Raw genomic sequence first — 144,179 nt, 5'->3', positions numbered from 1 at the left:
TTAGTACATACTACATAAAGATTTCAACAGACTGCACCCACAAAGACACACAAAGTACAGAGTACTGTTTGAGTAGTGGTTTTACCATTAATTTGCATATTACAACACATTAAGGGCAGAGGTCCTACATGGGGACCAGGTGTACAGTGACTCCCATTGTTGATTTAACAATTGACACTCTTATTTATGATGTCAGTAATCACCCGAGGCTCTTGACATGAACTGCCAAGGCTATGGAAGCCTCTTGAGTTCACCAACTCTGATCTTATTTAGACAAGGCCATAGTCAAAGTGGAAGTTCTCTCCTCCATTCAGAGAAAGGTACTGCCTTCTCTGATGGTCCATTCTTTCCGCTGGGATCTCACTCACAGAGATCTTTCATTTAGGTCAATTTTTTGCCACAATGTCTTGGCTTTCCATGCCTGAGAAACACTCATGGGATTTTTAGTCAGATCAGAATGACTTAAGGGCTGATTCCTAGACTAGAGTGATGCTTAGGGTTTTTGCCATTCTATAAGTCTGCTGTGTATCCTGCTTCCCATGTAGGATCATTCTCTCCTTTTTATTCTATCAATTATTTGCACACACTGGTCTAATTTATGTGATCCCTTTGACAATTAATCCTATCTTTTCAATCAATTATGAACTTTAACTGATCACTTTAACAAGTAAGATGGCATTGGTACATGCCACCTTGATTGGATTGAATTGGAATTCCCCTGGCACATTTCTAGCTCTATCATGAGGGATAATTCTAATTGAGCATGTGCCGAACTGTACATGTCCTCCCTCTCTTATTCCCAGTCTTATATTTAACAGGGACCACTTTTCACTTAAATTTAAATGACTAAGAATAATTGTGTGTTAATTAAAGAGTTCAATCAACCGTATTAAGAAGAATAAAAAAACACTAAAAGGAATAAAATAATAAGTTGTTCCACGACAGTCAGGACAAGGGCTGATCAAGTCACTGTTTCTCATAGTGTCCATTTCACTTCAATAGGTTTCCTTTTAGGTGCTCAGTTAGTTGTCACAGATCAGGGAGAACATATGATATTTGTCCCTTTGGGATTGACTTAGTTCACTCAGCTTGTTTTCCAGATTCCTCCATTTTGTTGCAAATGACTGGATTTCATTTTTTTTACTGCTGTATAGTATTCTAGAGTACATATCCCATAATTTCTTTATCCAGTCTTCTGTTGATGGCCATTTTGGTTGATTCCATGTCTGAGCTATTGTGAATTGAGCTGCAATGAACATTGAGGTGCAGACAGCTCTTTTCTATTTGCCAATTTAATTTCCTTTTTGGGTAAATTCCAAGGAGTGAGATGGCTGGGTTGTATGGTAGGCCTATATTCAGGTTTCAAAGGAATCTCCAGACAGACTTCCATAGTGGCTTTACCAGTTTGCATTCCCAGCAACAGTGGGTTAGTGTCCCTTTTTCCACACATCCTCACCAGCATTTGTTGTTAGTTGATTTCTTTATGTAAGCCATTCATTATAATCAAAACAGCATTGTATTGGTGCAGAAACAGATGGATAGACCAATAGAACAGAATAGAAACACCAGAAATCAATCCAAACATCTTCAGCCAACTTATATTTGGCAAGGACCTAAAACCAATTCCTGGAGCAAAGACAGTCTATTCAACAAATGGTGCTGGGAAAACCGGAGCTCCACATGCAGAAGCATGAAGCAAGACCCCTACCTTTCACCTTACACAAAAATTCACTCAACATGGATTAAAGATATAAATCTATGACTCGACTACATCAAATTATCAGAGAACATCAGAGAAACCCTGTAAGATATAGGCACAGGCAAAGACTTTTTGGAAAAGACTCCAAAGGCACAGGCAGTGAAAGCCAAAATTAACATTTGGAGTTAATTGCATCAAATTGAGAAGCTTCTGTACTTCAAAAGAAACAGGAAAGTGAAGAGGCAACCAACAGAATGGGAGAAATATTTGCAAATTATGCAACCAACAAAGGATTAATAACCAGAATCTACAATGAGATTTAGAAACTCCACAATAACAAAACAAACAACCCACTTAAGAGATGGGCCAAGGACCTAAATAGACATTTTTCTTTTTTTAATTAATTTTTTTTTGACAGGCAGAGTGGACAGTGAGAGAGAGAGAGATGGAGAGAAAGGTCTTCCTTTGCCGTTGGTTCACCCTCCAATGGCCACCACGGCCAGCGCACTGTGGCTGGCGCATGGCGCTGATCTGAAGCCAGGAGCCAGGTGCTTTACCTGGTCTCCCATGTGGGTGCAGGGCCCAAGGACTGGGGCCATTCTCCACTGCACTCCCGGGCCATAGCAGAGAGCTGGCCTGGAAGAGGGGCAACTGGGACAGAATCCAGCACCCCAACCGGGACTAGAACCCAGTGTGCTGGCGCTGCAAGGTGGAGGACTAGCCTATTGAGCTGCAGCGCCAGCCAATAGACATTTTTCAAAAGAGGAAATCCAAATGGCCAACAGATGCATGAAAATATGTTCAAGATCACTAGCAATCAGTGAAATGAAAATCAAATTATATTTTTAATAATTAACCTAAGGAAGCATTAAGAGCTAAAAATGCATATGTATAAATGTCTTCATTGTTTTAAAACCTTGAAATATATATTGCTGAATAGTGTGGTATGGACTGGTTAAATATTTTATGATATGTTGCAACATATTAAAATACTGTTCTCAGGGTCAGCCCTGTAGCCTAGCAGTTTAGATGCCTATCTGGGTGCTTGTATCCCATGTCAGTGTGGCTGGCTTTGAGTCTCAGTTCTATTGCCATTTCAGGCTCCCTACTAGTATACATACTTGGAGGTAGCAGATGATAATTCAAGTAGCTGAGTTATTGCCACTCACATGGGAGACATAGGCTGGGCTCATGGCTGTGGTTTTGGTCCCAGGTCAACCCCAGAATTTGCAAGCATTTGGGGAACAAACCAGACAGTGAGAGTTCTGTCTGTCTTTATGTCATCCATCCTACCATCTCTCTGCCTGTTGAATATATAATATGAAATAAAAATACTGCTCTCATCAAATATACACTATATGAATAAACTATATGTAAACAAAAATAAAAATATCAAAAGTCTATTATATATTATATTCACACTGAAATATATATGTGTGTAAAGGCACAAAGGTTTATCTCAAATGATATAGTTTCTTTTTTAATTTTTCTGAACTTTCCAAATTTTTATATTGATAATATTTTACATATATTGGTGTGTACATGCAGTTATATGATTAGATAAACAATTGTCAAAAGTCACCCACAATCACTTTTAACTACATAAGGGCCAGATTTCATACATCAACTACCCTCAATTCCACTCAGCTGTGTGGAATTACTTCCCAACTGAGTCAGAAAAAAAGAGAGAGAGAGCAAGCAAGTGAGAGAACAATCTGGGTGAGTCACCTTTGGCACACCCTTAACCCTGAAGAACCAAACAGAGCTCTCTGGCCACACCCATCACAGCCTCTAAGGATCCATCAAAAGCAGACAGTCCACTTAATCCAGAGTCACAGTATAACTAGAAGAAACCAAAGAATATCTCCAATATGCCAAACAACAAACGCAGAAACTGAGGTAACAAGAACAAGAAAGACACTATGATGTCCCCAAATGAAATAGACACCCCAATTCAAGATTATGAAGATGATGAGATAGAAGAAATGCAAGAAGAGGATCTCAAAACATTGATAAGAACATTAAGAAGTTCTCAAAAACAAATTGTTAAACTACAGAAATCCTTAATGGACAAGATAGCAAATCTCTCTTGCGAAAATGAAATATCAAGGAGGAATCAAAATGAAATGAAACAACTAGTGGAACAAGAAACTGTGATAGTGATGAGAAATCAAAATGAAATGAAGAATTCAATTGATCAAATGACAAACACATTACAGAACCTTCAAAACAGAATGAGTGAAGCAGAAGAGAGAATAAGGACTTGGAAGACAGAGAACAGGAAAGAATACAGTCAAACCAAAGAAAAGAAGAGGAAATTAGAAATCTAAAAAATATTGTCGAAAATCTTCAGGATACTATTAAAAAAAACCAACATTCGGGTTCTAGGAGTTCCTGAAGGCATGGAGAGGGAGAAAGGATTAGAAGGCCTTTTTAGTGAGATACTAGCAGAAAATTTCCCAGGTTTGGAGAAGGACAGAGACATCCTAGTACAGGAAGCTCATAGAACCCCCAATAAACATGACCAAAAGAGATCCTCACCACGACACGTTGTAATTAAACTCACCGCAGTGAAACATAAAGAAAAGATCCTAAAATGTGCAAGAAAGAAACGTCAGATTACTCTCAGAGGATCTCCAATTAGACTCACAGCTGACTTCTCATCAGAAACCCTACAAGCTAGAAGGGAATGGCAAGACATAGCCCAGGTACTAAGAGAGACAAATTGCCAGCCCAGAATATTATACCCTGCAAAGCTCTCATTCGTGAATTAAGGTGAAATAAAGACCTTTCATAGCAAACAGAAATTGAAAGAATTTGTTGCCACTCATCCAGCCCTGCAAAAGATGCTTAAAGATGTGTTACACACAGAAACACAGAAACAGGGTCATCAATATGAAAGAAGGTAAATGAAGGAAACCTCACAGCAAAAGATCACAGGAAGTTCAAAACATATATTAGAACTTATCTTTGACAAAGGGCAGGGCAAGGTTACTACTTATCAATAGTCACATTGAACGTTAATGGCCTGAACTGTCCTGTTAAAAGACACCAATTGGCTGACTGGGTTAAGGAACAAAACCCATCTATTTGCTGCTTACAAGAAACACATCTTTCCAGCAAAGATCCATACAGACTGAAAGTGAAAGGCTGGAAAAAGATATACCATGCCAACAGAAATGGAAAAAGAGTGGGTGTAGCCATCTTAATTTCAGACAACATAAACTTTACCACAAAAACTGTTGGGAGAGACAAAGAGGGGCACCATATAATGATCAAGGGATCAATTCAACAGGAAGATATAACGATTATCAATGTATATACACCTAATTACAGGGCACCGGTTTATTTAAAAGATTTGTTAAGGGACATAAAGGGAGAGTTAGACTCCAATACAATAGTACTGGGGGACTTCAATACTCCACTCTCAGAAATAGACAGATCAACAGGACAGAAGATCAAAAAGGAGACAGTAGATTTAAACGACACTATAGCCCAAATGGATCTAACAGATATCTACAGAACTTTTCATCCTACACAGAAAGCATTTACATTCTTCTCAGCAGTACATGGACCCTTCTCTAGGAATGACCACATACTAGGCCATAAAGCAAGTCTCAGCAAATTCAAAAGAATTAGAATCATACCATGCAGCTTCTCAGACCATAAAGGAATAAAGGTGGAAATTAGCAACTCAGGAATCCCTAGAGCATATGCCAACACATGGAGATTGAACAACATGCTCCTGAATGAACAATGGGTCATAGAAGAAATCAAAAGAGAAATCAAAAACTTTCTGGAAGTAAATGAGGATAACAGCACAACATACCAAAACTTATGGGATGCAGCAAAAGCAGTGTTAAGAGGGAAGTTTATATCAATAGGTGCCTACATCAAGAAATTGGAAAAGCACCAAATATATGAGCTTTCAATGCATCTCAAGGATCTAGAAAACCTGCAGCAAACCAGACTCAAATCTAGTAGGAGAAGAGAAATAATTAAAATCAGAGAAGAAATCAACAGGATTGAATACATTACAAAAAATCAGCCAAATGAGGAGCTGGTTTTTTGAAAAAATAAACAAAATTGACACACCACGGGCCCAACTAACCAAAAAAAAAAGAAGAGAAAAGACCCAAATCAATAAAATCAGAGATGAAAAAGGAAATGTAACAACAGACACCACAGAAATATAAAGAATCATCAGAAATTACTACAAGGACCTGTATGCCAGCAAACAGGGAAACCTATCAGAAACGGATAGATTCCTGGACTCATGCAACCTACCTAAATTGAACCAGGAAGACATCGAAAACCTAAACAGACCCATAACTGAAACAGAAATTGAAACAGTAATAAAAGCCCTCCCAAAAAAGAAAAGCCCAGGACCAGATGGATTCACTGCTGAATTCTACCAGACATTTAAAGAAGAACTAACTCCAAGTCTCTCAGACTATGCAGAACCATCAAAAAAGAGGGAATCCTTCCAAATTTGTTCTATGAAGCCAGCATCACCTTAATCCCTAAGCCAGATAATGATGCAGCACTGAAAGAAAATTACAGACCAATATCTCTGATGAACACTGATGCAAAAATCCTCAATAAAATTCTGGCCAATAGAATGCAACAACACATCAGAAAGATCATCCACCCAGACCAAGTGGGATTTATCCCTGATATGCAGGACGGTTGAATGTGTGCAAAACAATGTGATACACCACATTAACAGACTGCAGAAGAAAAACCATATGATTATCTCAATAGGCGCCGAGAAGGCATTTGATTAAATACAACACCCTTTCATGATGAAAACTCTAAGCAAACTGGGCATGGAAGGAACATTCCTCAATACAATCATAGCAATTTATGAAAAACCCATGGCCAGCATCCTAGTGAATAGGGAAAAGTTGGAAGCATTTCCACTGAGATCTGGCACCAGACAGGGATGCCCACTCTCACCACTGCTATTCAATATAGTTCTGGAAGTTTTAGCCAGAGCTATTAGGCAAGAAAAAGAAATTAAAGGGATACAAATTGAGAAGGAAGAAGTCAAACTATCCCTCTTTGCAGATGATATGATTCTTTATTTAGGGGACCCAAAGAACTCTACTAAGAGACTACTGGAACTCATAGAGGAGTTTGGCAAAGCAGCAGGATATAAAATCCATGCACAAAAATCAACAGTGTTTGCATACACAAGCAATGCCAAGGCTGAGAAAGATTTGCTAAGATCAATCCCATTCACAATAGCTACAAAAACAATCAAATACCTTGGAATAAACTTAACCAAGGATGTTAAAGATCTCTACGATGAAAATCACAAAATCTTCAAGAAAGAAATAGAAGAGGATACCAAAATATGGAAAAATCTTCCATGCTCATGGATTGGAAGAATCAACGTCATCAAAATGTCCATTCTCCCAAAAGCAATTTACAGATTCAATGCAATCCCAATCAAGATACTGAAGACCTTCTCAGATCTAGAAAAAATGATACTGAAATTCATATGGAGACACAAGAGACCTCGAATAGCTAAAGCAATCTTGTAAAACAAAAACAAAGCTGGAGGCATCACAATACCAGATTTCAGGACATACTACAGGGCAGTTGTAATCAAAACAGCATGTTACTGGTACAGAAACAGATGGATAGACCAATGGAACAGAATAGAAATACCAGAAATCAAGCCAAACATCTATAGCCAACTTATATTTGATCAAGGATCCAGAACCAATCCCTGGAGTAAGGAAAGTCTATTCAATAAATGGTGCTGGGAAAATTGGATTTCCACGTGCACAATCATGAAGCAAGACCCTTACCTTGCACCTTACACAAAAATTCACTCAACATGGATTAAAGACTTAAATCTATGACCCAACAACATCAAATTATTACAGAGCATTGGAGAAACCCTGCAAGATATAGGTACTGGCAAAGACTTCTTGGAAAATACCACAGAAGCACAGGCAGTCAAAGCCAAAATCCATTATTGGGATTGCATCAGATTGAGAAGTTTCTGTACTTCAAAAGAAACAGTCAGGAAAGTGAAGAGGCAACTGACAGAATGGGGAAAAAATATCTGCAAACTATGCAACAGATAAAGGGTTGATAACCAGAATCTACAATGAGATCAAGAAACTCCACAACATCAAAATAAACAACCCACTTAGGAGATGGGCCAAGGACCTCAATAGACATTTTTCAAAAGAAGAAATCCAAATGGCCAACAGGCAAATGAAAAAATGTTCAAGATCACTCGCCATCAGGGAAATGCAAATCAAAACCACAACGAGGTTTCACCTCATCCCGGTTAGAATGGCTCACATACAAAAATCTACCAACAACAGATGCTGGCGAGGATGTGGGGACAAAGGGACACTAACCCACTGTTGGTGGGAATGCAAACTGGTCAAGCCACTATGGAAGTCAGTCTGGAGATTCCTCAGAAACCTGAAGATAACCCTACCGTTCGACCCAGCCATCCCACTCCATGGAATTTACCCAAAGGAAATGAAATTGGCAAACAAAAAAGCAGTCTGCACATTAATGTTTATTGCAGCTCAATTCATAATAGATAAGACCTGGAACCAACCTAAATGCCCATCAACAGTAGACTGGATAAAGAAATTTTGGGAGATGTATCTATAGAATACTATACAGCTGTCAAAAACAATGAAACCCAGTCATTTACAACAAGATGGAAGAGTCTGGAACACATCATGCTGAGTGAAATAAGCCAGTCCCAAAGGGAAAAATATCATATGTTCTCCCTGATTGGAGACAACTAACTAAGCACCAAAGGGGAAACCTGTTGAAGTGAAATGGACACTATGAGAAACAGTGACTTGATCAGCCCTTGTCCTGACTGTTGATGTACAATGTAATACTTTATCTATGTTAGTATTTTTTTTGTTATAGTACTATTGGTTGAACTCTGTAATTAACACACAATTATTCTTAGGTGTTTAAAGTTCAACTGAAAAGTGATTCCTGTTAGGAATTTGGAAAACATTATGCTGAGTGAAATAAGCCAATCACAAAGGGACAAATATCATATGTTCTCCCTGATTGGTGACAACTAACCGAGCGCCAAAAAGTAAACCTGTTAAAGTGAAATGAACACTATGAGAAATGGTGACTTGATCATCCCTCACCCTGACTGTTGATGAACAACTTAATACCTTACCCCTCTTAGTATTTTTTTGTTTGTTCTACTTAATACTTTTAGTTGAATACTGTAATCAATACACAGTTATTGTTAAGTGTTGAAACTTAACTGAAAAGTGATTGCTGGTAAATATAAGAGTGGGAATAAGAGAGGGAGGAGATGTACAATTTGGGACATGCTCAAGCTGACTTGCCCCAAATGGTAGAGTTAGAAACATACTAGGGGATTCCAATTCAATCCTATCAAGGTGGCATGTACCAATGCCATCTCACTAGTCCAAGTGATCAATTTCTGTTCACAATTGATCATAATGATATGACTAAGAGCCAAAGGAATCACATAAACAAGACTAGTGTCTGCAAATACTAACTGATAGAAAAAAAAAAAGGGAGCGAACGATCCTACATGGGAAGTGAGATACACAGCAGACTCATAGAATGGCAGATGTCCTAAACAGCACTCTGGCCTCATAATCAGCCCTTAAGGCATTTGGATCTAGCTGAAAAGCCCATGAGAGTATTTCAGGCATGGAAAGCCAAGACACTCTGGTAAAAAAAAATGACCTAAATGAAAGATCTCCGCGTGTGAGATTCCAGCAGAAAGAACAGGTCTTCAAAGAAGGAGGTACCTTTCTCTGAAAGGAGGAGAGAACTTCCATTCTGAGTATGACCTTGCCTAAATATGATCAAAGTCGGTGAACTCAAAAGGCTTCCATAGCCTTGGCAACTCATGACAAAAGGTGAGTACTGATGCCATAAACAAGAGTGTCAATTTGTTAAGTCAACAGCAGGAGTCACTGTGCACTTACTCCTCATGTAGGATCTCTGTCCTTAATGTGCTGTAAAGTGTGATTTAATGCTATAACTAGTACTCAAACAGTATTTTTCACTTTGTGTTTCTATGTGGATGCAAACTGTTGAAATCTTTACTTAATGTATGCTAAACTAATCTTCTGTATATAAAGAGAATTAAAAATGAATCTTGATGCGAATGGAAGGGGAGAGGGAGCGGGAAAGGGGAGGGTTGTCGGTGGGAGGGAAGTTAAAAGGGGAAAGCCATTGTACTCCATATTCTGTACTTTGGAAATTTATATTCATTAAATAAAAGTTAAAAAAAAACTATGAGATAGTGAATGAGGTTGACTACCAAAATACATACATTTTTCACTGATAAAAAGTGCTACAAGATATATTTTTCTACAAACTTCCTAATAATGACAATAGACTTAGGATATTTTTTGCTTTAAACTTTCACATACTTAACTATATAAATTTTCATAATAACTAGAACCAGCATCCTGGTGTAACTGGTAAAGCCACAGCCTGCAATACTGGAATCCCATAAGGCCACCTGTTCAAGTCCCACCTCTTCCACACCCTATCCATCTCCCTATTGGTGGCTCAAGAAAAACAACAGATGAGAAGATGGAGTAGGGGTACAGGCCCCTGCAACCAATGTAGGAGATCCAGATGAAGCCTCTAGCTTCATCCTTGCCAGTCCTGGCCACTGCTGCCATTTGCAAAGTGAATCAGCCAATAGAAGATCTCTCTCTCTCTCTCTTCTCTTTTTCTGTTTCTCCTTCTCTCTCTGTAACTGCCTTTCCAATACATAAGAAAATCTTCAAAAAAATACAGAGTGACTAGATTTTCCTCCTTCAGTGTAATTCTGAAACAAAGTGACTCATAAATTATATTTAAACAAAGAGAAAATATGGCCTTTTTGAACAAGTGGATGTCAAGGCAAATGCTGAGGACAAGAAAACAGCACTGATAGCTATCCACAGCCACCTGTAATAGAGAGACAGGGAGAGAGGGAGAGAAAGGGAGAGAGAGAGAGAGATAGAGGGAGGGAAGAAGGGAGAAAGAGCAAAAGAGAAGGAAGGAGAAGTAGTAGTAGTAGTAGCAGCAGTAGTAGTAGTAGTAGAAGTCGAGGTGGACAAAGAGGAAGAGGAGGAAAAGGAAAAAAATATAGGGAGGGAAGAAGGAAGAAAGGAATGAAGAAAAACAAATAAAACAGTGTAACTCCGGATGAAGCCCAAAGATCCCTAAAAGTGCACCTCCAGGAGAAACAAGTTAGATTGGCATGCCATCAATTCCCCCTGACAGCAGAGCTTCCATGAGGAAGACAGAAGGCCACACACACTTGCATTGCTTGAGGATGTCAAGGCCAGCTATCACCAGATCAGACAAGCTGTGAAGCAACTCCGACTTAGATGTGGCCAAGGTGAACATCCTGATCAGGCTGATGGAGAGAAGAAAGCATTTAATGAAATGGCTCTGGATTATGCTGCTTGGATTTTATAGCAAAATTGGAATCATCTGACCTGGGTCCAGAGGACCAATTCAAAGTACCCAATTTCATCATTAGCATAAAAGCAATAAAAATACAGCAGGAAGTAAGTTTGAGAATGTCTTCCAGATCATGGTAAAGGATTTAAGTTTGTTCTGAAATAATGGCAATCAGAGAATTCTGTAAGTGGAATGACATGCTTTAATTTCATTTGAAAGTAAATTACTCTATTTTCTAAATTAATAATAAAACCAGATAGAGATTATTGAAAAATGGAAAACTATGCAATTGAAGTAAAGACAATAGAGCTGCCTATTTCAATAACCCATAATAAAAATGGTGATTACATGGACCAGAGAGCTAGGAAAGGATAGGGTCAAAAATTGTCATATAAGGGAAATATTTCAAAGACAGTAACAGGGAGGTTTTTATGTATTAATTAGTTTATGTGAAAGGAAAAGAGAGAGAAGATGATTGATGAGTTGATGAGCATCACTATGATTATTTGCAGTTGAACAATTGAAAATTGAAATTCTCAGCTATTGAGATGAATGTCAGATTAGAGAATGTTCTTATTAAACATTTAAATGGGTTATTGTACAGCAGATTAATAGAAGTGAGTAAAAAGAAGAGGTTCAGAATAAATATATAAATTTAGGATTCATTGGTACATAGCTAATTTTTGTTTAACTTTATTAAGTATTTATTTATATATTTATTTATTTGAAAGGCAGAGTGACAGAGAAAGAGACAGAAAATGAGGGAGAGAGAGTGAGGTCTCTTTTTAAAAGATTTATTTATTTGAAAGAGTTACACAGAGAGTAGAAGGAGAGAGAAAAAGAGAGAGAGAGACATAAGTCTTCCATCTGCTGGTTCACTCCCAATGGGCCACAGTGGCCGGAGCAGTGCTCATCTGAAGCCAGGAGCCAGGAGCTTCTTCCAGGTCTCCCAAATGGGTACAGGGATCATCTTATACTGCTTTCCCAGGCCATAGCAGAGAGCTGGATCAGAAGTGGAGCAGCAGGGATTCAAACCGGCGCCCATATGGGATGCCGGCACTGCAGGCGGCAGCTTTACCTGCTACACCACAGCACCCAAACACCCTGAGAAAGGTCTTTAATCTGCTGATTTATTTCCCAAATAGCCACAAGAGTTAGGTTTGGGCTAGGCTGAAGCCAAAAGACAGGAATTGCATCCTGATGTCCCACATGCATAGTGGGGGCCCAAGAATTTGGGCCATTTTCCACTGTCTATCCAGGTGCATTAGCAGGGAGATGTATTTGAACCAGAGCAGCAGGGATTCAAATCAGCACTCTAACATAGGATGATGGTATTACAAACAGCAGCTTACCATATTGTGTCACAACACAACACTGGCCCCTATTTTCATTATTTAAAAAAATTAACTTAAATAAAAATTGTAAGTATCCATCAGATATATTTATTTCAACATACGCATAAATTATTCAATGCCCAATCAGGCTAAATATATCTATCTTTTTAAACATTATCATTTACTTTGATAGAAATGTTTAAAATCATTTCTTATAGTGTTTTTATAGAAAAATGTGCAGTATGGAGTCGGCACTGTGGCACAACTGGTTAATGCCCTCGCCTGAAGTGCCAGCACCCCATATGGGCACTGGTTCTAGTCTGGCTGCTCCTCTTCTGATCCAGCTCTCTGTTTTGGCCTGGGATAGCAGTAGAAGATGGCCCAAGTCCTTGGGCCCCTGCTCCCACATGGGAGACCTGGAAGAAGCTCCTGGCTCCTGGCTGCAGATCGGTGCACCTCCAGCCATCGTGGCCATCTGGGGTGTGAACCATCCAATGGAAGACCTCTCTCTCTCTCTCTCTCTCTCTCTCTCTCTCTCTCTCTCTCTGTCTCTCTCCCTCTCCTATCTATGTAACTCTGACTTTTGAATAAATAATCTAAAAAAATTTAAAAAATTTTAAAAAGTGCAGTAAATAATCATTACCTAGGGTGACCTTGCTGTGCAATAGAATATCAGAACTTTTTAATCCTATCTTTGTCTTTGCATCCATTAAATAACCTTTTCTCATCCATATATATTATTTTTAAAATGCATTTATTTGAAAGGCAATGGCCAAGAAAGACATAAAGAGGGCACATCAGAGAGTGTGTCTACCTCTTGGTTCACTCACAAATGTCCACAATAGCAGTTTTAGGCCAGTAAGAAGTCAGAAGTCAAGAATTCCATCAAGGTTCTCGCATGTGTAGCAGGAACCCAAACACTGTGTTGTCAACTGCAACTTTCCAGGCACAAAACCAGAAGGCTGAGTCAAACGTGTGAAGTAGCCTAATTTCAAACCAGGCACTACAATATCACATGCAGGCATCCCAAGTGATGGCATACCCACTTTACCATAATGTCTACCCTTATAGATGATATATAAAACCATGAGAATTGAAGATATTATCCATGTACTTAATTGAGTACAGAGAGGAAAAAAAAATAAAGGCAGGAGTTTTTTCAAGGGAAACGGATTTTATAGAAGAAGAATAAGCAGAAAATGAGATTGGAGATAGCTAAAGAAAGAGAAAAAATAAGTGAATATGGATATTCCAGATGTTAGGTTCAGAGGATATTTCAGGGAGATATAATTATTAGCTGATTTCACTGTTAGGCTGAAAAAGGAGAGCTGATAATTGCCAATTTGACTCTGCATGGTTAGGTAGATAATTAGTGACCTGGAATAGTACAATTTTGGTAGAATGATGGAGAAGCATATGACTTGAATACTTGCAAAGAAAGTGGGGAATCAAATCCAGCAAGTTAAAACATTTCCAGCTAATCTGTTGTGAAGGAAGTAGAGAAATGAGATTAGTACAAAAAGTGTTAATGGATGTCATGGACAAATTTTTAAAGAGACCCTCATGACACACAGTTCCTGATATTTATACCACTGTATAAACCTCTCCTAACGCTTGTGAATTACTTCAAAGTTATAGTTATGGTGAAAGTGAGGGGTTGTCGCTCACCTTATTACCTCATATTATAAAAGATTCTATTGCTTATAGAGTCTTTCTAAAGTCACCCAAATACCCTAGTGGACTTTTAAATAGACTTATCCTGAGGTGAGCACTTAGATGAGAACCCTGACATGGCCAGCATCTTGATTGCTGCTTTGCAAATGGCCAGCTCCCTCATACCCTGATGTGCTGACACAAAGAATTTATTAAATAAAAAAATTATAAATTTAAGCTTCTAAGTTTGTGCTAATTTGTGTATTTCATAGAAAAAAAGAAAGAGGAAATCCATGGATATAGGGAAAAAGTCAGAACAACTGCAAAAAATCTACTCAGTTAATCTATAGAAATTAGAAAAGGAAATCAGAGTATATATTTTGATATTTGGTTACATGAGACAGGAGTCTGAACTTTTCCTTAATTTTAAATTTTTTGGGGGGTCAGTACCTCCATGAAGTGTCATGTTTTCTCACAGCATCATATAGATACAATAGATGCTTCACCAATTTTGTCCCCATATTTTGCACCTCCAAAACTCACATGGCCCTTTTTTTTATTCCCTTTATATTTTCTATCCCAAGCCAGCCAACTGCCTGGATTCTCCTGCTAAACAGCACTGAAAAACCAATAAAAATGCTCTGAAGTAGCAGACATGATAGAGAATAAAAATTTGAACTTCTTCAAGGAGAACACCATAGGACAGGGAAAGGAGTCTTGGACTTTTCAGGTGTGATGAGATGCTATTAAAGAGTTTTGAATATCAAGATATATTTATTTTAAATCAAATCAGGCTGCCTGCTATTATTGAATAGGATAGATGTGTTGGACAACAATTATATTGCTTATGGTCTTTATGGTCTCTGTGTTTGCTTGGAATAACAGAGAAATTATGCACCTGTAATATAGAAAAGAGTAGAGGATGTCCAAAAGTATAGGAACATGGGAGAATTGAGTGTGTTGAGGACAAATAAACAAAAACCTAAAACTTCAAGGCAAGATAGATAATAAAGAGATCTGGGTTTCCATTTGACTTTATTTCAATTTTTATTTTGAAGGAGTAAAGGGAGGAGAAAGTTATGAAAACTTCTGATATAGCAGTAAAGCATATATTAAGTATGAGTGGTTGTAATTGTTCATAATATAATGAACAAAAATTGATTAATGAAATATGTGCATATTCTAAAGAATAAATTATATAGAATAAAGAACAGCATTGACAAGAACAGATAGAATTGTTGTCAAGGTGGCATGTATTGGCTATTTTTTATCATATTCTATAAGACTAAACGGTGACATTATTGCTGTACATTTCATGACTTTTAAAGACATGAATTACCATTTTGGCTAGTTTTTCATAAGGATATGCACTTTACCAATTAATGTTTTTCAGGAAATATAGTATCTAAAATTCAGGCATTTTAAACGTGACAACATAGGAAAGAAGATAGAATCCTTGTTTTGGCTATGACATGTATGAGCTTAAAAACTGACATTCCTGATTTTCTGAGAAGAGAGATTTGGAATAAATTGAAAACCAACAACTTTTCTGATAACCATCAGAGAACAGAGATCACAGGACATATGTGCTTCTCGAAATCTCAAGAGACAGAGCACTGAGATGTTTATCTGAGGAAAAAGATACTGGAGATTTACACTGATAAGGACACTTTATGACAGTTTTAGTGAATTGATGAAAGCTAAGTGTAGATTGGCTTGAGACTGAAAACTCCTTTGAGCCACAGTCTTGGGGTATTCCACATTTTTGTGAATTTCAGTCCCAGGAACCACATCAATTTCTCACAGTAAAGAGATGAGAAAGGTCTTTATTCAAGCAGCTGGAAGAGGGAAACAACCATTTTGAAATATGCTCCAAAGTTTCTTCATGACAAGCTCCTCCTTCCCAAGAGAATGGCAATGAGACAATTCCAAATCTCTTTAGTCTTACTGTGTCACCCAGAAAGATAAGCAAAAGAATCTAAGAACTACAAAGATCAAATCCCCAGAATTCAGTAACATCATGGAATACTTTGCTCAGCCATATTTTATGTCACATCAACAGGACTCCTCCAGTAGAGCACTAATGAGTAAAAATGGAAAGAGCTATAAAACAGATACTGTATTTAAGAAAAATTATTGGGAAGAAAAAAAAAGGATTAATCAGGAAAAATGGGAAACAAAACCAATGAATAATGTAAAGTAAGAAAAAAATTTACACATTAGTTCCACATATTAACAAAAACTGTAGGTCATATTAGAAGCCAAGAGAAATCTTAGTTTGAAAAGATCAAGTAAGAAAAAGGATCAGATCTAGACAGGATGTGTTTTTGGAAATTAGTAGATAAGAAATATGTAATAAATACAACTACATGGTAAGGACTGAAATGAAAACATGTTTACAAATGCAAATATAGTGGGTAACATAAGCAGAGATATGATAATGTTAACAAAGAATCAGCAGAAAATACTGAACATCTAAATAACTGTATGAAAAAACAATGCCTTTTTTAGGCTTATCAGTAGACTGCACTCAGTCAAGTGGTGAAAAATATCAGTGAGTTTGAGACATGCCAACAGAAGCATCCCAAAAACTGAAAATGGATGAAGTTTTCCCAAATTAAAGATAGATTCTGAACTATGGATCCCGGAAGCTTACAGAACAGCAATCAGGATAAAAGGTCTGCAAATTAACACAAGGTCAAATCATATTAAACTGGAAAAAACCCTAAAGTGAAAATTTTGAAATGAAATAAACTGGAAGAAAATGATTACATTAACCTTAAAGGAGAGGGAGGGGGAGGAATGTATTGGATTTCTCTTCAGAAGCCATGTAAGCAAGGAGTGAAATATTTAATCTATTGAAAGAAAAACAGACTTAGAAATTTATGGATAATGAAATTATTCTTCAGGAAGTAGAAAAAAGACATATGACAAGAAAGTAGAGAGGTTTATCATAAAATAAGTTATTCATAGAAAAGAAAAATAGTATAGTTCATAAAGCAAAGATTTACATAATGAACAGTGTCAAGGAGGAAATAAATGAGATTAAAAATAAATTTTTATCTCCCCTATCCTTAATTGACCTAAATGACAACTCTCAAGTTATAATAGAAGAAACATTAGGTGATTTTAATATATACATAAATTAAATGAGTGACATTAATATTATCATAGATATCAGAGAAGATAATATTGATAATATCTTGATACGTGTCATTTAGACTACCCAGGATATAGCATAGTGTTATTTGAAAGTGCACTTAGACTAGCTGTAAATGCATATCAAAAATTCTAGCACAATCCCTAAAAATAATTTTTAAAGAAGTATATTTGTTAAAATAGAATAAAGAAATGTACTTACATGCCTGAAATACTCTCATGGGCTTTTCAGCCAGATCTGAATGCCTTTAGGGCTGATTCTGAGGCCAGAGTGCTATTTAGGGCATCTGCCATTCTATGAGTCTGCTGAGTATCTCACTTCCCATGTTGGATCACTCTCCCCTTTATTTATTCTATCGGTTAGTGTTAGCAGGTACTAGACTTGCTTATGTGCTCCCTTTGACTCTTAGTCCTTTCATTATGATCAATTGCGAACTGAAATTGATCACTTGGACTAGTGAGATGGCATTGGTACATGCCACCTTGATGGGATTAAATTGGAGTCCCCTGGTATGTTTCTAACTCTACCATTTGGGGCAAGTCAGCTTGAGCATGTCCCAAATTATATATCTCTTCCCTCTCTTATTCCTACTCTTATGTTTAACAGGGATCACATTTCAGTTAAATTTCAACACATAAGAATAACTGTGTATTAATTACAGAATTAAATCAGTCATATTAAGTAGAACAGACAAAAAAACTACTAAGAGGGATAATGTATTAAGTTGTATTTCAGGCATGGAAAGCCAAGACACTCTGGCAAAAGATCTCTGTGAGTGAGATCTCAGTGGAAAGAACAGGTCTTCAAAGAAGGAGGTACCTTTCTCTGAAGGGAGGAGAGAACCTCCACTTTGACTATGACCTTGTCTAAACAAGATAAGAGTCGGAGAACTCAAGGGGCTTCCATAGCCTTGGAAACTCATGACTGGAGCATAGGGAGATTACTGATGCCATAGACAGGAGTGTCAATTGGTAAAGTCAACAACAGGAGTCACTGTGCACTTACTCCTCATGTAGGATCTCTGTCCTTAATGTGCTGTGCATTGAGATTTAATGCTATAACGAGTACTCAAATAATATATTTCACTTTGTGTTTCTATGGGGGTGCAAACTGTTGAAATCTTTACTTAATGCATACTAAACTGATTCTCTGTAAAAAAAAAAAAAAAGAAAAAAAAAGAAAAGAAAAGAAAAGAAACTATCAACTCCCAACTTGACTCTCACTGGGATTAAACATGACAATAGGTCTGATCTGATTTCATCATCATTAAAAAAATCATCTATTATTTTTCACTTTATGTTTCTGTGTGGGAGCAAACTGTTGAAATCCTTACTTAATGTATACTAAGCTGATCTTCTGTATATTAAGATAATCGAAAATGAATCTTGATGTGAATGGAAGGGGAGAGGGAGTGGGAAAGGGGAGGGTTGTGGGTGGGAGGGACGGTATGGGGGGGAAGCCATAGTAATCCATTATTCGTACTTTGGAAACGTATATTCATTTAATAAAAGTTAAAAAAAAAAAAGAAATGTACTTACAAAGTGAACAATTAAAATCTGAGAAAGCAGAAATAAGATAAAGATAGAAAAGGGAAACAAAGAACAGTAATAATGAATAGAAAAGAATCACAAACAGACAGGGATTAAATGATGCCAATAATCACTATAAATGTGACTATTCTATCAGCTTAAAGACATGGATAACCACAGGTTAGGGAGACATAAAAACAAGATCCTTCTACATGTTGTCTCTAAGAAACCCCCTTTAAATATGAGGGCACAGACATGAAAAGAGAAAGAGCACAATAACGCTAATCTAAAAAAAACCCACAAAACTGGAATATCTATGCTAATTTCAAAGGATATTTCAAGGCCAGGTAAGTTATCTGACATATCAAATAATGATCTCCTATAAGACAAAAGTCTCTTTAATATGTTAGTAGCTTATATCAGAGCATCAAAATACATGAGGCCAAAACTGAGAGAACTCTAAGGAAGAACAGACATCATATTATATTTGGAGATTTCCAAACCTGTATTTTAGTAATTTATAGATTCCGCAAGTTCAAACTCAGAAAACATATTTGAAATGAACAAGATCATTAATCAAAAAGATTGAATTAACATTCATATAATATTTCAGCCACCAACAGCAGAACATTCACTCTTCTCAACTTCGCATAGATAATGAAAAAAGATAAACCACATTTTGGTGAATAAAATATACCTTAATAAATTAGTGAAATAAAAAATTATTCAGTCTATCAGTTGATGATGATTTAAACTTGAAATCAGCATTTGAAATATAGTCAGAAAAATCTCAGCATATGTGGAGATTAATGACACATTTTAAAATAACACTTCTAAATTTGTTAAAATGTATTAAGGGACAGGCCAGCACTGTGGCATAATGGGTAAAAGCCACTGCCTGCAACACTGGCATCCCATGTGGGTGACAGTTTAACTCCCAGCTGCTCCACTTCCAATCCAGATCCCTGCTAATGTGCCACAGAAAAGAGCAAAAAATAGCTCAGTCCTTGGGCCCCTGTAACCACATGGTCCCAGATGAAGCCCACAGCTCCTGGTTTGGACCTGGCCCAGTTCTGGCCATTGCAGCCATTTGGGGATTGAACCAGAGGATGGATAATCTCTCTCTCTCTCAATCTCTCTCTCTCTCCCTCTCCCTCTCTATAATTCTTTCAAATAAAAATTAAAAAGAAAAAAGAATTAAGGATAAAAAAGCAAACTCAGGCACAATAGCAACAAAAATAATAAAATACTCAGTAATACTATTAACCAAAGAGGTGAAACACTTCCATACTGACAATTTCAAAATATCAATGATAAAATTAGATGCACAAATAGGAGATCATCCTCTGATCATGATTTGGAAGAATTATTATTATTAAAAGGAAAATGCCATATAAACTGATCTATGCAATCCCTACAAGAAGATCAATATCCTTTATATAAATACAGGAAACAATTCTAAAGTTTAATTGTAACCACAATATAATATAATAAGCACACAAACTTGAGCAAAGAAAACACTGGAGGAAAATGAATTACAAGGGTGGGCACTGTGACGTAGTGTGGTAAGCCTTCACCTGTGGTGCTAACATCCCGTCTCATCCCTGCTGATCCTCTTCAGATCCAGCTCTCTGCTATTGCCTCAGAAAGCAGTGGAAGATGGCCCAAGTGATTGGGCCCCTGCACCCTCATGGGAGACCCAAAGGGAGGTAATGTCTCCTGGCTGTGGATCAACACAACTCTGGCCATTATGCCCATTTGGGGAGTGAACCAAAGGATGGAAGACCTTTCTCTCTTGTCCCGTCCCGCGGGACAGCAACTGGGGCCGAGCACCTAGAAGGAGAAATGAAAGGGACAGGAGACACAAAGATGGCAGCAAGACAGGTGCCGATCAAGCTGCGACTTTATTTTTCAACCACGCACTTATATATCATCGAGGCAGGGTATCGGGAGGGGGACAGAGGGGGGGCTTATCTTGTAGCTGCAATGCTAGTGCAAGTAGGGGAAAGGTTACAAGGCCTTAAGGCACAAGGTCACACAAGGTTGCGTTATCAGTACTATCAGGTCTGGCCTGTCTAGCCCTGTCTCTCCACTAAGAGGTCACATGCTGCGTGGTCCCCGACACTCTCTGTCTCTCCTCTCTGTCTATAACTCTAACTTTCAAATAAAGAAATAAAAAAAATTTAAAAATGATTATAATGCTACAGTAATAAAACAACATACTACTGGCCTAAACAGACTATGGAACAGAATAGAGATCCCAAAAATAAATCCATGCACATACAGTGAATTGGTCTTCAAAAAGAAGCTACTGCCATCCACATGAAAGACCTGGATGAAGTCCCTGATTCCTGGCTCTTGCACTCTCTCTCTCCTTCCCTTTCTCTCCCTGTCTCTGTCATTCTGCCTTTCCTGCAAATAAAACAAATCTTAAGAAAATGATTCTATAAAGGTATGCAGGGGGAAAGCTTAACATTAACATGGCAAAGATTTTTTGGATATGACTGCAAAAGTATTGGAATAAAAGCAAATATAGACAAGTGGGGTTACATCAAACTAAAAAGCTTCTTCACAATAGGCAGCAATCAACAGATTGAAAAGACACTCTGCAGACTGAGCAAAAATATTTCCAAATGCTACATATAATAAAATGTTAAAATCCAAAATATATGAGATATTAAAATTCAAAAGTTAAGCAACCTAATGGCAAATGGATAAATACCCAAATAAAAATGGTCTTGCAGGGAGACAAAAATAGTCTGAAAAGTCCTGTAAAACTAGAGGAGAAATTGAAGAAATAGTTGTTAATATCATCCCAAATCACAAAGTAACAGATCCAAATGGTTTTACTAGTGAATTATATCAAATGCTAAAATGAAGAAATATACTATTTCTCTGAAATCTCTTCCAAAACAAAGAAGCAGAGGGACACCTCCTAATTCATTTTATGCAGTCAGTGTTACAGTAAAACCAAACCACATAAATTCATAATATGAAAGAAAACTCAGCCTTAACTCTTATGAAAATAGGTCTAAAATCCTCAACTAACTATTAGCAAATTAAATACAATAATACATAAACACAACATGCGCTGGAGAAATGTTATCAAAATTGAGTTATATGAGGCCAATTCAAGATTCAAAAGTCAAAAATTGTAACCAAACTATTCACCAATAAAAGAAGAAAAGCTATACATTATAAATTGTTGAAGCATTCAACAAAATCTAATACACATTTATTGCAATAACTCTCAGTAAATTAGGAATAAGGAGCATTTCTACAACTTTATAAATAGTATCTACAAAACAACCCTATAGTTGACATCATACATAAAGGTAAGAAACTGTAGCTTTCTCCACCATCAAGAACAAAGTATGGATGCTACTTCGGAACTTTTCTATGCAACATCATAATGTTAAACCTAGCTAGTGCAGTAAGAACTAAAAAGGATACCAAAGAGATAGAGTTTTAGGGAAGCAACTAAATGTTTTCACTGATTATTGTACCATCTATCCCCAAAATTCCTAGGTACCGAGAAAAAAATTCTGAACTAACATACACTTATAGCCAAATTTCAGGCTAAAATGCTAACATACAAACATCAATTGTTTATATTTATACTTAGAATGTATGATTAATGATACAATATCATTTAATTATCATAAAATGAAATATTTGGATACAAAATATATAGAAGACGTACAAGTGAAATATCAGAAAACTCTCAAAAATAATAAACTATATAATAAATTCAGGAGCCAGCACTGTGGCGCAGCAGGTAAAGCCACCACCTGCAGTGCCAGCATCCCATTTGGGCATTGGTTCCTGTCTGGTGGCTCCACTTCCAGTCCAGCTTTCTGCTGTAGTCTGGGAAAGCAGTAAAAGATGGTGCAAGTCCCTGGGCCCCTGCATCCACATTGGACACCCAGAAGACGCTTCTGGCTCCTGGCTTAAATTGGCCCAGCTCCAGCCGTTGCAGCCATCTGGGGAGTGATTCAGTGGATGGAAGACTTACTCTCTCACTTTCTCTCTCTCTCTTCCTCTCTCTCTCTCTCTCTCTTCCCTCTCTGCCTCTCTGTAACTCTGCCTTTCAAATAAATAAATAAATCTTTAAAAAGATAAATTCAGAGATATTTCTACCTGAAGTGTGGGAAGATTCATTCATTCTTCCCAACCTGATCTCTAAAGCCAACAAAATCTGTATTATCCCAAGCAAACTATTTTACTATTTAGTCAATATCAACAAAATAATTCTATAAATTATTTGGAAATAAAGACAGAATAGTCAACAAAATACATAAAATGAAGAAGAAATTTGGAAGACTAATGATACAGGAATTCAAGATTACTGTGAAGTTAGTGCAATCAAGACAGCATGGTATTAGTGAAAAAACAGCCACAGAGATCAATAAGCTGGAAAAATATTGCATAATTAGAACTTCAAAAATATACTCAACACAATTTTGACAAAGGAGCAAAGGCAATTCAATAGAGAAAGAACAGATTTTTCACCAAATGGGTTCTAGCAAAAATAGATGTACCTATTGAAAAAATTACTCTAGATGTTGACCTCACACCTCTCATAAGAATTAACTCAAAATGGATAGTACACTTAAGTGTGAGGAAAATATAAAATTCCTAGAAGACAATGTTGGAGAAAATCTAACCAATGGTGGTTTTAATGGTAAATTTTTATTCAGTTGTTTATCATTTTATTTATTTATGTGAGAGGCAGAGATACAGAAAAAAGTAAAAAGACAGATAGACAGAAACAAATAGCTCCTATCCACTGGTTCATGTCTTGGATGCCCATAACAGTCAGTCAGAATTCAAATTGGGTCTCCAATGTGTGGAAGGAACCCCATTGGTTGATCCATCACTATACCTGCAGGTGTCTGTATTGACAATAAGATGAATCAGAAGCAGCTAGGTCTGAAACTCAGACACTCCACTACGAGACAAAGGCATCTTAACTGCTAGGCCAAAACCCCTGTCATTGGTAAAAATTTTTGAAATCAACATAAAAAGCATAATCCATCAAAATGTTATAATTTACTAAATAAAATACTTGCAGTTTGCAAAAGATCTGATAAACAAAATGAAGAATACAGTGACCAAATGGAGATTTATTTGCGAAACAGACTATCAGATTTAAAAATTTATATCAGAAAACCTCTTAAAACTTGAGAATAAGGCAAAAGCTCCCCTAAAATGACCAAAGAATCTGGATAAAGACTTTAACAAGGGAGAATTGCAGAATATGCAAATGAAAATATGCTCAATACCATCTCTCATTAGAGTATCACATATTAAAATACAAATGATGTATCAGTAACATTAGAATGTTAAAAATAACAAAAAAAAAGACTTCATAAAATGCTGTATACAGAGTAACTATAGCTTTCCTTTAGTACTTTATTGGAAAATTCCATGTATTTTTAACATGGTCTAACAACCACACACCTAAGTATTTAACTAACTGAATTTAAAATTTATGTCCACATAGAACCTACACATGCATTCTAAACAGTTTTAATCATATTCCCCCAAAATTAAGGAAGCAGCAGAGGATGGCTATAGTGTTTGAGTCCCTGTCATGCACATGGGAGACATAGATGAAGCTCCTGACTCTGGCCTGGTTCAGTCCCTACTGTTACAGTCATTTTGGGAGACAACCCAAAGTTGGAAGATGAATCAATCAATTTCTTTCTCTCTTTCTTGCTCTCACTCCCCCCCAACCCCCTTCTCTCTATAATCCTGCCTTCTGAATAAGATAAATCATTTAAAAATGAAAAGAAAACACTACACAAATTCTGGTAGACAGACATCCTTCAGTGTATCTTATAAATCCTTAAAATTATCAGAATCATTTAAAAAAAAGAAAATTCTGCTACATTTCATAAAACAGAGGGAGTTAAGAAGATATGACAACAAATGTGACATGGTAACCTTGATTTTACCCTGGGTATTAGGAATAAACTAAATTATAAATAAATCTGTACCAAGTATAGATATTAGTTAACACTATACAATACTATTCTACATTGTTAATAACTGAGGACATTGTTGCACAAAGCATGGGATCTTTCTGGACAATATTCTCAACTTTTATGAAAAAATGTGAAACTTTTCTAAAAATAATATCAGTATCCCTGGGTTTGAATACCTCTGCTTCAAATTCCAGCTTTCTGCAGATGTGCACCTTTGGCAGTAACTATGTGATGTTTCAAGTTGTTGGGTTCCTGCCACTCATGTGGAAAACCCAAAATCAGAGCCTCACTGTCACAGAAATCTGATGAATGAACCAGTGAATGGGAGATCTGTTTCTCTGTCTCTCTCTGTGTGTCTCTGTCCTTTGTTATTCAAATAAAACAAATAATATTTTCTTTAAAAAAAAAGAAAAGATATTTTTCAGAAGAAGAATCTTCAAATTCTTTAAATTTTGAGGGGCTGGCAATGTGGCATAGTGGGTAAAGCCATCGCCCGCAGTGCCAGCATCCCACATGGACAACAGTTTGAGTTCTGGATGCTCCACTTCTAATCCAGCTCTCTGCTGTGGCCTATGAAAGCAGTAGAAGATGGCCCAAGTGCTAGGGCCCCTGCACCCATGTGGGAGACCTGGAAGAAGCTCCTGGCTCCTGGCTTCAGGTTGGTGCAGCTCCAGCTATTGCAGCCAATTGGGGAGTGAACCAGAGGATGGAAGACCTCTCTCTCTGTGCCTCTTTCTCTTTGTGTAACTCTGCCTTTCAAATAAATAAATAAATCTTTCAAAAAATTCTCTAAATTTTGAATTTAATAGAGTAGTAATATTTATTTTAGCTAACAAGATGCTGATTTTGATGCATTTCCTAACTTGACTATTTAGTTGCTTTGTAATTATGAAAATGAGTCACATTATTGATAACAAATAAATAACTAAGTAATCATTTCTCTTTCTTACATGAAAATAACAAAATGTCATTTCTCATGCCTGTAAATCAGAGGATGAAGGATATGGAAGAACATTAAAATAATAAAAATGAGGTAGTTTCCCAGTTTTAGATAGCATGTTAACTAATTAAACATGTTGACACAAAATTAACTGAAACTCCCTGGGATTTACCATATTTAGCCTAGGAAATCTGTATTTGCAATGACTAAGCAAAGTCTAGCAAAAACAGTGCTAAACGTAATATAGTGTAACATGAATAATTTATAGTTATTTGTGTTGGTCCTATAATGTACTTTAAAATTTTATATTGAAATATGATCATTTCATTATGTTCACTGTGAAATACATGTAAATATATAACTGTCACCCTAGGCATGTTCCTCATTGCAGTTATTCCTGTAAGTTAATTGTTCCCATTTCACAAATAATCTGCTTTTTTTTTATTCTTTTTTTTGACAGGAAGAGTTAGACAGTGAGAGAGAGACAGAGAGAAAGGTCTTCCTTCCATTGGTTCACCCCTCAAATGGCTGCTACAGCCAGCACACTGTGCTGGTCTGAAGCTAGGAGCCAGGTACTTCCTCCTGGTCTTCCATGTGGGTACAGGACCCAAGCACTTGGGCCACCCTCCACTGCCTTCCCAGGCCACAGCAGGGAGCTAGACTGGAAGAGGAGCAATGAGAACAGAACCAGCACCTCAACTGGGACTAGAACCTGGGGTGCCGGTGCCACAGGCAGAGGATTAGCCTAGTGAGCCATGGCACCAGTCTATAATCTGCTTTTTGACATTCATCTGCTACAAGCATCATTTTCAATATTAAGCAAAGGAAGGATTTGATGCAATATACATATTTATTATCCATTTTATGTACACATTTATAAATTTATATGAATGTATACATTTTAGGTGCTTCAAAACCAATGCCATTGTTGTCTGAATGAGTAACCTGGAACAAGAGTACTGCAAAAAATTATTGAGAAATGAAAAAATACTTGTCTGGGCACTGGAAATATAATACAGCAAAGAAAACATATCCAGCTAACACCTAAGTAACTCATTCTTCAAAAATAACAATAACAGTGGAATTAAGTAAAAATTTTATAATAAATGTAATCAAAATGTTAGAAAACAAAACTTGGAAATGTTTATATGAGTGTTGACACAATATTACCTAAAATGCCTATATGACCAAAAGACCACAACAGAAAATTAATGATTAAAAATCTAACTTGGGGCCAGTGCCTTGGCTCACTAGGTTAATCCTCTGCCTGTGGCACTGGCATCCCATATGGGCACCGGTTCTAGTCCCGATTGCACCTCTTGCAGTCCAGCTCTCTGCTGTGGCCTGGGAAAGCATTGGAGGATGGCCCAAGTGCTTGGGCCCCTGCACCCACATGGGAGACCAGGAAGAAGAACCTGGCTCCTGGCTTTGGATCAGTGCAGCTCTGTCACAGCCATTTGGGGAGTGAACCAACAGAAGGTAGACCTTTCTCTCTGTCTCTCTCTCTCTCACTGTCTGTAATTCTATCTGTCAAATAAATAAAAAAAAAAAAAACTAACCCAAGAAGTTGTATAAAGGGGCTGGCATTGTGGTGAGGATAGCTAAACTGCCTCCTCCAATGCCTACATCCCATTTGGAGTACTGGTTCAAGTCCCAGCTGCTTAGCTTCTGATCTCTGCTTATGTGCTTTAGAAAGCAGTGGAAGATGATCTAAGTTCTTGGACTCTTGCAGCCAATGTGGGAGGCTGAAATGAACTTATGGGCTCCTGGCTTCAGCCTGGCCAGTGCCAGCTGTTGCAAATAGCAGATGTGATGTGAACCAGTGCAGAGAACTCTCTCTCTTTCCCTTTAAGATAACTAAATAAATCTTTTTTAAAAAAATTTAAAAAAAGAACTTGTGTAAATAAAAAATAAGCTAACAGAAGACAAGAATAATAAATATCATAAGGATAACCATGGGAAATAACTGAATAGAAAATGTATAACACATAAGGCAACAAAGGCAGGTGTTGATTCCTTTGATAATCCAACCAACTAGCTGACAAAACTAAAAAGAATAAAGGAAAGAAATGCAGATATTCAACAACAATGATCAAAAAGTGTCATGACTACAAACCTGAAAATCTAATATAATATTGAAATGCAAAGAGGGAATTACAAGAAAATTTACATCAATAAGTTTGAAAAGCTAGACCAAAGAGATAAATCGCTAAGAAAATAGCACTTTCAAAAATGAACAGATAAAATATACGGCATAAATATTCCCACAACTATGAAACAATCTTACAAAGAAAAATCCCACAATAGATTACTATATCTGAACTATATATTAAACACTGAAATGAGAGATAATATCAATTTTTACTTTTGTTCATAAGTTGTAAAACAATTATACTTCTATTTATCAGCAAAACAACTCAAAAAAAAGTAACTCAGATATAATATACCACAGCATATATGTGTGTATAAAGCATAAAGTAGATGATAGATGGTAGGTAGATAGATGTTAGATATATACAGAGACAGATACATGCCACAGAACATGAAATTCCATAAAACATTAGCAACATTACAGGAAGTAATACAGAGATGTCAATTTTTCTCCAGGATTACCCATCTACCTATCTAGTATAAACTTTGTAAAAGTTTAGTGAGTTGTTTTATGTATGGGATGAATTAACAATTTAAAAAAGTATATAGGAAAGTGGCAGAGTGGCCAAAACACACTTGAATGAGTATAATTTGGTATTGCCCTATTGTATCATTTTTGTAAGTTGATCATAATTCAAATATCAATGTATTGGAGGTAGAATATGAAATCCATTTATATTTTTTGTAATATCTATTTTCAACCTATTTTTAAAAATGTTCTCAGTAATATAATCTCATACATTTAATTCTGTTTTCCAATTGCTTTCTGATGTCCCTTCATATCATGTTAACTTCATGTTTTCATGTATCATTATTTTTCAACTTGAATAGACTGCTTAGTATCAGCAGATATATCTCAACTAATACTCGTATATACATGTAGCTATATGATCACTTTTTTAAAAATATAAATCAAGGTTCCGGTATGTTAAATAATTACTCAAAAGTTTAGTAAGCAAAATTGCAAGAAGTGTGCTATTCCTCCCTTTGCAACTTGTATTTTGTGAGGTGTATTGTGCATATGTCTCTCATGTAACTCTGGGAATCAAAGGAGACTGGTAGTGTTTACATTTATTTTCAAATAATAGAATGAGAATCTCAGTGGATCCTGGTTAAGGAGCTACTATAAACCATAACAAGATATTTAATGTTCTTTTGTACTCATTGGCTTTGTAATTATACATAGTAACTTTTTTTTAAATGACATGGGTATCACCACAATTTAGTGGTTCTGCAAGTATGCTCATCAGACAAGGAACATAGCCCTACTTGTGAATTTGTTTGAAATATAAATTTTTAAGTCTCTCCTAGTCCTACTAAATAATAAATTTAGACTTGCATGTTGGAATTGGGGAAGATTAAAAAAACTCAGAAAATTTATTCCAATACAAGCTGAATTTTTCTTTTTTTAAAAAAACTATTTTAATTTTTAAGGTAAGCAAATTTCATATATATAGATTTAGGAACATAGTGATACTCCCCACCTTATCCTCTCTCCTGCCCACAGTCCCACTCTTTTTCTTCCTCCCTGTTTTATTCCCTCTCAGTTTTTACAGTGGTCTACTTTTAGTTTACTTCATACCCATAAGAATAACCATACACTAAGTAAAGAGTTCAATAAATAGTAAGAAGAAAAAAACACTGTTCCTCAACAGTATATACTAGGACTGTAAACAATCATCCAATCTCAAAGTGGCAATTTCACTTCTATACATTTTTTTGTACTCTGATACCTTAGATCAGGGAAAAAATGGTACTTGTCTTTTTGGGACCAATGCCATATAAAAGGATACTTTAAGTTCATGAGAAATTGAATTAAATGATAAATTTATTTGGTATAAAAATTGAAATCCATGTTTAGTTATCTCACAAATATATTCTCATGAACTTTCTGAAGTACCCTCAACTCATGAGTTTCTGTAGGAAAAGGACTATTAATGCCAGTTTAAAAAAAAAAAATAATACAGAGTAACAAAGAAAACAACAACAATCCAGTGTCTTAATCTAATCAACAGAGAAGGGAACCTACAACAAACACCACTAATGCAGAGTCATTGAAATTGTTTTCTCTAGGGGTAAACCTAGTCCCTGATGCCTGCACTATCTCTCTTCAACTGCAGAAATAGTCAGTGAAATATTACAGTAAAAAAGGAAATATAAGGTTTAAATGTCAATTTCTGAGCAGTAAAATATGAATATATTGGATGATGTTTATATAATGGCTAATCCATGAAATATAAAAACAAATACAACTTATAAATGAGATTACTGGAAAGATACACAGTCACATACACACACACACATGAGCAGGAAGTGAATAGAAAATTAAGACAATAGGCAAATTAGAAAAAAATTGAAAAGAGAAAGGGAAATGAGTAAATAATGCGATGTCTTTAAATGTTCTTCAAGTCACTATTTGAAAAAAAAAAAAAACACAAATGTCTCTGAAGAACCAAAGTGACTCCATTTTAAAACAATAAAAAAAGCAGCCTCTGTTTCCCATGGCAGACCTGAGTCCTTATAAAAGCAGGCATTCAGGCATTCTGGAGATATCAAAGCTTGCCAGAGACAGCTAGCTCGGTAGACCAAGGACAGCACAGTAGAGATTGCTAAACAAAGTAACTCCCTGCGCCCAAAGCTTCCATGCTGTATGTAACTCTTTGTTCCTGCTGATGTAGCCCTTTTTTCCTTTAAAAACTCTCCCAAAGACCGGGGCCTCACTCCTTCCTCCACTGTGCCAGTTGGTTGGATGGGGTCCCTGTCGCAGCTTGTACTCCTGAATAAACCTTGCTTTTGCAGTTCAGTGTGATTGACTCTCTGGGGGTCTCTGCGGGGATCTAATGATCTGGGCACAACATATTTTTTGGTGCCCAACAGTCTCAACAGAGAAATGTGTCACATGTAAGCTGAAAAGAAAGGTTCAGATGCCAGTAAAAAGCCATTAGATTGTAATTGACCTGAAACAGGTGCTGTGACCTCCAGGTAGGATCCTCTGAGTGACAGGGACCAGAAAGCAGGAGGGAGCCCAGCAGGAGGTAGGACCAGGGGTGAAAAGCCCTCCCACTACAGGCAGGGCAGAGCCATGGAGAATGAAGTTTTGGTACTGAACCCAGGACTCCCCTCTTATTTTTTCCCATCTGGCACGTCAACGCTGTGAGGATGGTGATTGGTTGTATCTTTTGTGATGTTGTACATGCTATCTAAACTGTCCAATCAGTGGCGGTGGAGTAAATATTACATAATCACGTGGGATCTTGACATATTAATCATTGTCCAGTTCTACGGCAGAGAGAGGTCCTAGGAGGGGGTTGTGCTGCTGGGAGATTCTTTCTCCACAGAATTCTGCACCCCTCAGAAGCCATAAGAAGATGAGTGCAGGGCAGGCATGCAGAGATGGGGAAGGTGGTGAGGGCTCTGGAGTCTGTGGTCCCATCTTGCTACTGGCACAGCGCTTCCCTCAGCTCCTCTGTCCATAGTTTCAGGGCTGGGCTGGCACCTGGACTCCACAAGTCTTGACCCTTCCTGGCAGGGACTTTTTGGCCCAGGAGTCCGGGAGTCATCTCTGGGCAGCTGTGTGGTGGCAGCCTCGCATTTTCCCTGATAATGCAGTGGGGACCAGATGATCACTAGAGAGAACCCAGGCTGCGTGATGGGGTTCATGCAGGTGAGGGGCTGTCATTTATGTGGTGCCTGGCTCCTCTTTTCTTCCCAGGGTGACCTGATTCCCCAAGTTTTCAGAAGACATTGGAAGCAAGGTCTCAGTCCCAGACCTTGATCTTTCAGAATAGCTGTGTCTGGGATCTGACCTCATTTTATGTTGCCAACATAAGTTCCATAGACTAGGTAACTACAGTAAATTCTCATCCACCATTAGCTGCAGACAGGCATTAATCTAAACTCTGATCCAGAAATTAGCCATTTTTTGAATATGATAAAATGTGTGGGGTTTTGCTTCTGATTTCTTCTTTTTTAAAAAAATATTTTGACTTTCATTATTTTTGTGGTCTTTCATTTCTTAATTAATTTTTATTGCCAAATAGTATGCCATTATAAAAGATATACTGAACTCTGTTTTTCTTGCACATTAGTATTTGGGTTGCTTTCATGGTTGGCTTTCATGAATATTGCTGCAGTGAGCCATTATGGGCATATAAATTTTGTATCTTTTAATGGCCTACCTGGGAGATAACCTGCTGAGGCCATAAATAGTCCCATGTAGAACATGCTGAAAAACTGTCAAATTATTTTTCATAATGCCTGCACTATTTTATTTAGGTATATGATGGTTTCATGTTCTTAATGTCCCTGTCAACATTTATCTATGACTGAATCAGTCATTTTACTATATATGAATTTATATCTTCCTGAAGATTTGATTGCATTTCAAATGACTACTATTTTTTGCTGTATTAAAATTAAATCTCTTACTGAAATCACTGCTTTGTTTTAAAAATCGCATGTTCTTATATTTTATATTTTTCAAATATGAAATCCAAGTTTTTTAAATTTTTCTTAGTGGTATTTTCAGTTTGATGCTACATTGAATGTTAATGCTAATTGTACTTTCATAATGTTTATTTATGATACACAGAAATATATTTGATACTTATATCTTTATTTTATAATCTGAACATCACTGAGTTTTACTTTGGCATTTTTGTGAATACCTCAGAATGTCTTTTGCTTGCAAGATATGTCTTAGGTGTTACAAATCATGTTTGTCCTCTTGTATGCAATCTGGAATTTTTTCTTTGTGTGTGTGTGTGTGTGTGAGTGTGATTTTCACAAGTTGTATGAAAAAAAAATTTCTCCACAGTCAAGACAAGTGCTATTCAAAGTCATGAAATCTTAAAATGTTAATTCTACTTCTATAGATTACCATTTAGGTGTTCTATTAGTTATCAAATATCAGAGATTTTATTTGTCCTTTTGGGGCTGGCTTATTTCACTAAGTATGATGTTTTCCAATTACATCCATTTTGTTCCAACTGAAAGGATTCCATTTTTTTTTAACTGCTGTGTAGTAAGTGTTCTGTGGTGTACATACCCCATAATTTATTTCATCTTTAGTTGATGGACATTTGAATAGATTGCATATCTTATCTGTTATGAATTGAGCTGCAATAAATATGGGGGTACAGGTACTCTTGCATATGTAAATTTCATTCCCTCTGGATAAAAATCCCAGGAGAGGAATTGCTGAATTATATGGTAGTTCTATATTCATGTTACTGAGGTTTCTTGATACTGTCTTCCAGCGTGGCTATACCAGTTTACAATTCCACGCACAGTGGATTAGAATACCATTTCCTCCACATTCTCACCAGAATTTGTTGTTTGTTGATTTCTGTATAAAAGCCATTCATATGTGGTTGAACTGAAACTTCATTGTGGTTTTGATTGTATTTTCCTGATAGCTAGTGAATGTGACCATTTTTTCATGTGTCTATTGGCCATTTGGATTTCCCATTTTGAAAAATGACTGTTTAACTGGGTTTTGTGTTTTGCTGTTGTGGAGTTTCCTGATCTGTTTGTAGATTCTGGTTATTAATCCTTTATCAATGGCATGGTTTGCAAATAATTTCTTCCATTCTGTTGGTGGCCTATTCACTTTGCTTAGTGTGTTTTTTTTTTCAGTGCAGAAATTACATCTCAAATTGATGTAATCCCATTTGGCAATTTTGGTTTTGATTCGCTGAGCATCTGGGGTCTTTTCCAAGAACTCTTGGTCTATGCCAGTGCCTTGTAGGGTTTCCCAAAGAATTATTTAATAATATGATGATACTGAGTCATAGATTTAGGTCATTAATACATTTTGAGTGGATTTTTTGGTAGAGAGTAGGGTAATATTCTTGTTTCATACTTCTGCATGTGGAATCCCAGATTTCCCAGTACCATTTGTTGAAGAGAATATCCTTGTCCCAGGGATTGATTTTAGCTCCTTTGTCAAAGATAATTTGGTTGTAGATGTGTGGATTGATTTTTGGAGTTTCTATTCTGATTAATTGGCCTGTCCATCCTGCAAATTCTTGGATGTTTTGATTATAAATGTCATGCAGTATATCTTGTGTCATAGAAGGAGTTTAGCAGGATTCCCTCTTTCAATTTTTTTGAATAGGTTTAGAAGAATTGGAGTTTTTTCTTTAAATGTCTGGTAGAATTCAGCAGTAAAGCCATCAGTCCTGTGCTTTTTTTTGTTGGGAGGGTATTTATTACTGATTCAATTTCTATCTTGTTTTTTTGGTCTGTTTAGGTTTTCTGTGTCCTCATGGTTCAGTTTAGGTAAGTTGTATGAGTCCAGAAAATTAACCATTTCTTCTAGGTTTCCTGATTAGTTGGCATACTGTTCTTTGTGGTAATTGCTAATGATTCTTTTTATTTCTATGGTATCCACTGTTACATTTCCTTTCCCAGTTCTACTTTTATTTCTTTGTATTCTTCCTCTTTTTTGGTTAATTAGGCCAGTGTTGTTTCAATTTTGTTTATTTTTTCAAAAAACCTGCTTTTCATTTTGCTGATCTTTTGTATTCTTTTTTTGGGTTTCAGTTTTGTTTATTTTTTTCTCTAGTTTTAAGGGTTTTTTCCTCCTACTAATTTTGGGTTGTTTTATGGTTGTTTTTCTAGGACCTTGAGATGCATTGATAGCTCATTTATTTGGTTCCTTTCCAATATATTTCTTTTTTTAAGATTTATTTATTTATTTGAAAGGCAGGGTTACAGAGAGGCAGAGTCAGAGAGAGAGAGAGGTCTTCCATTTGCTGGTTCACTCCCCAGTTGGCCACAAAGGCTGGAGCTGCTCTGATCCAAAGCCAGGAGCCAAAAGCCAGAAGCTTCCTCCAGGTCTCCTACATGGGTGCAGGAGCCCAAGCACTTGGGCCATCTTCTACTGCTTTCCCAGGTCATAGCAGAGATCTGGATCAGAAGAGGAGCAGCCAGGACTAGAATTGGTGCCCAAATGGGATGCCTATGCTTCAGGCCAGGGCATTAACCCACTGCACCACAGTACTGGCCCCTCCAATTTCTTGAAGTAGTGACCAGTTGCTATAAACTTTCCTCTTAACACTTCTTTTGCTGTATCCCAGAAGTTTTCATATATTGTATTGTCATCTTTATTCATTTCAGAAATTTTTTTCTATTTTTATTCCTTCAGTGACCCACTTTCATTCAGGATCATATTGTCCAGTCTCCATGTGTTTGCATGTGGTCTAGAGATGCTTGAGTGGTTGATTTCCAGCTTCATTCCTTTGTGGTTATAGAAGAAGCATAGTATGATTTCAGTTTTTTTGAATTTGCTGAGACTTGCTTTGTGGCCTAGTATGTGGTCTATCCTAGAGAAAGTTGCATGCACTAGTGAGGAGAATGTATATTCTGCATCTGTAGGATGAAAAATTCTGTTGGAGCTGATGCTGGGGCATAGCAGGTAAAGCTGCCACCTGCAGTGCCAGCATCCCATACGGGCACTGGTTTGAATCTAGGCTGCTCCACTTCTGATCCAGCTCTCTGTTATAACCTGGGAAAGCAGTGAAAATGACCCAAGTCCTTGGGCCCCTGAACCCTCATGGGAGACCCAGAAGAAGCTCCTGGCTTTGGATCGGCACAGCTCAGGGCATTCCAGCCAATTGATGAGTGAACCAGCAGATGGAAGATCTCTCTGTCTCTCTCTCTCTCTCTCTCTCTCTCCCTCCCTCTCCTTTTCTCTGTGTGTAACTCTTTCACATAAGTAAATAAATCTAAAATGAAAAGTTCCGTAGATATCTGTTAGATTCTTTTGTTCTATAGCGTCTATTAGCTCTGTTGTTTCTTGCTGATTTTCAATCTGGTTCATTAGTTCTTTGCTTCAAGTAGAGTATTAAAGACCCCATTACTATTGTATTGGGGTTTATGGCTCCCTTTAAATCCATTAACAGTAGTCACATATTCCTGTTGAATTGACACCTTCTTTGTCTCTCTAAATTTTTTTATGTTAAAGTCTATTTTGTATGATATTAGGATGGCTATACCATCTGTTAACATGGAATAACTTTTTTCATCTGTTTACTTTCAGTCTGCATGTGTTTTTGTTTGGGGGATGTGTTTCTTATATGCAGCAATTAGATGGGTTTTGTTTTTTAATCCATTCAGCCACTCTGTATCTTTTAACCAGAGTGTTGAGGCCATATACATTCAAGGTGAATATTGATAAGTAACAACTTGGCCCTGCCATTTTTCCATAAATATTCATATTGTTTACTTTGGCTTTCCTTTAAACTTTTACTTGGAGATTTTCTGATTTCACCTTTTGTAGCGATGACTATGTTTCTGTGTATAGCATACCCTAAAGCATATTTTTTATGGCTTAGGGGCAGTGACAAACTCTTGATTTCTGATTGTTATGAAAGTTCTTTATTTCACCTTTATTCGTAAGTGAGAGCTTTGCTGAGTATAGTATTCTGGGTTGACAATTTTTTTTGCTTAAGACTTGGAATACATCTTGACATTCTCTCTTAGCCTGTAGGGTTACTGATGAGAAGTCTGATGTGAGTCTAATTGGAGATCTTCTGAAAGTAAATTGGTGTTTCTCTGGTGCACATTTTACAATCTTTTTTTATGTTTTACTGTGAAGAGTTTGACTACAATGTGTCGTGGTGAAGATCTTTTCTGGTCATGTCCATTAGGAGCTCTGTGTGTTTCCTGTACTTGGACATCCCTTCCTTTCTCTAAATTAGGGAAGTTTTCTGTAATTATTTCACTAAATAGGCCTTCTAATCCATTCTCTATTTTTAAACCTTCAGAAATTTGTAAAGCCTGTATATTGGGAGATTTGATAGTATCAAATCTCTGATACTGTTTTTAGCTTTTTAACTTCTTCCTTTTTTTCTTTTTTTCTGACTGTAAATTTTCCAGAGACTTGTCTTCTAATTTGTATATTCTTTCTTCTGCCTCATCAAGTCTATTCCACTGCCTCATTGAGAGGCTTTCCACTGTATTTATTTTTGTCCCTTGAATTCTTCATATCCAATAATTAATTTGATTTCATTTTAAAATCTCAATTTCATGGGGAAACTTTTTTGTCATGTTTGGATATTAGTTCATGAATTTGTTTTTGATTAATTACAGTTCTATGATTAATTTTTTGAATTCCATTTCTGCTATTTCTTCCATCTATTCTTCACATTCTATTATTTAAGAGTTTTGTTCTTTTGAGATCCTCATGTTGTTTTCCATATTCTTGTTTCTTGAATTGTTTCATTTATTATTAGGCATTTGTGGTGATACTTGTTAGTTGTTTTTTTTTTTCCTCTGTGATGTCTTTTATATTTGGACTCTGCTTCTTTGGCTTAGAAGAGTGTTCTTTCAGTGAATACCTAGAGTTGAATGCTGGGTGTGGTCAGGGAGTTCTGCACAGTGTTTCAAGTGAAGGGAGTGTCCAGGGTGACACCCAAGTTAAGTGTGGTAAATCTCTTTTTTTTATAAGAAGGAAGATTTGTCCTGCTCTGTTGCCATATTCTTATGCTCACCTCCTCTCCTCAAAGGGGACCAATGCCTGTGCATGAGCCCCAGTGGGCTCATCCTTGCTGCCACAAGAACAACACAAAGAATCTAAGCAGTCCTCCCTGTGAACATGTATTCTGCAGCAATGACCCTCACCAGAAAATAAGGTAGCTATGAGCATGTAGAGCCACCCACATTGATGCCCAAAGTCTCAGTCACAGCCTGCAGCCTCCCACACAGCCACAGTGTTTTCACAGGCCTGTCACCCAAGGATCCCACAGTCATGTTCATCCAGCACCCTGTCTGACCTGAAATTGGAATAATAGTTATTAGAGACGCTTAATTATGGGGTGGGCTAAAGAATGGTTAGATAAGGAATATCAAAATATAGAATAAATAAATTTTAATGTTTCACAGCACAGTGGGTGACTAGAGATTATAATGAGGTATTTTGTATTTAGTTTTAAGAAAAAAGATATATTAATATGACAAAATGGATTCATGGCAATGATTATAGCATGGGGAAAGTGGTATATGATAATGTGCATGATAAAATCATAAATCAGTATTTATAACTATACACAAATAATATGTCCATGCAATTTTTATACTGTTTCTATATTACCTTCTGTTGTCAGGGACATCAAACAAAGTCCACTATAATCAATGAAATCAAATTGAGGAGTCTTTAGTAGCCAGCTGGTGGCTGTCCCGCTCACAGAACAAGTCCAGAGAAGATAGCCCTGAGTTGCATTTTTGGGGGAATTATTTTTTGACAGGCAGAGTTAGACAGTGAGAGAGAGACAGAGAGAAAGGTTTTCTTTTTCCATTGGTTCACCCCCCAAATGGCCACTATGACTGGCACACTGTGCCAATCTGAAGCCAGGAACCAGGTGCTTCCTTCTAGTCTCCCATGTGGGTGCAGGACCGAAGGACTTGGCCATCTTCCACTGCCTTCCTGGGCCACAGCAGAGAGTTGGACTGGAAGAGGAGCAACCAGGACAGAATCCAGCACCCCAACTGGGACTAGAACCAGGGTGCTGGCGCCGCAGGTGGAGGATTAGCCTTGTGAGCCATGGCGCCAGTGGGGGAATTTTCAAAGGCAAAAACTACTGTCTGGCAAGCAAGCAAGCAGTTGTACAGAAGCCAAAAACATGCTGGTTACAGGCATATAAACAAACCACACTCAGGTATTATATCCTATGGAAAAATTTTCTTAAGTCATTCTGTCCCAAATTTCCTAAGTTTCCAATTTTTTAAGTCACCCTGTAACATTCCCCACTGGTTTTATTTGGGAGTCAAGTCATCAATTCTTGGTTTAGGAACTACATTGTGTTCTAAGTATCATAAACTTAACTGCTTTTAGGTGGCTAAAACATATTGGGCCCAGCAATTCATAACACAAGGGCCTATTAGTAACCTGTGTATTATTAGAATCAGTGGACACGCCAGTTCTGATTGGAGAAATGTTAACTAGGGTGTACAAGAGAGTAAACTTCTTTTTTGACAGGCAGAGTTAGTGAGAGAGAGAGACAGAGAGAAAGGTCTTCCTTTTCTGTTGGTTCACCCCCCAAAAATGGCCACTCCTGCTGGTGTGCTGTGCTGATCTGAAGCCAGGAGCCAGGTGCTTCCTCCTGGTCTCCCATGTGGGTACAGGGCCCATGCACTTGGGCCATCCTCCACTGCCTTCCCGGGCCACAGCAGAGAGCTGGACTGGAAGAGGAGCAACCGGGACAGAATCTGGTGTCCCAACGAGGACTAGAACCTGGGGTGCCAGTGCTACAGATGGAGGATTAGCCTAGTGAGCTGTGGCAGTTTTGGCTCACCTCTCTCTCTATATATATCTTTATTATGCTAATATAAGTTAATCCTAGCAGTATGAATTTATGGCTATCTGGATTGTCTTTATCATTGTAAAATAATTAAATCCCTTGAAATTTTTAATTATTTCCCTGGGATTATTCATGAACACAGTTTTCCAGAACCATCTTAGAAAAGACTGAGCATTAACCATTTTCTGGTAAGATAATTTTTCCCTGAGGCCAGCACTGTGGCGTATTTGGTAAAGCTGTCATCAGCAGTGCCAAAATCCCATATGGGTGGCAGTTTGAGAACCTGGCTGCTCTACTTCTGATCCAGCTCTCTGCTATGGCCTGGGAAAGCAGTGGAAGTTGGCCCAAGTCCTTGGGCCCCTGCACCCACGTGGGAAACCCAAAGGAAGCTCCTGACTCCTGACTTCAGACCGGCGCAGCTCTGACTGTTTTGACCAATTGTGGAGTGAACCAGTGGATGAAAGACCTCTCTCTCTCTGCCTCTCTTTCTCTCTGTGTGTAACTCTTTCAAATAAATAAATAAATAAATCTGGATTTTTATAGGGCCATTAATTTACTGTTGATATTTGGAAGTTTCAATAGAGTACTTCTATATTTTGACATCTTTCCATCATGGTAATTTAGAAAGTAGCAAGATATCTGTTTCATTTACATTTTGCAATTTCTTATCTTATTTTCATTTGTAATATATTTGCAGAAGACTATTTTGTGGTAAATTTCCTTATATGTGCTTGTTATTCTATTATTGCTCCTAAAAATTACTAATTTCTCAAATAATCAATGTTTTAATTCATTACATATGCACCCATTCTTTTTGTTTGTTCTTTGAATATTTAAATGTAACCTATGCATATATAAATATAGTATAAGGCAACTCTAGCCCTAGGGTAACTGTAGTCATTTTGGTTGTTTTTTGTGAAGTAATCAATACCCTGAAAAATCTGTATTCATCCTGGAAATGTTGTGTATACAGTTTTGCAAGTGCCACACTAGGCCAGTCTGATAATTCACCATTTTAAAGAAACAGGATTTTTTTTTTTTTAGTTTTTCTGGATGTTTATTTACAATGAAGTTTTTTTTTTTTTTTTGCTTAATATCAGATATTTATTCCTTAGCTTCCTACTATTACTAAAATCTACTCTATAAGTGGCTCCTCATAAAGTTTCCATTTCATAGAAATTCTGTCCTGTAATAGTTCACTTTGAAATGTCCAGTGCTGGGGATGAGAATGCTTCAAGCATAGCTTGGGATCATGAGATCCCAGGGGCCACCATTTTAAGGTTGTTCTCCCCACCCCCAGCTGCCACACAAACAGCTGCAAGTAACACAGGAAGCATTTCTGCAAGGCCATCCAGGTTGGACAGAGAGCACCACACTTGATTCAAATTACACGTTCAGTACTATACCGTACACATCCCGCATTACACATGCTTAAAATAATGTAAGTATGCATAGTGACATAATGAGTCTCACTTTGAAAGTAAATTATTAGCAGGCAAATACATATTTAAAACTCCTAAATAACACCATTTTTTTCTGAAGTTAACAGTGTTGCACATGGACTGCTGCAGAAGTCCTGGGCATGCAGAAAGAGGCGGAGAGAATAATCATGTGTTAACATGGATGTAGGAAGTGTTCCAGCCAAATCTTATTCTAAAGATGTCTCTGCAAAACCAGAGCCAGTTTCCAGGCTGAATGGGGTTCTAAGGGATGGAACTGTGCTTTCACATAGGCAGGTGTATGCACTCTAATTCCCAGGGTAACTTCAGCCTCTGGGGGCAGAGAAGCTGGCAACCCTTTGCTCAAATGTGTCTGTCAACCCTTGGAATTCCACCCAGGTCTGCAGGGCTGTGCTGGGCTGATGGAAATCCTTTTGACCTGGTAGACCCAGAGGCACCACAGCTATAGTTTGGCAGTAACCTCCAGCTGTTGCAGCTTTCAGACTAAATGTATAATTCAGACTTCCCCCAGGAGAATGCTTACCAATTAAATACGTTTGTATTTGTTTGTGATTTTAAAATTATATACAAAATAGCAAAGTTTGTAACTAATAGCACCATAAAAACATGCATGATGATAGAAAATAAAATAATAAAGTGAATTCTTTTTGAATCAGAGCAATGTTTCCTGCCACTAATGTCAACAAAGTAATCATTTTAACTGAATTTGGGGGAAATTAGATAACTTTCTGGAGCAAAAATATTCTTGTAGGGAAAATATAACCAAATTGGATGATGTATGAATACATGTATACATATGCAAGGGCAATTTTAAAAGGTGGTGGCAAATGGAAGTAAAAGCTGTGTTTATTTTGATTGAAATCCAAATTGAAAACCAAATGTTAAAACTCATGCAAATAAGTTGCTCTTCAAAAAGTTCATGAAAAATGCAATCAAGAAAAATACCATTCATGGGTTCAACAATATTTTAACAAAATAAACTTCTCTTTTGTTTTCCATAAACTTTTTGATGTATCCTCATATAAATATAATTATATAATTATATATTTATATATACACTTTTATTACACATCAGAGTGAAAAAGTGTAGGTATTCATACAGCTCCCTCTTCAGAATAGTTGCAGGCTTTCAAGTAATGTAAAACTATTTACAGACAGAAAATGAGGGGCAAAAGAAGGCATCTAACTCTTATTGATGGGTCAACTGGGTTTCAAAAATCAGAGGACAGTACTGTGTATGTATTAGGACAGTAGAGCATACATGAACACCTGAGAAATAAGATAGCTACAGTTTTGAAGCATCTCTTCCTGTTATCTGATTTTAAAAGGAATGCCCATCCCCCTGGAAAGAAGAGGGTCAGTTAGTGAAATGCAAACAGATGTTGCCCTTGGCTGTCCATTTGCTTGGCATATTAAGTTAATTTTTGACATCCTTTTTTACAGATTTATTTATTTATCTGAAAGTCAGAGTTACACAGAGAAAGGAGAGGCAGAAAGAGAGTATTCCATCTGCTGGTTCACTTCCCAGGTGTACGCAATAGCCAGAGTATGCTGATCTGAAGCCAGGAGCCAGGAAATTCTTCTGGGTCTCCCACATGGGTGCAGGGGCCCAAGGACTTGGGCCATCTTCACAACCACTATACCCTGGACATGACCTCTAAGCTTGGGCTCAAAACGTATCCACCACTTATCCAGGGGAAACCCTCCAAGACCAGCAAAAAAAAAGCTACCATCAAAGTAAGAACTACTAAAACCAACTGAAACTGTTGAGACTGAATATCTAAATAGTGGAAATGCAAATGAGGCTGCCAATGGTGCAAAAGAAATGAGAGCTCCTAAACACTTTAATTCTAAGATGTTAAGCAAAGCAATCATCCCATCACTAGACAGAAGTAAGGAAGGTAAGGAAAAAGCAAGTTCTTGGACCAGTTTACACAAAAGGCCCTCTGCCATTATTGATTCTAAACTTGCTTCGGGGAAGGGTGGTAGACAGGAAATGGGGCATGTTTAAGCCCAGAACACATTGTCTATTTTTTAATTATTATTTGATAGATAAAGAGAGACAGAAATATCTTCCTTCCATTGGTTCACTCCCCCAAATGGCCGCCATGGCCAGAGCTACACTGATCTGAAGCCAGGATCCAGGTGTCTCCTCCTGGTCTCCTATGCAGGTGCAGGGACCCAAGCACTGGGCCATCCTCCACTGCCCTCCTGAGCCACAACAGGGAGCTGGACTGGAAAAGGAGCAACTGGGACTAGATCCCAGTGCCCATATGGGATGCTGGCACTGCAGGTGGAGGATTAATCAAGTGAGCCATGGTGCCAGCCCCACATTGTCTACTATTAAGGTATATTTATTGTAACATTTTTATTTATTGGAAAGGCTGAGTGACAGAGACAAAGAGAACTTGCATACACTTGATCACTTTCCCAGATGCCTAAAACAACCAGGCTTGAGTCAGTCCAAATCCTGAGGCATAGAACCCTATCTGATCTTCCCACTTGGGTGTCAGGGATCCAAATGTTGATCCATCACTTTCTGTCTCCAGGGTGTACATTTTCAGGGAGCTGGATCAGAAACACAGGTGGGACTTCACCCCAGGCACTCCAATATAGTATGCAGGTATTCCTATTGGTGGTTTAATCTGCTATACCACAACACCTGCCCCCAGGACACATTATATTTGAGTGAGATTTTTAATCAAACATCAAAATGAGAATATTAATAAATTAAGATTTTAAAATGTTAAGGCCAGAGCTGTGGTACAGCAAGTTAAGCCACTGTCTGCAGCACCAGGATCCCTAAATGGCACTGGTTTCAGTCCCAGCTGCTCCATTTCTGTTCCAACTCCCTGCTAATGTGCCTGGGAAAGCAACAGAGGATGGTCCAAGTGCTTGGGCCCCTGACCCCATGTGGGAGACCTGGAAGAATCTCCTGGCTCCTGGTTTCAGCCTGGCCCATCCCTGGCTATTATGGCCATTTGGGGAGTGATCAGTGTATGGAAGATCTCTCTGTCTCTGTCTTCCCTCTGTCTGTATCTTTCCCTTTCAAATAAACTAAATAAATCTTTAAGAAAAGTACATGGTGAAAGGAATTAAAAGACAAGGTTATTTTTAAAAAGTAAAGAAAGAAATCTTTTTTAAAAAGGCAAATTTTGTCCATTAAAACAAAACAGCAGATAAGTTCAAATAATACATCATATACAGGAGATAACATTTAAGATTCAAAGATGCAAAATGATCAGAAATTAAAGAAAAAAACAATTGCCAACATGTAAGAGTGATGGTTATACTAGCAAACAATGCTCAGATTAAACTTTTCATCTTTTTGTTTTAAAGATTTATTCATTTATTTGGAAGTAAGAGTTATAGAGAGAAAGAGGGAGAGACAAACACAGATGTTCCATCTGCTGGTTAACCCCCTAAATGGCCACAACAGCCAGATTTTAGCCAGTCTGAAGCCAGAATGCAGGAGCTTCTTCAGGGTCTCCTTCATAAATAAATGGGCTCAAGGACATGGACCATCTTCTACTGGTGCCCATATAGGATGCTGGCACTGCTGGCAGTGGCTTTACCCAGTATGTCACATCACCCCCAGAATAGATTTTTTTTAAGATTTATTTATTTGAAAGGTAGAGTTACAGAGAGGCAGAGGGAGAGAGAGAGAGAGAGAGAGAGAGAGAGAGAGAAAGAAATCTTCCATCCACTGGTTCACTCCCCAGATGGCCACAAGGTTTAGAGCTGCACCAATCCAAAGCCAGGAGCCTCTTCCAGGTCTGCCATGTGCATGCAGGGGCCCAAGAACTTGGGCCATTTTTTACTGCTTTCCCAGGCCATAACAGAGAGATGGATTGGAATTGTAGCAGCTGGGGCTTCAATTGGAGCCCATATGGGATCCTGGCTGTGTAGGCGGCACCTTCAACTACTATACCCCATATTAGACTTTAAGGCAAAAGATGCCACTAAAAATAAACAGGAAATATGAAGTAGCAAAATGATCATCCAATATGTATTAAATATGTAGTTATATATGTATATATATTTAACAAAGCTTTTTAAAATTAAATAAAATGGACAAAAATATATGGACAAATAAACCATAAAACAACAGTGCTCCAAGATGCCAATATCCATCTTTCAATAATGGAAGTACTACTACCAAAAAAGCCTGAAAAGGATATAGAAAATTTACACTCTATAACAATAAAGTGTTTATCTTATACCATTCAATAATGCATTCCATTTGAGTATGTATGCAACATTTGCCAGAGAAGACTGTTTACTAGATCATGTAATAGCCTAAATAAATTTGAAAGGATTTAAACCATAAAATATTTCCTCTGGCCATGAGGGATTTCAATTGAAAAATTAGGGATGAGTTGCCTGGTAGTTAAGATATCATTTGGTATGCCCATTGTATATTATATTACCTAGGTTCAAGTCTTGGCTCTGTTTCCCTTTCCAGTTCCCACCAATGTGAATGCTGAGAAAAAGCAGTTAGTAGCTCAAGCACTTTGGTCCTTGCCAGTTATGTGAGGAACCTGGATTGAGTTCAGTATGGCTTGAAAAGGCTCAGCTGTTACAGGCAATTGAAGAGCAAACCAGCAGATGGATAACACTACCCATGTTTCTGGCTCCCAAAGAAAACAACTTTTGAAAGCCTGAAAATCAAAAACAAAAGGACATTTGAGAGGTCAGAAAATACATGAAAAATCAGTAGCATATCCCTCAGTATCTAGTGGGTCACAGAAGAAATCACAATGGAATTAAGAATTTGCAGCCATTTGGGGAGTGAATCAGCAGATGGAAGTACAAACACTCCTTTTTTTCCCTCTCTCCCTCTTGCTCTCACTCTCACTCTAATTATGACTTATAAATAAATAAATAAATAAATAAATAAAATATTTTAAAGGCACAATGAGGGGCCGGCACTGTGGCATAGTGGGTAAAGCCACTGCCTGCCATGCCAGCATAGCCTTTATGGATGCTAATTCAAGTCCAGGCTGTCTACTTCTGATCCAGCTCTATGCTATGGCCTGGGAAAGTAGTAGAAGATGGCCCAAGTCCTTGGGCCCCTGAACCCATGTGGAAGACCTGGAAGAAGTTCCTGGCTCCTGGCTTTGGATCAGTGCAGCTCCAACCATTGCAGCAGTCATTGAGGGAGTGAATCAATGGATGGAAGACACCCCCCGCCCGTGTAACTCAAATATATAAATAAATCTTTTTTTAAAAAAGGCCATGTTGAACAGAAGACATCCTAGGAAAAAAATTTTTTCCTAAGGATCAGGATCAAAATGAACATACAAGCTGGTTATCAACACCATCACAACATGCAATGTCTGTTGCCACTTCAATGCCACCTTCACTTGTGGTCACTACCAAGGGTTTGAACACACTGTGACTCCCTAGACAGCACCTACTATGTCCAAGCTGCCTGACAAAGTACTTAGTGATGCTACAGAGGAGGAAAAATTATTCAGAGAAATCTGTGTATTCTAAACAGTAAGAAAAATCAAACTATGCTAGAACCATGATATTCCAATATCTGGTATCCCCTATGGATTCAAATTTTGTGTTTGAGACAAGCCATAAATTATGGAAAATTCTAACACAATAATAGTGGGAAACCTAGTACTATTGCTGGATTTACATATATCAGTTTTTAAGGTTTTTATTTATTTATTTATTTGAAAGGCAGAGTAAAGGTTAATGAAGATCTTCCTTCCACTGGTACACTCCCCAGATTGCTGCAACAGCCATGGCCAGGCCAGACTGAAGCCAGAAGCCCAGAGCTCCCTCCAGGTCTCTGACATGGGTACAGGGGCCCAAGTATTTGGACCATCTTATGCTGCTTTTCCCAAGCCATTATATATTTTTCTAAGAAAATTTCATATATTTTCTTTGCTTTTGAGGACAGCTTCTGGAGTGATTGAATTTCTTTGAAGTCTTCACAAGCCAGCAAGAAGTCTGTTTTCTTCTCAAAATTGGGGTTTTTAAAGATTTATTTAAAAGGCCCAATGAGAGAGAGAGAGAGAGAGAGAGAGAGAGACTCCCCAAATGACCACACCAGCCAGGGATGAGACAGTCTGAAACAACAGTCACGAGCTTTCTCTGGGTCTCCCACATGGATGCAGGGGCACAAGTACTTAGCAAATCCTCCACTGCTTTATAACTGGCACCCATATTGGGTGCTGGCATCACAGGCAGAGGCTTAACCCACTATACTATAATGCCAGCCTAAAGAAAGCTGTAAAGTTTTCCAAGGAAATGAGTTTAAATCTTTTCTTGACTAATCGAATTGCCTAGAACCTCTAGTGCAATATTGCATAGAAGTGGTAATAGGAAACATCCCTACTTTGTTCTAATGAATTACATCCTTATAAATGCATTGAGATGTGTTTGAAATCTAGAATATAGTGTGTATTTTTGGGAAATCAGATGGCATTCAAATTTCTCTTCATCATTTATTTTGTTGAATGATTCTTTTCCTTGCAGTTCTGTTCATGTTTGGCTACATATATTTGGAAGGTTTGTTATTAGTAGCATGAATGCTTAAGAATATTATGATCTCATAATTAACTGCCCCCTTTATAACTGACAAATACACTCAGCATTAATCATATCCTTTCTTTTGAAACTGATGCTGCCCAACACTGATAAGATCTCTTCTGACTAGTGTTAGCAGATGGTCCTTTACTTTTAACACATAAATGTTTAATACATACTCATTCTGAGTACACACATTTGTGTCTTGTTTTATGTTCATTCTGCTGAGCTGTAAATTTAGGGGTGTTTTCAAAACATTTACACTTAATCATATTATTTATATGTTTGGATTTAAGTCTTAATATTTCATTACTTTTGTTGTATTTTATCATAAACTACTTTTGGTACACTTCTTGTTTTTTGTTGATATTTGTGGGTGCTTGGAATAGCTCCTTTTTGTTATTCTGGTGGGTGATTTATACTTATGGAACATGCGCTAATGTTTATCTTATCATAATCTACCTTCAAATGATTTCATAACATTCACAATCTGATTTTTGAGTTTAGTACAGGGAAGGAACATATATGATGAATCTGAAGCACCAAACTCATTTAAAATGTGGCTCTGTTATTCTTGGTCAAATGTATCCAAGCAGAAAATTATTTTATTGTAGCTTTAAATTGAGCAAACACACATATACATATGCACCATACATTCAAAATGCAAATACACAATTAGCAAACCCCAATCCATTTATCAAAGTGCATCAGTGTAAGAGCTTAAGATTACTGCCATAGAACAGTCCCTTTCTTTAAATTTAACCTAGAGATTTATTTTTTACCAAAATGACACACAGTTTATATCTTTTTTGCAAAATATGCAGGTACCATCAGAAAGCACAATTTAGTTAATAAGTTACACTATCTAGGTAATTGGATAAGAAATGTCTTATTCATCAAATTAAACAGGAATTGGACCTAGTTTGAGTTACCATCTCAAGAGAAATAGAAGAGTTTCAATAAAATTAAATGTATACAATTTTATTTCAAATACATTGTGAGTTATACCTAAATGTGTACACTACAACATAATACATAATTGACAGATACTTGAATACTTTTATATAGGAAAATGTGAATAGATAATAATAATAATCACTAACATTTATTTTATATAAGAAAATGTTTTCAGCATTTTATGTTTCCAGGAAAAAATGAGATTGCTCCTATTATGTTAACTTTAAAGAATATGGAACTGAGGCAAGAAAAGGTAAGTAACTGGTTTGCCCAAGGATATATAATCATGAGGTTGCAAAGCTTCAGACTTGGTGTGATCTGAATGAAAGCTATTTTTTTAATTCAACATTTGGTCTATTTCATATATCCATTAAAAGGATATTTTTAAATATATTTTTATTTTTCCCCCAAAGAAACTTTTTATTTAAGGAACAAAAAAATCATGCATTTTTAAGTAGAACTTTAGAAATACAGTGATTCTTCCCACCACACCCACCCTCTCACCCACTCTCCCACACTTCCTCCTCCTCTGTCTCCCATTCCCAGTCCCATTCCCCACTAAGATCCATTTTTGATTAACTTTATACACAGAAGACCAACTCTATACTAAGTAGAGAGTTCAACAATTTGCATGAAAAAAACAACTGTTCCTCAATGGCTGAGACAATAGCTATTCAAAGTCATTGTATCTTAAAGTTAATTTGATTTTTTTTCCTTTTTAAGAAACTTAACTTTAAAGAAGCACACAAGAATGATATATATTTTGTGAGCACTTTCACATAATAATAATAATACAACTCTTTGGGGACAGAGGTCCTGCATGAGAAGTTAGTGCACAGTGACTCTGATTGTTAATTTAATAATTAACACTCTTATGTATGACATCAATGATCATTCAAGGCTATTTTTTAATTTTTATTGATTTTTTAATGAATAAAAATTTCTTAAGTACAACATTAGGAATAGGAAGCCTTTTGAATCCACCAATGCCACCAGTATTTAGACAAAGCCATAAGCGAAGTGGAAGTTCTCTCCACCTTTCCAGAGAAAAGTACCTCCTTCTTTGATGACCACCTCTTTCCAATGGGGTCTCACCCACTGAGATCCTCTATGTAGGACATTTTTTTGCCACAGTGTCTTGGCTTTCCATGCCTGAAATGCTCTCCTGGCTTTTAAGCCAGACCAGAATGCCTTAAGGGCTGATTCTGAGGTCAGAGTTCTATTTAAAGTGATTGTCATTCTATGAGTCTGGTGTGTGGATTGCTTCTCATGTTGGAGCACTCACTCCTTTTTACTTCTATTCTTACCTGACATTCTATCCTAGCCATAATATCACTTTAACACTTAAGATGGAATTTTAGGGGCTGGCACTCTGGAGCAGCAGGTTAAAGTTCTGTCCTGAAGTGCCAGCATCCCATGTGGGTACCGGTTCCAGTCCTGGCTGCTCATCTTCAGATCCAACTCTCTGCTATGGCCTGGGATAGCAGTAAAAGATGGCCCAAGTCCTTGCACCCCTGTACCTGCACTTCAGATCAGTGTAGCTCTGGCCTTTGTGGCCATCTGGGGAGTGAATCAGGGGATGGAAGACCTTTCTCTCTGTCTCTACCTCTCTCTCTTTGTCTTTCATATAAATAAAATAAATATTTTTTTAAAAAAAGAGGGCATTTTTGCCAGGCATCTCAGGGTATTTGGGGTCCTATGGCAAGATTTTAATTGTACCCTTAGAAGTAAGTTCATAGGAGTATATGCAGAACTACACAGCTTTACAGTTACAACATTCATATACTCCATAATTACAACTTTAAGAACATGAAGATTCTTCCCACCATGCTTGCCCTCCCACTCATACTCACACCCCACTTCCTCATCCCTCTTTTATTCCCACCCTTATTTTTTACTGAGATCTTAATATCAAATAACACTTTCTGAAAAACCTATGAAAACTGCAGATGAACTTTGCTCAAAACCAAATAAAGGGTCTGGCACTGTGGCATAGCAAGTAAAGTTGCTTGCCTCCAGAGCCAGCATCCCATATGGTGTTGGTTCAAGTCCAGCTGCTCCACTTCTGATCCAGCTCTCTGCTATGGCCTGTGAAAGCAGTAGAAGATGGCCCAAGTCCTTGGGATCCTGAACCCCTGAAGGAGACCCAGAAGAAGCTCCTGGCCCCTGGCTTTGGATCACTGCAGCTCCAGCCATTGTGGACACCTGGGGAGTGAATCAGTGGATGAATGACCTCTCTCTCTCTCTGCCTCTGCCTTTCTGTAACTCTGTCTTTCAAATAAAGAAGTAAATCTTAAAAAAAAAAAGAAACAAGTACTCAGAACCAGCATGTGGCATAGTGGGTAAAGCCACAATCTTCAAATTTAGCAAAGATATGCCTTGTTAGATGAGTGTACTTTGTGTAGTTCTTCATGTCAGTGTATACAATTTAGAAATTGATTACAGCAGAAAACACATATGAATGTGTATTTTAGAAAACTTGTCCTTTAGAAAAATTTTAGACCTACAGAGCTAAAGAAAAAAAAGGTACAAATGTGAATTTTTGAATAAAAATATAGCTTTCATGAATGCATGGTGTTATAAACCATACTAATATATCACTGAGAACAAAAAATAAATTGGACTGTCTTATTTTTTTATTTGAAATCTAGGGACAAAACATCCTTTACTTTTCCTGCAGAGGAGGTAAATTGTGTTGTGATATCAAACTCATTCAAAGTTTAGATACCACAGGGGCAAGTTGTTTGCTCTAATGGCAACAAATCTGTTTGATCATTTACTCCATATATTCCACTACCTTTAAATAATAATACATGTAATAGTATATCATGAAGAAAATATATTTATGCCTAAAAATACAAGTTCAACTTTACAAACTGTTAAACAAAACTTAAAATTGTATGTTTTTCATATTCTGACGTAGAACACTATTCTTTCCTTCCCAATAAAAATGTGTTACAGTTTAATGTTTTCAGAAAAATGAAAGTATATAAACTGAAATACATTTTAAGGAGAGAATTCATAATGTTCATTTTGAACCATTTATAATGTTCATTTTGAAACACATTTTTCACTTCTTTGCATTTTAAAATTGCAACATGATCTATATATAAATATTTTCATCTATCCTTACTGGTTATTGCAAATTACCACCTACCAGAATTAATTGCTTCCCAACCACTTACAATTTATTTCTTCACTTCAAATAAAAATAATTGATTATATCTCTTGAGGAAACAAGTAAATAAAATAACTTGGCATCATTTTAAAAAATTACAAAATTAAAGTCCATAAGAACTATAAAACCACAGCAGAAATATTCTATAAACATGTACTCATGCATATTGTTCTTACAATAAATTCATACCCATGTCATATGAGAGGAATTCCTTGCTCAATATCAAAATTTTCACATTCTTCTCATTATTCACTTTAATACAGTGACTGTAGCTGGACCCAAGAAATTCTCTTTTTTATGATTTATTGACTTATTTGAAAGGCAGAGTTACAGAGAGGCAAAGGTGGAAGTGGTGGGAGAGAGGTCTTCTATCTGATGGTACACTCCCCAGGTGGCTGCAATGGTGGGAGATGCACTCATCTGAAGTGAGTAGCCAGGAGCTTCTTCCTGGTCTCCCATGTGGGTGCACGGGCCCAAGGACTTGGGCCATTTTCTACTGCTTTCCCAGGCCATAGCAGATAGTTGGATTGGAAGGGGAGCAGCCAGGTCTCAAACCACCACCCACCCATGTGGGATGCCAGCACTGCAGGCAACAGCTTTACCTGCTGCACCACAATGGTGGCCCCACGCAAGTGATTTTCTACAATAAAAAGAAGAAATTTGGGTATGATCACTTTTCTAGCCTTCTTGTTTTTTGGGAGGCAGAGTGTTTGAATTTAGACTGACAAGGATTCAGCCCACTCCACAAAGAAAAATGCCTAAATATTAGAGCATTGCTCCTGACCCCTCCTCAGTTGTTCCTCTATATGGGATTTCTTAATGTCTTACATGATTGGAGATATGGGAAGGAGTAATTGAGCTACCACACCACATTTTGTTGTACTTAGGATGTTTTTAGGATGCCTACAAATGAACATGAGTTCTTGTCTGCCCTCATTTATACTGTAAATTTAGAACATAATCTGTGCACTGCAAGTGACTAGGTAAGGATGCAAGGTACTGGGGCAACAGAAGGGAGTCTTTTTTGCTAAGCACCAAGACTAATAACTCTGTGGGCTATAAAGCTCACATTTCCTTCCATGTCTAGTTTTGAATCATTCAGAATGCAGAGAAAGTAGGAATGTAAGTTATGAACACTCTTCACTGCCACAAATTTTATGATACTCATGAGTTTATATTCAGGAATGACTTAAAATTTAAACAAAAATACCATAGTAAATTTCGAGGGATTCATCAATATCTACATTTCTAATTAAAGTACACATCTATAATTTTATCTACTTACACATGATTTGACAGAAATTATTTATCTGGGATGGGTATTTAACAATGCCTTTTATAATTTTAATGTTGTATAAAAAATTAATCCTTGAAACCCTTGCGAAGTTGATGATAAAAACATGTTTACCAAAAAATTAAATACCTTGGAAAAATTTAACTAAAGATGTGAAATCAAAAAAAAATTAAAGAAAAAAAAGTATAACCCAAAAAATGGAAAAATCTTCCATGTTTGTGGATTGGAAGAATTAATATCATCAAAATGTTCAAACTAGCCAAAGCAATTTATAGATTCAATGAGATCCCAGTCAACATACAAAGGACATTATTCTTAGATTTGTATAGAAACACTAGAGAACCCAAATAGCTAAAGCAATTTTAAACAACAAAAATAAAGTCAGAGTCATCACAATACTAGATTTCAAGATGTACTACATGGCGGTTATAAACAAAACAGCCTAGAAGTAGCACAAAAATAGACATGTACACCAAAGAAACAAAATATAAACCACAGAAGTTAATCCATGCATCCACAATAAATTAACAAGCTGAAAATCAATCCCTGAAGAAAGGACTGTCTCTTTAACAAATGGTGCTGGAGAATTTGGACTCACAATTGATCAAGGATCTACATCTATGACCTGATATTATCAAATTACTAGAGGAAACCGTTGGGGAAACTCTGCAAGATATTGGCATAGGCAAAGATGTCTTGGAAAAAGACCCCAGAAGCACAGGCAATGAAAGAAGAAAGAGGCAAAAGCAAAGAAGCTTCTGTGTTGCAAAGAAAACACTCAGCAGCAAAGTGAATGTACAGAACGGAAGAATATAGTTGTACTCTATATAATTGATAAAGGGTTAATATCCAATATCTATAAAGACCTGAAGGGACTCAACTACAATAAAACAATGTAGTTAACAAATGTGCTAAGGACATGAACAGAAATTTTTCAAAGGATGCAATATAAATGACTGAGAGACACATGCAAAGATGCTCAGTATCTCTAACCATCAGGGAAATGCAAAGAAAACCACCATGAAGTTTCATTTCATCCCAGTTAGAATGTCTATTATCCAAAAACCAAAAAATGATAAATGCTGGTAAGGACGTGGGGGAAAAAGTTACCCTAATACACTGTTGGGAAGAACGTAAAGTGGTACAACCATTATGGAAGACAGTAAGGATGTTCCTCAGAAATCTGAAAGTACATCTACTACATGAAATCAGATGAAATCAGCCTACAGGAGTTATTTGTACCCCTCACATTTATTGCAGCTCGATTAAAAATAGCTAAGATATGAAATCAAGTCAGATTTCTATTAACTGATAACTGAGTAAAGAAAATGAGTAGCATGGAATACTACCCAGTCATAAAAAAGAATGAAATCCTGTCTTTGCAATGAATGGATGCAACTGGAAAACATGATGCTTATTGAAATAAGCCATTCAAGAAAGACAAATATCATGTTTCCCCTATTATATGCTATTAACATAGGATACAAATGAATGCAATGGACATATGATTTGATTATTGTTTTTTTACCCTTGTATATATTCTAGTGAAGCTGTGGTATTTGTACTTTTTACTTTCTGAATATTATGGTTAGTGCTGCACTACATCTGAGATTATAAGGGAAGTTATGAAATTAAGTTTTTTCAAGTTTATAATTTTGCAAAAATTAAAGAAAGAAAAGAAGGGTGAAGAAGGATTGAAGGAGAGAGAGATAGAGGGAACTACGGTTATCTTCTTAGAATTGTACCTAAGAAATACATGAAATCTGTTCTAAACTTAAACATCTCCAGCCAGCTGATCTTCAAAAAAGTGCTAAGAATATACACTGCAGAAAGGACAGTCTTTTCAATAAATGATGCTTGCAATATTGAATATCCACATGCAGAAGATTTAAACTTGCTCTTATCTCTCCTCGTTTACCAAAAAAATGAACTCAAGGGTGTTCATTTACCCTAATCATTAAGATACTAGTGTCTCATATCAAAGTACCTGAGCTAGATACCAAGTTCTGACTTCTGACTCCAGTTGCCTGCTAATGCAGATGCTGGGAGGGAGTCATGATAACTCAAACTCTGGGTTCCTTCTACCACAAGGGAGAGCTGGATTGAATTCCACACTACTGATTTCTGTTTGGCCCAGTCCTGGCCTTTGTGGGCATATGTGGAGTCAATCAACATGAGAGCGCTCTCTATCTGTCTCTTTCTCTATGTCTCATTGCTCTCAAATAAATACTCTTTAAAATTAATTAAAGATGATTTAAAGACTTAAATGTAAGACCTGACTATTTGGAGAAAATGCTTCAGGACATTTGAATGCACAAGAATTATGGGCATTAGACACCAAAGGGCAGCAAGGAAAAAAAATAGTCAATTGGAAATTTTTCAAGTTAAAAAGCTTCAGCACAGCAAATAAAATAATCAACACAGCAGCCAACCTATGAAATTGGAGAAAATATTTGCAAACTAGACATCTAGTAAGGGATGAATAACCAGAATATATATTTATAAATATGTATATATATATTAAAGAAATTTTAACAATTCAACAAAAAATGAGGAAATTTTAAAACTGGTAATAGAGCTAAATGCTCATTTGTCAAAGAAGACATACAAATGGCCAACAAGTACAGGAAAAAATGCTCAGCATCACTAATCAACAGGGAAACACAAATAAAAACCACAATTAGATACCAAGTTACTTCAGTTAGAATGCCTATTATCAAAAAGACAAAACAGTGACTGGTATTGTCGCACAGCAGGTTAAACCATGTCCTATGACACTGCCATCCCATATGAGCAACAGTTCAAGTCCGTGTTCCATCCAGTTCTCTGCTAATGAGCCTCAGGAAGCATCAGAGGTTGACTCAAGTACTTGGTCCACTGCCACCCTCATGGGAGACCCAGATGAAGTTCCAGGCTTCTGGATTCAGTCTGGCACAGAAACAGCCATTGTGGTCATTTGTGGAGTGAACCAGCAGATGAAAGATTCTGTGTGTCTGTGTGTGTGTATGTGTCTTTATAATTCTTCCTTTCGAATAAACAAATCAATCTTATAAAAAATACATGTTTGAAGCCAGCACCATGGCTCACTAGGCTAATCCTCTGCCTGTGGTGCTGGTACTCTGGGTTCTAGTCCCGGTTGGGGCACCAGTTCTTCCCCGGTTGGTTGCTCCTCTTCCAGGCCAGCTCTCTGCTGTAGCCCGAGAAGAAAGTGGACGATGGCCCAAGTGCTTGGGCCCTACACCTGCATGGGAGACCAGGAGGAAGCACCTGGATAGGCACAGCACACCAGCCATGGTGGCCATTTCGGGTTGAACCAATGGATGGAAGACCTTTCTCTCTGTCTCTCTCTCTCTCTCTCACTAACTCTGCCTGTCAAAAAAAAATACATGCTTGATGGAATTGCATGCAAAATTTAACAAAAACTTGTAAAACTCAGGAACAAGAAAACAAATGCAATTTAAATATTGAAAGTGGGCTGGCACTGTGTTATAGCGGGTAAAGGTGCCACCTGCAGTGCAGGCATCCCATATGGGCTCCAGTTTGAGTCTTGACCATTCCACTTCTGATACAGCTCTCTGCCATGGCCTGGGAAAGCAGTAGAAGATGGCACAAGTGCTTGGACCCCTGCATCCATGTGGGAAACCCGCAAGAAGCTCCTGGCTCCTGGCTTTGGATCAGGACAGCTCTGGCTGTTGCAGCCATCTGGGGAATGAACCAGTGATTGAAAGACACCTCTTCTCTTCTCTTCTCTTCTCTTCTCTTCTCTTCTCTTCTCTTCTCTTCTCTTCTCTTCTCTTCTCTTCTCTTCTCTTCTCTTCTTTCTCTTTCTCTCTCTCTCTCTCTCTCTCTCTCTCTCTGCCTATGCAAGACATGGCCAATTTCAGTTTCATGAAAACTGAGGAACTCAATAGCAAAACCTGCCCAATTCAGTAAGAGGTAGAGCTCGCTTGTGCTTTTCATTCCTTCCCAGCAGATGTCTCCCAGACTAGTTTCCATTACAGAGAAGATTCATTCTTTGCAACATTTTATGTTTTCAAGTGGGAAAGCTGCTTTCATTTTACAACCACAATGCTCTTGGAAGGGCCTGTAATGGGAGGATTGAAGAAATGTTGAGATCCCTTTCAATGCCAGCTCAGTAAAGTAGAATAAACAGGAAATCAGATGTCATTTAAGGAATTTTTTCCCAAATGTACAAGGTTTTATATATATATAATATATTTTATTATATTTATATAATTATATATTATATAATATTCACTATAATATTACATCAATATATTATATAATATTTATTTTATTTTATTATATATATAAAATAAAAGAACAAGCACTTGCCAAAAACAAATACAGTGCCAATCTTTTTTGCAAGTTTAAATATTTCTTTTATAAATAATCTACTTTGAATTAAAAAGTTAACAAACAAGGTGTGAGATCAATCACAGAGATTCCCAGAGAGCTACATTATTAAAATACTCTAGAAATCTCAACCTATTTACTGAAGCTTATTTTTTATTTTTTTTAACTTTTATTTAATGAATATAATTTTCAAAGTACAGCTTATGGATTACAATGGCTTCCCCCTCATAACGTCCCTCCCACCCCCCACTCTCTCTCCCCTTCCATTCACATCAAGATTCATTTTCAATTCTCTTTATATACAGAAGATCAGTTTAGTATATATTAAGTAAAGATTTCAACAGTTTGCACCCACACAGAAACACAAAGTGAAAAATACTGTTTGAGTACTAGTTACAGCATTAAATGACAATGTGCAGCACATTAAGGACAGAGATCCTACATGAGGAGTAAGTGCACAGTGACTCCTATTGTTGACTTAACAAATTGACATTCTTGTTCATGGCCTCAGTAATCACCCTAGGATCTTGTCATGAGTTGCCAAGGCTATGGAAGCTTTTTGAGTTCGCTGACCCTGATCATATTTGGACAAGGTCATAGTCCAAGTGGAAGTTCTCTCCTCCCTTCAGAGAAAGGTACCTCCTTCTTTGATGACCCGTTCTTTCCACTGGGATGTCACTCGCAGAGATCTTTCATTTAGTTTTTTTTTTTTTTCTTTTCCGGAGTGTCTTGGCTTTCCATGCCTGAAATACTCTCATGGGCTTTTCAGCCAGATCCGCATGCCTTAAGGGCTGATATGAGTCTGCTGTGTATCCTGCTTCCCATGTTGGATCGTTCTCTCCCTTTTTTATTCTATCAGTTTGTATTTGCAGACACTAGTCTTGTTTATGTGATGCCTTTGACTCTTAGTCCTATCATTATGATCAATTGTGAACAGAAATTGATCACTTAGTGCCAATCTTAAGTGATTTGGAGTGCTAGTTTGTTGTGTTTCATATCTCAGCATATCAATTATATTCTTTTGTATGCATCAAATATTACATAAGAATGTAAAATGTTTAGTCTTTACAAAAGAGAAGTATATAAGAAATATAAGAAAAGTAAATATTACTAATATGCAGGAGTACATATTTATTATTTGCAAATGGTTCAAAGCTTACAAGGCCCATTATTAATGGGATAACCACACATGTGAATTATGACTTAGCAACATAGAGTGTAAAGGAAGTTACATATTATATTAAAAATGCACATGCAAATGCATACCTGTCTCTCTCAAGTGCTCAGCATACACTGCCTCAGAAGCAGCAGGCATGAAGCTGTAGCAGTTTGAATATACACAGCATACTGAAATCTCTCAAGCATAAAAACTGCACCTAATTTGCCATAATAGTTTCTTTCTTCAAGTATTTGGATCTGAACTCAAGCAAAGAAAATAATGAACACCAATGATTTTCATACTATGAAAATAGAAACAGGTTAATAGTTGAAAAAATCTTGAAAAATATGGAGTTTATGAGAATGAAAAATGCATTTCATAAAAAAGGCCATCGCGGATCTATTTCATTGTGGCTCTATGTTTCTTTTTTTAATTTAAGATCTCTCTCTTTTTCTTCTCCCTCCCTCTTTGTAACTCTACCTTTTTTTTTTTTTTGACAGGCAGAGTGGACAGTGAGAGAGAGAGCCAGAGAGGAAGGTCTTCCTTTGCCCTTGGTTCACCCTCCAATGGCCGCTGCCGGCACGCTGTGGCCGGTGCACCACACTGATCCGAAGGCAAGAGCCAGGTGCTTATCCTGCTGGTCTCCCATGTGGGTTCAGGGCCCAAGCACTTGGGCCATCCTCCACTGCACTCCCAGGCCACAGCAGTGAGCTGGCCTGGAAGAGGGGCAACCGGGACAGAATCCGGTGCCCCAACCGGGACTAGAACCTGGTGTGCTGGTGCCACAAGGTGGAGGATTAGCCTACTGAGCCATGGCACTGGCCCTCTGCCTTTCAATTAAATAAGTAAACCAATCTTTAAAAAAAGATGGACAGATATGGCTGCACATACCCAAAGGAATAGATACACAAAGGGAGAACATTGGATACATGCACTCTCCAAGTGCAGGATTTGACTGGTACTGAACAATCAGTGGTAGGATGACAGCTGTACTGCAGTTATTTTCAGATCAGTGGCAACCCTCATTTCCACAATCCAACTTGCAAAAGTTAGAATTTAGAATTCTCTTTTCCCACTCAAGGATTACCTGAGCCACATGTACTGAAAAGGAACTAAGAGGGAGGATCTTCAAGCACATGTAGTCATCATTCAATTTTAAAGCCAGAGCTTTAAATGCTAAGGTTAGTCTGAATGATATCAGGCCATTTTAGCTTCTTAGGGAACACACACTATATCTTTATTTTTTAAGAAAGCTTTTATTTAAGAAATATAAATTTCATAGATACAACTTTTGGAATATAGCAATTCTTCCCCCCATACCCACCCTCCCAACCCCAGGTCATCCCACCTCCTACTGTTTCTCCCATCCCATTCATCATTAAGATTAACTTTTAATTATCTTTATATAAAGAAGATCAACTCTATACTAAGTAAAGATTTTAACAGTTTGCACCCACACAAACACACAAAGTATAAAGTACTGTTTGAAGACAAGTTTTACCATTAATTCTCATCATACAATTCATTAAGGACAGAGGTTCTACATGTGGAGCAAGTGCACAGTGACTCCTGTTGTTGATTTAACAATAGACACTCCTATTTATGATGTCAGTGATCACCTGAGGCTCTTGTCATGCGCTGCCAAGGCTATGGAAGCATTTTGAGTCCACAAACTCCATCAGTATTTAGACAGGGCCATAAGCAAAGTGGAAGTTCTCTGCCCCTTAAGAGAAAAGTATGTCCTTCTTTGATGGCCCCTTCTTTCTACTGGGATCTCACAGAGATCCTTCATGTAGATCATTTTTTTGCCACAGTGTCTGGGTTTTCCATGCCTGAAATGCTCTCATTGGATTTTCAGCAGCTCTATGTTTTTAAGAATTATAATTCTTGGGGCCGGCACTGTGGCACAGTGGGTTAATGCCCTGGCCTGAAGTGCTGGCATCCCATATGGGTGCTGATTTAGGTCTCAGTTGCTCTACTTCCAATCCAGCTCTATGCTGTGGCCTGGGAAAGCAGCAGAAGATGGGGCAAGTTCTTGGGCCCTTGCACCTGTTGGGAGACCAGAGGAAGCTCCTGGCTCCTGGCTTCAGATTGGCACAGCTCCAGCTGCAGCGGCCATCTGGAGAGTGAACCAGCGGATGGAAGAACCTTTTTCTCTGTTTCTCCTTCTCAGTGTCTGTAACCCTAACTCTCAATTAAATAAAATCTTTAAAAAAGAATTATAATTCTCTATACACCCCTGCAAGTAAAGCCAGAACAAGCCTGTGACAACATCTGAGAACGTTTGTACTATGAGGTTCCTGAGTTAAAGGGATTTAAGTAAATAGGTGTGGTTGGATTCCAATGAATCTTTATTTACAAAAAGAGGTGTATTTGGCCTACAGGAACTACTAATGTGGTGAATCTTCCTTTTTCAGAATATCTTGCATGCATGTCATTACCCACTTTATGGATACCATTGTGTGCCACACCACATTTTTCAAGGGGGTATTCAAATAAAACTTTCAAATCTTTAATTACAAAATAAGGTTTCTTTCTGCTTTTTTCTATCATTTTTAAGTAATTCAAAATTTAAATATGATTAAGAAATTTTATACTTGACTAGGGTAGAACTACCAAGTCTTTAAGCTTTTCAAACATTTTATGGTATCTACAAATCTAAGCAAGATGATAAATAGTATACATAATACATATTTGGGAATTTTGAAGAAGTCATTTTATTCTTTAGCTTTAGATATGCATCATTTAGTACCTTGATCTGCCTTTTACTGCTATATATTCATTTCATAGTTTAAAAGCTTTGAAGTATTGCCAATATAATTTGTAACCATTATTTAAGGATTAGAAAACTCAGATAAAGTAAAATTAGATTGTGTATGATTACATCACTCAGCAATGATGACTGTGAAAGGACTGTCTTTACGCATTGTCTCAAATATCCTTTTCCTTTACTCCTGAACTGATTCCAGTAATTTCCACTCCCCTGACCATTCAAAATTTGTTCTCTCCAGGTTGACAGTTATTTTTATAAAATTAGAGGTCATCGGCCAGTGCCGTGGCTCAATAGGCTAATCCTCCGCCTAGCGGCACCAGCACACCAGGTTCTAGTCCTGGTTGGGGCACCGGATTCTGTCCCGGTTGCCCCCCTTCCAGGCAAGCTCTCTGCTGTGGCCAGGGAGTGCAGTGGAGGATGGCCCAAGTGCTTGGGCCCTGAACCCACATGGGAGACCAGCAGGATAAGCACCTGGCTCTTGCCTTTGGATCAGCATGGTGCGCCGGCCACAGCGAGCCAGCCGCGGCTGCCATTGGAGGGTGAACCAACGGCAAAAGGAAGACCTTTCTCTCTGTCTCTCTCTCTCACTGTCCACTCTGCCTGTCAAAAAATAAATAAATAAAATCAGAGGTCATTTCTTCAATGTTATTTTATATAACCTGCCAGCAGTATTGTTCTCAACATAAAAATCTTCTCCAAAATTGCTTCCTCATTTGTCTTCCAAAATATTTGCATCTAGGGAGTGATTTTAGCTCATTTGTCAAATGTTAGTTGGTTGTCAATGTGTGTGTTCATTTCTGGGGTTTCTAGTCTGTCCCATTTGTTTACATGTCTATTTTTGTTCCAGTACTAAGCTGTTTTGATTACAGCAGACCTCAATTATGTCTTGGAATCTGGTATTCTGATGCCTCCAGCTTCATTTCTGCTTCAGATTGAGTAATTGGGATCTTCTTTCTTTCCATATGAACTTTAAAATCAGTATTTTCTATAATTGTGAAGAATGTCCTTGGTATTTTGATTAGGATTGCTTTGACTCAATCAATTACTTGGGGTAGTATGGACATTTTGATGATATTACTTTTTCCATTCTATGAACATGAGAGATTTTTTTTCCCAGTTTTATGTCCTTTGTTTCTTTAATTAAGGTTTTGTAATTTTCATTGTAGAGATCTTTCACATTCTTGATTAAATTTATCCCAAGGTTTTTTTTTTGTTTGTTTGTTTTTTTTTTTTTTGTTTTTTGCTATTGTGAATGGGCCTAATCTTACAGTTCTTTCTCAGGCAAAGAATTGTTCATGTATAAGAATGACACTGGTTTTTGTGTGTTGATATTATATCCTACAAATTTTCTTAATTCTCTTATGAGTTCTAATAGTCTCTTAGTGAAGTATTTTGGTTCCTGTATATAAAGGATTATATTATCTGCAAACAGGGATAATTGGAATTTCTCCTTTTCAATTTGTATCACTTTAATTTGTTTTTTTGCCTAATGCCTGACTAAAACTTCCAGAAGTATACTGAAAAAGAATAATGAAAATGATCATCTTTGGTTCCAGACTTAATGAAATTCCTCACAGCTTTGCCTCATTCAAAATGATGCTGCCTATGGTTTAGTCATATATTGCTTTGATTTGTCAAGGTATGCTTCTTATATCCTGAATTTTAAAGGTTTTTATCATGAAAGGATGTCATTTTATCAAATGGTTCTCTGCATCTATAGAGAAAATCAAATGGATTTATCCTTCATTTTATTGATTTTAAATAACATTTATTTATTTGCATATGTTGAACTACCCCTGAATCCCTTGAATAAATTCTACTTTGTGTCTTATTGATGTCTTATTGATGATTTTATTGATGTATTTCATACCATTTTGTTGAGGATTTTTGAATCTATGTCCATTACGGATATTGGTGTATAGTTCTTATTTATTGCATCTCTGTGCTTTTGTAATTGAGCTAATTCTTGTCTCAAAGAATAGATTTGGATTGATTTTATCCCTTTTAATTGTTTTGAATAATTTAAGAATGGGGATCAGTTCTTCCTTCAAAGTTTGATAAAATTCAGCTGCTTCTGGGCTGGCACTGGGGCATAGAATGTCAAGCTTCCACCTGCAATTTCTGCATCCCATATGGGTGCTGGTTCAAGCCTCAGCTGCTCCACTTCCAATCCACCTTTGTTCTAATGCACCTTGGGCCCTTCCACCCATGTGAGAGACCCAGAAGGAGTTCTGTGCTCTTGAATTTGACCTGGCTCAGCCCTGACCATTACAGCCATTTGGGGAGAGAAACAGCAGACTGAAAATCACTTTCTCTGTCTCTCTTCCTCTCCCCCATCTCTGTCTTTTAAATAAATAAATAAATAAATAAATATTTTAGAAATTAATTCAGTCTCTTCTATAAATGATGATTGGAAAGTTGGATTTCCACTGCTGTAGTTCAAAATCAAACCTATATCTTACTCCCTATACAAGAATCAACTCACAATGGATCAAGGATCTAAACCTCATATGTGAAACCATCACATTACTGGTGAACAACATAGGGGAAAAGCTATTGGCCTAGGCAATAAATTCTTGAATAAGATAGCAGAAGCACAAGTAATAAAACAAACACCAATAGACTAATGTGATTACATCAATCTAAGAAATTGTTTCATGAACCGGCCGGCACCACGGTTCAATAGGCTAACCCTCCGCCTAGTGGTGTCAGCACACCGGGTTCTATTCCCAGTCAGGGTGCCAGATTCTGTCCTGGTTGCTCCTCTTCCAGGCCAGCTCTCTGCTGTGGCCTGGGAGTGCAGCAGAGGATGGCCCAAGTGCTTGGGTCCTGCACCCCATGGGAGACCAAGATAAGCACCTGGCTCCTGCCTTCAGATCAGCATGGTGCGCCAGCCACAGCGTGCTGGTTGCAGTGGCCATTTGGGGGGTGAACCAACAGAAGGAAGACCTTTCTCTCTGTCTCTCTCATTGTCTATAACTCTCTCTGTGTGTGTCTCTTTCTCTCTCTCACTGTCTACTCTGCCTGGGAAAAAATAAATAAATAAATAAATAAATAAATACATAAATAAATACTTGCACTGTGGAACTCAGCACAGCAACTGCAGAAGCTGCCATTAACTAAAATAGGGAAGACTACCTAAGGGACAGGTATGAGAAAGAATAACATTCATAATATTTTGGACCTGTTGGGATTTAAATACACAATAGATAATCAAAGAGAAGTCTCAAGTAGACAGTGTGATATACCAATCTGAAATTAAGGAGGGGTTCCTGGACTGTAGATACAAATTAGGAAACCATTAGTACCAACAAGGTTATACAAATCATTAGAAAGGATATCAAAGATTGAGCTCTACAGCACTTCTATATTTAAAAAAGAGGAGATGAGAAATAAAAACAGACTATGATGGGTACACTAGAAAAGCAATAGGAAAACTAGGTGAGTGATAGTTTTCATGCTTATTTCAGAATATGTATGGTTGATAATGAGGAGCATTTGCCATTTTTTATTTTGGATGATAGCCACTCTAACTGGGGTGAGGTGACACCACACTGTAATTGTTATTTGCATTTCCCTGATAGCAGTGATCCTGGAATTTTTTCATCTGTCTTTTGCCCCCCCCCCTTTTTAAGGATTTCTTTGTTTATTTCAAAGTCAGAGTTACACAGAGAGACAAGGAGAGGGAGAGAGAGAGAGAGAGAGAGAGAGAGAGAGAGGTCTTCCATCCACTGGTACACTCTCCAAATGGCTGCAATGGCCGGAGCTGAGCCAGTACGGAGGTAGGAGCCAGAAGGTTCTTCTGGGTCTCCCATGTGGGTTCAGGGGCCCAAGGACTTGGGCCATTTCTACTGCTTTCCCAGGCCACAGCAGAGAGCTGGGTCAGAAGTGGAGCAGCCAGGACTTGAACAAACACCCATATGGAATACTGGTACTGCAGGTGGTGGCTTTACCTGCTATGCCACAGTACTGGCCCCATGTTGGCCCTTTTTATTTCATCCTTTGAAAATGCTGTTTATGCCCTTGGCACATTTTTAACTGGATTATTTTGTTGTTGTTGAGTTTCTGCAACTCCTTATACATTCTTGATATTAATCATTTATAGGATGCATTTTTTCAAATATTTTCTCTCATTGTTTTGATTTACCTCTTCACTTTGTTAATTATTTCCTTTTTCATGAAACAATTTCTTTTTTTTTTTTTTGACAGGCAGAGTGGACAGTGAGAGAGAGAGAGACAGAGAGAAAGGTCTTCCTTTGCCATTGGTTCACCCTCCATTAAAATGCGAATATGGTTTACTGCCCTTGTCTATCCTCTTGAAGAACAGTGATTTTCTTACTTGATATCTATTGAATTTTTTACTTAGTGGAATTTTAAAAGTATGTCATTGCAAAAATTAAAAGAAAATTTAAGAAAAGAAGGAAGAGGGAGGATGGGAGCAAGGGCGAGAGATAGGGTTGGTGAGAAGTATTACTATGCTCCTAAATCTGTACATATGAAATACATGGAATTTGTTCACCTTATGTAAATAAAAAATTAAAAAAGAATTCTGTTTAGAACTTCAATTTCTTTATAGTTCATGGTTAGATGTGATTCTTTATTAAATGGCTCAGAAATAGAATTTCTTTCATTTTTTAAATTTGGAAGGCATAGAGACAAAGAGATAGGAATGTAATGAAAGAGCTAAACTCTTCATGTCCACTCCATGAGTGCCAAAACACTTGGGGTTAGGTCAGCAGAAAAGGCATTCAATCAAGGTCTCCTAGGTTGGTAGCAAGAGCAGTTATCTGTCTCCCAGGGTCTGGATTATCAGGAAGCTTGAGTCAGGTTCTAGAGCCAGAAATGAAACCCAGGTACTCTGACATGGGATGCAGGCATCTTAACTGCTAGGTTACATACCTGCTCCACAAATGAAATATTCTAGCACAATTAAACATTGAAATGCTGAACTGAAAGTTGACCTATCATAAATTTATGTGATAATGAACAGAAACACTAAGGACATGCTGAATATAATATAGCCATTTGTTTCCCTCCCTAGGACTCCTGGAAAAGGATGACATGAGGCAGCTGTGGGAATCTCTTCAGTGTAGACACTTGAGAATTAACTTTTTTTTTTTATTGGAAAGACAGTACTGGGTTATGCTGCAAATTTGGGCTTTAGGTTTTGTAATTCACTTTCATGAAATTAATTTTATTTTCCATTTAGAGTTCTGATGGTTTCTTGTAGTAATAATCATTAGTTTTTATGCAGAAGTGTAAGTTTACCTACTTAGAGCTTTGAATGTAGTAAATTATTCAAAGGAAATAGCTGCTGTCGAGAGCAGTGCATTTTTAGTAATAATGTCTATTACTGTATGAGTGTCTCTAGAGTAGTTGCCACAGACTTGGTGTTCTTTTCCTTTTGAGAATTACCCTAACAGTTGCCTTGGAAACCCCAGGAGGCCAATGAAGTGATCCTAACCACCCCCAAACTTAGAGAAAGCAAATGAGGACATTGATTTCATCCTGGAAGGTCTTTACTTGTGGTGAAGAAATGAGCAGAACTCATCCTACACTTTGGTTATTAACATCTGTTTTGTTTAGATAATTCTGATTTCACAAGCTGGGAATTTGTACAACTGTTGTGTGTGCATGTATATTTTGCTGCATCAAAGTAGCTGCTATATGTTATTCAGATTTGATTTTTTTATATTCTTAGTTATACTGTAGGATTTGTGTCTAGTAAAATCTGATTCTTGCGTCACATGCATTTGGGATTGTCTTTTAATAAAGAAATAAGAATTTTAATTACTGTTTTCTGAAGGCCAACTTCATATGTATTTAAATTTCATAGTAGCTCTGCAAAGTCGGTGTTTTATCTCTGCAGATGAGGAGACAGATGCTGAGGAGCAAGATAATTGGCTCAAAGTCTTGTTACAGACTAACATGTTGTAGGACCTGGATTGGAACCAAGACTGGTGAGTTAAGTACATGTTGTCTCTACTACTCAAACCTGAATTACACACTTCTCCATATTTCTTTTTATTGTGCCTTGTCTTCACTCAAGTTTGGCTTACCAGTCTCTCTGGTCCATCCAGTTACAGAAGCTGGGGATGTTGAAGTAGGGCTTGGGGATAGGGTATAGGCTTCAGTGCTGCTGACCAGGGTAGAGGCCAGCCAATGAATGATGATGGCTACAGTTCAGCTAGGGGGGAAGTATGGCATCTGTTTGATGGCTGACATTACCAAGAATGCACCAGACCCCAGACAGATGCTTCATGAGGTGGAGAACATACTTCAAGCATCATGTTGAAAAATGTGTTTCTCTTCTTGTCTCATTGGAGTCAGCCTAACTGGATTCTTTAGCTGTCTTTTCTTCCTGGGGCATCTCAGTTTCTGGGAAGCTTGTTTCTGAATTTTGGAAAGCAAGAACTTTTGGTGTGGACCATCACTCTTTCAGCTAGGGTTGACTTTTGCTGGTTCAGAGCTTGCACTCTTGTCCAAACTCTTTTCTTCCTCAAACTGCCAGCTGCCTCCATGAAAAAAGGAAAAAATAGCAGCACCCTAAGTTCATTTTCTTATTCATTCCATGATGCTATGTTATCTCTTTGTCCTAATGTAGTAAGTAGCTGATCTAATAATCTAACAAATTTTAATTGGCTAACACAAATGTGTTAGAGGAAGACCTGACCTTTTTTTTTTAATAGGGAACTCTATGCTGTCTGTCTTGATCCAACTCCTTGGTGACATTAGCCATGAGAATTTTAATCTACAGGCTCTGGGAAGACACAAAACTCATGAAGTGTGGGATTGCTCTTGTCTTTTTTTTTTTTTTTAGTGCCTGTTTGTTGAAGGACGTAACAGTGACTGTTGAATGACAGAGTGGCTGTTTTTGGAGGTAGAAGCACACAAGTGTCTGAAAAACAGCATCTAAACAGGGGATGAAGTGATTTGCTCTTCACATTAATTGGCAGGTGCATTCTTTTTCAGAGAGTGAAGATGATACAGAATCCAAGTTAGAGAGGGCAGTTTGTAAGGGAGGGAGGTGCGGTCGGGAAAATGAGCTTAGGGTGAAGCCTTTCTAATAGTGTTCTCACAAGCATGCATCCAATAAAAGCAATTTGAAAGATGAAATTTAGCCATTCCTTAGTGTTATATATATGACAGTGTCATGGACCCTGTTATCATAAACGGCTATGATTTTTCAGGGTGCTGTATAATAGTTGTTTATACTCTAGGAAAAATGAGAAGACTTGGTATATGTACTTTAGAAAATAAAATATTGGCAATCTATACAGATTATCATTTTTATTATAAAATTTAAGATTTAAAAGCCATGTTTCTTTCCACTGTGACTATTATGGACATTCATTGGTTGTTCAATAAGTATTTGTTGAACCCAATAATAAACAATTGAACAGATGAGTAAAAGCCTATTGATGAATTTCTTGAGAAAAAATAAATCAAGGATTGGATTAAGATGGAGGAATAGAGGGAGCTTACTGTTGTAGAAGATAGTATGAAAAAAGTGGAGAGAGTACAGTCTCAAGGAAGAGTTAGGGAAAAAATGGCAGAGGAAACTCCACACAAATTAGAGGGACACTATGGACCATGTGCAGGGTGTGGACATGCACAACTCAGAAACCCAACAGCCAAGAACCTCAGCAGCAGCTCAGGAAGTGAGACCAGACTGGAGCAACCCAAGCCACTGGTGATAAAGTTGCAGAAAGATCCTGGTGGGAATCCAGCTAGGAGCCCTAGGTAGGACAGTGTACCTGCCATGTTTCTGTCTCCCTGACCACCCTGAAACTGGCATTCTGTAACAAGCTGATAGAGAGCAGGCAACATTTTGGACATATGTAATAGATGCACCAGTGTCTGCACACCCAGCAAACAGCAGAGCAGAGAAACTTGAATTTGGTGGGGAGAACTGATGGGGGGCTGGGTGCTCATGACTGTGGGAGGCTTGTGTGCTGGGACTGTGAGAACACTGATGCTGTGTGGGAGGGCTCAGGGTGTGGCTGGGACTTTGGGCAGTCACTGTGGGAAGTTGCAGGACTCAGGGCTCGCTGATAACCTGGTGAGGATCACTGCATATCGGTCTCCCACATATGTGCCAGGGGGTCAGAATATGTGTGGAATCCACTGCTGCTTTCCCAGGAAAATTAACATAACTGGTTTGGAAGTGTAGCAGCCAGAATTCAAATCAGCACTCATATAGAATCCCAGTAGTGTAGGAGATGGCTCAACCCATTATTTTTTTTTAACTTTTATTTAATGAATATAAATTTCCAAAGTACAGAATATGGATTACAATGGCTTCTCCCCCATAACGTCCCTCCCACCCACAACCCTCCCCTTTCCTACTCCCTCTCCAATTCCATTCACATGAGGATTCATTTTCGATTCTATTTATATACAGAAGATCAGTTTACCATACATTAAGTAAAGATTTCAACAGTTTGCTCCCACACAGAAACATAAAGTGAAAAATAATAGATGATTTTTTAAATGATGATGAAATCAGATCAGACCTATTGTCATGTTTAATCCCAGTGAGAGTCAAGAAGTTGGGAATTGATAATTTCTTTTTTTTTTTTTTACAGAAGATCAGGTTAGTATACATTAAGTAAAGATTTCAACAGTTTGCACCCCCATAGAAACACAAAGTGAAATATACTGTTTGAGTACTCGTTATAGCATTAAATCTCAATGTACAGCACATTAAGGACAGAGATCCTACATGAGGAGGAAGTGCACAGTGACTCCTGTTGTTGACTTTACAAATTGACACTCCTGTTTATGGCATCAGTAATCTCCCTATGCTCCAGTCATGAGTTTCCAAGGCTATGGAAGCCTTTTGAGTTCTCCGACTCTTATCTTGTTTAGACAAGGTCATAGTCAAAGTGGAGGTTCTCTTCTCCCTTCAGAGAAAGGTACCTCCTTCTTTGATGACCCGTTCTTTCCACTGGGATCTCACTCACACAGATCTTTCATTTAGGGTTTTTTTTTTTTTTTTTTTTTTTTTGCCAGAGTGACTTGGCTTTCCATGCCTGAAATACTCTCATGGGCTTTTCAGCCAGATCCGAATAATGCCTTTAGCGCTGATTCTGAGGCCAGAGTGCTGTTTAGGACATCTGCCATTCTATGAGTCTGCTGAGTATCTTGCTTCCCATGTGGGATCACTCTCCCCTTTATTTGTTCTATCAGTTAGTATTAGCAGGTACTAGACTTGTTTATGTGATTCCTTTGACTCTTAGTCCTTTCATTATGATCAATTGTGAACTGAAATTGATCACTTGGACTAGTGAGATGGTATTGGTACATGACACCTTGATGGGATTGAATTGGAGTCCCCTGGTATGTTTCTAACTCTACCATTTGGGGCAAGTCAGCTTGAGCATGTCCCAAATTGTACATCTCTTCCCTCTCTTATTCCTACTCTTATGTTTAACAGGGATAACATTTCAGTTAAATTTCAACACTGAAGAATAATTGTGTATTAATTACAGAATTAAACCAGTCATATTAAGTAGAACAGACAAAAAAAAAGTACTAAGAGAGATAATGTATTAAGTTGTTCATTAACAGTCAGAGCTATGCTGTACAAACCACCATTTCTCATAGTGTCCATTTCACTTCAGGAGGTTTCCTTTTTGGTGTTCAGTCAGTTGTCACCGATCAGGGAGAACCTATGGTATTTGTCCCTTTGGGACTGGCTTAATTCACTCAGCATGATGTGTTCCAGATTCCTCCATCTTGTTGCAAATGACCAGATTTCATTTTTTCTTACTGCGGTATAGTATTCTAAAGAGTACATATCCCATAATTTCTTTATCCAGTCTACTGTTGATGGGCATTTGGGTTCGTTCCAGGTCTTGGCTATTGTGAATTGTGCTGCAATAAACATTAGGGTACAGACTGCTTTTTTGTTTGCCAGGTTTCTGAGGAATCTCCAGACTGACTTCCATAGTGGCTTGACCAGTTTGCATTCCCACCAACAGTGGGTTAGTGTCCCTTTTTCCCCACACCCTCACCAGCATCTGTTGTTGCTAGATTTCTGTATGTGAGCCATTCTAACCGGGGTGAGGTGAAACCTCATTGTGGTTTTGATTTGCATTTCCCTGATGGCTAGTGATCTTGAACATTTTTTCATGTGCCTGTTGGCCATTTGGATTTCCTCTTTTGAAAAATGTCTATTGAGGTCCTTGGCCCATCTCTTAAGTGGGTTGTTTGTTTTGTTTTAGTGGAGTTTCTTGATCTCAACCCATTATTAAACAACAGCTGCCTCTCCTGTCTTCTGTGGTGAACTATTTCTAACATGCTTACTATTTTAGAATTAAAGGTTGTTTTGTTGGCATCTTATGTATTGCACTATAAAATTTAATTTATCAGGTATATTTTTCCTTTTTCTTTTTTTAAAAAAGATTTATTTATTTACTTGAAAGTAAGAGTTACACAGAGCAAGAAGAAGAGGCAGAGAGAGATAGGTCTTCCAACTGCTAATTCACTCCCCAGTTGGCTGCAATGGGCAGAACTGTGCCTATCCAAAGCCAGGAGCCAAGCATTTCCTCCGGATCTCCCATGATGGTACAGGGGGCCAAGGATTTGGGTCATCTACTACTGTTTTACCAGGCTATAGCAGAGAGCTGAATCAGAAGTTGAGTAACTGGTGCTCAAACTGGTGCATATATGGGATGCTGGTACTCTAGGCAGAAGCTTTACCCACTATGCCAAAGAGCTGGTCTCATAGTATATTTTTCAAGGATTTTTTTGCTTTGACTTTCATTCTTTAAACAGCATTTTGAAAAGAAGTTTTTGGGGCCATGCTATGGCATAGTGGGTAAAGCTGCTTCCTGCAGTGCCAGCATTCCATATGGGTATGAATTTGAGTCCTGGCTGCTCCACTTCTGATCAAGCTCACTGTTATAGCCAGGGAAAGCAGTAGAAGATGGCCCAAGTGCTTGGGTTCCTGCACCCACATGGGAAATCCAGAAGAATCTATTGGCTCCTGACTTCAGATCAGCCCAGCTCTGGTCATGGTGGCCATCTGGGGAGTGAACCAGCAGATGGACGATCTCTCTCTCTCTGCATCTGCCACTCTGTAATTCTGCCTTTCAAATAAATAAATAAGTCTTGAAGAAAAGAAGTTTTAGACTTTGATTAAGTGTAAATTATCCCTCTACTCAATTATAGATTTTAATTTTTTCTTGTATCTAGGAAATCTTTGCATAAATTAAAGTAAAAAAAAAATTTCTTCTATGATTTTTCTTTCTGGAAGTATTGTAGTTTTCAGTACTACCATTAGATCTGTGGCATATTTTGTTTTCAATTTTGTAAATAGAAGCTATTTTATTGGAAATTATTATCTCCTTGTGCTAACACCAAGTGTTGAAAATGCTATACTTTCTCCCCTGCACTGCAATAGTGCCTCTGTAGAAAACCTGTTCACTGTTTGTGTTTGGATCTTCTCTGGAACCTCTTTTGTGTTCCAGTCATCTGGCTTTCTGTATGACAACAGCACACTTTAGATTAGTATAAATTTATAACACTTAAAAATCATCCCTTTGATTTTATTATTTTTCAGAGTTATTTTGGCTCTCCTAGATTCTTTGCATTTTCATATGCACTTATATCAGCTTGTTACTTTAAAAATAACCAGGTTGCTAAATGAAAGATCTCTGTGAGTGAGATGCCAGCAAAAAGAATGGGCCATCAAAGGAGATACCATTCTCTGAAGGGAGGAGAGAACTTCCACTTTGATTATGGCCTTATCTAAATAAGGTTGGAATTTGTGAACTCAAGAGGCTTGCATAGCCTCGACAGCTCGAGATAAGAGCCTTGGGTGATTACTGACATCATAAATAAGACTGTCAATTGTTAAATCAACAATGGGAATCACTGTGCACCTGTTTCCCATGTAGGATCTCTGTCCTCAATGTGTTGTACTATGTGAATTAATGGTAAAACTACTACTCAGGCTGGCACCGTGGCTCACTGGGCTGATCCTCTGCCTGTGGCACCAGCACACTGGGTTCTAGTCCCAGGTGGGGTGCTGGTTCTGTCCCAGTTGCTCATCTTCCAGTCCAGCTCTCTGCTGTGGCCCGGGAAAGCAGTGGAGGATGTCCGGTGCTTGGGCCCTGCACCCGCAAGGGAGACCAGGAGGAAGCACCTGGCTCCTGGCTTTGGATTGGAGCAGTGGGCCAGACATATTGGTCATTTGGGGGGTGAACCAATGGAAGGAAGTCCTTTCTCTCTGTCTCTCTCTCTCTCTCACTAACTCTGCCTCTCCAGAAAAAAAAAATCATGCAGACTTTATCTTTTCTTTTTAAAGATTTTATTTATTTATTTGACAGGTAAAGTTACAGAGGAAAAGAGAGAGAGAAAGATCTTCCATCTGCTGATCACTCCCCAAATGGCCAGAGCTGGGCCAATCCAAAGCCAGGAGCTTCTTCTGGGTCTCCCACATGGGTGCAGGGGCCCAAGGACTTGGGCCATCTTTGACTGCTTTCCCAGGCCAAAGGAGAGAGCTGGATGAGAAGTGCAGCAGCAGGGACTCAAACTGGAGCCCACATGGGATTGTGGCACTGTAGACAAAGGCTTAGGCCACTACACCACAGTGCCAGGTCCCAGACTTTATGTTGAAACTTTCCTCTGACTGAAGTTATCCCATCTCACAGATATTCATCTGCATGTTCAGGCTGTTGAAACAGGATGTGGTATTCAATGCTAATGGCCCACATGATTTGTGAGCTCATTTCCTTTAGCAATAAAATTTTTTGTATGATATGTTATGCCCAGTTCAATTGTCCCCAAAGACCACCAAGGAGCCTATGCTGTTGTAAAACACATGAGAGTTTTATTGCAGGTCTGGGCTTGGGCGATCAACTATCATTGATGCCACGGGTCTGGTTGAAAGCCCCAACTTCAGTTAATGGGGTTTTATAGGGTTTTCAGAGACAATCTATACATTCTAGCACCATTCAGCAAATCATCTCATTCCACGGGAAATTCAAAGAACATCTCTTAAAATTGATTAGTGCATCCAGTGGCAGGAATGGACCTATTAAAGGTGGTGGGTGGCTTTTGGGGTTGATGCCTTTTAAAATGATTGGCTAAAGTATAGGGTCTGAGCCACTAGGGTGTATGTGCCAAACTGCAGGGTCTCAGGATATTATCAATTACCTTAAGTGCCTGAAAAGACACCTGAAACTTTAGGTATCTCCCTGCTATCTGCCGATTGGCTGTTGCTAGGCAGGGTTTATTGCAAGGGGAGTTCATTTATTTATTTTTTTCTTTCATGAGCTTCAGGGTTCTGGGCTTGGTCAGGCCCGAGTTACAAGATGGAGGCCTATTCTAAAAGAGCTGCGCCTTGATCCAGGCTCAGGTATCTCAGAGATACAACACAGTTTACTCATACATTCACCTATTGAAGAATATCCTGTTACAAAATTTAGTTTGATTTTTATATTATTGCTCATGTGGAAATTTGATTTCTTCAATCATTGCAGTTGGATAATGTTTGCATTATGGATTAGTCCAGATGTATTCTTCCTCTTTGTCTTTTGAAAAGTGTGTAGAATTACATTAGTTTTTCCAACTTTTTCTCCAGTTTTATTGACGTCTTCATCCTGTCACAATGAAACTGATTATGAAAACAGGCTGGTGTTCAGACATCAGGACAGACAAGTGCTTTTGGGTGCTTGGCTCAGGGGCAGTGGTGTGGCTTCTTTATGTTGACACTATCCTTGCTGACAGAGGCCATGCCATGCACTGAGCAGTGCTGTGGGCCCTGTTTGGCCATGTCTGAGATTAATTCTAGGCAGCCAAGGGATGAGCCAAGTTTTGCATGGAACTAAGGCCTCACAGCCAGCATGATTCATGTAGTAGCCAGTCCTGAAGTGAGCAATCCTCTGCCTGCAACAGGAAGTCCACCAGAGGCACACTCACTGTCCTCTGTGAGACATGGGGAACTCCTGGCCACACTGCCATGGGTCCTTGCCCCTTGTAGAGACTCCAGCTCCAGGCTCCACCTGTCACTGTGGGACTGTCCTTGTTCTCTGCAGTGATGCTGGCAACCCAGTTTCCTGTAACAGAGAATGGGGAGCCATGCCAGGGTCATGCTGAAATCAAGGTGGTCAAAGTCAGATGGGCCTGTGGGTCCATACAGAAGGTGCTGCAGATCCTCAGGCTAAGTTTTACTGATTTTCAAGTGCAAATGATCTATGGCCTGACCAGAGTCATTCCACTTTGTCCCTGATTGTCCTCTATTTTTTTCTAACCAGTCCCACAACTGCTAGCTACTCAAAACTAATCTTCTGAGAGGTTTTTTGTAAGTTTATTTACATTAAGTACTGGGAAACTTGTTAATATCCCCAAGATAAGCATAATGTTGCTTGCTCTAGCTCCTGTAACAAATGCTTGGCTTTGTAATTAACTTCAACAAGATATGGTTTTGGCCTTTAGAAGCTTAACCTTGAGCTCCTTCAGGGCAGTATGATTTGGAGAGCACACGCCCCTGTGCAGCCACTGGCTTTTAGAAATAAAAGACTCCATAATTAGGCCCTGAGACTTCAGCACTTATTAATATTTCTGAAATTAATAATCTGTGTGGGTTCTTGCCATGAATTCAGAGACAAATTCTGAATACTGGCTCAAATAGACCAGATGATAAGCTGAGTTTTTAAGCTTTTATTCAGTGAGAGAAACACATAGGAGAGTGAGGGCTCTATCTAAAGGAGAAAGGAAAGTCTGGAAATTAAGTAGGGGCCATACCAAGCAGGGAGCAGGCCAAGAGCTGTGGACTTGTCCTGTGAGGCCCACACCATCGGGGAGAGTGAGGCAATGGTGTTCTTCCACAGGAAGCACCAGGGACAGGCTTCAGTGAACATGTCCACCTTTATTAATGACCATGTACACTTTCAAAGGGCAGGCAGAAGGGGCGTAACTAATTCAGGGCAACCCTAACTCTATAGGATAGAACCAACACTGGCACCAATATGCATCTCCAACTAGCTTGAAGGTCTCATAGTTAGGATAACTTTCCAGGTGGGCCTGGACCACCTGCAGCAACAGTTTACCTAATTAGCAGAAGGTGGGGGTGGGAGAAAATGTGCCTGAGGCTCCCACCTCCCACCATCAGTCAGACTAGCCACATGGGCTAGGCAGAAAGTCTCACAGGATCACCCACATCTCCCCCCTTTGTTTTAGGGCAAGTGTGACTCTGCTTAGCGTGGCACAGCAACAAGCCGCAGCCCACAATAAGCTTTAAATTAAATTGAAGAATGCCTAGCATGGGGATTAAGGGCAGGGAGGAAAAGAAGGGCAAAGGGAAAAAGGCCAGGCCCACCATGTTTCAGGCCTTTGTAATTGGCAGGCGGTGCACAGGTATGGGAAAGCAGGTGCATGAGATTACACGGGGGCTGGGGACAGTGTGATGAGGGCGTAGCCTTCCAGTTCTTGTCTGATGATATATGACTGCCTGCACAATCCCCCCTTCAGAGACTCCATTCCCTTAATCCTAGGGATGTTAAAGGGTGTAGAATCATCACATCTTCTATAGCTGCTTCCTGTTTATGAGGGATGTAGTGCAGGCCCTGCCTGTCCTTGGTCTGGAAGTCTCTGCCTATCTCATCTAACAAATTCTCTTTGTGAACTGGAGCAATCTTGGTCACCACCAATGTCTGTGTCCCCTGTATGGTCAGTGACTCCCAGAAGTTGTTGAGTTCTGGAACATATAAGTTTGTTAATTCGTATGAGCAAAACTGGAACATGACCAATTGTAAATGGAGTGCCCCTTTAAGATGAAAAGACCACATCCTACAGACTCCCAGATAGTGGGTGGTGATACATTATAAACCCATTTAGCTTGAGTATAGAGAATTATATTAGAAGAACATATTAGGAGTTTTTTTTTAACTTTTATGTAATTAATATAAATTTCCAAAGTACAGCTTATGGATTACAATGGCTTCCCCACCCATAATGTCCCTCCCACCCGCAACCCTCCCCTTTCCCACCCCCTCTCCCCTTCCATTCACATCAAGATTCATTTTTTATTCTCTTTATATACAGGTCAGTTTAGCATACATTAAGTAAAGATTTCAACAGTTTGCTCCCACACAGAAACATAAAGTGAAAAATACTGTTTGAGTACTAGTTATAGCATTAAATCACAATGTACAGCACACTAAGGACACAGATCCTACATGAGGAGTAAGTGCACAGTGACTCCTGCTGTTGACTTAACAAATTGACACTCTTGTTTTTGGCCTCAGTAATCACCCTAGGCTCTTGTCATGAGCTGCCAAGGCTATGGAAGCCCCCTGAGTTCACCGACTCTGATCATATTTAGACAAGACCATGGTCAAAGTGGAAGTTCTCTCCTCCCTTCAGAGAAAGGTACCTCCTTCTTTGCTGACCCGTTCTTTCCACTGGGATCTCACTCAGGGAGATCTTTCATTTAGGGTTTTTTTTTTTTTCCCAGAGTGTCTTGGCTTTCCATGCCTGAAATACTCTCCTGGGCTTTTCAGCCGGATCCGCATGCCTTAAGGGTTGATTCTGAGGCCAGAGTGCTCTTTAGGACATCTGACATTCTATGGGTCTGCTGTGTATCTCACTTCCCATGTTGGATCATTCTCTCCCTTTTTTATTCTATCAGCTAGTGTTTGGAGACACTATTCTTGTTTATATGATCCCTTTGGTTCTTAGTCCTATCATTATGATCAATTGTGAACAGAAATTGATCACTGGGACTAGTGAGTTGGCATTGGTACATGCCACTTTGATGGGATTGAATTGGAATCCCCTGGTATGTTTCTAACTCTACCATTTGAGGTAAGTCAGCTTGAGCATGTCCCGAATTGCACATCTCTTCCCTCTCTTATTCCCACTCTTATATTTAACAGTGATCACTTTTCAGTTAAGTTTCAGCACTTAAGAAGAATTGTGTATTGATTACAGTATTCAACTAAAAGTATTAAGTAGAACAAACAAGAAAAAATACTAAGAGGGATAACATATTAAGTTGCTCATCAACAGTCAGGGTGAGGGCTGATCAAGTCACCGTTTCTCATAGTGTTCATTTCACTTTAACAGGTTTCCTTTTTGGTGCTCAGTTAGTTGTCACAAATCAGGAAGAACATATGGTGTTTGTCCCTTTGGGATTGCCTTATTTCACTCAGCATAATGTTTTCCAAATTCCTAACAGGGATCACTTTTCAGTTAAAATTTAAACACCTAAGAATAATTGTGTGTTAATCACATTAGGAGTTTTATTGTTAATAACAGAGAGAATCAAAGAGGCAGGTACACCATGCCTGCCTTCAGGAGCACTACTCTTGATGTGAGGAAAGCAAAGGCTTTACTTTTCTTTTTGCTTAAGTTCTCTGGCTTACAGGAATAATCAGGCATGTCTTTTGAGTACACCTGTGAGGACTTGAGAGGTAGACATTTAATCCTCATTTTACTGAGGTAGTCATGTTCAGTAGCACCTGGTAAGGTCCCTTCCATTTAAGCTGTAGCCCATCTGAAGAGGATCTTTCTATGATTGGCTTGTTCAGGGAAAGGTGCTGAAGTTGGTTTGTAGAGGGTCAGCTTTCAGAGACTGGGTCCAGGGTTTGGCATTTCAGGCTGCTATCCACACAGGCTGCAGAGTAATCTCTGGAAAGCACAAGCAAAATGTTTGCCCATCATTATGAGGGGATCAGGCCCCTTCCATTGTTGGGTGGTTTGGTCCCTCCATCAAACCAGAGGCAATTGGGTTGCACCTGTGAAAGGTCTCCAGTGTCTCACTGCTGGTTGCTCTCCAGGGGGTGAGACCTGTAAGAACTTTACGGTGAAAGGAGCAAAGTTAACACACTGATAGTGGGGGTACCGTACTCTCCCCTCTGTTTTTTAATCATAGTCTTAAGGTCCTGCATGGGAAATTAGTGCACAGTGACTCCTATGGTTAATTTCATAATTCACACTCTTGTGTGCTGTCAGTGATCACCCAAGGCTCTTGACATGAGCTGTCTAGGCTGTGGAAGCCTTCTGAATCCACAAACTCCATCAATATTTAGAGAAGGCTGTAAGCAAAGTGACAGTTCTCCCTTTGAAGAGAGTACATCCTTCTTTGATGACCACTTCTTTCCACAGGAGTCTCACCCAGGGAGACTCTTCATGTATGCACACCTTTTTGCACAAGTGTCCTAACTTTCCACACCTGAAATGCTCTTTTGGGCTTTTTAGCCAGACCAGAATGCCTTTAGGGATGACTCTGAGGTCATTGAGCGTTACTAAGAGCAATTGCCATTCTATGAGTCTGCTGTATGGACTGCTTCCCATGTTGAAGCATTTACTCCTCTTTAATTCTATTAATTCTATTGATATGATCACTTTAACAATTAGTGCCTCCTATATGACCAATCTAAAACTTAATGGAATCAAATACAGTCACTTTTAAACTTAATCATATATATATATAAATATGTTAAAACTTAAGATGTCACTTTCACCATCTAGCCCAAGGGGATTTGGGATCCCATGGTGAAGTAAATCCAGCTGCAAAATTATGATTTAAGCTCTCATTTTGGCTATGTTGTTACACAGAATATGTTAGTCACTCCTTTCATAAGATCTAAAAATCAAACTACATCTTGAGGAATCCCTCAGGATAGAGTCAGTATCCCATCTTAAAGAGAATAGAGAAATGTGGGAGCAAGCCAGGCTTGCCAGAATTCCCACTGACAATGTCAAATGGACTCTTAGCAAGTGGTTTTAACCATTAAATAATAGCTTATAAAATATTTACTGTAGGTCCAATGCCTTCTATAGATTTTAAGAATACATGTTTTTAAATATATCTTAAATATCTAACATGATGTGGCTTGTTTAAACAGCAAACAGAAACATAAAACATTTTTTAGTTTCTTTCTATCAACAAATTTAAAACATCTGACAAAGAGATTCAGGTCACATGAATCAAATGCATCTTCAATTAATTTTAACTATTAAATTTATGAGCAATCTTTCCTTTATAAACCAATTAAGACAGAGCTCAAAATAAATTTTCCCATATAGACATACAATATGTACACACACATAACACAACATACAAGGTAGAACAATAAAGAAGTTTTAGTAATAGTTTCCTAAAATCTTTAGCTTTTTTTTATTACCAACCAATTAAAATTACTTTCTGTTCTTGGTCAACTTGATTAACCATACTTTCTTCCAGTTGGAACCTGTAGTGCATTATTCACTTCATCTGTTTACAGAACAATTCAAAACTATTGAATTCAATAGAAGTGGCTGGAAAAAATCCATCAGAACCTATAGGAGGGCAGCTAAACACAGAACCAACAATGTTTTAGTTTAGAGCAGCAAATCTGATATACAAAACTGTGGATGAGAAAAGACTTTAAATAGCTATGTCTAACATGATAAACTCATTAACCAACAAGAGGCATTTGCTTACTTTACACAGTATTTTCAAAAGTACCTGTAGGATTTTACAAAACATTTAATTCTTTTAGGCCTCTGGGCCTTTCTCCTTAAGATAACCATCATGTCTAGTAACACAAGATCATTAGACTTTTTAACTTTCAGACATTTGTATCAGTGGCATTTTATATTATCAAAACTTAAAATTTAGCATGACTTCACATTTTAACAATACCTGTAATATAACCTAAATAGCCTGATTGATTAGCTGGTGTCTCTTCAAGATGAGAGACATATATCCTTCGACATTTCCAGAAACCTAACTGGAAATATCAAAGTCCAAATTATTTGGAACTTTGATTTTTTTAAATGCCTGTAAAAGATGACAAGATGTCTTAAAATATCTGGTTAAAATAAGATCCTTAACATCATGAGAAAGTATAGACCATATTTGATCAACTCATAACTCCTTTAAAACTCAGTTGTTTTAAACAATTAGAACTTAAGAGGCATTAAGAGAACATAATAGATTACTTTAAAATAACACAAAATCTGTCTCTTTGGTTGTTCAAAAGTCAGAAATAAAACCTTAAATTTAAGACCTGGTGCATTGAATCAAATCCCATAATTTGGAACAGTTTTAAGAGTCAGAACTAGGGAAGAAAGAATAGCACCCGCATGGGAGACCAGGAGGAAGCACCTGGCTCCTGGTTTCAGATCAGCGCAGCATGCTGGCTGCAGTGCGCCAGCCATAGTGGCCATTTGGGGGGTGAACCAATGGAAGGAAGACTTTCTCTCTGTCTCTCTCTCTCTCACTGCCTAACTCTGCCTGTCAAAAAAAAAATCAACAAATGACAAAACTGATGAGGATGTGGAAAAAAGTTACCCTGGTCCACTGTTGGTGGGAATGTAAACTGGTACAAGCCACTGTGAAAGACCGTATGGCGATATCTTACAAATCTGATTATAGACCTACCATTTGATCCAGCCATCCCACTCCTTGGAATTTACCCAAACCAAAAGAAATTAGAATATGCAAGAGTTATCTATAACCCCATGTTCATTGCAGCATAATTCACAATAGCTGAGATCTGGGAAGAATCCAGATATCAATCAATTGTTGACTTGATAAGAAAATTATGGTATATACACACTATGGCATACTACTCAGTTATTAAAAAAAAAAGAAAGAAAAAGAAACCCTGTCTTTTGCAATAAGATAGAGGAAACTGGAAACCATTATACTTAGTAAAATAAATGAGTCTGCGAAAGACAGATATCATGTTTTCCCTGATCTGAGGTAGCTAATAGAGTACCTAAAATGTAATGTATTGGAGTTAGATACACATTTTGAGATTTGATGATTGTTTAGAGCCCTTGTCTCTTCCATTGAGGAACAGTGATTTTTTTTTAATTTTTTTTTTTGCTTCATACTATTTGCTGACTTGTTGAACTCTTACTTAGTGTAGGGTTAACTATACAATCATTAAGTAAACTGAAAACAGATTTTGTAAAATTAAGTGGGAATGTGAGAGGGAAGAGGAGAAAGGGTTGGAGTGTGTGTGGGAGGGAGGGTATCGGGGGAAGTGTCACTTACATTCATTAGTCTGTATATATGAAACATATCAAACTTATATTAAATAAAATTTTAAAAGGAAGTAAATATTTAAAATTCAAAAAATTTATACCAATAACAAGGAGAATTTTAAAGGTGTTTATATATAATATATATGTGTGTGTTTAATTTATGACATTATAATATAAATGTACATATATATAATTTGCAATATAAATATATAGAGAGCAACATTTTGAAATTTTTATAATGTATTTATCATCAGAAAAGAATAGCTCAGATTTCTGTAATAATCCAGTTTCTGATCATTACAAGAATGAAGAGTAAGCCACCAAGTTGTAGCTCATAAGCTGTTTCTCTGTGTCTCCAAGTCTACCAACCTCTAAAATTAAATAAACATACATAATTCTGGGATAGAAATCACAATAAGATCCCACTATTTTCCCACGTAATTTTCAGAAAATATGCTAGTATCTAGACACACAGTGGCAAATTTATCTATGTATAAAATATATGTATATTATATATGTTACATATATTCATATATATATATATATATATATTACATTGAGGAGGAAGAATTATTACCCTTGGCTAAAATGGCCCTGAGACACTGTGTACCTGACAGTTTCCAGGGCAACTTACAGAATGTTGGGGGTGATGATGATCTTACAATAAAAGTGAAATCACCATGGCCACAGATTCACAGAGCTAGGATTGGCCTAGAATAAAATATTTGTGCAAAAGAGTGACTCCAGTGAATTTAAAAATTTACTTAAATTTTCATAATTAAAGGTTGATTTCAAGTTCCATGAATGTCTGTAAGGCGAAGAATGAAATCTCCTGCTAATGAGTGATGAAACTGGCCCTAAATTGTTCTCATATACTGTGAAAATAAAATTTGTACATCTTCCAGAATTTGATGGCCTTACAATGTTAAAGTAAATCATGGTAGACTGAAGTTCCCTGCACTAGAATTGGCATAAATTAGGTTACTATTTATTGAGGTGGTAATAATAAATTTGAATCAACATGAAAAATAGAGAAATGTATTCAATATATTGACAGTTGTGTGTACAAATGATAAATTTAGTAGAAGCAGGGATAAGGTTACAAGGAGATGTAACAGATATTAATAAAAATAGCCCTAAATACACATTTAAATACAGAAAATTTGTGCTCTCTTAAATCAAAGAAAGCTTATGCCATTGAATTCAGTAATTTTAAAACCAAGATAAAATTGTCTTGATCCAATGCATGGACATTTGAAAGAGAATGACAATTTTGATTCTCAAAATATAAAGAAGCTATAAAAAAGTGTCCTTGAAAGTGTAAAAGAATGTAATGTTCTAAAATTATTTGATAGGCCATAAAGATGGAGGTTGCTAAGACAATTTGAACATTATTTAGTGCATTCATGATATGAAAATGTAAGTGCCCAAAAGAATCATCATTCCTTGGCAGTGCTAAGATTGCTGTCCATGTGAATATTGACATACTCAGATGAAATTAATAAAATGAAAGACAAAATAAAAAATAGAAACCTGATGCACATGGAAGTTAAAACTTTGCCTTGCCATTAGTAACAATGTGTATTTTAATGTGAGCCATAACTAAAAAATATGTGGATGAATATTTGGTGAAAAAACAGTCCAGAATAAACTGGAAAAATTACAGTATGATACAGACTTGCAGTTTGGAAAATTTCCACAATCAGAAAATAATTTACAGTTCCAGGAGCATCCAGAAACATTAAGAATGTATCCTATGCTGATGACCATGATGGTGCTGGCACTGCAATGTACTCAAATCCTATACACATGACAGTTGCTTGGACAACTTCCAGCATTTAGAGTGAGTTGATGACCACATAATTATAAATCAAACCATGGTACCCATCATTTCCCTGTTAGGAATGTCACAAATTGGGTTATTCATTACACATGCAGGTGATAGTAGTAAATGACAAAATAAATATGCATTCCATGGAAGACATTTAATTTTGATTATATGGTGTATAAATTAGTAATTTGGAAGAAACAGAGTCATAATCATATAGAGATGGGCTAATAATTGGATGGTAGAGTAGGGAGGGAGCTTACTGCTCTAGCCCAGGAGAAGATAGTTTTAAAAAAGTGGAAATAGAGTAGTCTCAGGGAAGAGTTAGGGAAAAAATGACAGAGGAAATTCTACTGACATGAGAGGGACATGGTGGACCCACATGGAGGGCATGGTGCCCATGGCTCATGACTCCAACAGCTGAGAACCTATGCACTCGAACTGGAAAGTGAGGTGAGACAAGACCACAGTAGCCTGAGCCACCAGCAAAAATGTGGCAGGAACCTAGAGGGAATGAGGCTTAAATATCCAAGGGAAAGTGTGCCAGCCAAACTAGAGGAGAGAAAAAAAAGGGACAGTACAGACACGTTTCTCTCTCTCCAATCACCTCAAAAGGCATGCAAGCTGATAGAGCAGGAGCCATTTTGGACATACATAACATCTGTGCCAGCTTGTGTCTACACCAGGCAAGCAGCCAAGTGGAGACTCCTGATGCTGGTAGGGAAAAATAACAGGAAACTAGGAACTTGTGACTGTGTGAAACTTCTGAAGCAGGACTGTGAAAAAATAAAAAACTGAGGGTGTGCGGGAAGATTTGCAGTGTGACTGGGACTTTGAGCACTCTCAGTGGGAGAGGCCACAAGCTTGGGGGTTCCTGGTTACCTGATGAGAGACATTTCTGGAGAATCTGAATTTATACTGAGGACTACACAGATCCTTTGTGTTGTTCTTTGGACAGAGCAGACAAATATTATACCTACTGGGGCTAGTACTCAGGCACTGGTCTCCATTGAGGAGAAGAGCCCAACTGAGCAGAATATACTTCCCTTCTGATTAAAAAAAAAGGAGAAATAAGACTTAACATGCCAAACTTGGGTGTGTCACCTGAGGCACACCCTTAACCCTGGAGACTGAAGAGTTCTCTGGCCACATCCGCTACAAGCCTCCAGAGATTCAGTGAAAGCAGAAAGACCACTTATCTACAGTACAAAAATAAATCCACCACAGTGGAATAAAAAAGAAGAAATATTGCTGGTCTGGACAAGTGGTGGCAAATTCTTTCAATTTCTGTTTGTTATGAAAGGTCTTTATTTCACCTTCATTCACAAATGAGAGCTTTGCAGGGTATAATAATCTGGGATGACAGCTTTATTCTCTTAGGACTTGGGCTAGATTTTGCCATTTTCTCTTAGCCTGCAGGGTTTCTGATGAGAAGTCTGCTGTGAGTCTAATTGGAGATCCTCTGAGAGTAATCTGATGTTTCTCTCTTATGCATTTTAGAATCTTCTCTTTTTGTTTCATTGTGGCAGTTTGATTACAATGTGTCATGGCAAGGTTGTTTTCTGATCATGTCTATTCAAAGTTCTGTGTGCTTCCTGTACTTGGATGTCTCTTTCTTTTTCCAAACCCAGAAAGTTTTCTGCTAGTATTTCACTAAAAATGCCTTCTAATCCTCTCTCTCTCACCATGCCTGCAGGAACTCCTAGAACCAGAATGTTGGTCTTATTTTTTTTTTATAGTATCCTGTAGATTCCCAACAGTCTTTTTTAGATTTCTAATCTCCTGTTCTTGTGTTTGGTTTGACTGTATACTTTCCTGTACTCTGTCTACTAAGTCTGGTATTCTCTCTTCTGCCTCACTGATTCTGTTTTTAAGGCTCTCCACTGCATTTTTTATTTGTTGTATTGAATTCTTCATTTCATTTTGATTTCTTTTTAATATCTCAGTTTCATGTTCTGTTGAATTCTTCATTTCATCTTGATTCCTCCTGATAATTTTTATTTCATGGGAGATATTTTCTTTCATGTCCTTCATGGATTTCAGTAGTTTGTGCATTTGCTTTTGATTACTTCTATGTAACCTTATGACCAAATTTTTGAGTTCTATTTCTTGCATTTCTTCTCTCATCGTCTTCATGACCTAGTATTGGAATGTCATGTTCTTTTGGGAGCATGATGATGTTTTCCTTATTCTTGCTTCTTGGATTCTTGCATTTGGCATTTGTGGAAATACTCGTCTTTTTTTTTTTTTCCTGGCAGTTTTTATCATTGTATTATGACTGTAGATAAATGGACTTTCTGCTTTCACTGAATCTCTAGAGGCTTGTAGTGGGTGTGGCCAGAGAGCTCTGTTCAGTTTTCAAGGGGAAAGGGTATGCCTAAGGTGACACATCCAGGTTTGGCATGGTAAATCTTTTTTTAATCAGAAGGGAGTTATATTCTGTTCAGCTGAGTTCTTCTCTTCAATGGAGACCAGTGCCTGAGTACTAAATCAAGTGGGTATAATATTCACTATGTCCCAAGGACCACATAAGGATCTGTGCTCTCAATGTGGGACCTCTGTCCTTAGTGAGAATTAACAGTAAATCTAGTCTTCAAACACCTGTTTAGCTGGGAGCCTAGGAAAAAGTGCTCAGGCAAGTAATATTGTGAAAAATTAGTTCTAAGTAATATGAAAGATAACCCAGACAAAACAGCAGTCCAGCAAATCATTCAACCTCACTGAAACTACCAGCAGCTACATCATTCATTTTCTATTAAATCTGTTTATAATAAGATTTAATTTGATGAACACTTGCAAGAAGCTGTGGGGACTTAAACAGGGATGAAGAGCTATTTCTTATGGGTAGTAATGGAGTTGAAATGGATTAGTTGCACAGCTATTATCTAGATGGGAAATAAAAGAGCTACTGCAGCTAGATGCATCATAGCATTTGTAGCCCTGTTATCATGGGATAGCCAAGCAACCTAGGAAAAGTGTTCCTCCTGAGGGTATCCTGAGGAACTAACTGAATGTAAATCAGATTTATATTAATCCAGAAAGGACTTTCTAAATTGGAAGGAATAAAAATACACATTTTCAATAAAAATGAGGGCCACCTGCAGGAGCAGGGAATAATGCAACAAAAAAAGGTTGTAAAAAATTATAAGTTAAATTAATACAAAAATGTACTACAGGGGCCAGCACTGTGTCACAGCAGGTTAATGCCCTGACCTGAAATGCTGGCATCCCATATGGGTGCTGGTTCGAGACCCGGCTGCTCCACTTCCAATCTAACTCTCTGCTATGGCCTGAGAAATAGTAGAAGGCCCAAGTGTTTGGGTCCCTGCACCTACATGGGAGATCTGGAGGAAGCTCCTGGTTTTGGATCAGCACAGTTCTGGCCATTGTGGCCAATTGGGGAGTGAACCATTGGATGGAAAATTCTCTCTCTCTGCTTCTGCTCTTTCTGTGTAACTCTGACTTTCAAATAAATCTTTTTTAAAAAAAATACTACATTTATGCTCCTGCTTCTCTATTGCAATGGGTACCACATGGATAGACTTCATTCCATGTTCTTGTCTCAAGGCAATTAGGAATAGAATGAAAAAGAGTAGAAAAGTGGCATCATGAATGAAAAAGGCATTATGCACTCAGTAATACAGGAAAATTCAGATGAGTGTTGCAACTTATAGGGTTTGAGGTTGTCCCTTTAAAGAATGAGAGTAATGTGTGTGGCAACATCTACTTGCATATTCAAATAGACCTTGGGTAGTGGAGTCTAATCCAGATGTGCACACAGATAAGTTGAAATTTCTCATGGGTATACAGGTCACCACACACTCATTCCCTTGTGTTGCACACAACACTTATTATCCAGGGCCAGGGTACACTATTATGGCTGGAACATGTGTCACTTGATATGCCTATGGTCACATCACTGGTTTGCACTACAATAATGAGGGGAAAGAATCCTGGGTGGCCAAAAAAGCAGCTATAAAACAAGTAACTTTGTAATTGATGAAGATGGTATTCCAAATAACTGTTGAAATAACTGTTACTCAACTTTTAAATATTTATTAACAAAATTTACACAAGAGAGCACAGTTCAGTTCATATACTTGATTCCACTCAGAATAATGAGAAACCAAAAGTTCCCGTTGAATAAGAGAAAAATTTCTGAAGAGCAGTTAACCACTCTCTGTCACAATTCATTATGAAAACTGCCCAATACTCACTAAGGTGTGATTCCACCAAAGAATTCTTCCAAACAAATTATACTTCAGGGACTTCTCTCTGTAATCTTGCTATGTTTTGTGGAAGTTTGCCTAATAATAAAGGTATTTCCTATTACAATAAATCATAGGATTTTTTCTTTCTGTGAGTTGTCAGTTAACCATTGACAGGTGACATATGGTACATAACTTTTCTATGCATGTATGTTTTCTCATTTCGGAGTCTTCATGTGAATTGATTAATGGCAGAAAAATTTTTTCACATTCATTAAATTGACATTTTACTGTATGAATTCCCTGTGTTAGTTGATGTTTAATTTCTTTTTTTTTAAGATTTTTATTTATTTGACAGGTACAGCTACAGTGAGAGAGACAGAGATAAAGGTCTTCCTTCTGTTGGTTCACTCCTCAAATGGCCACAGTGGCCAGAGCTGCACTGATCTGAAGCCAGGAGCCAGGTGCTTCTTCCTAGTCTTCCATGTGAGTGCAGAGGCCCAAGCACTTGGGCTGTCTTCTACTGCTTTCCCAGGCCACAGTAGAGAGCTGGATTGAAGAGGGGCAGCTGGGACTAGAACTCGCACCCATATGGGATGCCAGCATAGCAGGTGGAGGATTAACCTATTGCTCCACAGTGCCGGCCTGATGTTTAATTTCTGGCTATGGTTTTTTGAGTTCTATTGCACTTGAAGGGTATCGCCTTTCTTGAGTTGCATATTTATGCAAACCTGAATTCTATGAAAATATACTTCCACATTCATTACACTCCTAAGAAACCACTTGTGTGAATTTTCTGATGTATAATGCCATTTCTGACAAATGGCTTTTTGTCACACTAATAATATTTCTGAACTTCTTCATTTTCTTTAACAATTTGTGTTATTTATTTGAAAGTCAGAGTTAGAGAGAGACAGGGAAGCAGAAAGAGGTCTTCCATCTGCTAGTTCACTCCCCAGATGGATGCAATGGCTGGAGCTGCAGTGATCCAAAGCCAGGAGTCAGGAGCTTCTTCTGGGTCTCCCACGTGGGTGCAGGGCCATCTTCTACTGCTTTCCCAGGCCATAGCAGAGAGCTGGATCAGAAGAGGAGCAACTGGGACTAGAACCAGTGCCCACATGGTATGCCTGCATTTCAGGCCAGGGCTTTAACCTACTGTGCCACAGCGCTGGTCCCAACCTTTCTTCCTTATGGGAGTGCCTATTGTATGGGATGTAATTTCCAGCAAAAGGCTCTGTCACATGGTTATGTTGACTTTGGAAAAAGTCCTTCACATTCATTATATCCTTAAGTTCTCTCCCTTGTTTGATCTACATGTTATGAGGTATTCCTTCTGACAAAAGGCTTTCCCACATTTATTACAAGATTTCCATCATATAATAAATTCTCTGATGTTATATTGTGTAATTTTGGCAGAGTTTTCCAACATTCATTCCATTCATAAGGTTTCTCCCCCATGTGAATTCTGATGTTTTATGAGGTGTTACTTATGGATAAAGGCATTATATCCAAAGTGTTTTCCCCCATATGAATTAGATGATGTGCAATGAGGGCTGAATTATGGGAAAAAGCTTTCCAAGTCATTATGTCCAAAAGGTTTCTCTTTATGTGCATTTTCTGATGCATTCTGAGATGTGACTTATTGCCAAGGGCTTTTCTACAATCATTGCATTCATGAAGTCTCTCCCTGGTGTGAATTCTGTGGTGTAATATGAGCTATGATTTATAACATGATTTATAAAGGCTTTTCCACACTTACTAGATTCATAAGGTTTCTGCCCTGTGTGAACTGTTTTCATATGAGTATAACTTATAGAAAAAGGCTTTTCCACAGTCATTACATTTATGAGGTTTCTCCCCTGTGTGAATTCTCTGGTGCACGATGAGGTGTGACTTTTGTCCAAAGGTTTTCCACAGTCATTACATTTATGAGGTTTCTCCCCTGTGTGAATTCGCTGATGTTTCCTGAGGCCTGACTTGTATCTGAAGGCTTTTCCACAGTCATTACATTTATGAGGTTTCTCCCCTGTGTGCATTCGCTGGTGCACAATGAGGTGTGACTTTTGTCCAAAGGCTTTTCCACAGTCATTACATTTATGAGGTTTCTCCCCTGTGTGAATTTGCTGGTGTATGATGAGGTTTGACTTTTGTCCAAAGGCTTTTCCACAGTCATTACATTTATGAGGTTTCTCCCCTGTGTGAATTCGCTGATGTATGAGGAGGGATGACTTGTGTCCAAAGGCTTTTCCACATTCATTACATTTATGAGGTTTCTCCCCTGTGTGAATTTGCTGGTGTATGATGAGGTCTGGCTTTCGTCCAAAGGCTTTTCCACAGTCATTACATTTATGAGGTTTCTCCCCTGTGTGAATTCGCTGGTGTATTAGGAGGGATGACTTGCGTCCAAAGGCTTTTCCACAGTCATTACATTTATGAGGTTTCTGCCCTGTGTGAATTCGCTGATGTATGAGCAGGGATGACATTTGTCCAAAGGCTTTTCCACAGTCATTACATTTATGAGGTTTCTCCCCTGTGTGAATCTGCTGGTGTCTGATGAGGTCTGAGTTTTGTCCAAAGGCTTTTCCACAGTCATTACATTTATGAGGTTTCTCCCCTGTGTGAATTCGCTGATGTTTCCTGAGGCCTGACTTGTGTCCGAAGGCTTTTCCACAGTCATTACATTTATGAGGTTTCTGCCCTGTGTGAATTCGCTGGTGTATGATGAGGTCTGGCTTTCGTCCAAAGGCTTTTCCACAGTCATTACATTTATGAGGTTTCTCCCCCGTGTGAATTTGCTGATGTATGAGGAGGGCTGACTTTTGTCCGAAGGCTTTTCCACAGTCATTACATTTATGAGGTTTCTCCCCTGTGTGAATTTGCTGGTGTATGATGAGGTCTGGCTTTCGTCCAAAGGCTTTTCCACATTCATTACATTTATGAGGTTTCTCCCCTGTGTGAATTCGCTGGTGTATGAGGAGGGATGACTTGTGTCCAAAGGCTTTTCCACATTCATTACATTTATGAGGTTTCTCCCCTGTGTGAATTCGTTGGTGTATTATGAGGTGTGACTTTTGTCCAAAGGCTTTTCCACAATCATTACATTTATGAGGTTTCTCCCCTGTGTGAATTCGCTGGTGTATGAGGAGGGATGACTTGCGTCCAAAGGCTTTTCCACAGTCATTACATTTATGAGGTTTCTCCCCTGTGTGAATTCGCTGGTGTATGAGGAGGGATGACTTGTGTCCAAAGGCTTTTCCACATTCATTACATTTATGAGGTTTCTCCCCTGTGTGAATTCTCTGGTGTTCTATGAGGTCTGACTTCCACAAAAAGCCTTTTCCACATTGAAGGCATTTATAAAGTTTCTCTCCTGTGTGAATTCGCTGATGGTTTATGAGGTATGACTTCTGTGTAAAGGCTTTTCTACAGTCACTACATTCATGAGGTTTCTCCCCTGTGTGAATTTGCTGATGTTTCCTGAGGAATGAATTTTGTCTAAAGGCCTTTCCACAGTCATTACATTCAGAAGGTGAATTAAAACTGAGTGATTTTCCACAAGGTTTACATGTGTAAACTTTTCCCCTTGTATTTAGTCTCTGGTTTATTGCAAGATGTGACTGGTGAATGACAGGTTCAACATACATAATGTACTTATAAAATTTCTTTCTTGTGTGAGTTTGTTGATGCATATTGAGGCTAGAATTTTCATGGATAGCTTTTTCTATTTGCGTTGCTTTTCCAAAAGTGAGAGTTGACTTATTATGGTTTTCTGCCATATGAACCCTCTCAGATTTACAGAACATCTTTCTTGTGAAGACTTTTGCTTGTCCAGTGGGTCCAAATGGCTGCTTCATGATGTGAATATTGTCAAGCTGGCTAAGAGGCTCACAGAACTGGAGAGATTTTCCAGGTATCTTAGTGTTATCAAATTTCTCTCCAGCCTGTAGTTGATCAGGCCCACTGGGGGGATACACAGTGTGACATTTATTGCATTCCTCAGGCTTCAATCCTGAATAGATTCCCTTTTTAATAATCAGTGTTGGAACATGGCTTGAATTTAAACTAAGTGTTTTTCTTAATTCAATTCTCTTGAGAGCTGATGTCTTGTTATTTTTCATAAAATCCTGATTCAGACTTTTGTCCTGACTTTCCTGGTTGATCCTAATCAGGTCATCCCTTTTCATGACCACTGAAATGAGAAAAAAGCAATCATGTCACTGAATCACATGTAACTGTTTCTCCTGGCATACTCATGTAAAGGGAATGAAGTTACTTGTTATCCAAATGGCATAAGATGTTCACAAAATCAGTATGAGGTACTTATTTGTGACCATTATATGGTTTTTCTCCTTAATACATTAATATACCATGAGGTTTCCCAATGTTCAAACATGATCCTTTTTACTATGAGAATTTGTCAAGGATGGTAGAATGACTTTTGTGCTATGATGTGTGGGATACCTGCATCTCAAAACAGTGTCAGTTTGAGCCCTGGCTACTCTGCTTTCAGTACAGCTCTCTGCCTATGTAAACTGGAAGGAACCAGATAATGGTTCATGTGCCTGGGAACCTGTGAGAAACTAGGGAAGACTAGAGGGATTCTAGAGTTTTGGCTTCAGACTAGTTAGACCTAAGTGTTGCAGGCATCTGGGAAGTGAGCTAATAGAGGACCTCTTTCTCTCTCTCTCTTCTCTCACTATCACTCTGCCTTTCACAAAGATGAAATAACTATAAAATATTTTAAAGAATGGGCAAATATGTAATAAAAACATTCACCCACTACCTAGCAACCATTTTTTTCCCTGTGCTTTTTCTCCAGTTTATTTTTATAAAAATTGTGTGCTTTTTGCTTCTCTGATATCTCAACCATAAACATGAAAAAGTTTTACTGATCATTTACTTGCAGGTGGAGAAGAGTGAAATGTGCCTGTACTTTAAGCAGGACAACATTTAAGGAGTAGGACTTAAATCTATGAGTGTCTCATGCTCAGTCTTCCTAGGTAAACGTCATTTGTGGGATTTTTCAAATGAAAAATGACTTTGTCTCTACTCTATGACAGCTTCCCCAAATTCCTAAGGACACCCAACACCTTCAGCTTCTCAGAAGTACAACAGGTACAGAAAATTCCCAATATACGACTTTAGTTAAACACTCCCAATCAGTTTGAAGAATTTGTTTCTGCAAACCAGGATGTGCTCATCTTCTTTCAAAAGTGGTTTCTAACTCATTCTGAAATCATCAGTGCTGGTTACCTCCTCTAAAGTCTTTCTAGAAACATTCCTGTGTGATAATTTGAATTTCTGGAGGCATTTGATCAGTTGCCTCCTATTTTCACTGAAAGCTTCATTTCCTATGTTTTTCTTATCTTTTTATTTGCATATTTTTCAATGATACTGAAAATAAGAGAGAAATCATACTTCAAACTCCACCCTTCAAGAAATCTGAGCCACTCAACACAACCCCACGAGGCTACTTGACCTTGGGTCTCAAAATCTCATTACTTTCTTGGTGAGTCTAGGATCACTTATTTTCATGTTTTATATAAGTTCATGCTTAGTTTAGGATTTCTTTTTTCAAAGATTTACTTTATTTATTTGAATGCTAGAATTAAAGAGAGAGAGAGAGAAGTCTTTCATCTGCTGGTTCACTCCCCATATGGGAACAACAACCAATGCTGGGCCAAAATGAAGTTAGGAGCCAGGAGTGTCTTGTCTCCCACATGGGTACAGGGGGCCAAGGATTTGGGCCAACCTCTGCACTTTTCTCAGGTGCATTAGCAGAGAGCTGGATTAGAAGAGGACCAGCTGGGACTTGAACTGGCACCAATATGAAATGCTAGTGTTGCAGGCTGGAGCTTTAACACACTGCACCACAGTGTCATTGCTAGCTTCATAATTTCACAGCACAGAGGCTTACTCATGACCATCTTTTATTTATTTTTTTAAGATTTATTTATTTGAAAGTCAGAGTTACAAGAGAGAGGAGAGGCAAAGAGAGTAAGGTCTTCCAACCAATGGTTCACTCCCCAATTGGCCACAATGGCCAGAATTGTGCTGATCTGAAGCCAGGATCCAGGAGCTGCTTCTGGGTCTCCCTCAGGTGCAGGAGCCCAAGGACTTGCACCATCTTCTACTGCTTTCCCAGGCCATAGCCAAGAGCTAGATGAGAAGTGGAGCAACTGGGTCTCAAACTGGTGCCCATATGGGATGCTGGTGCTTCAGGCTAGGGTGTTAATTCACTGTGCCACAGCACCGGCCACATGACCATCTTTTAGCATTTACTTATTTACTTACTTGAGAGTAAGAGAGACAGAATAAAGATAAAGACAGACTGAAACAGAGCTTTGCCAACTATAGGCTCACTCCTCAAATGTTTCCAACAGACTATAATTTTCTTATTTATTTTAGAAGCACAGAGGGAAAAAAAGAAAGAGACTAAGAAAGAGAGAGTTCACATTTATTGATTCAGTCCTGAGCAAGTTCTATGCCTGGACAAAATCATGAGTGGGAACTCAATCTGAGCAATGAGTTAGAAATAAGTTTCCAGGGGCTGGCATTGTGGCATAGCAGGTAAAGCCACCACCTGAGGTGCTGCCATCACTTATGGGCACCAGTTTAAGTCCTAGCTGCAGACTGACCTGAAAGGCTCTGATTCAAGCATTCATCCACGATCCATGGCTCTTCTCCTCGCTCCAACTTGAAGATCAAGTCAGGTTTGGTAATGCAGTGCCCTATTAATGGAAACAAAGTAAGACTTTGTAAACTCACTATCTTGGGTTATTTAAAGGACTACAGCTTGGTTCAGGAGCTATGCAACAAATGTTCCAATTTGAATCTTTTGTTAGATGGTAGATATTCAGATTATTCACAGACTCAAATTCTAATCCTGCCCAATATTAAACATTATAAAGTGTTCCCTTATTTGTCAAATAGCAAGAAAATGTTATCACTGGGCATGTGATGGGTGTCACTCACCCAAGGAGAACAGGCTGCTGTAGGTCTCCAGCATCACATCTCTGTACAGGATTTTCTGAGCATTGTTCATTTTCTGCCATTCCTCCCATGTAAAGTACACAGCCAGGTCTTCAAATGCTGTCATTACCTATAATAATACGCTTCCAGTCAACATGTTAACTCTGTCACAAAATAAACACTGACAGTTGTGTATGGATATGAAGGAAAAAAGGAAGGATATGGTTTCACATTAGACTTTTGAGTGTTTAGAAAGCCACACGGAGCATTCAACAGAGTCAAACCCATGATCTACAGGCTGTGAGAAATGCCCAACCTAGAGGGAAACAGGAGGTTCAAATCACAAATGCCACATCTGTCAAGGGGAATTGCACAGCAGGCTAGAAGAGGGGCAATACTGACTCTTGACTGGGCAATGTTAAGGAGAAGTATGTAGAAGCATTGAGAAAAAAGGCAAGAAACCATCAGTGAAACTATGATGGGAATGAACAGAAAACAATTTCCAGGAAAACACCATGCATATCATTTCCAATATGTCAGAGAAAAAATATATTAAAAGACAGGGCAGACATTTAGCTTAGTGTTGTTTATGATGCCACCTCAGAGTGTCCATGACTTCCAATGCCAGCTGTAGTTTCTAGCTCCCAGATAATGCAAACCTGGGGAAGCAATGGTGATGTCACCAATGAAGGAGGCCTAGATTCCATTCCTCAATCCTGGCTTCAGTCCTGCCCCACCTGTTTGGTATGGTTATCTAGGAAGTGAATTAATGTGTCAAAGCTCTCTATCTCTCAGTCCATCAACTTTTTTCTCTATCAAGCTAATAAATATTTTTAAGAGGGAAAATACAGGTAAGACAAAGAATACAAATTAGCTTTTGCCCTTGTCTATGATTATTCTACTGATAAACAATTGAAATAACATTATACCTAATTAAAGTGAAAGCAATGGAAATACTTGCCCAAAACAAATGATAAACATTTGAAATGACATTATACATAATTAAATGAAAGCAATGGAATTATTTGCCCAAAAAGAGAACCTGGGAATGTCTGCAGTACAATCTGCATTTGTGACTCACTGAGAAAAATGCTTAGAGATTTGTTTCAGAACTTGCAATAGTCACCAGAATTGTGATCCAGCAGGCTAAGCCTCCACCATCAACACTGGCATCCCATGTAAACAGAGGACTTGACTCCTTGCTGCTCCACTTCCAATCTAGTTCCCTGCTAATCTGATTGCAGCCGGGTCTCAAACCAGTGCCTATATGGGAAGTCGATGCTTTAGACCAGGGCATTAACCCACTGAGCCACAGAGCCAACCCCATATTTTCCATTTTAATTAACTAGTATACTGGGACTGGCACTGTGGCTAGCAGGTAAAGCCACTGCCTTCAGTGCTGGCATCCCATATTGGTGCCAGTTCAAGTCCCAGTGGCTTCACTTCCAATCCAGCTCTCTGTTATGGCCTGGGAATTCAGTAGAAGATGACCTAAGTCCTTGGGCCCCTGAACCCATGTGGGAGACCCAGAAGAAGCTCTTCACTTCTAGCTTTGGACCAGTGCAACTCGGGCCATTGTGGCAAACTAGGGAGTGCACCAACAGATGGAAGACTCTCTCTCTCTCTCCCCCTCTGCCTCTCTGTAACTCTTTCAAATAAATAAAAAAAATCTAAAAAAATAAATAAACAAACTAGCATTAAACACCTAAAATGAGTACTGACAAGCTAGGGAATAATTAAAAAAAAAAAAAACACTTACAGGTGATATATTAATTTTCTTTCCTCTTAGAAACATGTGGAGGACCCAGAATCATACCTGGGAGAGAAGGTGAATGGCAGGAGTTCAAAGAAAACTCTAGAGGCCAACGCTGTGGCATAATGGGTAAAGCTGCTGCCTACAGTGCCAGCATTCCATATGGGTTCTGGTTTGAGTACTGCCTCCTCAACATACAATCTAGCTTTCTGCTATGTCCTGAGAAAGCAGTGGAACACGGTCCAAGTCCTTGGGCCACTGCACCTGCATGGGAGACCCAGAAGCTCTTGGGTCTTGGCTTTGGATCGGCTGAGCTCCGGCCTTTGCAGTAATTTGGAGGGTGAGCCAGCAGATAGAAGACTTTCTCTCTCTGCAACTCTTTCAATAAATAAATGAAATCTTAAAAAAAAAAAAAAAAACCTCTGGTTTCCTTCTGCACTGAACAGTGGGGAAAAAAGGGATATAGTAGAATGAATAAAGAATAAATACATTAACCAAGAAAACATCAGCTTCACTGTGGAGGAATAAACCTCTAAAAATAGAAATACATAGGAAAATGCACCCACCTATATTAAGTGGCAGAGATTAAACAGAAGTTATCATTGGTTTAATGAAAGCATTATCTAAAAATTTTGTAAAATGATAATGTAAAAGTAAAAAGAAAAGTTGAGTGTTCAAATGAATAAGGTTATCAGAGATAAACATTATGTTGTTATTAAAGTTTATACTAAAGAAAGTTAACAAATACACATAATGTATATTTAATGCAGTGCACTTTACCAGTAATGATTCCAAGTAGCACCTTTCCCTGTATTCATCCCTTCACAAAACCCTGGATTGGGGGTGGCACTGTGGCCTAGCGGGTAAAACTGCCACCTGCAGACTGGCATCCCATATAGGCACTGGTTTGATTCGCAGCTGCCCCACTTCTGATCCAGCTTTCTGCTATGGCCTGGGAAAGCAGTAGAAGATGGCCCAAGTCCTTGGGCCCCGGTACCCATGTGGAAGACCCAGAAGAAGCTCCTGGATCCTGGCTTTGGATTGGCACAACTCTGGCCATTGCAGCCAACTGGGGAGTGAACCAGCAGATGGAAGAGCACTCTATCTCTCTCTCTGCCTCTCCCTCTCTCTGTGTGTAACTCTTTCAAATAAATAAATAAATCTTTTTGAAAAAGACCATGAATTTCACCATTTCAATTGATTTACCCCATGAGATACCAGTAAATGTGATAGAAATAGACAATTTGTAAAATATTTATTTATATGAAAGAGTTGCACAAAGAGAGAAGGAGAGGCAGAGAAAGAGAGAGAGAGAGAAGGAGGAATAAAGAGAGGTCTTCGAACTGCAGGTTCACTCCCAGATAGCTGCAATGGCTGGAGCTGTGTAGATCCAAAGATATGAACCAGGAGCTTCTTTCAGGTCTCCCACAAGGGAGCAAGGGCCAAAGGACTTGGGCCATCTTCTACTGTTTTTCCAGGCTGTAGCAAAGAGCTGGATCAGAAGTGGAGCAGCTGAGTCATGAACTGACACCCATATGAGATGCTGGCACTGCAGGCGGTGTCTTTACTTCCTATGTCACAGAACCAGCCCCAGAAATAGACAATTTGTAAAGTATTTGCCTTCTCAGATTTTCTTTTTCTGACAGTTATCTTCTGAAAAACCCTGGGGCCTGCCTGTTGAAGAGATAGTATGTAGACTGGCGCCGTGGCTCACTAGGTTAATCCTCCGCCCATGGCACTGGTATTCCAGGTGACAGTCTCAGTTGGGGTGCTGGTTCTGACCCAGTTGTTCCTATTCCAGTCCAGTTCTCGGCTGTGGCCTGGGAAGGCAGTGGAGGATGGCCCAAGTTCTTGGGCCATGCACCCACAAGGGAGACCAGGAGGAAGTGCCTGTCTCCTAGCTTTGGATCAGCACAGCATGCTGGCCATAGCAGCCATTTGGGGGGTGAACCAATGGAAGGAAGGCATTTCTCTCTGTCTCTCTCTCTCTCACTAACTCTGCCTGTCAAAAAAAGAAAAAAGAGATAATATATAGCCAAGATTCACCACAAACCCCAGACACTTAAGTGAAGCCTCAATCAGTTCCCGAAATGGCTAAACTCTCATTTCTGCTCCTGGACTGATCATAGGAACTGCCCAGCTGAGTACAGCCCAAAACACAGAGTCAGAACTGCAAATCAAATGGCTATTTGTTAAGCCATTGTATTTTCTGATTTGTCCTACATCAAATGCTGATATATATCAGTAAGTATGGCAGAAAGTTGAATTACATGCAAACTACAATGCATACAACTTCAAAATTTCATTTGGAAGTTCCCAATGGCCAACAGGCACATGAAAAAATGTTCCAGGTCATTAGCAATCAGGGAAATGCAAATCAAAACCACAATGAGGTTTCACCTCACCCCAGTTAGAATGGCTCACATGCAGAAATCTACCAACAACAGATGCTGGCAAGGATGTGGGGAAAAAGGGACACTAACCCACTGTTGGTAGGAATGCAAACTGGTCAAGCCACTATGGAAGTCAGTCTGGAGATTCCTCAGAAACCTGAAGATAACCCTACCGTTCGACCCAGCCATCCCACTCCTTGGAATTTACCCAAAGGAATTTAAATTGGCAAACAAAAAAGCGGTCTGCACCCTAATGTTTATTGCAGCACAATTCACAATAGCTAAGACCTGGAACCAACCTAAATGCCCATCAACGGTAGACTGGATAAAGAAATTATGGGATATGTACTCTTTAGAATAGTATACCACAGTAAGAAACAACGAAATCCAGTCATTTGCAACAAAATGGAGGAATCTGGAACACATCATGCTGAGTGAAATAAGCCAGTCCCAAAAGGACAAATACCATAGGTTCTCTCTGATCGGTGACAACTGACTGAACACCAAAAAGGAAACCTGTTGAAGTGAAATGGACACTATGAGAAATGGTGACTTGATCAGCATAGCCCTGACTGTTAATGAACAACTTAATACATTATCCCTCTTAGTAGTTTTTTTGTCTGTTCTACTTAATATGACTGGTTTAATTCTGTAATTAATACACAGTTATTCTTAAGTGTTGAAATTTAACTGAAATGTGATCCCTGTTAAACATAAGAGTAGGAATAAGAGAGGGAAGAGATGTACAATTTGGGACATGCTCAAGCTGACTTGCCCCAAATGGTAGAGTTAGAAACATACCAGGGGACTCCAATTCAATCCCATCAAGGTGGCATATACCAATGCCATCTCACTAGTCCAAGTGATCAATTTCAGTTCACAATTGATCATAATGAAAGGACTAAGAGTCAAAGGAATCACATAAACAAGTCTAGTACCTGCTAATACTAACCGATAGAATAAATAAAGGGGAGAGTGATCCAACATGGGAAGTGAGATACACAGCAGACTCATAGAATGGTGGATGTCCTAAACAGCACTCTGGCCTCAGAATCAGCCCTAAAGGCATTCCGATCTGGCTGAAAAGCCCATGAGAGTATTTCAGGCATGGAAAGCCAAGACACCCTGGCAAAAAAAAACAAACAAAACAAACAAACAAAACAAAAAACAAAAAACAAAAAAAACAAAAAACAAACCCTAACTGAAAGATATCTGTGAGTGAGATCCCAGTGGAAAGAACAGGTCGTCAAAGAAGGAGGTACCTTTCTCTGAAGGGAGGAGAGAACCTCCACTTAGACTATGACCTTGTCTAAACAAGATAAGAGTCGGAGAACTCAAGGGGCTTCCATAGCCTTGGAAACTCATGACTGGTGCATAGGGAGATTACTGATGCCATAAACAGGAGTGTCAATTTGTAAAGTCAACAACAGGAGTCACTGTGCATTTACTCCTCATGTAGGATCTCTGTCCTTAATGTGCTGTACATTGAGACTTAATGCTATAACGAGTACTCAAACAGTATATTTCGCTTTGTGTTTCTATGGGGGTGCAAACTGTTGAAATCTTTACTTAATGTATACTAACCTGATCTTCTGTAAAAAAAAAAAAAAAAAAGAAATTATCAATTCCCAACTTCTTGACTCTCACTGGGATTAAACATGACAATAAGTCTGATCTGATTTCATCATCATTTAAAAAATCATCTATTATTTTTCACTTTATGTTTGTGTGGTAGCAAACTGTTGAAACCTTTACTTAATGTATGCTAAACTGATCTTGTGTATATAAAGAGAATTGAAAATGAATCTTGATGTGAATGGAAGGGGAGAGGGAGTGGGAGAGGGGAGGGATGCTGGTGGGAGAGACGATATTGGGGGGAAGCCATTGTAATCCATAAGCCGTACTTTGGAAATTTATATTAATTAAATAAAAGTTAAAAAAAAAAGCTCCTATAAACACAATCTTTGCCTATCAATTAGACCTTGAAAAGCTGCTACTAAAAAAAAAAAAAGAGTCCTGGGATTCATAAAAATAAATTATGTGGAGACCATAAGGTTGTTCTTCACATTTCAGCTTATATATGCTCATTGTGTTCTTTTGGTTTATATTTTAAGAAGGTTATTATATGAAATCTAATTTAATATAATTTTACTATCTCAGAAGGCAGGATAAAGGTTCACAGTAATTTTCTGTAGCTGCATGTATACTGCATATTGTTCAAGAAGAAATTACTGAAAGGGGGAAAATTTTTATGATATGCTTTTTGTTTTTTTTAAAGATGTATTTATTTATGTGAAAGTCAAATTTATTCAGAGAGACAGAGAGATCTTCCATCTGATGGCTCACTCTGCAAATGGCTGCAATGGCCAGAGCTGCACCAACCAAAGCCAGGACCCAGGAGTTTCTTCCAGGTCTCCCACATGGGTGCAGGAACCCAAGGACTTGAGCCATCTTCTACTGCTTTCCCAGGCCATAGCAGAGAGCTGGATCAGAAGTGGAGCAGCTGAGTCTTGAACCTGTGCCAATATGAGATGTGGGCACTTCAGGCCAGGGCATTAACCCACTGTGCCACAGCACTAGCCTCATGATGTGCTTTTTGAAGTCATACACTCCAAACATTGCATTAGTAGCAAAAGGAAGGCATGCTTATGAAAGTTTTCTAAAGCAGTACTATTTGAACTGGTGACAATTTCTGAAATGGATCTGAAAAATAAATGTTTTTTAATTAAGTGTGGCAAGATAGAGAACATTAGGCAGAAGTTAAGGTGCTGGGTATTTACAAATCATGTGACACTACACAAAGCACTTTTCTCCTGAAATACAATTTATTTCATCTTTTTTACAGAGATCCTGGCAAAACTTCCTTGAGCTACCATGAAGGACTATTAGAATACAGGGGGCAAGAGTCCTCCAAGATGGTGGAATAGGGAGGGAGCACACTAATAGTCCAGGAAAAGATAGTTTAATAAAAGTGGAGATACTGTAGTTTCAGGGAAGAGTTAGGGGAAAAAACTGCAGAAGAAACTCTTCCAGAACTAGTGGGACAAGGTGGACCTATGTGGAGGGCATGGGTGCCCATGGCTCAGGACCCCAGCTGCCAAATCTACATGCCAGGGCTGGAAAGGGAGGTGAGGCAAAAACTCAGTAGCCCAAGACACTGGCAGGGAAGTCGCAGGAAGAGCCTAGAGGGAATGAAGCTTGAAGCCCTGTGGGGGAAAGTCCACTAGGCTAACTAAAAGAGAGAAATAAAATAAATAAAATAAAATAAAATAAAATAAAATAAAATAAAATAAAATAAAAGGGACCAGTATGGACATGATTCTCTCTCTCCACTCACCTTACAAAGGTGAGCAAGACAAAGAGCAGGCACCATTTTGGACATATGTAAAACCTGTGCCACGTCAGGGCTGTGCCCACCCTCAGCCAAGCAGAAAAACCTGACTCTGGTGCGAGAAATAAAAGGAGGTTAGGACCTAGTGATGTGTGGGAGCTTATGAACTGTGACTGTGAAAAAAAAAATTGAGGGTGTGTGAGAGAACTCATGGGGTGCCTGAGATGTGAGTACTCTTGGGAGACACCGCAAATTTGCTAACCTTGGCATCCTGGTGGAAGACTGCAGGGGAATCTGAGCTTACACTGAGGACTGCACAGATCCTTTGTGTGGTCCTTGGGACAGAGCAGATGAATATTATACCCACAGGGGCCAGAGCTCAGACACTGACTGCCTTCAATTCCACTCAGCTGTGTCGAATTACTTCCCTTGTTAACAAACAAAAAAAAAAAAGAGAGAGAGAAAGAGAAAAAATTTAATATGTCTAACCTGGGTGTGTCACCCTTAACCCTGAAGAATCAAACAGAGCTCTCTGGCCACACCCATCACAAGCCTCTAAGGATCCATCAAAAGCAGACAGTCCACTAAATCGAGTCATAGTATAATAAGAAAAACCACAACAGCAAAAAAAAAAAAAAAAAAGAAGAAGAAGAAGAAAACCAAAGAATATCTCCATAATGCCAAGCAAGAAATGCAGAAACTGAGGAAACAAGAACAAGGAAGACATTATGATGCCCCCAAGTGAACAAGACACTCCAAGCCAAGATTCTAAAGGTGATGACATAGAAGAAATGCAACATATGGATTTCCAAAAATATATGATAAGAACATGTAGAAGTTCTCAAAAACAAATTCTTGAACTACAGAAATCCTTACTGGACAGGGTAGAAAATCTCTCTCATGAAAATGAAATCTTAAGGAAAAATCAAAATTACATGAAGCAATTAGTAGAACATGAAATTGTCATAGTGAAGAGAAATCAAAATGAAATGAAGAATTCAATAGATCAAATGACAAATGCATTTGAGAGCCTTAAAAACAGAATCAGTGAAGCAGAAGAGAGAATACCAGACTTAGAAGACAGAGCACAGGAAAGCATACAGTGAAACCAAAGAAGAAGAAATTAGAAATCTAAAAAATATTGTTGGGAATCTACAGGATACTATTAAAAAACCCAACATTCGGGTTCTAGGAGTTCCCGAAGGCATGGAGAGAGAGAAAGGCCTTTTTAGTGAGATACTAGCAGAAAACTTCCTGAATTTGGAGAAGGACAGAAACATCCTAATACAGGAAGCCCATAGAACCCCTAGTAAACATGACCATGAGAGTATTTCAGGCATGGAAAGCCAAGATACTCTGGCAAAAGATCTCTGCGAGTGAGATCCCAGTGGAAAGAACAGGTCTTCAAAGAAGGAGGTACCTTTCTCTGAAGGGAGGAGAGAACCTCCACTTAGACTATGACCTTGTCTAAACAAGATAAGAATCGGAGAACTCAGAGGGCTTCCATAGCCTTGGAAACTCATGACTGGTGCATAGGGAGATTACTGATGCCATAAACAGGAGTGTCAATTTGTAAAGCCAACAACAGGAGTCACTGTGCACTTACTCCTCATGTAGGATCTCTGTCCTTAATGTGCTGTACATTGAGACTTAATGCTATAATGAGTACTCAAACAGTATATTTCGCTTTGTGTTTCTATGGGGGTGTAAACTGTTGAAATCTTTACTTAATGCATACTAAACTGATCCTCTGTAAAAAAAAAAAAAAAAAAAAAAGAAAAGAAATTATCAACTCCCAACTTGACTCTCACTGGGATTAAACATGACAATAGGTCTGATCTGATTTCATCATCATTTAAAAAAAAATCATCTATTATTTTTCGCTTTATGTTTCTGTGTGGGAGCAAACTGTTGAAATCCTTACTTAATGTATACTAAGCTGATCTTCTGTATATTAAGATAATTGAAAATGAATCTTGATGTGAATGGAAGGGGAGAGGGAGTGGGAAAGGGGAGGGTAGTGGGTGGAAGGGATGGTATGTGGGGGAAGCCATTGTAATCCATAAATCGTACTTTGGAAATTTATATTCATTAAATAAAAGTTAAAAAAAAGAAAATGAAATCTTAAGGAAAAATCAAAATTACATGAAGCAATTAGTAGAACATGAAATTGTCATAGTGAAGAGAAATCAAAATGAAATGAAGAATTCAATAGATCAAATGACAAATGCATTTGAGAGCCTTAAAAAGAGAGACTACCAAACTTAGAAGACAGAGCACAGGAAAGCATACAGTGAAACCAAAGAAGAAGAAATTAGAAATCTAAAAAATATTGTTGGGAATCTACAGGATACTATTAAAAAACCCAACATTCAGGTTCTAGGAGTTCCTGAAGGCATGGAGAGAGAGAAAGGCCTTTTTAGTGAGATACTAGCAGAAAACTTCCTGAATTTGGAGAAGGACAGAAACATCCTAGTACAGGAAGCTCATAGAATGCCTAATAAACATGACCAAAAGAGATTTTCGACATGACACGTTGTAATCAAACTCACTACAGTGAAACATAAACAAAAGATTCTAAAATGTGCAAGAGAGAAACATCAGATTACTCTCAGAGGATCTCCAATTAGACTCACAGCTGACTTCTCATCAGAAACCCAACATGTTAGGAGGGAATGGTAAGATATAGCCCAGGCACTAAGAGAGAAAAATTGCCAGCCCAGAATATTATATCCTGCTAAGCTCTCATTTGTGAATGAAGGTGAAATAAAGACCTTTCATAGCAAACAGACATTGAAAGAATTTGTCACCACTCGTCCAGCCCTGCAAAAGATACTTAAAGATTTGTTACACAGAGAAACACAGAAACACAGCCATAAATATGAAAAAAGGTAAAGGAAGAAAATCTCCCAGTAAAAGATCACAGGAATTTCAAAACATATATTAGAAATATCTTTGGGAAAATGGCAGGGCAAAGTTACTACTTATCAACAGTCACATTGAATGTTAATGGACTCAAATCTCCAGTTAAAAGACACGGACTGGACGAAAGGATTAAGGAAAAAAACCCATCTATTTCCTGCCTACAAGAAACACATCTTTCCAAGCCAGCCCCATGGCTCACTAGGCTAATCCTCTGCCTTGCGGCACCGGCAAACCAGGTTCTAGTCCCAGTTGGGGTGCCAGATTCTGTCCCGGTTGCCCCTCTTCCAGGCCAGCTCTCTGCTGTGGCCAGGGAGTGCAGTGGAGGATGGCCCAAGTACTTGGGCCCTGCACTCCATGGGAGAACAGGATAAGTACCTGGCTCCTGCCATCAGATCAGCGCGGTGCACCAGCTACGGCGGCCATTGGAGGGTGAACCAACAGCAAAAGGAAGACCTTTCCCTCTGTCTCTCTCTCAGTGTCTACTCTGCCTTTCCAAAAAAAAAAAAAAAAAGAAACACATCTTTCCAACAAAGATGCATACATACTGAAAGTAAAAGCTTGGAAAAATGTATTCCATGCCAACAGAAACCAAAAAAAAAAAAAAAAAAATAGCAGGTGTAGCCATATTAATATCAGACAAAATAAACTTTAACACAAAAACAGTTAAGAGACAAAGAGGGGCACTATATAATGATTAAGGGAACAATTCAACAGGAAGACGTAACTATTATAAATGTATATGCACCTAATTACAGGGCACTGGTTTATTTATTTTTTTTTTAAACTTTTATTTAAAGCATATAATTTTCCAAAGTACGACTTATGGATTACAATGGCTTCCCCCCCATACCGTCCCTCCCACCCACAACCCTCCCCTTTCCCACTCCCTCTCCCCTTCCATTCACATCAAGATTCATTTTCGATTATCTTAATATACAGAAGATCAGCTTAGTATACATTAAGTATGGATTTCAACAGTTTGCTCCCACACAGAAACATAAAGTGAAAAATAATAGATGATTTTTTTAAATGATGATGAAATCAGAGCAGACCTATTGTCATGTTTAATCCCAGTGAGAGTCAAGTTGGGAATTGATAATTTCTTTTTTTTTTTTCCTTTTTTTTTTTTTTTTTTACAGAGGATCAGTTTAGTATGCATTAAGTAAGGATTTCAACAGTTTGCACCCCCATAGAAACACAAAGTGAAATATATTGTTTGAGTACTCGTTATAGCATTAAATCTCAATGTACAGCACATTAAGGATAGAGATCCTACATGAGGAGTAAGTGCACAGTGACTCCTGTTGTTGACTTTACCAATTGACACTCCTGTCTATGGCATCAGTAATCTCCCTATGCTCCAGTCATGAGTTTCCAAGGCTATGGAAGCCCTCTGAGTTCTCCGACTCTTATCTTGTTTAGACAAGGTCATAGTCAAAGTGGAGGTTCTCTCCTCCCTTCAGAGAAAGGTACCTCCTTCTTTGATGACCTGTTCTTTCCACTGGGATCTCACTCGCAGAGATCTTTTGCCAGAGTGTCTTGGCTTTCCATGCCTGAAATACTCTCATGAGCTTTTCAGCCAGCTCCGAATGCCTTTAGGGCTGATTCTGAGGCCAGAGTGCTATTTAGGACATCTGCCATTCTATGAGTCTGCTGAGTATCTCACTTCCCATGTTGGATCACTCTCCCCTTTATTTACTCCATCGGTTAGCGTTAGCAGGTACTAGACTTGTCTATGTGCTCCCTTTGACTCCCAGTCCCTTCACCATGACCAACTGTGAACTGAAACTGATCACCTGGAACAGTGAGATGGCATTGGTACATGCCACCTCGATGGGATTGAATTGGAATCCCCTGGTATGCTTCCAACTCCACCACTTGGGGCAAGTCAGCCTGAGCATGTCCCAAATTATACATCTCTTCCCTCTCCCATTCCCACCACCATGTTCAACAGGGATCACATTTCAGTTAATTTTCAACACTTAAGAATAACTGTGCATCAATTACAGATCTAAACCAGTCATATTAAGTAGAACAGATAAAGAAAACTACCAAGAGGGATAATGTATTAAGTTGTTCATTAACAGTCAGGGCTATGCTGATCAAGCCACCATTTCCCATAGTGTCCACCTCACTCCAACAGGTTTCCCTCTTGGTGTTCAGTCAGTCGTCACCGATCAGGGAGAACATATGGTATTTGTCCCTTTGGGACTGGCTTATTTCACTCAGCATGATGTGTTCCAGATTCCTCCATTTTGTTGCAAATGACTGGATTTCGTTGTTTCTTACTGCGGTATAGTATTCTAAAGAGTACATATCCCATAATTTCTTTATCCAGTCTACTGTTGATGGGCATTTAGGTTGGTTCCAGGTCTTAGCTATTGTGAATTGAGCTGCAATAAACATTAGGGTGCAGACCGCTTTTTTGTTTGCCAATTTAAATTCCTTTGGGTAAATTCCAAGGAGTGGGATGGCTGGGTCGAACGGTAGGGTTATCTTCAGGTTTCTGAGGAATCTCCAGACTGACTTCCATAGTGGCTTGACCAGCTTGCATTCCCACCAACAGTGGGTTAGTGTCCCTTTTTCCCCACATCCTCGCCAGCATCTGTTGTTGGTAGATTTCTGCATGTGAGCCATTCTAACCGGGGTGAGGTGAAACCTCATTGTGGTTTTGATTTGCATGTCCCTGATTGCTAATGACCTTGAACATTTTTTCATGTGCCTGTTGGCCATTTGGATTTCCTCTTTTGAAAAATGTCTATTGAGGTCCTTGGCCCATCTCTTAAGTGGGTTGTTGGTTTTGTTTTTGTGGAGTTTCTTGATCTCTTTGTAGATTCTGGTTATTAACCCTTTATCTGTTGCATAGTTTGCAAATATTTTTTCCCATTCTGTCGGTTGTCTCTTCACTCTCCTGACTGTTTCTTTTGCAGTACAGAAACTTCTCAATTTGATGCAATCCCAATAGTTGATTTTGGCTTTGACTGCCTGTGCCTCCCGGGTCTTTTCCAGAAATTCTTTGCCTGTGCCAATATCTTGAAGGGTTTCTCCAATGTTCTCTAGTAACTTGATGGTGTCAGGTCGTAGATTTAGGTCTTTAATCCATGTTGAGTGGATTTTTGTGTAAGGTGTAAGGTAGGGGTCTTGCTTCATGATTCTGCACGTGGAAATCCAATTTTCCCAGCACCATTTATTGAATAGACTGTCCTTGCTCCAGGAATTAGTTTTAGATCCTTGATCAAATATAAGTTGGCTATAGATGTTTGGGTTGATTTCTGGTGTTTCAATTCTGTTCCATTGGTCTATCCATCTGTTTCTGTACCAGTACCATGCTGTTTTAATTACAACTGCCCTGTAGTATGTCCTGAAATCTGGTATTGTGATGCCTCCGGCTTTGTTTTTGTTGTACAAGATTGCTTTAGCTATTCGAGGTCTCTTGTGCCTCCATATAAATTTCAGCACCATTTTTTCCAGATCTGAGAAGAAGGTCTTCGGTATCTTGATTGGTATTGCATTGAATCTGTAAATTGCTTTTGGGAGAATGGACATTTTGATGATATTGATTCTTCCAATCCATGAGCATGGAAGATTTTTCCATTTCTTGGTATCCTCTTCTATTTCTTTCTTTAAGGTTTTGTAATTTTCATCGTAGAGATCTCTAACGTCTTTGGTTAAGTTTATTCCAAGGTATTTGATTGTTTTTGTAGCTATTGTGAATGGGATTGATCTTAGAAGTTCTTCCTCAGCCATGGCATTGTCTGTGTATACAAAGGCTGTTGATTTTTGTGCATTGATTTTATACCCTGCTACTTTGCCAAACTCTTCTATGAGTTCCAATAGTCTCTTAGTAGAGTTCTTTGGGTCCCCTAAATACAGAATCATGTCATCTGCAAGGGCACTGGTTTATTTAAAAGCTATGTTAAGGGAGTTAAAAGGGAGACATAGACTCCAATATAATAGTATTGGGGGACTTCAATACTCCACTCTCAGAAACAGATCAACCCGACATGTGGGGAGCAACCCGGACTAGACTAAGTTATTGGAATTAAGACTTATTCTATTGGAATTAAGACTTATTCTATGCATCTGCTCTCCCACAATATGGCGCTGAGAAGGGAGAAACAGCTTCTACGCAGCTGCCTCCAGTTCAACTAATAAACTGTAGGACCTGCTCCTGATTGGAGGAGGGCAGCGTACTCAGCGTGTGGGTAGCAGAGTTGGGATTGGTGGAAGGACTATAAAGGAGGAGAGAGACAACATGCACCAGGAACATCTAAGAGGAACATCTACCTGAAGGAACACCTGTGCAGCCCCCGAGAGAGCCGGCCGGCGGTGTGCCGCTCCCCCGCGGAAGTGGGGAAAGTGGCAGGGGGAACCGCCCTTCCACAGAGGTGGAAGGGACGGTAGCCAACCCGCGAAGAACCAGCGGCAAACCCGGGGAGGGCCGAGCAGACGAAAGAACAGCGCAGGGTCCTGTGTCGTTCCTCCACGAAGAGGGGGAGCGACACCGACAGAAGATCAATAAGGAAACAGCAGATTCAATTGACACTACAGCCCAAATGGATCTAACAGATATCTACAGAACTTTCAATCCTACACTTAAAGAATTTAAATTCTTCTCAGCAGTGCATGGAACCTACTCTAGGACTGACCACATACTAGCCCATAAAGCAAGTCTCTGCAAATTTAAAAGAATTAGAATCATACGATGCAGCTTCCCAGACCATAGTGGAATGAAGTTGGAAATTAGCAACTCAGGAATCCCTAGAGCATATGCCAACACATGGAGATTGAACAACATGCTCCTGAATGAACACTGGGTCATAGAAGAAATCAAAAGAGAAATCAAAAACTTTCTGGAAGTAAATGAAGATAACAACAAAACATATCAAACTTATGGGATACAGCAAAAGTAGTGTTAAGAGGAAAGGTTATAGCAATAGGTGCCTACATCAAGAAATTGGAAAAACACCTAATAAATGAGCTTTCAATTCATCTCAAGGATCTAGAAAAACTGCAAAAAACCAGACCCAAATCTAGTAGAAGAGAAATAATTAAAATCAGAGAAGAAATCAACAGGATTGAATCAAAAAAAACTTACAAAAGATCAGCCAAACAAAGAGCTGGTTTTTTTTTTTTTTTGAAAAAAAAAAATAAAATTGACACCCCATTGGCCCAACTAACTAAAAAAAGAAAAGACCAAATCAATAAAATCAGATATGAAAAAGGAAACATAACAACAGATGCCAAAGATATAAAAAGAGTCATCAGAAATTACTACAAGGACTTGTATGCCAGCAAACAGGGAAAACTGTCAGAAATGGATAGATTCCTGGACACAGGCAACCTACCTAAATTGAACCAGAAAGACCTAGAAAATCTAAACAGACCCATAACTGAGATAGAAATAAAGGCCCTCCCAAGAAAGAAAAGCCCAGGACCACATGGATTCGCTGCTGAATTCTACCAGACATTTAAAGAAGAACTAACTCCAATTTTTCTGAAACTATTCAGAACAATCGAAAAAGAGGGAATCCTTCCAAATTCTTTCTATGAAGCCAGCATCACTTTAATTCCTGAGCTGGAAAAAGATGAAGCATTTAAAGAACATTCAGACCAATATCCCTGATGAACATAGATGAAAAAACCTCAATAAAATTCTGCCTAACAGAATGCAATAACACATCAGGAAAATCATCCACCCAGACCAAGTAGGATTTATCCCTGGTATGCAGGGATGGTTCAATGTTCGCAAATCAATCAATGTGATACACCACATTAACAAACTGCAGAAGAAAAACCATATGATTATCTCAATAGATGCCGAGAAAGCATTCAATAAAATACAACACCATTTCATGATGAAAACTCTAAGCAAATTGGGTATAAAAGGAACATTCCTCAATACAATCAAAGCAATTTATGAAAAACCCATGGCCAGCATCCTTTGAATGGGGAAATGTTGGAAGCATTTCCACTGAGATCTGGCACCAGACAGGGATGCCCACTCTCACCACTGCTAGTCAACATAGTTCTGGACGTTTTAGCCAGAGCCATCAGACAAGAAAAAGAAATTAAAGGGATACAAATTGGGAAGGAAGAACTCAAACTATCCCTCTTTGCAGATGATATGATTCTTTATCTAGGGGATCCAAAGAACTCTACTAAGAGACTATTGGAACTCATAGAAGAGTTTGCAAAGTAGCAGGATATAAAATCAATGCACAAAAATCAACAGCCTTTGTATACACAGGCAATGCCATGGCTGAGAAAGAACTGCTAAGATCAATCCCATTCACAACAGCGACAAAAACAATCAAATACCTTGGAATAAACTTAACCAAAGACGTTAGAGATCTCTACGATGAAAATTACAAAATCTTAAAGAAAGAAATAGAAGAGGATACCAAGAAATGGAAAAATCTTCCATGCTCATGGATTGGAAGAATCAATAGCATTGAAATGTCCATTCTCCCAAAAGCAATTTATAGATTCAATGCGATAACAATCAAAATACCAAAGACATTCTTCTCAGATCTGGAAAAAAATGATGCTGAAATTCATATCGAGAAACAGGAGATCTCGAATAGATAAAGCAATTTTGTGCAACAAAACAAAGCCGGAGGCATCACAATACCAGATTTCAGGACATACTACAGGGCAGTTGTAATCAAAACAACATGGTACTGGTACAGAAACAGATGGATAGACCAATGCACCAGAATAGAAACACCAGAAATCCAAACATCTATAGCCAACTTATATTTGATCAAGGATCCAAAATCAATCCCTGGAGTAAGGACAGTCTATTCAATAAATGGTGCTGGGAAAATTGGATTTCCACATGCAGAAGCTTGAAGGAAGGCACCTACTTTACACCTTACACAAAAATCCACTCAACATGGATTAAAGATCTAAATCTATGACCCAACACCAGCAAATTATTAGAGAGCATTGGAGAAACCCTGCAAGACATTGGCACCGGCAAAGACTTCTTGGAAAATACCCCAGAGGCACAGGCAGTCAAAGCCAAAATTAACATTTGGGATTGCATCAAATTGAGAAGTTTCTGTACTGCAAAAGAAACAGTCAGGAAAGTGAAGAGGTGACCAACAGAATGGGAAAAAATATTTGCAAACTATGCTACAGATAAAGGGTTGATAACCAGAATCTACAAAGAGATCAAGAATCTCCAAAACAAAACAAACAACCCACTCAAGAGATGGGCCAAGGACCTCACAGACATTTTTTTCAAAAGAGGAAATCCAAATGGCCAACAGACACATAAAAAATGTTCAGGATCACTAGCCATCAGAGAAATGCAAATCAAAACCATAATGAGGTTTCACCTCACCTTGGTTAGAATGGCTCACATACAGGCCGGCACCGCAGCTCACTAGGCTAATCCTCCGCCTAGCGGCGCTGGCACACCAGGTTCCAGTCCCGGTCGGGGAGCCAGATTCTGTGCGGTTGCCCCTCTTCCAGGCCAGCCCTCTGCTGTGGCCAGGGAGTGCAGTGGAGGATGGCCCAGGTGCTTGGGCCCTGCACCCCATGGGAGACCAGGAAAAGCACCTGGTTCCTAACTCCTGCCATCAGATCAGCGCGGTGTGCCGGCCACAGCGCACTGGCTGCGGCAGCCATTGGAGGGTGAACCAACGGCAAAGGAAGACCTTTCTCTCTGTCTCTCTCTCTCACTGTCCACTCTGCCTGTTAAAAAAAAAAAAAAAGAAACATACTATAAGTAGAGAAATTAAAATGTGGAAAGAATTTTTGGAAATTGTCATTATATATATTTTTTAAATTCTCATAATTAAATTGTGGTTCTAAAACCTCAAATACTTCTACAGATACTTAGAAAAAACCTCCAAGGACTCTCTTTAACTTTAGTGTTTAAAGAAGAAAATAGTAACTTGAATAAATCATTTTTAATCCTTTAAAATGATGCTTGATCTTACCTATTAAAATAATTTGTGGACCATCAATGGATCATATTTTACAGTAAAATAGTAATAATTTGGTGCATTAATATGGCTGGAAAACAGGGTGAATGCCTTGTAAAGTCTTTGTGAATATTTAAAACTGCACTATCTAGAAATTTTTTACCCAAAACATCCTGAATTCATCTATCCATCACATCCAGTTATCTGTATATTTTTAACAAAGCTATATTTTAAAAAACCCGCACTTAATTAGTGGTTTCTGACACAAATTAGGCCAGAGACAAATATTAGGGTGTCACGGAGCTCCTGCTTTTACTCCTCTTCTAGTCTAAATGAGAATTGCCATGAAATAATAGACAAACTCTTGAGGATTTGAGTGATGGTCTCATGGGCCATTGACTGTTGGCCCACAGCTACTGGTCATTTTTTCTATGTATAGTGTATGAATTGTGCCATGCAAATGCCTATATCAGCACTTATCTGGTAATTGCCTTTCAGTGACTTCATTCTGCAAATTGAAGGACCTCAGTCTTGAACTTCAATCTTACATAACTTCACCTCAGACCCAGAATAAAATTATTACTTAGTTCCCAGCATCATACAATGTAAACAGAAGATGAAGTTGTAGGCATCAAACAAGAATAGTATCATGAAATAGTGAATTCCCTTGTCCTTTCTAAAAATTATTGCTCCCCATAGTGGTAGCCACACACTTCTGACAGCAGGAGTTGCTGATTTTAGAATTATGGTTGAAAATTCTGTGGATTTCCTGAGAAGAAAGTGGGAAGGTAGCACACAACACTCAATTGTTGTTGATTGATCTTTTACAATTCATTTTCTCTCACTGATTTTAAATACACCTTTGTTTTTATTTGACAGGTAGAGTTATAGACAGTAAAAGAGAGACAGAAAGGTCTTCCTTGTGCTGGTTCACTCCCCAAATGGCCGCTGTCACCAGCGCTGCATTGCTCCAAAGCCAGGAGCCAGGTGCATCTTCCTGGTCTCTCATGGGGGTACAGGGGCCCACGCACTTGGGCCATCCTCCACTGCCTTGCCTGGCCACAGCACAGAGCTGGACTGGAAGAGGAGTAACCAGGACTAGAACCTGGTGCCCATATGGGACACCAGTGCCACAGGTGGAGGATTAACCAAGTGAGCCATGGCGCCAAACCCTAAATACACCTTCTGACCAGCATTTGTAATTTCAAGCACTTAGAAATAGGAGCTCTAACACTTGATTTTACTGAATCAATAATGAAAAATATAGTCCCTAAGATATAAAGAGAGTGAGGATCACAGACTGAAACTAATTCAGGATCCTACAAGGACTAAATTTGAGGTCAAGCTTGAGCTACTTATCACTAATAGAAGCAACCAGTGTTATCTGATCAAGTTTTACTAGATGGGAATGGTATCCCATATTTGTGCCAGTTTGTGTCCCAGTCTCTCCACTCCTGATCCAGCTCCCTGCTATTGAACCTGGGAAAATAGCAGCAAAAGATGGCACAAGTGTGTGGGCCTCTGCCCACACCACAGTGCCAGCCCTAAGAAGTCTTAAAAACTTAAAGAAAGAAAATGTATAATATATCAATTATAGTTGTATATAGGTATAAATTTCTGAAAAGTACATAATTTCATCCTTTTAGTCATCTAAAACTTATTTGTAAATTATATAATTAAAAAAAGATAAAAAGACATTGATTCTTATGTCTCTTCAGCATAAGACATCAACTTTTCCAGGTTCTAGATGCATTTATTCACAGATTTTCAGAGAAGTAATCAGTAATGTGGCTCAAATAACAGTCTTACCCAGGGAATCCCCCTAAATTTAAACAGGGTGCTCAATACCATTTTAGAAAAGTTCCAAAATATGTATCAGAAGAAAAAATTATTTATTTGGTACATCTCATTTTAACTATAGTATTACCTAAATTTCCAATAGTCAGATGTACTCAAAAAACCCCACAGGTGGGAGAGATGGCCTAACACAGCAAGTAATTATTAAAATATAAATTTTAAGCTACAACTTAACTAGGGAAATAACACTCCACAGGTCCCAAACTAAAATAATTAAGATGACATAATAAAAGGAAACTCAATGTCTTCATGGATTAAAATGTATTACATTAAACTTAACAAACAAAAAGGTGATTATTCCAGCTGTTTCCCACTTGGCAGCCCAATTTTACCTGTTGAATCTGGAAAAAAGTAAATGGCATCTCATGGCAGATTGCTAAAATCTTAATGCCATATGCCATCGATTATGTCCACCATACTTTATATCTAATATTAACATATCTGATGCTTCTTAGTAGATAAATGACCTGTCTTAACTATTACAAAAGTGGCAAATGTGTTTTTGCTCAAACCTTTTCCAACAGCTCCTCAGTCTAGTTTGCCTTCACTTTGAAAAGACACTTTTTCTAGGTTATACATGAGCATCTCATTGACTTGGCCATCAAACATAATTTTTGCAAAGAATTTAACTGTACCCAGCTTTTATCAGGAGCACAAGAATATATCACATTGATGACTTCCTCCCTTCATGAGACTATTTGACATACTTGTGAAGAACATACAATGCTAATACCTTTTAGTCCTTCCTGGGTTTTGGTGCAATGCATGCCTCATTTAAAAAATTAATTGTCATGGATGCTACAAAGCAGTCCAGCTTATATGGCCCCCCCTTCCAGTGAAAAGTCAAATTGAATTCTGTAGGCACTATCCTTAGTGCTCTCAGTGACTTCTTCACTCGAGGAGATCATATGCCTTCTAAATCCTCTGGATCATTTGTGATATCCATTACTTCTCAAGGGCTGTGATGCAAGGAATAACCTCTCTTGGAACCTTGCTATGTGCCAGTAAAATTAAATTAGATTTCTATTAATTGTGCTATACTGGAAAAACAGTCACCTACACACCTTGAGCCTGTGATTCTCCAAACCTTGTTATCTAGTAGGACTTTGGCCATGAATATAGAACAGCAAAACATGAGAATGGCTACTAAGGCCTCCTTAATAGATGATGGACCCAAACTTGACATACTCCATTTGGCAAAGGGGATGGCTTCCAATGTCTGCTGTCTATGTCCAGATGCCAGGGTACAGCAGGAGGTCACTATTCTAACAATAATAAAGAAAAACCATTTAAGTTCAGCTGGACACCATTCTACTTACTGCTGATTTCATTACTATTAATCTGGATGCCTTCACTGGTGACAATCCAGAGACCCAAAGTAGTCACAGCTGTTATCTGCTAACAAAAGCTTAAACCAAGAGTTATGGATTTATATCTGCTATAACACAATTCCTCAGAACCCATCTAGTCCAAACCTTGAGAGTTGGAAGCTGTTATACTTGGCCCACCCATATATAGGAAGTTAATTGTGCCAGATGGGCTCTATATCCTTGTACTGCAAGGAAGATGTCATAGATATTGATGCTCCAAATTTATCCAGCTCCCTGCTAATGTCTCTGGGAAAGCAGCAAAGACTTGCCCAGATGCTTGGGCCCCTGAACCCATGTGATATCTGGAAGAAGCTCCTATCTCATGAGATCAGCCTGGTCTAGCCCCAGTCATTGCAGCCATTTTGGAGGAGAACAAACCAGAAGGAAGATCAGTCTCTCCCTTTCTCACTCTAACACTGCCTTTCAAATATATAAATAAATCATTTAGAATGTAATCATTTCAATAGATTCCTCAGTGCTCAATCATGATGACTTTTACTATCTTAAGGACATTTTCATTTCTTTTTTAAAGATTTGTTTATTTGAAAGGCAGAGAGGAGGACAGTGTGCTGCAGTATGCAAAGCTGCCATCTGTTATACTGGCATCCTATATAGGCACCAGTTCAAGTCACACTTGTTCCACTTCTGATTTAGCTTCACGCTAATGGCCTGATAGAGTGGAAGATGGCCCAAGTACTTGGGCTCCTGCCACCCCCATGGGTGACTCAAAAGACGCTCCTGGTTTCAACCTGGCCCTTCACCAGCCATTGGAGAAACCAGGGGTGTGAAACAGATGATGGAAGATCTATGTCTCTCTCTCTCTCTCTGTAACTGTGATTTTCAAATGAAGAAGTAAATAACTTTTAAAATGATTTTAGAAAGGGCAGAGAAACACACAGAAAGTGGGTGAAGAGAGAGAGGAAGAGAGGTCTTGCATATGTTGGTTCACTCTCTAAATGTCTGCAACAGCTATGGCTGGACCAGGCTCTCAGGTCCCCTAATAAGTAGTAGATCTTGCACTTAGGTGAAAGGAACTGAAGAATTTGAGCCACTACCCCATGCTTCTCAGAGATATTAAGCAGGAAACTAGTTTGGAAGTGAAACACTGAAAACTTAGATTAGCACTGCAATATAGAATGTGGGCATCACATGCAATGACCAACAAATTAGAAAACCTGGAAGAAATCAAGACACATGCTAGGTAAAAAAATTAAGCCATGAAGACATATAGAAAGCCTAAAAAAACCAAAAACCAAAACAGATATTGAATCAGTAACAAAAACCCTCCAAAGAAAAGCCCAAGACCAGAAAGCTTCACTGCTAAATTCTACCAGACTTTCAAAAATAGAACTATTTGGCCAGTGCCGTGGCTCAATAGGCTAATCCTCCAGCTTGTGGCACTGGCACACCAGGTTCTAGTCCCAGTTGGGGCACCAGATTCTGTCCCAGTTGCCTCTCTTCCAGGCCAGCTCTCTTCTATGGCCCAGGAGTGCAGTGGAGGATGGCCCATGTGCTTGGGCCCTGCACCCCATGGGAAACCAGAAGAGGCACCTGGCTCCCGGCTTTGGATCAGCACGATGCGCCGGCTTCAGCGTGCTGGCCGTGGCAGCCATTGGAGGGTGAACCAATGGCAACGGAAGACCTTTCTCTCTCTCTCTCACTGTCCACTCTACCTGTCCAAGAAAAAAAAACTAATTCCAATTCTCCTTAAGCTATTCAAAGCAATTGAAAGAGAAGAGTATTCCCAAACTCCTTCTATTTGGCCAGTGTCACCTTATTTTGTAAACCAGAAAATGATACAATAGAGAAAGAGAATTAAAGAACAATATCTCTGATACCCACAGATCCCAAAATTCTCAACAAAAAACTAGCTAATAAAATGCAACAACAGATCATAAAGATAATTTACCTGGACCAAGTGGAATGTACCTATGGTATGCAGGGATAGTTCAACATATGCAAATCAATAAATGTGATATGTGACACTGGCAAACTAAAGAATAAAAACCACATGATGATCAATAGATGAAGAGAAAGTATTTGATAAAAAACAGCCTTTCACTATAAAAACCTTAAGCAAGTTGGGAATAGAAGGAATATTCCTTATCACAATCAAGGCAATATATGACAAATCTTCAACCAACATCATATTGAATGGGAAATCGTGGAAGCATTTCCACTAAGATCTGAAACCAAAGTTGCTCTCCCTCACTACTGCTGTTCAATACACTACTGACAGTTTTAGCCATGGCAATAATGCAAGAAAAAGAAATCAAAGGAAAACAAATTAGAAAGGAGAAAGTCCAATAATTTGTTTGCAGATGACATGATCCTAAATATTGGGAAACCAAAAGACTCCACCAAGAGATTATTGAAACTCACAAGAAAGTTTGGCAAAGTTGTAAAATATGAAATCAACACACAAAAATCAATAACCATTATATACACAAAAATGCCATGGCTGAAAAATAACTTATCAGATCAGTGCCATTCTCGATAACCATAAAATTTTTTATTACCTTGGAATAAATTTAATCAAGGGTGTGAAAGATCTCTATAAGAAAAATTACAAAACATTAAAGAAAAAAAACACAAAAAAAGGAAAAATCTTTGATGTTCATAAATTGGAAGAACAAATATCATCAAAATTCCCATCCTACCAATAGAAATTATTTTTAATTTTACTTTGACAATCATTTATTTATTTGAGAAGAAGTTATAGACAGAGATACGGAGAGACAAAAAGTGATGCCTTCTAACTGTTGGTTAATTCTCCAAATAGCTGTAATGACTGGTGCTGGGCTGATCTGAACCCAGGAGATAAGAGCTTCCTCCTCATCTCCTATGTGGATACAGGAGCACAAGCACTTGGGCCATCTTCCACTGCCTTCCTAGGCCATGAGCAGAGAGCTGATCAGAGGACCAGCTGGGACCCAAACTGGCATCCATATGAGATGCCAATGCCACAGACAGAGGCTCAAACTACTATTCCACAGTGCCAGCCCCTCAAAAGCAATTTACAGATTCAACATGATCTCAATCAAAATACCAACAACATTCAGAAGGAAGATCTTTCTCTCTCTCTCTCTCTCTGTCTATAACTCTACCTGTCAAAATAAAAAAAATAAAATAAAAAAATTTTAAAAATAAAAGAACATACAGCATCACCTGATGGTTCAGGAGCATGACAAGTAGGACCCTGTGGTGGCTTATTACTGAATAGTTGCTCAAGAATTGCTCTGAGGGGTGTTTGTTGTCAGCCATTGTTTGATCATTATGTATTTCATGAAGGGGGTCATTTATATGCCATGCAAACTAGAATGAAGATTCATAATAAAACTCCTGAGTGTCATAAATTTTTATCAAAATTAACAGGTCAGTTAGGAGCTCTTAATAAATAGTTGGGGGGCTGGTACTGTGGTGCAGCAGGTTAAAGCCCTGGCCTACAGTGCTGACACACCATATGTGCTCCAGTTCAAGTCCCAGCTGCTCACTTCTGACTCAGCTCTCTGCTCTGGCCTGGGAAAGAAGTAGAAAGATGGCCCAAGTCCTTAGGCCCCTGCACACATGTGGGAGACCTGCAAGAATTTCCTGGCTCCTGGCTTCAGATCAGCACAGCTCTGGCCATTGTGGCCATTTGGGGAGTGAACTAGCACATGGCAGAGGCCAACTCTCTTTCTGTTAGACCGAACTTGGATGGGACTCAATTATCCCAATGAGAGACTTCAGTGATGCAAAAGCAAAGAGGTTTATTGTTCTAGCTTGATCTAGGGTCCACTCCTCCAATCATCACAGTGGTCATCTGATGAGGACCCATCCCATATACTTTGTGGGGTTTATATAAAGTTTTCAGAGACATTCTACATATTATAGCACCATTCAGCAAATCATCTCATTCTGTGGGAATTTAAAGAACATCTCTTAAAATTGATTAGTAAATCCAGTGATGGGAATAGACCTAGTAAAGGTGGTTAGATGGTTTTGGGGTTGATGCTTTTTAAAATGATTGGCTAAAGTGTAGGGTCCAAACTGCTAGGGTGTATGTTCCAAACTACAGGGTTTTGGGATGTTATCAATCGCCTTAATGGCCTAAAAAGACACCTGGAAAAGATTCAGATTCCTTTTGAAGCATTCATCAGTAGCCTCAACCAGTTTTATTGTCCATTTAATGGCTCCAATAATTTATGGGTACATAGGGCTGATGTTGGCAAGATCCTAAAAACACCCTTTGAACCCTGCTTCAGCAAATGAAAACACAGAAAATATATATTGGAAATAAGTTTTATTAATTTACATACATGAAGAGAATTTTTTAAAAGGCATAATATTTGGACAGATCATATTACTTTGCTGTAAAATTCTAAATCTAATGAAAGAGTCCAGAATTGTCTAGATTAGAGATTACCTTTTTGTTTTCCTTAAGGCTTATAAAACAAATACAAATGTCCTAAAGTGCTAGATTAACCTGAAAAAATTATGTTCAAAACACAATTTTTATTCATTAGAGTTTAACATTGACAGAAGGGAAAGTCATTCAGTAAAGAGGTAGAAATGCTTTCAGACTTAATATTAAGAATGTTGGTTTCCCAAATGCTTTTTCTTATCCATTCAGCTTAAGGTGAATTGGTATTTGCTGCATCAGCAGTCTGACTGCATGTCTTAGAAAATGAAAAATAAAGGTCTGTAGAGATGCCTGAAGAGTTGGTGCTTTTAAGTTAAGATTCTTCTCAGCTGCTGAGGAGTACGTTCCATCGAGTGCATAACTATGAATGATTCAGAAGATTTATAAGACTTAAGATACTCAGTTGTTAACTTTATGAATTTTGTGGGAAATTATGGACTTACTGTGTCACCTGAGTTTGCTGTGTTAAAAAAATGAATACAAAGATTCTTTTTAAATAAAAAAAAAAGTATAGGCTTGTATTGAACAAAATGTATCTAAACTTCATAAAATGCTGTTATTTTAATACAAAACATACATAAGCATTTGTTTTAAACATAAACAATTGATTATAAAAGTTTGTGTTTCTACTCAAATACACTTGTGAAAAGAAGTTACAATTTATCCCCAAAATAATCTAGAATTTCCTAACAGTATCTAACTTAAATAATGAAGGAAAACATCCTAAAACATCTTTTGTTTGTGTGAACTTAATTACAGTACCTTAAATTAGCATTCTCCATCCCAAAGGTTATTAAAAGTTTTGAAAGGGAGATAAACTCCATGAGGTTGGTAGATTTTCTGTTCTAAATTCTTCATGTACTTGGGGCTGGTGATGTGGTGCAGAGGTTAATCCTCTGCCTGTGGTGCCAGCATCAAGTATGAGTACCGGTTCTAGTCCCGGCTGCCCCTCTTCCAGTCCAGTTCTCTGCTATGGCCTGGGAAAGCAGTGGAAGATGGCCCAAGTGCTTGGGCCCCTGCACCTGCATGGGAGACCAGGAAGAAGCAGCTGGCTCCTGGCTTTAGATCCATGTAGATCTGGCCATTGCAGCCATCTGGGGAGTGAACCAATGGAAGGAAGACCTTCCTCTCTGTCTCTCACTCTCCCTCTGTCTGTAATTCTACCTCTCAAATAAATAAATAAAATCTTAAAAAATATATTCTTTAAATATTTATATTAATTACAACCTCTTATTTTAGAAAAATGAGGGTTAATGGTTTATGACTTCTGCTAGTCTGTGATTGTTACAAAGTAAAACTTCTAGTCAAGGTATGAATTTGTAAATTCCTTATTGGCAATAAAATTATTATAACAAAAATTGTCATACTGAGTTAATAGTCTTCAAATAAATACAAATTAGGAGAATATTTAGCAACTTAAAAACACCTGGCGGCTGGCGCCATGGCTCACTAGGATAATCCTCCACCTTGCGGCACTGGCACACTGGGTTCTAGTCCCAGTCGGGGCGCCCGATTCTGTCCCGGTTGCCCCTCTTCCAGGCCAGCTCTCTGCTGTGGCCAGGGAAGGTAGTGGAGGATGGCCCAAGTGCTTGGGCCCTGCACCCCATGGGAGACCAGGAGAAGCACCTGGCTCCTGCCATCGGATCACCACGATGCGCCGGCTGCTGCGTGCCAGCTGTGGCAGCCATTGGATGGTGAACCAATGGCAAAAGGAAGACCTTTCTCTCTGTCTCTCACTCACTGCCCACTCTGCCTGTCCAAAAACAAAAAACAAACAAAAAACAAAAAACAAAACACACCTGGCTATCAAAATTATTTAGATGCAGACAAGATAAGACTCCTTGTGGGGTAACCACATGCTGAATATCTGGTTTTTTATTTCCATGTCACTGTCACAGGCTGAACAGCAACACAACACAGTATGAGAATGATGAGCACTCCTCTAATTCTAGAGACATATGTGCCCTGTCAGGACTTCATTGGCCTAGCTCATCAAAAGACTCAGGAATAAATGTTTCTGTTTTCAAGAGAATTGTGGGGCCGGTGCCATGGCACAGTAGGTTAATCTTCCACCTGTGGCACTGGCATCCCATATAGGCACTGGTTCTAGTCCCAGCTACTCCTCTTTCACTACAGCTCTCTGCTATGGCCTGGGAAAGCAGTAAAATGTGGCCCAAGTGCTTGGGCCCCTGCACCCATGGGCAACTAGGAAGAAGCATCTGGCTCCTGGCATTGGATCAAGCAGCTCTGGCTGTTGTGGCCATTTGGGGAGTGAACCAGTGGATGGAAGACCTTTCTCTCTGTCTCTACCTCTCACTGTCTGTAACTCTGCCTCTCAAAGAAATAAACAAAATCCTTCAAAAAGTCTGTTAAAGTGAATTACAACCACCATTGTATGTTTTCTTTCACAACTTCAAGTGGACATAGCTCATAAAATAAAATAAATCATAGGCTGATGCCATGGCTCACTTGGCTAATCCTTCACTTGTGGCACCAGCACCCCAGGTTCTAGTCCCAGTTGGGGTGCTGGGTACTATCCCATTTGCTCCTCTTCCTGGGCTCAGGAGGGCAGTGGAGGGTGGCCCAAGTGCTTGGTTCTCTGCACCCACACAGGATAACTGGAGGAAGTACTTGACTCTGGGCTTCGGATCGGCAGAGCACTGGCCATAGTGGCCATTAGGGGAGTGAACCAACGGAAAGACCTTTCTCTGTCTCTCTCACTGTCTATAACTCTCTCAAATATAAATAAATAAACAAACAAACAAATAAATAAATCAGTTTCATAAACACTAAAGCTTAGACAATTGGTACCAATGAATAGCTTATTTCATAGTCTCTCTTTATAAATAATTAATAAACCAATTATTTTCTTCCTACTCTGCAAAGCCAGTCAACGTAATTGATTTTGAATTTAGTTTCCAAATCACCCAGAAATGCACAATGTTAATGCTTTTGCAGCATTATAAGAGCATAAAATAATAGCAATTTTTAATTCTTGCACTTTTTAACATTAGAGAGTTCTAAGACATTAAATGGCATTTTTTTCTAACCCATGTAAGACTAACAATGTGCAGGAAAACATGAGGATTTTTGTTATGCAGATAAATAATTGTGCTTTGCCTAGAATCATGCTTCAACTGTGGTTATTTTTCCTCTCCACTGAAGCCAGGAAGAAGAGAGTCCTGTGAAACTAATGAAACGCCCCTGGTGTTCTTAAATGATTACTTTCTGGCAGGAACTTCCAAGGAACAACACCACAGTCATAGTGAACTTCTTCTATGGTTGGAATCTTCTCTTTGCTTCCAGGAGACCAAGAGAAGCCACCTGGAGATCTCAGGGGAAGGCCACATGGGAATGGAGAGTCATTCATCTCCTCTGGAAGCAGTTGTGTCTGTGAAATTTTTTGCTCATAGTAAATTTGACAGGTCTCTATCCATTGATAAAGAAGAAACTCATCATAAAAATTAGTAATACATAAAAAAATCATTGAAATCTCATTTTTTTCTGCCACAGGCAAGTGGAACAACATCTCTCACAGTAAAACAGACTGTAAAGAGTCTATCCAATATCTCTGGCTCTCCTCACATTCTAAGGACAGACCTCGGAGAACTTCCAGCTGCCTCTTCCAGAAAGGTAAATCAATAAATAAATTGTTAATAAAAAGAAAAAGGAAGTAACTTTTTTTCTGTATTTCTGGATAGGATTCCTGTCTTTGAATCAATATCTCATGATTTTTATTCATTTTTCCTTCTTTGGAATTGGAGTAGGAGTAGGCAAAAACATGCATGAAAGAAGGGGGAAAAAAGCTTAAAGTACTAGATTGTAAAGTAGGAACAAATGGACAGGAAGGCTGGAGGTGAAAGGGTAAAGACTAGGTTAGGGAAAAAAGCCAGCTTATTAAATCCTTAAAAAGAGAAAGGAAGAAAGGAGGGGGAAATAGAAAAGTATGGTTATGTTCTTCTGGAATTACCATCTTATGCAATCTGTTCTCTTTGCATTAATAAAAATAAAAATGTTTAACAATTGAAAGTTCATTCCTTTATTGCATCACTACTGCCTCATTCCAACACTCTATGAAAGCAGAATCCAAAGGCAGGCATAGGTTGCAGGGTGGAAGTGACAGTGCTAGCCCTATTTCTCTAGTGTCAACCTCTGCACCCCAACTTCTGGTCCAGCAAAGTTCTATACAGTACCCAGAATCAGCTTCATAAAATAAACCACTTAGGGAAAAAGCTCAGAAAAAAAAAATGTCCCCATTATTCTTTGCCTATGAAGTACTCATAAAAATTAGCATACTGCTAAAGAAAATGAGATTGTGGTCCAGCTATGTATAAAGAACATAGGGATGTAAAGTCAGGAGGCAGTTTGGTGTTTTATGAGCACCCAAAGTAAACTGCAGATGATGGAAGGGGATGCATTACAGAATGGGAGCTGAGTAGGCAGCCCAGCCAGTAGTGACCACCAAGCCTTTAACCTGAGATTTGTGAGTATTTGTGAAGTGTACAAATGAGTTCTACCTATAACAACAGTAATTACTTTATCCTTAGGACACAAGGCAAAGCACACTTTTTCCAATTTTTATCTGTTTTTCATTTTATTTGAAAGGTAGAGGGAGAGAGATTTCTTCCATTTTCTGGTACACACCCAAATGCTCACAACAGCAGGCAATGTTCAGCTTGAAGCCAGGATCCCAAAACTCCATGCAGGCCTGGGTGAGTTCAGTTGATTCTGAGGACACACAGTCTTCAGTGACACCTGTCTTTATAAAGACACATCTCAATACAAAATAAAACTCCCTACTCAGGACTCTTGAGATCCAAGAGAAAACTCAAATATTTTCCAGATGAGTGCAAAACAGAAATCTGGAGCCAACAAGTTCCCTGCCTACCTGAGAATCAGCCTGCTCACCAAGGAGATCTAGGGAAGAGGACCACTTGGGACCTGTGCCCAGAGTCTTATCTCTTGAGTGAGCATAAAGGCAGCCCAGTCATTGGGCACTGGCAGTTTTGGACCACCTTAATCCTGAAGTGGCTACACAAACTAGTCAACTCCAATTTGGGCTGAGTTATCAGACTGGCAGTCTGGCCAAAGATTGTCACCCATTAAGGAATCTGGACACAGGAATGGCCAAAAAAGAACCATCAGGAGATGCGCACAACAGGAGTCAGAGTACTAAGTGGGTAATAAATGCACAGATCCTAGACCAAGGCAACAGGCAATGCCAACCTTCTCTTTTGTTGCAAAGTTTTCTTATTTTATCTTAAAGGCCTTGAGAAACAGATCTGTAGACATCTCATGTGTAAGACAAACATGCATCATTCATAATTGGCCTATAAATATTAGCATTCTTGGCCTGATCAATCAGCCTCAGAAACTAGCTCAGGGAGAGGCAAGGAAAGGGAATCACTTCTGTCTCATTTCTAGGGAAGTACACTTCCTCCATGAACTGCTTCTTACAAAATATTTCTCCAATTTTCCAGGAGAAATACATCAACTCTGAAAAGGCTACTTTTTTTTTTTTTTTCCATAGAGCCCAACACCTGTCTCGGGAATCACCTGTGATGCCAGGTAGATGGATAAGAAAGCCAATTGGAATCATCTACTAGAAGACAAGATACTTTACCCAAATCACTATATTTTACTCTACAGAAAAATGCAAACTGAATCTCAAAGAACTCCAGTCGATCAATCCCCTGGTTTAAGCAAAGGGCATATTTGCATTACTCCAGATATGCAGGCCTCTCTTTCTGCTGTATCTTCATGTGGACTATCTGCATAGGGATACAGAGTGAGGGGGAGGCTGCAGCAGTAAAAATGGTCAATGTTTCAATTATGAAACTGATTTTTAATTATCTCAAATTCAGTCATAAAAATTCTGCTCTAAGCAAGACACACATAAAGCCAAGCGCATCCCTTTCTCAACAAAAATTAATGCTAACTGCATATTTAGGAGTGTACTATTGCATTTAATTCCAGTACTTCTCTACATCTTATTTTTTAAGATTTTATTTATTTGAGAGGTCGAATTATAGACAGTGAGAGGAAGAGACAGAGATAAAAGTCTTCCATCTGCTGGTTCATTCCCCAAATGACTATAACAGATGGAGCTGCACTGATCTGAAACCAGGAGCCAGGAGCTTCTTCTCTGTTCCTCCTTGGGTACAGGGGCCTAAGCACTTGAGCCATCTTCTACTACTTTCCCGTGTCATAGCAGAGAGCTGGATCAGAAGAGGAGAATCTGGGACTAGAATAGTGCCCATATAGGATGCCAGTGCCATAGGCAGAGGATTAAACTACAAAGCCACAGTACCAGCCCCTCTATATCTTATAAGCACATCTTATCTGTAAGAAGAAAACTGAAAAGTGAGTCCAGTATATCACAAATTATGTTAGAAATTATCTCTAATTAAAAAAAAAAAAAAAAAAAGGAAAACCCTATAATAGAAACCTGCACAAATGACCTGTGTCCTATTACTTTATCCTTTGGAATACTTTTCAAGATTTCTTCTGGCCTTCCCATCTTCCCTTGTTCCTCATACCCTTTCAACATCACTGCCTCCCTGTCCCTGCAGCTCTCTCCCTTTGGAAGCAGTCTTGTGGACTGTCAATCATTATTTCAAAATGTATTGCAGGAAGGGCCTGAATGGCCTTCTAATGTCCCTTAAATATTTCCATAAAACAGATGATAGAGGGGCTGGTACTGTGTCCCAGCAGGGAAAGCTGCTGCCTGCACTGCTGGCATCCCATGTGGGCGCTGCTTTGAGTCTCGGCTGCTCCATTTCTGATCCAGCTCTCTTCTAAGGTCTGGGGAAGCAGTAGAAGATGACCCAAGACCTTGGGCCCCTGCACCCATGTGGGATAACTGGAAGAGGCTCCCGGCTCTTGGCTTCAGTTTAGGGTAGCTCCAGCCATTGCAGCCATCTGGGAGTAAACAAGAAGATGGAAGGCCTTTCTCCCTCTCTCTCTCTCTCTGCCTCTGCTTCTCTCTCTCTTTCAAATAATAATAATAAAAATAAAAATAATAATAACAATAATAATAATAAAAAAAAAGACAGTAGAGCATAGTGGGAAAGCTGTTGCCTGTGATGCTGGTATTCCATGTTGTGCACGAGTTCATGTCCCAGCTGCTCTACTTCTGATCCAGCTCTCTCATGTGCCTAGGAAAGCTACAAAGTTTGGTGCCTATGCTCCTACTCCCACATGGGAAATGTGGAAGAAGATACTGGCTCCTGACTTTAATCCAGTTTCAACCCCAGGTGCTGTGGCCATTAGGGGTGTGAAACAGTGGAGAAATGATTTACATCTCTCTTTCTCTCTTTGTAACTCTGCCTTTCAAATAAATGAATATTTTTAATTTTTTAAAAAATTTAACAAATGGCCCTAAATATGCTGACTCATCTTGACATGTAACAAGAGCCAAGAAAGTTGCTGCTGATGTTATGTAGTGCCTCCTCAATCCATTCTATAAGGAAAAAAATATGTATTTCTTTTGCTCTCCAAGCACTCAAATCCAAAAGAAATAATACTACCCAGTACGGCTCTCTTTAAGGCTGCTTTTGCACTGAAGAAAAGTAAAGGAGCAAGGGACCCAAACCCTGTGTGGCAGGCTGGCAGTCCCCTCCTCACTCTACATCTGAGTTTCTGGTTAGAGATGGAGACAAAGGCAACTCCAGATGCTGCAGTGGTCCACAAACAGCCTCAATCACAGACATGCCTTGTGTGTGTGCAACAGAAGGAGAGCACAGAGCACTATGTAAGGGAGGAATACAATGAACAAAAAGGAAAGGATGTGAATGGACATAGCTAAGAATTTCCCCACTCTGCTGATCATGATCTCAAGGATGTCCAGGCCAGAATTCTACTTCACTTTGGAAAGCCCACTCCTTGAAGTTTTCTCCACCTAGGTGTATTCTTCTGTGAGGAATCTGTCCTCCTGTGAGAGAGGGCACCACCACAAATTGAAAACCAGTCAAAAAGCAGAGTGATGGCTTTAATTCTCAGAGGTGAATGGACAACCACATCTATGAATTCTGCATTAAAAAATAAGCTTCCTTCTGCTCTAGGAATCTGATGTAGGTTTGGGCTAAAATGAGAAACACAGAGACCAGCTGGGTCTGTTAGGTGAGAAGAAAGGAAGCTTGATTTCCAGTTTTTACTTTGTAGCTTGTTACTTTTGAGAGGATTTCATTTTCCACTTCTACTTGAAGAAATGGAAAGGTAGAATCAGTGCCAGCCTAACACACAGCAGCTTTAGCCACTGATGACATCACAGCTTGCTACCCAAAAGTGGCAGCCAAAATAAACTCAACAAATGAGAACCAAAATAAAACAGAAGAGTCTACCATAATACCAACAGTTGTTCAGCAGATATTACCCAGATCTTGACACACAAATCACCAGGATAAAGGGTAGGGCTGGCTTTGTGGCACAGTGGATTAAACCACCACCAAATAAAATGCTGGGATCCAATATGTGTGTCCACCCTTTAAAAAAGATTTATTTATTTGAAAGTCAGAGTTTTGGGGGCCAGTGCTGTGGCACAGCTGGTTGAGACACTGGCCTCATCCCATATGGTCCCTGGTTCAGGACTTGGCTGCTCCACTTCCAATCCAGCTGCCTTCTAATGTGCTTGGGAAAGTGGCACAGTATGGCCCAAGTCCTTGGTCCCCTATATCCACGTGGGAAATCCAGAAGAAGCTACTGGCTCCTGGTTTCAGATCAGCTCAGATCTGGCCACTGTGAACCAGCAGACTGAAGACCTCTCTATCTGTCTCTATATCAGTAACTCTGTCAAATAAATAAAATACATCTTAAAAAAATGTCAGAGTTATGGAGAGGAGAGAGAGTCAGATGGGATGGCATTGTGGACTAGCAGGTAAAGCTGCTGCCTGCAGTGCTGACATCTGGTATAGGCACCAGTTCATGTCCTGGCTGCTCCACTTCTGATCCAGTTCTCTGCTAGTGGCCCTGGAAAAGTAGAAGATGGCCCAATACCTGGGTCCTTGATACCCAAGTGGGAGACCTGGATGAAGCTCTTGGTGCCTGGCTTGGGCCTGGCCCAGTCTTGGCCATTGCAGCCATCTAGGAAGTAGACCAGCAGATGGAAAATCTCTTTCTCATTCTCTCCCTTTCTCTATCTTTGCCTTGCAAATAAATAAATAAATGCTAAGAGAGAGAGAGATCTTCCATCTGAGATGGCTGCCATGGCCAGGGCTGAAGCACTCAGAAACCAGGAGCCAGGCACTTCATCTGGGTCTCCCACATGGGTTACAATGGCCCCAACACTTGAGTCATCTGCTGCTGCTTTTCTCAGACCATCAGCATGGAGCTAGGTTAGAAGTTGAGCAACTGGGACATGAACAGCTGTTCATCTGGGAAGCTGGCATTGCAGATGGTAGCTTTCCCCACTGTGCCACAATGCCAGCCCCATGAGTGCCAGTTTGAGTCACAGCTGTTCCACTTCTGATCCAGCTCCCTGTAATGCAACTAGGGAAGCAGAAACAGATGGCACAAGTACTTGGGTCCTTGCACCAATGTGGGACACTGGGTTGGACTTCCAGGCTGGGCCAGCTTTATTCATTGCAGTCTCTTGAGTGAACCAGCAGATGCAATATCCCCATCCTTCTGTCTCTGCCTCTTTCTCTGTAACTCTGCCTTTAAAATAAAATTTTTAATTCATAATAAAATAAAGAAAGAGGGTGAGAGAGTAGCCACAGTAAAGCAACAGAGCAAAGCTACAGTTGTGCTGTCCCTCAGCAGCCTTCTGCCTTAAGTGGGAAGTCTCTGGCTTACAGACACTGACATAAAAGACACATTCACAACACATTCCAAAACAAGAGATGAGAGGTTTACAAGGCATATTGATTTTATGATGACTTTCATTCATTAGGTACACTGGGTTTAGATATATGCCTTTTGTGCAGCCAAGTTAACCCAGGGTCTAATTCAAAGAGACGTACTGAGGAAGATGTGCTGCCAGGGGAGAGAGCTGCAATGTCTCATTGCTCTTGTAGTATCATAAAGGGAAGGAAAAGGGCTACTCATGTCCATGGTTATAAGGAGGACAGAAGCACAAACATTTCAGAAGGGGGGAGCAAATTTCAAATATAGTTATTTTCAGAAAATAAAAGGAAGTAAATTTCAGAATATAATGTGGGGTAGAAAAACACCATCAGTTCATCAATTCTCACAGGGATCCAGGAAAACTGCCCTGCCTACCCACAGACCAAATGTTTCAAAACACATTTTTTGATTAAATTCAGAAGATTACAGGACTCAGCACTCTGGGTGTTCAAATGCCAAATTAAGTTTCAGTTTCCACTACGGGCAGATGTAGCCAATCACTCAGATCATGAGAAAAACTTTTCCATAAGAAGGAACATGAAATAGTCACATAGAATAACTGTGCTTAGTGCTCAAAGTGAACCCCAGGATAAGCACCCAGAAAACCTGTTAGGTCTTGGGGCCAGCACAGTGGTGTAGCATGTAAAAATTTAATTATTTATGTAAAAGGCAGAGTTACAGAGAGGCAGGGCACAGAGAGAAGTCTTTCATGCACTGATTCACTCCCCAAATGGCTGCAATGGCCAGAGCTGGATCTATCAGAAGCCAGGAGCCAGAAGCTTCTGTCAGATCTCCCATGCGGTGCAGAACCCAAGAACTTGGGCCATCTTCCACTGCTTTCCCAGGCCACGGCAGGAAGCTAGATCTCAAACAAGCACCCATATGGGATGCCAGCACTGCAGGTGGCAGCCTCACCTGCCATGCCACAGTACCAGCCCTCAAAATAAACCTATTTTAAAAAACATTTTAACTGAGAGATGGGAGAGAATTTGTTTATCCAAAGCAAGGATAACATGACATAACTACTACACAGAAGAAGCTCCTGGCTCCTGCCTTTGGATCGGCACAGCTCCAACCACTGTAGCCAGTTGGGGAGTGAACCAGCATATGAAGACTTATCTCTCTCTGCCTCTCCTCTCTGTAACTCTGACTTTCAAGTAAAATAAATAAATCTTTAAAAAAAATAAGATAACTACTAGTACTCATTAACTTAAAAAATATAGAAATTTAATGAAATTCAAAATATAACCAAAATCATCATCTACTACACATTATAATCTTTGAGAGTTATATTAGAAAAAATTTAACCCCTCCCCCTCTTTGAAAAATGCACATGGGACTGGTGTAGTAGGTTAAGCAGACCCTGGCAGTGCCAGCACCCCACATGGGCACTGGTTCAAGACCTGGCTGCTTCATTTCCAATATAGCTCCCTACTAATTCACCTGGGAAAGCAAAGGATGATGGTCCAAGTGTTTGGGCCCCTGAAATCAAGTGTGAGAACCAGAAGAAGCTCCTAGCTCCTGGGTTCACCTAGCCCAGCCCAAGTCATTGTGGCCATTTGGGGAGTGAACCAATGGATGTAAGACCTCTCTGTGTCTCTCCTTCTCTCTGTAAATCTGCCTTTCAAGTAAATAAAATGCATTTAAAAAAACCCTATACAATGTAGTATTTTGGTTATTCCCTCATACAAGGAAAGCTCAGATAAACTGTAGAGGAATCCTCCTGGCTTGATGCAATTCAGAAGGAGGATTGCTTCTGCCACCCTATGCTAGACATCAATGAGAGTCATTAATGGGAAGATGAATGGACACATCAGACTGCTTCCTCACATTGCACCTTTTCTTAAAGACATCACTGCTGCATTACCAGATTATGTCTCTCATGTGAAATATGTCTCTCCTAAAAATTTTAAAGAACTTGCCAGACACCTTTCTCTGAAGGGAGGAAGGAACCTCCACTGTGATATGGCCTTGACTAAACAAATTCAGAGTTGGTGAACTCAAGGGGCTTCCATAGCCTAGACAGCTCATAGCAAGAGTCTCGGGTGATTGCTGACGTCATAAATAAGAGTGCCAATTGTTAAATCAACAACGGGAGTCACTGGGTTCATGCTCCCCTCGCAGGATCTCTGTCCTTAATATGTTTATCTATGAAACTCAAAAACAACACTACTAGTCGAACAATACCCTATACCTGGTTCGGTTGTGTGAGTGCAACCTGTTGAAATCCCTGCTTAGTATATACTAAATTGATCTTCGGTATATGAAGGTAACCGAAAATGAAACGTGATGAAGGGGGGGAGGGGAGAGGAAGTGGGTGAGGGGAGGGCCACGGGAGGGAGGGAGGTCAGGGGGAAGCCACAACAATGCAAAAGATGCATTTTATATTCTACTTAAACTATTGGTTGAGCTCTGTAATTAATACACAATTACTCTTAGGTGTTTAATTAATGCTATAACTAGTACTCAAATAGTATTTTACACTTTATGTTTCTGTGTGGGAGCAAAATGTGGTAATCTTTACTTAACATATGCTAAATTGATCTTCTGTGTATAAAGATAATTGAAAATTAATTGTGATGTGAAGGGGAAGGGAGAGGGAGTGGGAGAGGGGAGCGTTGTGGATGGGAGGGAAGACACGGGGGGGGGGGGAGGCTATTGTGGTCCATAAGCTGTACTTTGGAAATTTATGCTAATTAAATAAATTAAAAGAAAAAAAAAAGAACTTGCCAGAAACTTATTGCAGAGCAGGGAATGATGTGCCAAGGACAGTGAGTTAGCCTGAGTAGTCCAGGAATCCTGTTCTTGGCTGTTTTCAAGTTCGTATTAATGTACACACAACATAGTTGCTGAGAAAGTGTCTTACAGTTGTTTCCTGGGTGTGAAGCAGCTCTTCTCAGCAGAAACACATCACTGCTTGTCCACTCGCAAACACTGTGATAGGGAGTACATGTGAGAAAAGGTCAAAACACACTGGGTTTGAGAGGAAGAATGCTGTCACCCTAGCAACCTCTATCCAGGATTCCCTTTCTATTCTTACTTCCTAGGTAACCTTACTATGCTAAATGAGTTTCACAGATTAGTAATCTGGTGACAACAGAACTCTAACAGAATCTGTGAATCACTCAGTTAATCAAGTGAAAACTTCATTACACTGAAAGTTAGTCTATAGCAATAGTTTTCAGGGCCACATCTCTCTTTTTTTCAAAGATGTTTTATTTATTTATTTGAGAGGTAGAATTACAGTGAGATGGGTAGACAGACAGAAAGGTCTTCCTTCTGCTGGTTCACTCCCCAGTTGGTCAAAATGGCCAGAAGAGCTGCACTGTTCTAAAGCCAGGAGCCAGGAGCTTCTTCTGGGTCTCCCACATGGGTGCAGAGGCCCAAGCACTTGGACCATCTTCTACTGCCTTCCCAGGCCATAGCAGAGAGCTGGATCAGAGGAGCAGCTGGGACTCGAACTGGTTCCCATATGGGATGCTGGCACCACAGGCAGAGGATTAACCTACTGAGCCACAGTGCCAGCCCAAAGCCACATCTTTTACCGTACTGTGTGGGCATCTCTGTGGGGGAGAGGGGCACATTTTCTCTTTTCTTCCTTAACCGTCTTCACATTAACACCTTGTACAAAGTCTTCCACAGACCAGTCATTTTGAAAATCTATCACTAATATCCTCCCATGTTGAAAATGTCATGGGGTTAAACACAGAACCCAGAATAAGAAAAGTAACTTGAAGCTGGTGTTGTGGCTGAGAGGGTAAAACCATATGGGTGCTGGTTCCAGACCTGGCTGCTCCACTTCTGATCCAGCTCTCTGCTGTGGCCTGGGAAAGCAGTGGAAGATGGCCCAAGTGCTTGGTCCCCTGTACCTGTGTGGGAGACCTGGAAGAAGGTTCTGGCTTCTGGCTTCAGATCCATGCAGTTCTCACCATTGTGACCATCTGGGGAGTAAGCCAGCAGATGGGAGCTCTCTCTCTCTATGTGTGTGTGTCTTTGCCTCTCTGTAACTCTGCCTTTAAAATAAATAAATAATTTTTTTTTTTAAAGTAACTGGCCAGCGCTGTGGCTCACTTGGTTAATCCTCTGCCTGAAGCGCCGGCATCCCATATGCACACCGGATTCTGTCCCATTTGCTCCTCTTCCAGTCCAGTTCTCTACTGTGGCCCAAGTGCTTGGGCCCCTGCACCTATGTGGGAGACCAGGAGGAAGCACCTGGCTCCTGGCTTCAGATCAGCACAGTGCACCAGCCATAGTGGCCATTTGGGGGGTGACCATCAGAAGGAAGACCTTCCTTTCTAACTCTTCCTGTCAAATTAAAAAAAAAAAGTAACTGGCCCCCTTAATTAAAACCGTATGGACTGTAAGATAATCAGCTTGGTGGAGCATTGAGTGACTGTAAAGAACTAGACAAGAAAAATTGATACTTTTCTGTATTTATGTTTTTGTAGCTCTCCACTATGAAAATCCAGCTTGAAGTAGCTCATTATTAACTCACACGGTAGACTTGCATTAATTTCAGTTCACTTCTCACTTTGCAAAGGGATTAGCAGCAGGTAATAAAAGTTCACATCCCTAATAACATGAGAAGAAAGAAGGGTTGAAGACAGAAATCGAAAAGCAGAAAAATAAATCAGCTAGGTTTCCATGGCCTCAAGCTCCAGATTGAAAAAGAGTCTGTTAATTAAACACGGAGGAGCGATCAATCCACAAAGCTACTGCACAAGCTTCACGTGCTGCTGGGAAAGTCAGCCAAACACACAGCGCCCCAGCTGAAAATGTGTCCGTGGGGTCCAGCATGGGGGCCAGGAGCCAGAGCCTACTCTGATCTTCCATCTCCACCTCTCCACTGCCTCAGGCTCTGGCTCAGGGCCGCTGAGCCCCGCCCAGCTGGAATTACCAAGGGATATAGCCGGAGGCCAGCCACAAGGCATTCTCTGACCCACCCAAAGTGAGAACTGGGCTTATTTAAATCTAGGGAATGGGACTCCTTCCTTCAGCGTGCTCTCAACTGCCCTGCTTGTGCCGTTCCTCGTCCAGTGTACTTTAAGGAGAATTTGAGCGAGGCAGCCCGTGGGACTGGCCGAGCATCGGGAGACTGGGAAGCGGCGGTGGGAGACACAACACCTGGGCCCCAGACTTGACTCTGCCAGAGAAGCTCCCAGCATCACTGAGAAGCAAGTGATCGAGGTCTGGGAGCCGCCACCCACCATCGCACCCTCCCCTCTCCCACACACACATCTGTGCCCCTCCTGTTCTCCATACTTGCCGTGGAAAATCTCGGGAGCACGTCCCCTTCCTTCAGGACACACGGGGAGCAAAGCGGAGAGTGTGGGACAGGAGAAGTCGCTGGAACTTGGGGCCCACGGTAGCAGATGCAGAGGCACAGAAGCAGTGGGCGGCAGGTCTGGGGTGTGTGCTCCCGAACCGCCTGCAATTGCACTTGCACAGCAAGTCTCCCCAGTGAATGTGGGAGAAGGAGCAGCGCGGCCTCTCAGGGACCTCTCTGATCAGTAAACTTCTGTTCCCAGCCCCGAGCCACAGGGAAAGGCACGCATGCGCACGTTCTCCCACATGCACACGTACTGGCGTTCACAGAGGAAAATGTTAGAGCACCGGGTGACTCTGGGAAATGGAGTCCAGGCCAGGGCATTTCCTAGATAAACTTACTGGCCCTCTCCTAGGGCTTCAGTGCGGGGTGGGTGGAGACAGGCTGGGAACCAGAGAGCGTTTGCTTTTGTTTACATCCCTCCTTCCCTTCCTTTCCACCCCAGATCTCAAGGGTCAGCTGCTGTTCTTCCTTTCTTGAATAAAATCTTAAGAAGTGACAGCCACTGCTGCTGAGTCCCAAATCCCGGTTCCCTCACACACGCTGTTTCCCTCAGGAAAATCCCCTGCTGCTTTATTCCTGGACAGCTTCTCTCAAGTAACCCATGACAAGGATTTCAATGTAACTCTCAGCACAGGTGTACATGGCACAGTTTAACATCTAGATTTGAGAATACGATTTTTACTTGTGTCTTTTATTTGTGGTTCTTTTCAAAGCATTTTACACCACCCTCTAATTCACCAAGTACAAAAAAAAAAAAAAAAAAAAAAAAAAAAAAAAAAAAGAGAACTGGATACAGGGCTAACATTGCCAAGTATCTTCTAGGGGCCAGATTAACAGAGTAAATGCCTTACTTTGTATCAATTATACCTTGGGTTAATTCTGGAGACCATATTCTCAATTTACAAAGAGAAAGCTGAGGTGGAAAGAGATTAGAATTGAATTTGCCCATGGAAGTATGGTAAAAAAAAGTCTAGGTTATAGGCCAACCAACATGAAATACTGGTTTAAGAAGTCTTTCGGGACCAGCACTGTGGCATAGTGGGCTAAGCCTCCGCCTTCAGCACCGACATTCTATACGGGGGCTAGTTCAAGTCCCTGCTGCTCCACTTCCAATACAGCTTTCTGCTGTAGCCTGGGAAAGCAGCAGAAGATGGCCCAAATGCCTGGGACCCTGCATCCACATCAGAGACCCAGAATTTCCTGGCTCCTGGCTTTGGATCAGCTTAACTATGGCTATTGCAGCCATTTGGGGAGTGAACCAGTGCAGGGAAGACTTCTCTCTCTCTCTCTCTCTCTCTCTCTCTCTCTCTGCCTCTGCCTCTCTGTAACTCTGCCTTTCAAATAAAAAAAAATCTTCTTTTAAAAAAAGAAATATTTCTTTTATCTTGGAGCTCAGTTTCTAAAACCCCAGATTTCTCATCTCTAAAATAAAAAGTGAGGGAGAGGAAGAGTATCTACAATCCTAATCTTCACTGTAGAGAAACACATAGGATTATAACTTATCTAAAAAAGAAAGGAGGTTCAAAATTGCTATTGCTGTATGGTTATTTTTCTCATGCTTAATATCAAGATAGCATATAAATATTATGCATTCTTAGGTATATTTGTGGTGTTTGATTTTTAAGATTTTAAGTAGAAATGTAAATGGAAGCAGGATGACATGGAGTTCTGTTTGTGATTACTTCTGTCAATTCTAATTCATGGGATTTGAATTGCTGGATTAGGAATGCTTAAATGTATCCATTCATTTCACACTAATGTTTATTATGTCAGGTGATATTCTTTGTGTAGACTGCTTTTTCTTGCCAGATTGAAAATTCAGGGGGGCAAGAAACATGTTTGCTTTGACATTGAAACTCAGCATCTTGATAGAGTCATTCTTTTAGTTGAATGAATAAATGAGGCTATAAAAATTAAACAAATACAATTTCTGATCCCCAATAACTACCTAGTTGAAGAGACAATGAAATAGATATCTATTTGATAACACACACAATTAGATGAATGTATAATTTGTTGCTCAGAGACAACTTTGATAATAAAAGAGACATATTAATAATGACACAGGGTTGAAATGTATAAACAGAAACCATCGAGGGCCAAGCAGGTTAAATGTTCACCCTAGCTTTGTAAGGCTTTCCATTCACTATTTAGTAAGCATTTACTGAGCATTCTTTTGTGTGGTGTGTTGAAAGAACTACCAGCCACATGATTTTCCTAGTTATTGGAGTAAGAGAACCTGAGCAATCAGAAAAATGTTTGGATGAACTAAGAGGCTTTACACAAAGGTAAGAAAAACAAAAAGCAGAGAGGTCAATTAAAAAGTATATCAAAGGTAATTTAGTAGGACCTGAACCAAGGTATGGTGGTAGTGGGAATGAAGAAGAGGCAACAGATTACAGGGAGATCCAAAAGGCAGAAACAACAGGATTTCAATGGTAGATGAAGGCAGGAGGGAACTCATGTGTAAATCTTCATTTGGGTTTTATTATTTAATGGACAAGGAGTTCTCAGTACATTCATGTTCATCAGTAATTAAAGGCTACCTCCAACTGACATAAACTTCCCCTAAATCCAGCACACAATCTCATGGGTAGCTACTATCTATAAGCCTTATGTTGATCATCAAGCCAAATATTTTTAACTGCTACAATCTACAATGGTCCTCATTATGATGCAGTTACTTAGAAACTAGAAGACATAATCCATTTCTATAAGAAAGGTCTAAATAAAAAAGTAAAATTCAGGGGCTGGCGCCGTGGCACAGCAGGTTAACACCCAGGCCTGAAGTGCCGGCATCCCATATGGGCCCCTGTTCAAGACCTGGCTGCTCCACTTTCAATCCAGCTCTCTGCTATGGCCTGGGAAAGCAGTAGAGGATACTTGGTCCCCTGCACCCACATGGGAGACCTGGAGGAAGCTCCTGGCTGCTGGCTTTGAATCAGCACACTTCTGGCCATTGTGGCCAATTGGAGAGTGAACCATCAGATAGAAGACCTCTCTCTCTCTCTCTCTCTCTGCCTCCCCTCTCTCTGTGTAACTCTGATTTTGAAATAAATAAGCAAATAAATATTTTTAAAAAGGAGTAGTAATGCTCAATATTTATAAAAAGGCCAGCGCCGTGGCTCAATAGGCTAATCCTCCAACTTGCAGCACCGGCACACCGGATTCTAGTCCCGGTCAGGACGCCAGATTCTGTCCCAGTTGCCCCTCTTCCAGGCCAGCTCTCTGCTGTGGCCTGGGAGTGCAGTGGAGGATGGCCCAAGTGCTTGGGCCCTGCACCCCATGGGAGACCAGGAGAAGCACCTGGCTCCTGCCTTCGGATCAGCGTGGTGCGCGGGTCGCAACACACTGGCCGCGGTGGCCATGGGAGGGTTTAACCAATGGTAAAAGGAAGACCTTTCTCTCTCTCTCTCTCTCTCACTGTTCACTCTGCCTGTCAAAAAAAAAATTTATAAAAAAAGTTAAGTTAAAAAACCCACAAAATCATATATTTCAAAGCTAAATTTGGAATACCTCACTAATTCACAATTTATAGATTCATCAACCTTAGGTAACTAAAGCACAATTAAGCAGGAAAGAAGTAAAAAAAAATTCCTTGGGAAGGGGCCAGGACTATGGCATTGTGGGTAAAGCTGCCACCTGCAGTGTGGCATCCCATATGGGCATTGGTTCAAGTCCTGGCTGCTCCACTTCTGATCCAGCTCTCTGCTATGGCCTGGGAAAGCAGTAGAAGATGACCCAAGGCCTTGGGCCCCTGCACCCATGTGGGAGACCTGAAGAGGCTCCTGGCTCCTGGCTTCAGATTGACACAGCTCCGACCATAGCAGCCAATTGGGAATGAACCAACGGATGGAGGACCTTTCCCTCTCTTTCTTCCTCTCCTTCTCTTTCTGTGTAACTATTTCAAATAAATAAATAAATCTTAAAAAAAAAAAAACAATTTCCTGGAATAGCCAAAATGCACATTATAAAGTCCAAGTAAGGTGTCTAGCCACTGGCTCTCCATATCATGACTCATAAAAACTCACTGTCCTGGCTATTCTGATATGAGTGGATGGACACAAAGCAGAAAAGAAAGCATTAGGTTTGAGCAGTGAATAAATGGAAAGGGCTCCAACAACAATGCTGCAGAGCTCTGTGGCTCCTAACTGAATGGGATATGCAGGCAGGCATCTCCTTAATTTCTGCCATGCTCTCAGTTGTCATAGGACCATAGAACTGAGCACAAGAATCGGAGCTTTCAAGGCCAACATCCACAATTCACTTAGTGATAGTGGAGCTCTGTAGCTTCGCTTCATGAGTACAACTAAACCTCCACACTTGATATGTCATCCTGTTAGGATCCACTGGAACTGGAGAGTGTATGGTGTCAGAGGGAGTAGAGGAGCATGGTGTGTGGGTCTCATGGTGGTGGTAGTTGTGCAGAGGGAGGGGTGGAGGAGGAGGAGAAGAGGAAGAGCCCCTAGCACTGTGGGAATGAGGAGCAGAGGAGGGAGGGAGACAGGGGTGACTTGTCTACATTATGCCTGGTACTCTCCTGGGTATGACTGATGCAATACGAATAATGTGAATATCATGATTACCCTAAAGTTGATTTCAGTCCTGGTGGACAAATGACAAGGACATAGATAATTAAAAACAATGTGACAAAAGTTGTGGGTGCAGAATACAATCACCTATATCATTTGTGGATGCCATGCCCATCAGGCAGGAACCACCAGATTAAGGTCAGATCTCAGGGCTGGCATTGTGGTGTAGAGAGTAAAGCTACCCCCAACAGTGCCAGCATCCCATATGGGCACTGGTTCAATTCCCAGCTGCTCCACTTCTGATCCAGAACTCTGCGGTGGACTGGGAAAGCAGATGGCACAAGCCCTTGGGCCCCTGCACCCTCATGGGAAGACCTGGAGGAATCTCCTGGCTCCTGGGTTCTGAGCAGTGCAGCTCCAGCTATTGCAGCCACCAACTGTGAAGTGAACCAGTGTATGGAAGACCTCTTCTCTCTCTGCCTCTCCTTCTATCTCTGTGTAACTCTGACTTTCAAATAAATAAATAAATCTTTTTTTAAAAAAGAGTCAGATCTCAGAGGTAGCAGAGCCCAGAAATGACACCATGGTATGAAATGAAAATAGGCAGATGGTAGGTAGAAGCTTGGTAACTAAAGCTGGGATCAGCACATGGATCTTGACTGGCAGGCTGTCAAACCAATCATCAACTTGGACTAGGCTGGGATCTCCCAACTTCTATCCTAGTGCCCATGTCTTGGCAGAGAGGCATAACCAAGAAAGAGAAAATCATCTCTGGCCTTGGCTGAGGGGACTGTGGGAGCTCCCCACATTTGAAGCCAGAATCTTTTTAACCCTGAGATTCCCTCTTTCATAGGAAGGCTCATTCCTGACCTTGTCTTCTTAGCATAAACCTCTCAAGCCACCAGACCTCCCATAGCCCCACATCACCGGGCACATGTGAATGTGAATGGCTGAATGAACAGAATCTTGAGGTGTCATGTAAATGGAAGACTCATGAATCTATTCTCACCTTATGGGTGTACTTGAAGGTGAGAAAACTGAGGCAGGGGACTTTGGTCATGTTCAACCATAGAGTCCTCCTTACAAAGCAAAAAAAAAAAAAAAAAAAGAAAAAAGAAAACAAAACAAAACACAGAAAATCCTGTTCACACTTCAGAAGTCCCCAGCCATCCACCCCTGAGTACATGCTCCTGGAACAATGACAAATCCCCTAAGACCAGAGTTGGGCAGGCACTGTCTTGACAGTGTAGAAAACATTTGGGGAGGAAAGGCCCTGCTCCTCTAGAGCCCATTGGTTAAAGGATCCAGCAGAAGACTCAGAGGCTTGCCACATCACACATCTGCCCACAGAATAGGATGGTCACAGATGTGCTGTGAGCTGTGGCCTCATGGTACTGGCTGCAGCTGTTGACACATCAGGGATGACTGGTGGCAGTGGTTTGAGCTAATCCTGCCTCTGTCTGGCCAGCATTGCAGTATGCATGGAGCGAGTCTGCTCCTGGAGTGCCTGATGAGGCCAAGGGATGTGTGTAGACCTACAGTCAGAGGAAGTATGCAGCACTGGCCTCAAGGTTGGAAAGTTGCCATAGCAACAATATTTTCAGAAGGTGATGTGGCAGGGGTAGCCCTGCAAGGCAGGGTGGACTCCTGACTACATGTCCATCCCCTTATGCTCCTCTGAACTTAGAGGAGCCTGAATTGAGTACAACAAGCTGGGTGGGTGATGTTGAGAGACCACCAGATGAGATTCTGGTTAATGTATGCAGGTTATGGGTCATAATGACAACTTGATGTGCAATGTTGGGTGCTGTCCCATGTGTTCACTCACATGCCTGATATGAATGAGGGTCAGACAGAGGGAGAGTGGGCAATGGGATTTTCTTCTTTCTTTCTTTCTTTCTTTCTTTCTTTCTTTCTTTCTTTCTTTCTTTCTTTTTACAGGCAGAGTGGACAGTGAGAGAGAGACAGAGAGAAAGGTCTTCCTTTTGCTGTTGATTCACCCTCCAATGGCCGCTGTGGCCAGCGCGCTGTGGCCGGCACACCACGCTGATCTGATGGCAGGAGCCAGGTGCTGCTCCTGGTCTCCCATGGGGTGCAGGGCCCAAGCACTTGGGCCATCCTCCACTGCACTCCTGGGACACAGCAGAGAGCTGGCCTGGAAGAGGGGCAACCTGGACAGAATCTGGTGCCCAGACCGGGACTAGAATCCGGTGTGCCAGTGCCACAAGGCAGAGGATTAGCCTAGTGAGCTGTGGCGCCGCCCGCGCCATGGGATTTTCAAGAAGAACCTATGAGCAAGTGAAGCAGGCTGATTTCTTGCCTGGGGCTACTAGAGAAGAAGAAAGGTTTGCAGGCTAGAAAATGAGCAAAGAGACAGGAAACACAGCATCTCCTTTGCCCCTTCCCCAAGATGCACACCCAAGGTTAGCAATTGCCTTCCTCTTAAATCTGAATTGGTGCCAGTAATGATGTTGGAACTTGTGAATAAAGGGCCTAATGTGGCTAATATTCTGCTTATCTTTCCTACACATGGCCCAACAAATGATATTTGCTTAAAACAAATATAGGCATGCACATAGCTTGAGACTTGACTGAGAGTTCTTGCAAAATGTAAGTACTCCTTGCTGACTTGAAAGATGCTAAATGTGTGGCTCCATATTGGGATTGGGAGTTCTGTCATTAGAGCTGGATTTTGCCATTGGTGGTGCACATCATTTTCTCAACTAGGTCTCTGACAACTCCTATGGCATTCACCCTTGCTAGACATTTCCTCAGGTTCCCAGCTGAAAGGCAGCCAAACATGAATCCCATTATCTAAAGACTGGCATCTGTGGTCTCTTTGCGTGAGACCCTCAGCTGTCAGGCTGGAAGAACAACAGCATCTCTCCACAAGAAACACTGGAGACAGGCCTGATGAGCCTGTCTGTTTACTAGCAATCAGGCTCAGAATTTATAGGGGAAGAGGGGAAGAAAAAACCTTGGGTGGCAACAGCAAGTCTATAGAGCAGAAGGGGCAACATGCCAAAAGGCCTCCAACTAATTGACTTCTAGGTCACTTAGCACACATAGGCCCCTGGGCTCCTTTGTGCAACCAGCCCATGTCTGGGAGTTGCTTATCAGCTCTCTGTTTATGAACCACAAAAGCATAGCCACAAGGCTTCCAACAGGAAGAGGGGATGGAGGAAATGGGCCTGGAGCTCCTGCCACTTGCCAGCAGCCAGGCTGTGGGGTCCCTCCTGGGAGGCATAGCGCACCATGCCCTCTCAACCTCCTGCATGGGCAGGGCAGGCAGTCCCATGGGATCACCCACAGAAATCTATCTGAACTGCAAAAGATTGTGATTGGCTAAATTTTATTATAGAATTTATATCAGAAATTTCCCACCAAAGTCTGCTCTATTCTGACTTTGTCAAACACAGTGATGGAGAAAGGACAAAAATCCTTATGTCCATGTTGATCTCTCACCTACACAACAAGCAGTCCCCTGTTTCTCTGACTTGCTAATACAGCCTCTCCCCACCCCTGCCTTGACAGCCTTACTCTGCCTCAACTTTTGGACACAACACT

At 39.3% G+C, this 144,179-nt stretch overlaps 1 protein-coding gene and 1 pseudogene across 3 annotated transcripts; both read right to left on the bottom strand.

The window, feature by feature from the left end:
- Positions 1-87,794: 87,794 nt before the first annotated feature.
- LOC138848049 (uncharacterized) lies at positions 87,795-136,310 on the bottom strand. Of its 3 annotated transcripts, XM_070067694.1 has the most exons (5): positions 136,018-136,300; positions 133,618-133,685; positions 94,944-95,070; positions 94,607-94,699; positions 87,795-92,157 (listed from the first exon to the last, which is right to left on the bottom strand). In XM_070067694.1, exons 3-5 carry the CDS (start codon positions 95,065-95,067, stop codon positions 89,573-89,575), a joined length of 2,802 nt encoding a protein of 933 aa, XP_069923795.1. In that variant the 5' UTR covers positions 95,068-95,070; positions 133,618-133,685; positions 136,018-136,300; the 3' UTR covers positions 87,795-89,572. The 3 variants fall into 3 exon arrangements, with proteins under 3 accessions (XP_069923795.1, XP_069923794.1, XP_069923797.1); XM_070067693.1 differs by lacking the exon at positions 133,618-133,685 and having other exon boundaries at positions 136,018-136,310; XM_070067696.1 differs by lacking the exon at positions 133,618-133,685 and having other exon boundaries at positions 136,014-136,306.
- Positions 124,113-124,406, bottom strand: LOC149119793 (apelin receptor early endogenous ligand pseudogene; annotated as a pseudogene).
- Positions 136,311-144,179: the final 7,869 nt, after the last annotated feature.

The sequence above is a fragment of the Oryctolagus cuniculus genome, chromosome 21, assembly GCF_051225735.1.
Source record: "Oryctolagus cuniculus isolate XC-2025 breed Fujian yellow rabbit chromosome 21, ASM5122573v1, whole genome shotgun sequence".
In the NCBI taxonomy this organism is placed as follows: Eukaryota; Metazoa; Chordata; class Mammalia; order Lagomorpha; family Leporidae; genus Oryctolagus; species Oryctolagus cuniculus.
The sequence above is the reverse complement of the archived record's forward strand: the minus strand, read 5'-3'. Positions and strand labels throughout refer to the sequence as shown.

Bases quoted from the DNA above. Each gene is read 5' to 3' on its own strand.
- LOC138848049 (XM_070067693.1), bottom strand. From the start codon at position 95,067: ATGACAGCATTTGAAGACCTGGCTGTGTACTTTACATGGGAGGAATGG. The intron at 94,700-94,943 runs GTGAGTGACACC...TTCCATTAATAG, and splicing joins CAGCAGCCTGTTCTCCTTGG to GGCACTGCATTACCAAACCT. The intron at 92,158-94,606 runs GTCAGTCTGCAG...TTCTCATTTCAG, and splicing joins CTTGAATCAGAGCCTTTCAG to TGGTCATGAAAAGGGATGAC.